Source organism: Oncorhynchus gorbuscha, linkage group LG08 (genome assembly GCF_021184085.1).
Source record: "Oncorhynchus gorbuscha isolate QuinsamMale2020 ecotype Even-year linkage group LG08, OgorEven_v1.0, whole genome shotgun sequence".
Taxonomy (NCBI): Eukaryota; Metazoa; Chordata; class Actinopteri; order Salmoniformes; family Salmonidae; genus Oncorhynchus; species Oncorhynchus gorbuscha.
The window spans coordinates 38,934,011-39,055,906 of NC_060180.1; the positions used below are offsets into that span (position 1 = coordinate 38,934,011).

The following is a 121,896-nucleotide window of genomic DNA, read 5'->3' on the forward strand; positions in this document are numbered from 1 at the left end:
TTGTTCTGATTATGAGGGGGTCCCGGATGAATTTGTTATTCCAAATGGGTTCCCCGGACCCAAAGAGTTTGAGAAGCCCTCCCCTGAATGTATTCAGTCCACCTCTAAATGTAAAGGTGCAGTGCCAATTATAAGCAATTTTTTTTCTGAAGTCAGTCGGTGTCTCAACTTACTGTTAGTTAGGATAGTAAAAGCACACAAACTGCAATTTCTCAAATTGGTTGTGCATCAGCAGTTGTTCTCTTGTTGTGTCAGTCACTGACAGTCACTCAATTAGCCCATGTCAGCTAACATTTTATAGATTTCTAGGTACGTATCATGGCTGAATTACTGACCGGGCACATGAGGAACATGCCCAGGGTCCCCAACCTCCAGGGGGCCCTCATTGATTTTGTTAGTCACTCTCACTCAGATATCATATGAACATGGCATTAGTCGTGACAAAATGTGTAACATTGGGATAATTTTGCTTTAAAACGGCTATTTCTTCTCTCAATCCCATGGCAAAATGTGTAGAATTGCAGGAAATTAGCTTTACAACAAATCTTGATATGGTCCTGAGAATGCTACAAGCTGCCATGTATAGGTGGGATGTTTTCTGGGACCAAAACAACTCCTGTTAACTACAAATAACACAAATCAAATCCCCCTATTGGCCAAGCAAAACGCAGGAGTGAACAAACAGCAAGATGCTTGCACCGGTCGCCCGTTGAGAATTCCCTCTCTGTGCTTCACATGACACAGATGTAACGCACATTGTGTCACTATAATACATACCCTCGGGCTCTCACAAGCACATAGCTTTACATGGAAGCCGAGGCAAAGGCTAGGATCTACCCTCGAAATGCTCCTTCATTGTCACCGTTCGGTTCAACGGCAGCGCGAGCCATGGCGAGAGAGAGGTTGCCTGCGGGACGGGCGGGCGAATATAGGGCGGGGATAGGATAGGGCAGGGGGGTGTTTATTCTTGTTGGAACCATTCGAGGAGTGTGTCAAGAAAAACACAGAACTGATTGGTAGGCTATAATAACATTATTGCGGATCACCACTAATAATAGCCCCTCTACAAAGGATTGGATAAGTCCAACCTAAAGATAGGTATAGCCTACAAGGCACCTGCAATGCTGCTGGATGCGGCGTAGAATCTAGAATGGAGCCCCGGTAGGAACCACCTTTCATACACCTTTCTCCCAATAAACGAAATTAGCCTACGTGTGGAGGAAATCGGAGACACCTAGTAGCCTATAAACGTGGAAATAACAGTGCAAACGGCGCGCTGTTGCAGCCACACGACCAGTGTTAAAAGCCGTGAGGGAAGAGGCGGCGGGGCATAACGTAGCTACAGTCCAACAACAAAAAGCATATTCGCACTAAATTATACAACGCGTTTAGCGTTTTATTCCCGGGTCAATATAACGGTTTACCTCCACCACCTGCCAGTAACCTAGGCTACTGAGCGAGGCGCACGCAGAAACATTCCAGGACAAGAACGCATCGTATTTACAACAGTGACAGGTGTCTCACGTTCGCTTACAGCCCGGACACAGCCAACAACAATAATATTCCTAAGGACAGACATAGCAGCATACACACCGATATACGCCTCTGGAGTCCGGGTCCTGCACTATTTGTCGCCGTTGGTTCTGGTCTGGAAGTGGTCCTTGTGATGCAGGATAGCTGGCGCTGGATCTGAGGTCTCTCTGGATATGTCTATATTGACTTTTTTTATCTTCCTTCTTCGGCTTCTTGTTTTTCTTGCGTTTTCCCTCTCTCCACGGCTACCGTTCAATGCAGCAAAAACAGTCTGTCTGAAAGACAGGAGGGAGGAGGGGTGGCGTGTGGGGCGGAGGAGTGAGGGAGGGGGAGGGGATTTTAATACGATTTGGCCCGTACCATTCGGATAACAGAGCCAGCGCATACTGCCTAGAAGAGGGAGAGACACGCACGCAGAAAGAGAGAGAGAGAGAGAGAGAGAGAGAGCTAAGAGACAGATTGAGATATATTTGGAAAGAAAGAGAGAAACTGAGATTTCATGGGCTATTCATATAGATTGTATGCCCAGTCATCTCATAGTATTGTTCTTAGCCTCTTATAGACAAATTAGAATAGTTCTTTCTGAATTGATTTTGTATTATTATATATTTAGTCGTAATAGTCTATAGGTAGAAGTGGTAGTAGGCATAGTCCCCATAGATAACTGATGTAGGCCTAGACCTGACATGTTTTGCTCTGCTTTCTGAACTGTAGTTGGGGCCTTTTTGGCTGTCAGCGCGAGGCGTGGTCTGTCTGAGTGGAATCAACACGCGCCAGGCCCGCCAGGTGGGTGTTCAGTGGAGGGGGGAGGTTCAACTCGCGAGGGGATTAAGGATTAGTTTTGCACGCGGATTAGTTCGTGTGTGTGGGGAGGCATGGGGTTAAAACATGGCACGAAAAGCCCAATCACTACCATAGGCAACAAACAGGAGGCAGGAGGAAATCAATGTCAAACTGGGGGATAGACAAGCGATCACCAAACTGACAGCTGTAGTAGCAGCAGGATTGTTTTTACAAATATAATGTCTCTTAAAATTCAACACATAGAGGCACATATGCCTACTCGTTGCAGCATTTAATGCATCCGTTTAATTCAAACGCGGTGTTTTAATTAGTTGTTGGAGAGGACTGAAATTATAGTGTCTTTAAAAAAGTCCCTGACAGGGCATGTGAGTGCAGGACAGCTCCAGGTGCTGAAAACAGAAGCACGAGGCAAAGAGTTGTCATTGCGCGCATTCCTATACGAGCGGCAGTTGCATAATCAACATACAATATCAACATGTAATTTGATCTATTTGTAATGATGGTGAATACCTAGAATACTTAATTTGTGTAATTGAAACAAATGTGCACACATGCACGAGCAATGAGTTTTTTTATATGGTTTAGGCCTAATATATAATTAAAAGTAGTTACATAATGTGACACTCATTATTGCCTATAATTACAATTATTATCATCATTTCCCACAAACTGGCAGTCAGGGCGGGTATAGACTATTCTATATTCCTCATGAATGACTTATGGATAGATGAGTGAATGAATTCAGATCACATGAAAGAAAGGATAAGTGTGGGGGGGGAGAAAAAGGCAGATGGGTGTCTGAGTTAAGATGTCAAGCTAGAGCTGTAGTCTTCCAAGGGAAAGTGTCTGACGAGGTAAATCACTCCGTACCAAGCGGCGCATGCACTGCGCACACATTCCCGACTACTGCTAAAGGATATCGCGGTACTGCGATGAGAACTGATAATAAAATGCATGGCTTAGAGAAACCAAAACGCATCTGTTCTGGAAATGGCATACTTCGTTTTATAGAAAAAATATATTATTTTGCCACAGAATCTCCAATAGATTATCTCCACATTGAGAGACAACATACACATTCGTATAGACACAATATTGTAGTGAAATAAAAGGTATGCTTTAGGTACATCTACACATTTGCTTGGTTTATGTTTTCTAAAAAGCCACTTGGCTCCTGATACAACTCATCTCTGCCGGGACTCGAACCCGGAGCCTCTGGATTAGAAGTCCAGCGCGCTATTCCATTGCGCCACAGAGACTGAGTCTCACCAAATGATGATAAGAGAGTTTATATTTCCCCCTACCGTATACAGCATCCTCATCACGCAGCATCAGGACCACTTGGCTGCTGTTCACCGACAGACCGGTAGAGGTCGCACTAACAGCATCACTATGCAGCGCCAAGATGGCGATATCAGTTTCTTTGCGTTTCATCTGAGGGATAGGCAAACATCTTTGATTTCATGCATAATTACGCTGAGTAATTATTTGAAAAAATACAATATTAAGTGCATTTGTAACAACTCAAGTAACTTGTAAATATCAGATACAAGCATCCGATAAAATGATGCTCTCATCATGGACATGTCCCCCCTTCTCTCTTGGTGAATAGAATCTATTACTCCTTCCTTATGTCACCACTTTTTCTTTAGACCATGCGCTCTCTGAGATCTAAAGGGCAGTAAGGTAGCTTAAATGCTGACCAAACCGTGCGCCAGCACGTGCAAGTTGATTTTGTCAAACACCACCAGAAGCGGTTAGGACATGCAGGTTGAAATATCAAAACAAACTCTGAACCAATTATATTAATTTGGGACAGGTCAAAAAGCATTAAACATTTATGGCAATTTATCTAGCTAGCTTGCTGTTGCTAGCTAATTTGTCAATGAATAAACATTGGGTTGCTACTCGTCATCTCCTCCTTCCTTCTTTTTCTTCTTTGGACTATATATGGCAGTTGTCAAACAACTTTACAACTGACAGGAGTGTGGACCTCATCAATGAGGAGATGGCACGTGGGTATATGCTCCTAGAAACAGGAGGCGGCAGGTATCCTAGTGGTTAGAGCGTTGGGCCAGTAACTAAAAGGTTGCTAGATTGAATCCCTGAGCTGACAAGGTACAAATCTGTTGTTCTGCCTTCATTGTGAATAAGAATTTGTCCTTAACTGACTTGTCTAGTTAAATAATACAATGATGGGAGAGGCAACATGTTGAGCATCACATATAGAACCAATTTGTATTTTAGAGCCCGGCCGTGCATCATTCTTAATTGGAATCAGGTTGGAACCACCAAGACTCTTCCCAGAGCTGTCCACCCGGCCAAACTGAGCAACCGAGGGAGAAGAACCTTGATCAGGGAGGTGACCAAGAACCCAATGGTCACTCTGACAGAGTTCCTCTGTGGAGATGGGAGGACCATCCAGAAGGGCAACCATCTCTGCAGCACTCCACCAATTAGGCCTTTATAGTAGAGTGGCCAGACGGAAGCCATACCCCCCTTTAGGCTGTCTCGTCGTTGACGGTAATCAAGCCTAATACGGTTGTGTCATCTACAAACTTGATGATTGAGTTGGAAGCATGCGTGGCCATGCATTCATGGGTAAATAGGGAGTAAATGAGGGGCCTGAGCACGCACACTTTGTGAGGCCCCTGAGTTGAGGATCAGCGTAGTGGTGTTGTTTCCTACCTTCACCACCTGCGGGCAGCCTGTCAGGATGACCAGGACCCAGCTGCACAGGGCAGAGTTAAAGCCCAGGGCCCAGGGCTTAATGATGAGCTTGGAGGGTACTATGGTGTTGAAGGCTGAGTGGTAGTCAATGAACAGCATTCTTACAAAGGTATTCCTCTTGTCCAGATGGGATAGGGCAGTGTGCAGTGCGATGGCGATAGCATCGTTTGTGGATCTATTGGGTCGGTATGCAAACTGAAGTGGGTCTAGGGTGTCAGGTAAGGTGGAGGTAATATGATGCTACATACGTCTCGTGCCTGAGCTGGTGAATTGCGACTCCACTTTGTCTCTGTACTGACGTTTAGCCTGTTTGATTGCCTTACGCCGGGAATAACTGCACTCTTTGTATTCAATCATATTCCCAGTCACCATCAAAAATGCAGGTGTTTCAGCTTAGCTCAGTGCCTTATGTGGTGGCGGGGCAGGCAAGCAGAAAATAGGAGCATTGCACCGTGATTGGCTCAGTGTTCTGTCACTCATGGGGACACTACGTCATCAAGTTTAAGTCCTTAGTAAGGGTAGACATCCAAAATTTCAGCCCTTTGGGTCCTGCCAGAGTTATATTACAAGTTCCCTTCCAAGAAGGCTCAAGGTCATTGGCCGCAGATAAAATTACTTCAAACCACGTTATATGTACAGTAGCTTTGAGTGGACTGATCATGTCAACATCTTACTACATAATTCTAAGCTAGCAATCATCATCATGAATCAAGTCGACAAATCTACTGGCAAATCATTTTTAATCCCTGTCATATGAAGATGAATAATTTAGAGAAACTATAGATAAAACGTATCGGTGCTCATCGGACATTGGACATAAAGATTACACAACAAGTTGGAAATCACAAATTCAACAATGAGTGGTTTATAAGGAATTGGCTACCTGCAAGCATTGCAAAGCAATCACTAACATTAGCCTGCTATTCAATGGAGTGGCTGTGTTTGTTTTTTTGTTGAGTTCCCACCATAAATCCAGAGAATGATGACAGAGTATGATGACAGAGAATGATGACAGAGTATGATGACAGAGAATGATGACAGAGAATGATGAGAGTATGATGACAAAATCTGCCCCCAAAGGACCATCGCTCCACCTTCACAAGGTGAGTCCAAAAATGTATTGTATGCTGCTGCATAAATTATATAATATGAAAAGGAGATATACTGTAGCTATATACTGTATACTGTAGCTAAGAAAGTAATACTAAGTGTATGTTGTGTAGTAAGGTATTAGTAGCCAATGTGACTCACCGTAATAATGTGGTCTATTTTCACCAATGCAAATTCAGCACAAACAACATTCTATAATAGAATTGTGTTATTTGACGTGTCAAGTTAAAAGCTTATTTAACACGTCAAATAGTGTTATATGACGGATGTTTTTTGACATGCAAAACCCCAAACGGTGTTCAATGTGCCTCAATGTCTATTTTCACCTCTTAATTTCACCTACTGTTCTAACTTGGTAGCGCACATGTAGCCTATAACCTGTTTTAGAGAAATGTTATTGAATATTGTAAGCGTTCATTGTTTATATGCCCCCTCTATTTATCCTACGATTCTGACTTGTACAGGAAGTACACTGTAATAACTGCCCATGTTCTGAATTCTGTCAATGTACATCTCAAAAGTGATGAACAAATAGTTATGACTACGTCCGTCGTTGCTCGCTAATTAATTACAGATGGCCTCTTATCCACTCATCATCCCCTTATGCCATAGTTTGTACATCTCAATTGTCAGTAGAAAACACATTTGTTTAAGCAAGTGAGCCATATCAGCCATGTTTTTTTAAAGGCAGTAAATGAGGCTGAATGAACTGTTTCGCTGTCAGACAAGGCTCTGCTGAAAGCCAGCTGTTGGGAGTGCTGTTAGGTTAACAGTTTGCAGGCACTGTTTGCCACCGTTCTAGAACAATTAATGTATTGTTTAGTGTTGTGTAGTGGCTTTGCTGGCATACATCCCACATTTTTGTTTGCCCCACCAAGATTTACATGCTGAAATCGCCATGGATCCATATATATATATATATACACGTTTCAGAAAACGATAACTCAGTCAGCTTTCATATCAACCTTCTGCCCTGGCTACAAAATGCTATTAATGGTGAGGTGGGATGTGGACACATAAAACAAAGTAATGGGACTCTCTTTCACTAGGCTGAGGATGATCCACACGCTCCACTCCCGCTGTGGCGGAGATACAGATATGGACTCAGATCGAGACTTAGAGATTCGAGTTGAAACACCACAAGCTTAAGCTCTGACTTGAAAGTGGCATTAATGCTGATTTGAATCTCTGAGTGATGTAAATGTGGATCTATTGCAGATAAATGGAAGATGCCAATGGAGACAAATGTAGGACATTACCATGTGAAGAGGCAACCTGTTATATATATATCACTATTTTTGACCAGAGCCATATGGGGCCTTTTCAAAAGTAATGGACTTCATAGGGAGACATTTGAGAAGGTGACATTAGTGTTCAGTTAGATAACAAACAGGGTGATATTAATGGTCCCATTTCCATTATTTCAGTTTAATTTCCCCCATCACACAACAGTATCCTTTTCTAGCCTTGTGAAACCGGACTGAACTCGCCATAGGTAAGTAAAACAGAATGTGAGCTAAGTGAAACAAAACATTAGTCTGAGACCAGGCTATGCCTTTCCATGATAGAAACAGAAACAAAAGGGAAAGAAAAATAGGTTAGACATTTATTTATTCATTCAATTACTGTGTTGGGGACAAAGACAAGAACATTTTTTTTAAAAGCATCCCTCGTGTCCCTTCTCTCGCTCCCTCTTCCTGCACTCCTTTTCTCTGCTCTCGTCATGCTGCTCACATGTATGCAATGGCAGCAATGGAGGTCAGTATTGACAGCACAATGACCACGTAGCCCGAGCGATACACCTCAGGAATCTTAAATCCCTTACCGCTATCCCAGAACTAACAAAGAGAGAGAGGGAGAGAGAAAGAAAAGGAGAATATATTAAGGAAAAACAAGGACCGGCAGACAGTGTTGACTTGTGTTGTTGTGCGCTGTGGACACAGTACTTACCAGATGGCGGATTCCGTTCAAGGTGTGGTAGGACACAGGAAAGGCAATGCCAAACTTGGCAAGGCTGAGCAGAGCAGGACCAACGGACAGGGAGTGGATCAGGTCAAGGTAGTATGGATAGTTACCTGGCAAAACCAGTGCTAATAGAGCAAATGCTGAGATACCTGAGAGAGAGAGAAAATAAAATAAATATATGTTGAGGTCTGATCATGTGGGCCTTTCCACATACTGTACAGGGTTGTTACATTACCTCCACTGAGTCCCACTCCTGTGCCTCTGTGTGTGATGGACATCATCATAGGCATTGACCACCTGCAATACACAGGGTACCATGGCCATCACACATACAGTATATAAAACACAGCATTTGTAGTTCACACTGGATATAAACCCTATCAAGTTCAAGTTGGGGGCCTGAGTTATTCCCGGCCATGTCATCTGACGTTTAGTCTAATACACTGTGGCCTAGCTGGTCCAGCAAAAGTGATAAAGGATCATTACATACATAGAGTGAAATATCTTGTGAGGAATGGTTGTTTTGTGCTTTAAAAAAGGTACTTGTGCTCCCCTGATCCATAAACCATGTCACAATACACTGAATCAAAGCTGTGCCTATAGTCTTCCCATGAAATGAATCGCTGATGGCCTGGAGACTCAATGGACTGTACAAACAGAATCAAGCAACGCAGCACCAAATTCAACAAGGACAGCTATTACTGAGGTGCAGTGTGAGCTTCTTTATTATCACACATGTAGTTAACTTACTTATAGATGGTCAGATGTGGCGACATTGGTCGGTTCAATTTGTTGTTTTTGGCCCAAAACGTGTTCATTTCCTCATTTGCTGTGGTTCCCATTGGAACAGCACTTAGAGGCAGAGAGAAAAAAATAATTTAGAACACAAGGCTATAGGACACTTTTATCTACATAGAAAAATAACAGAGACAAGTGTACACAGACACACAATTGACACATCTACTCACTGTCTGCATAGAATGCCAAACTGAGGGCGGAACAAGCAAGTGCCCTGTCGGGTAAAGGTCCTGAGAGAGATGAAGCAAACCACATTTAGTAATGTTAGTAATAACAAGGTTTAAGGACAAGATTCGTGAGCAGCTTCCTTCTTAATTCATTACAGCTTGTTTGATATTGGTGAAAAGGTTGCGCAATGGCTCAATTAATAACGCACAAGCAATCATAAACTGTGTGGTCAAAGTTCAACATTTCGAGGGTGTTAATGTTCAAATATCCTAGATGAGCGGAGGTTACTGGGCCGTTCTGTATGAGGAAGAAATACTAGTACGCTAGCTAGCAAAGTAGCTAGTAGTAAAAGGGTTCAACTTCTATTTGGGTCACACGTGATGAGAGGAGTCCCAAGCTAACCTCACATCCAAGGTTGGGACAAGCTAGTTAGTTACGATTCTTCACAAGCAGGCTAAAGTTAGTTATCTAGATTGGCCGTCACGTCCATGGAATTTGGACGGATGGCTTCCATACGAATGTAGAGCTCATTGTAGCGTTTATAAGCTATCAAAATAACATGTACATCTCAAACCTGTCGTCACAGTAGGAGTTAACTATTTAACTTGTATGCAACAAGCAACGGGGTTACGCAAGCTTTCTAGGTAAGTTAAACAATCTACTTGAACATCAAATTATTCTTAATGAGTAGTACACGTCTAACCCCCCCCAAATAAAATGTATCAAAGTTAGGTACGGTACAGTTAGCTAACTACTGACCTTAGAAGCAACGCCATTTTTTATTTGACAGCTGGAACAGGATATGGCGTATCTAGATGTTATGCCGCGTTCGTAACAACTAGGAACTCGGGAAATCTCTAACTGACAACTCGGGAGGAAGAACGTTTTTAACAATCATGCAATTCGGAACTACTATTCGGGAATTCGGGCCTCTATCTGGATCTACAACTTTCCTACCTGAAGTTCACTGACGTCATGATTTGACCTTGTATTTTCCGCGTTACCAGTTGTTTTGAACGAGGCACCAGTTCCGAGTTCCCAGGGGTTTTAAACGCAGCATTATTATATTTTTCCTGACACGACGGTCAGCCACAACGTCATAATCCCCGCCTATTTCTACAATGTATCTTCTTAAAATGTGATTTGAAACCTAAACCTAACCTTAACTACACTGCTAACCTTATGCCTAACCCTAAATCTTAAATTAAGACCAAAAGCATCACAAAAAAATGAATCCGTTTTTACAATATAGGCAATTTTGACTTTGGTAACTAGTGGAAACCCATGCACTATTTTCACTCCACTTGGATACTTTTTATTTATCCCTTATTTTACCAGGTAAAATGACTGAGAACACGTTCTCATTTACATCAATGACCTGGGGAATAGTTACAGCGGAGAGGTTGGGATGAATGAGACAATTGGAAGTTGGGTATGATTAGGTGGCCATAATGGTATGAGAGCCAGATTGGGAATTTAGCTGGGATTAACATTAGTGACCACAGAGAGCCAGGATACCCATTTTAACATCCCATCCAAAAGACAGCACTTTACACAAGGAAATGTCCCCAATCACTGCCCTGGGGCATTGATTTATTTCTTTTAACCAGAGGAAATAGTGCCTCCTATTGGCCTCCCACCACAACTTCCTGCAGCATCTGGTCTCCCATCCAGGACCAACCCTGCTTAGCTTCAGTGGCAAATCAACAGTGGAATGCAGGGTGGTATGCTATGTCTGGAAGTTACTTTTTCGTAGCAGGTTAGGTGAATTTTACGCAGTGATTAGGAGAGTTCATGTAGCAGGTTAGGAGAGTTCATGTAGCAGGTTAGTAGACTGAAGTTAAGGTTTGGAAAATGGTTAGTGTTAGGGAAAATGCTCTCATAACCTGCTACGAAAATTACTTCAAGTCGTAGATGTATCGAAGTAGCTGAAAAGTGTGTCCCCTGGGCGGGTCTGTACTGCCATTTTGAGAAGGTCATTTTGAAGGGTAGGCCTAATGTAACAACTATTTACAGTAAATCTGTTTAAAAGCTAGAATCTATCATTTACACAATAACAAAGCTGTCAGCCCACCTGAGTTTTGGAGAAAAAAAGCTGAGGAATGTGCGTGTTGAAATGTAACCACTCTCATAGACCGCTGCAAGGACTGACCATCCATGATATCAAAATGATCGTTTTAACCATGTTTTGAGGCTATACAGTGTGTTTACATTGACATTGTGCACAACCATTGGAGTGAAACAATCTTATATTTTGGGTTCTGATGGGGTACGACAGTTGAATTGAGCTCATGTGGAATTTCTAAGTTATATACTTCAAGAATCAACGGCTATAAATTGAAAGGAAGAGGCTACGAATACGGAGTTCTCGCCCCCACCCCTCCTCGCTGGACACATATTTCTCCAATCAGATCCGAATCCCTTCTGCACATACATGTAGGCCTACGTTTATCTCGCCCCCACCCCTCCTCGCTGGACACATATTTCTCCAATCAGATCCGAATCCCTTCTGCACATACATGTAGGCCTACGTTTATCTCGCCCCCACCCCTCCTCGCTGGACACATATTTCTCCAATCAGATCCGAATCCCTTCTGCACATACATGTAGGCCTACGTTTATCTCGTCACTCACCCTCTTCCGAACCCTCAACCAATCTTATCGATATGATGATTTAGAGCTCTCGGTCTCGTATTTCTGAACATCTGCGATTTGAACAAACGTTCCAAAAAATACATTTGAATGCTACAACCTTTTCTATCTGTTGTAACAGATATTGCCGTAGCACAAGCATTGCATTGGGGCAAAAACAGTTAGCGTTTTGTGTGATGATGTAATCATTATAGTTATGTAGCCATTTAGCCAGCAGTCGTCGCTCCCGTTTATCCAGTGTTTGCAATGATGATAAAAAAATAACATTAACTCGCTATTGACCTGTCTGCCAGACCTGTCTGCCCTTGACCAGCACAAAAACATCCTGTGGCATTCTGCATTATTATCGAATAGCCCCCGTGATATGCAACTTTTCAGGGAAGTTAGGAACAAATATACACAGGCAGTTAGAAAAGCCAAGGCAAGCTTTTTCAAACAGAAATTTGCATCCTGTAGTACTAACTAAAAAAAGTTATGGGACACTGTAAAGTCCATGGAGAATAAGAGCACCTCCTCCCAGCTGCCCACTGCTCTGAGGCTAGGAAACATTGTCAACACCGATAAATCCACTATAATTGAGAATTTCAAAAACCATTTCTCTACGGCTGGCCTTGCTTTCCACATGGCTACCCCTACCCCGGTCAACTGCCCGGCACCCTCCACAGCAACCTGCCAAAGCCCCCACCATTTCTCCTTTACCCAAATCCAGATAGCCGATGTTCTGAAAGAGCTGCAAAATCTGGACCCCTACAAATCAGCCGGGCTAGACAATCTGGACCCTCTCTTTCTAAAATTATCTGCCGAAATTGTTGCAACCCCTATTACTAGCCTGTTAAACCTCTCTTTCATATCGTCTGAGATTCCCAAAGATTGGAAAGCTGCCGCGGTCATCCCCCTCTTCAACGGGGTGACACTCTAGGCCCAAACTGCTACACACCTATATCTATCCTACCCTGTCTTTCTAAGGTCTTCGAAAGCCAAGTTAACAAACAGATTACGGACCATTTCGAATCCCACCAAACCTTCTCCGCTATGCAATCTGGTTTCAGAGCTGGTCATGGGTGCACCTCAGCCACGCTCAAGGTTCTAAACGACATCATAACCGCCATCGATAAGAGACATTACTGTGCAGCCGTATTTGTCGACCTGGCCAAGGCTTTCGACTCTGTCAAAACAACATTCTTGTTGGCAGACTCGACAGCCTTGGTTTCTCAAATGATTGCCTCGCCTGGTTTACCAACTACTTCTCTGATTGAGTTCAGTGTGTCAAATCGGAGGGCCTGTTGTCTGGACCTCTGACAGTCTCTATGGGTGTGCCACAGGGTTCAATTCTCGGGCTGACTCTCTTTTCTGTATACATCAATGATGTCGCTCTTGCTGCTGGTGATTCTCAGATCCACCTCTACGCAGACGACACCATTCTGTATACTTCTGGCCCCTCCTTGGACACTGTGTTAACTAACCTCCAGACGAGCTTCAATGCGATACAACTCTCCTTCCGTGGCCTCCAACTGCTCTTAAATGCAAGTAAAACTAAATGCATGATTTTTAATCGATCGCTGCCCGCACCTGCTCGCCCGTCCAGCATCACTACTCTGGACGGCTCTGACTTAGAATACGTGGACAACTACAAATACCTGGGTGTCTGGTTAGACTGTAAACTCTCCTTCCAGACTCACATTAAGCATTTCCAATCCAAAGTTAAATCTAGAATCGGCTTCCTCTATCTCAACAAAGCATCCTTCACTCATGCTGCCAAACATACCCTCGTAAAACTGACCATCCTATCGATCCTCGACTTCGGTGATGTCATCTATAAAATAGCCTCCAACACTCTACTCAACAAACTGGATGCAGTCTATCACAGTGCCATCCGTTTCGTCACCAAAGCCCCATACACTACCCACCATTGCGACCTGTATGCTCTCATTGGTTGGCCCTCGCTTCATACTCGTCGCCAAACCCACTGGCTACAGGTTATCTACAAGTCTCTGCTAGGTAAAGCCCCACCTCATCTCAGCTCACTGGCCACCATAGCAGCACCCACTCGTAGCACGTGCTCCAGCAGGTATATCTCACTGGTCACCCCCAAAGCCAATTCCTCCTTTGGTCGTATTTCCTTCCAGTTCTCTGCTGCGCATGACTGGAACGAATTGCAAAAATCTCTGAAGCTGGAGACTCACATCTCCCTCACTAGCTTTAAGCACCAGCTGTCAGAGCAGTTTACAGATCACTGCACCTGTACTTAGCCTATCTGTAAACAGCCCATCTACCTACCTCATCCCCATACTGGTATTTATTTATTTTGCTCCTTTGCACCCCAGTATCTCTACCTGCACATTCATCTTCTGCCGATCTACCATTCCAGTGTTTAATAGCTATATTGTAATTACTTCGCCACCATGGCCTATTTATTTCCTTATTAACTTACCTCATTTGCACTCACTGTATATAGACTTTTTGTTTTCTTTTGTTCTACTGTATTATTGACTGTATGTTTTGTTTATTCCATGTGTAACTCTGTGTTGTTGTATGTGTCGAATTGCTACGCTTTATCTTGGCCAGGTTGCAGTTGTAAATGAGAACTTGTTCTCAACTAGCCTACCTGGTTAAATAAAGGTGAAATAAAATAAATAAAATTAAAATAAATTGACTGCCTGTTTGTGTCGTGCTTGTTTGATATGCGATGTGGGCTCAGTGGCGACCCATCAATCATGGCAGGTGTTCTGAGCCCCACCTGTTCAGCAAAGAAAATACAAAAATTCAAGCCCCTTGGGTGCTGCCAACATCACATTAGAAGTGCATGCGTGATGGGGTAATACCAGAGCAAACAACAACTGCTTTGTGCAGATTCACTTTATTTCATATCGAGATTTTCAGAGCATTTTTTTTACACAACCAGACTATGATAACCCAAATGGCGCCCTATTCCATACTGCACTACTTTTGACCAGGGCCCATATGGCTCTGGTCACATGAACTGTACTATGTAGAGAATAGGGTCCCATTAGGGATGAATAGCCTTCAGCACTGATTTTTGTATTTAATCGGTGTAGGAAAAGATATTCAGGGTGCATTGGTATGGTACAGGCATGTTGCAACATCTTGTTAGGTTGACATTTGGGTTTGGAAAATCCTTCTAGTACAATAATTGTCATCTGGAAAACTCAGAAATGTCAAATCACAATTACAAGTTTATTTGCAGCAGAATTCTCTATGAGAACCAGCATTGTGTACTGATAAACTGATCCATGCAATAATACGCCAATTGCCGGGTAGACAAACAAACACACACTAACCGTGGTGATTTAGGCTTATTTTAAAAATGGCAGATGACCACCCATTGTTAATCACTTTCAAAGACAAAATTCAATTTGTACGGTATTTTTGTTGTGCACACAAAAGCTATGTTCTTTGCTAAGCTAGACCTCGCATACACAAATATACTCACTCATTCAGAGGGGTTGGGTTAAATGCAGAAGACACATTTCAGTTGAATGCATTCAGTTGCACAACTGATTAGATATCTCCCCTTTCCCCTTTCATTAACACAGACGGACAAAAATTCAAACTCACAATAATAATTTTCTGAATGTTAATAATAAGTCTCCTGTTCCACCCAACCTATAAAACAGAAAGAAAGAGAACAGTCAGACACGATTATGACTATATTAGACAACGTCATTATGTCCCATTATCTCTTCATCTGTGATTCAATATGAAAAGGCCCTTTTAACTCAGTTACTCGCTGATCCCCAGCACATCAATCTGATTATTAACATGACTAATTAACATGAGCGATTAACTGTCACGATAAATTCACTTTTTTGAATATTTTTGTCTCAGTGACAGACAACCAGCATCTTCTGTGTCACATACAGTGGGGCAAAAAAGTATTTAGTTAATCACCAATTGTGCAAGTTCTCCCACTTAAAAAGACGAGAGAGGCCTGTAATTTTCATCATAGGTACACTTCAACTATGACAGACAAAATGAGAAAAAAATCCAGAAAATCACATTGTAGGATTTTTAATGAATTGATTTGCAACATATGGTGGAAAATAAGTCTGGAAAATTTTGTCTGTCATAGTTGAAGTGTACCTATGATGAAAATTACAGACCTCTCTCTTCTTTTTAAGTGGAAGAACTTGCACAATTGGTGACTGACTAAACACTTTTTTGCCCCACTGTACTCTATGTCACCCTAAGTCTTTTTTTATCTGTGGTGGAAAAAGTACCCAATTGTCATACTTGAGTAAAAGATACCTTGATAAAAAATGATTCAAGCAAAAGTGAAAATCAACCAGTAAAATACAACTTGAGTAAGAGTCTCAAGGTATTTGGTTTTAAGTATACTGAAGTATAAAAAGAAAAAGCAATTGGTAAAATGTACTTAAATATCAAAAGATAAAGGATAAATAATTTCAAATTCCTTATATTAAGCAAACCAGACGGCACCATTTTCTTTTTTTATGTATTTACGGAGAGCCAAAGGCACACTCAGACCTCATTTACAAAGTCTGCCAGATCAGTGGCAGTAGGGATGACCAGGGAGGTTCTCTTGATAAGTGCATGAATTGGACCATTTTCCTGTCCTGCTAAGCATTCAAAATGTAACGAGTACTTTAGGTGCCAGGGAAATGTAGTAAAGAAAAGTACAGATACCACCCCCCAAAATGTAGTACTTTATAGTATTTTTACTTAAATACTTTACACCACTGCTTTTGTATCACCTATGTGTCACTCTGTTACTCTATGTCACCCACCTCCAGGACACCTCCTGATGATGAGCTTGCGGATCTCATCATAGATGAAGATGAGCACACTGTATGGGAGGGCACAGAACCACCAGGAGACCCTGAAGGAGAGAAAGAAGAGAGAGAGAGAGAGAGAGAGAGAGAGAGAGAGAGAGAGAGAGAGAGAGAGAGAGAGAGAGAGAGAGAGAGAGAGAGAGAGTAAGCGAAACAAGGGAAGGGTAGTTGGTGTAGCTCATTTAAAAATCCAGCCCGGCCTCATAGACTAGACGTAACATAGTGAACGCAAATCCAGGACAACATTAGCATTTTAGAAAGTTTGCAACTACTTACTACTTTTTAGATACTTTGCAATTACTTAGCATGTTAGCTAACCCTTCCCATAACCCTAACCTTAACCCTTTAACCTATCTCCTAACCTTAAAACTAACCTTAACCACTTACCATAATTCCTAGCTAACGTTAGCCACCTAGTTAACATTAGCCACAAGAAATTGGTAACATATTGTACAAATTGCAATTCATAACATATTGTAAGAAGTCCAGGTTGAAAATCCATGCAGATGCACCCTCCGAATCATTGGGGTGATACGAGGATGTGATAAGGGTGTGACTAGAACATTTGAGGGACATGTTTTGGAGGTGTTGAGGCTGGGGATTATAGAGTGGAGACGTGTGTGGTACATTGTAAAATCCATGTCTGTGAGAAAGTGTGATATGAGAAAGGCACATGAGGGACTTAGTAGTTTTGGGGTAGAATGAAAACGGGGGTGTTGGGGATATGATGTCATTGTTTTTAGGGTAGGTTGGAGAATATGTTGTCTAGTACTGACTTCAAGGGGTACATGCGGAGGGCGATGTCCATTCCTGGGCAGTAGGACAGGAAGGCAGCCAGAGCAGTCTCAGCAAACAGGCCAAAGATCAGGATACGATTCCTGTTAAGGGAATGGGGATGGCACATGTGAATACAGGAAAGAGTACGACAAGAAAAGGGGACCACTTTAAAAAAAAGACCATATACATAGGCCTTCTACTTATACAAAGTAAAACATCCTCTTCTTTCATTGGGTGTCTCCCAAATGGCACCCTATTCCCTATATAGTGCACTACTTTTGACCAGAGTCATATGGGCCCTGGTCAAGAGTAGTGCATTATATGGGGGATTAGGGTGTCATTTGAGACGCATCCTTTTCCACTTACTTCATGCCCTGTTGGAAGACAGAGTTCCTCCTGGTCTTGCAGATAACCAGATCAGCCCATTGCACCACCACGATGCTCGCAAAGAACGAGGTATGACAGGTGAACTCAATTACCTTTCGCTGCTCATAGGTCTGCAGAAGGAAACACGTCTTACACGTCTTAAACCTGCCGTAGTCAAGAAAAGGAAAAACTCCAGCACACAGGTCATTTGGATGCTTCCAACAATTTAGATCCTTTCAATTGTTGGTAGCATCCAAATGACTGGTGTGCTGGAATTTTTCTTTTTCCACCATCACCACAAATTTTCTCCATGCACCTGGTAGTACAACAAGGTGTGCAAGTTTACTTAAAAAATAAACTGTTGTAGTAACTTGTGGTGGCTCTGCTTAAAATATAGCTACTGACTGCATGGACCTTTTACCATTTGCTCCAATCTGTATGTGTTATGTGTGTTAAAACCTCTCATTCTCACCCACTGCTGTCCATAGCTGTCTTCCACCTCGTTGTTAGCACGGTCATCCCAGTTCAGACGGATGCCAAGGAGGGTCGCTGGCCAGAAACCATTCTCAGCCAGGATCACAAAGTAGGTGAAGAAACCTGCTATGGCCTGGATCATACCTGGAGAGAGACAGACAAGTGCATCAGCACAATATACACTGAGTGTACAAAACATGACATAGACTGACCAGGTGAATCAAGTGAAAGCTATGATCCTTTATTGATGTCGCTTGTTAAATCCACCTCAATCAGCGTAGATGAAGGAGAGGAGACAGGTTAAAACTATTTTGGGATAGGGGGCAGCATTTTCACTTTTGGATGAATAGCGTGCCCAGAGTGAACTGCCTCCTACTCTGTCCCAGATGCTAATATATGCATATTATTAGTAGTATTGGATAGAAAACACTCAGAAGTTTCTAAATCTGTTTCAATGATGTCTGTGAGTATAACAGAACTCATATGGCAGGCAGAAACCTGAGAAAAATCCAACCAGGAAGTGAACATCTGAGATTTATAGTTTTTCAAAGCTTGGCCTACCAAATACACATTGAGATATGGATAAAGTTGCACTTCCTACGGCTTCCACTAGATGTCAACTGTCTTTAGAAACTTGAATGAGGATTCTACTATAAAAGAGGGGCTCATGAGACCTCTTTGAGTCAGTGGTCTGGCAGAGTGTATTGGTCTCATGATGCACGCTCCCGACAGACAAAGGAATTCTCCGGTTGGAATATTATTGATGTTTTATGTTAACAAAACACCCTAAAGATTGATTCATGTTTCTAAAGGACTGTAATGGAACTTTTATAGTTTTTGTTTGGATGAAGTGCCTGCGCCTCATGAAGATGGATTACTGGGCTGAACACGCTAACAACAAGTGGCTATTTGGACATAAATGATGGACTTTATGAAACTTTATGGAACAAATTAGTAATTTATTGTCGAACTGGGATTCCTGGGAGTGCCTTCAGATGAAGATCATCAAAGGTAAGTTCATATTTATGGTGTTGTTTCTAACTTCTGTTGACTCCAAAACGGCACATATTCCTCTGGCTGTTTTGGGTTCTGAGCGCCGTTCTCAGATTATGCTTTTTCCGTAAAGTTTTTTAAAAATCTGACACAGCGGTTGCATTAAGGAGAAGTCTATGTTTAATTCTGTGAACAACTGAGTCTGTTTAAACTGAGATTTTTTGGATATAAATATACACATTATCGAACAAAACATAAATGTATTGTGTAACATGATGTCCTATGAGTGTTATCTGATGAAAATCAACAACGGTTAGTGATTCATTTTATCTATATTTCTGCTTTTTGTGACTCCTCTTTGGCTGGAAAAATGGCTGTGTTTTTTTGACTTGGCCATGACCTAACATAATCATATGTTGTGCTTTCGCTGTAAAGCATTTTTTAAATCGGACACGATGGGTAGATTAACAAGATGTTTATCTTTCATTTGCTGTATTGGACTTGTTAATGTGTGAAAGTTACATATTTCTAAAAAATATTTTTGAATTTCGCGCGCTGCCTTTTCAGCGGAATGTTGTGCAGGGGTTCCACTAGTGGAACGCCTGCCCTAGAAATGTTAAAGAAGGATTTTTAAGCCTTGTGAATGGGTAAGACAAAAGGTTTAAGTGCCTTTGAACAGGGTATGGTAGTATGTGCCAGGCGCACCGGTTTGAGTGTATCAATAACTGCAACGCTGCTGGGATTTTCACACTCAACAGTTTCCTGTGTGTATCAAGAATGGTGCACCACCCAAAGGACATCCAGTCAACTTGACACAACTGTGGGAAGCATTGGAGTCAACAAGGGTCAGCATTCCTGTGTATCGCTTTCGACATCTTGTAGAGTCCATGTCCTGACGAATTGAGGCTGTTCTCAGGGCAAAAAAGGGGAGCAACTCGATATTAGGAAGGTGTTCCTAATGTTTTGTACACCCAGTGTAACTTTCAATAACTGCAATGAATAACAGAGGTTAAAAAGGCAATCTGCACGTCTCAAATGGCACCCTATTCACTATCTAGTGCATTATTTTCGACCAGGTCCCATATAGGGAATATGCAGACGACACACAATTAATCTTCTCCTTTCCCCCTTCTGACCAGGTGGCCGCATCTCTGCTCTGGCAGACATATCTGACGGATCACCACCTCAAGGGTGCCATTTGGGACAAATGCAAAATCCTTTGTTACACTACACCAAGTCACTTGGCTCTGTCATAACCTCACATGGTCTCTCCTATCATTGCTATGCGACACACAATTAATCTTCTCCTTTCCCCCTTCTTCCTGGAGATCTACTGTCCTGTAGCTGCTCTTCCTCCCGGGAAGGACTGCCCGTTCCAACCCTAATTTAACGTATCTGATCCTACTGTCGCTAGTTAAGGTCTTGTTGAGAAGCTAATAAGTAGAATCAGGTGTGTTAAATTAGGGTTAGACTGAACACCCACAGGAAGGTAGATCTCCAGGACGAGGGTTGGGCAGCCCTGGTCTACATCATAGTATTTGTGTAGATTTGAGTACCACCATTGATGTGTGTGTTTTATGTCATTTTATCATATTGTGGACAGACACAATTCCCTATATAGTGCACTACTTTTGACCAGGACCTGTGATAGGGTGCCATTTGGGACACAGACCCATGGATGAGCTTGCAAGTAGAGGAGGTATTCTGACCTATCTGTCCGTAGGCCATGCTGATCAGTCTGTCGTTCACCAGCTTGTCTGTCTTTGGGCACCGGGGCTGACGCTTCATGATGTCACTCTCAGCCGTCTCGTAGGCCAATGAGATCGCAGGAACCTGGACGCAGACGGGAGAGGAGAGAAGGAGAGAGGGAGAGAAAGAGACAGAGAGGAGTGTGAGAGAGTGCATGACAGACAGAACAATGTGATAAAGCTATACCCAGTAAACAAGCCCACATTTACACGATTTTAGCCCAATGCGGGCTAAAATATTGGCCCTGTGTAGGCTGCCCATAATGGGTCGATGCACATTTTATTTATTTATTATTTATTTGTGACACTTTCAATTCAATGCATGAAGTGCATAATTTACAAGCCTTACAGGTATTTAAGAAATGTGATACATTGCATCAGAAAGACAAGTTTCTCATATATCACATATTTAAGTATTTTTACAGATGTCATCATTGGCATTGTACAAGATCACCAATATTTGGGCATCACACAACAGAACCCTTAAACTGTAGTGACACTCAGTAACGGTTGCACCAAAATAACTATGTGCAAACCACACCCCCAAATATTTGAATGAGCGCCGCCTCTAGCTGGAGTGTGGGCTATCCTGTGCTGGACTTGGTGTGGGCTAGCCTGTGCTGGACTTGGTGTGGGCTAGCCCGTGCTGCACTTGGTGTGGGCTAGCCCGTGCTGGACTTCGTGTGGGCTAGCCTGTGCTGTACTTGGCGGGGGCTAGCCCGTGCTGGACTTCGTGTGGGCTAGCCTGTGCTGTACTTGGTGTGGGCTAGCCCGTGCTGGACTTTGTGTGGGCTAGCCCGTGCTGGACTTGGTGTGGGCTAGCTGCTGTTGGACTTGGTATGGGCTAGCCCGTGCTGGACTTGGTGTGGGATAGCCAGTGTTGGGCTGGTGTGGGCTTGGTGTAGGCTAGCCCGTGTTGGGCTGGTGTGGGCTTGGTGTGGGCTAGCTGCTGTTGGACTTGGTATGGGCTAGCCCATGTTGGGCTGGTGTGGGCTTGGTGTGGGCTAGCCCATGTTGGGCTGGTGTGGGCTTGGTGTAGGCTAGCCCGTGTTGGGCTGGTGTGGGCTTGGTGTGGGCTAGCCCGTGTTGGGCTGGTGTGGGCTTGGTGTGGGCTAGCCTGTGTTGGGCTGGTGTGGGCTAGCCCATGTTGGGCTGGTGTGGGCTAGCCCGTGTTGGGCTGGTTTGGGCTAGCCTGTGTTGGGCTGGTGTGGGCTTGGTGTGGGCTAGCCCATGTTGGGCTGGTGTGGGCTTGGTGTGGGCTAGCCCGTGTTGGGCTGGTGTGGGCTTGGTGTAGGCTAGCCCGTGTTGGGCTGGTGTGGGCTAGCCCGTGTTGGGCTGGTGTGGGCTTGGTGTAGGCTAGCCCGTGTTGGGCTAGTGTGGGCTTGGTGTAGGCTAGCCCGTGTTGGGCTGGTGTGGGCTTGGTGTAGGCTAGCCCGTGTTGGGCTGGTGTGGGCTTGGTATGGGCTAGCCCGTGTTGGACTTGGTATGGGCTAGCCCGTGTTGGGCTGGTGTGGGCTTGGTGTGGGCTAGCCCGTGTTGGACTTGGTATGGGCTAGCCCGTGTTGGGCTGGTGTGGGCTTGGTGTGGGCTAGCCTGTGTTGGACTTGGTATGGGCTAGCCCGTGTTGGGCTGGTGTGGGCTTGGTGTGGGCTAGCCCGTGTTGGACTTGGTATGGGCTAGCCCGTGTTGGGCTGGTGTGGGCTTGGTGTAGGCTAGCCCATGTTGGGCTTGGTGTGGGCTTGGTGTGGGCTAGCCCGTGTTGGGCTGGTGTGGGCTTGGTGTAGGCTAGCCTGTGTTGGGCTGGTGTGGGCTTGGTGTAGGCTAGCCCGTGTTGGGCTGGTGTGGGCTTGGTGTAGGCTAGCCCGTGTTGGGCTGGTGTGGGCTTGGTGTAGGCTAGCCCGTGCCCACCTTGCCCACTGAATATTCACATGAGTCCAATGGGGTCATGTTTGCTGGGTAGGTTCCATAATAAAAAAGCCCTGACTATTGGTTGAAGGTTTTACCAGTAAACAGGGTTGTGGAGTAATGGATTACATGTAAGAGTTACCAGCATAAATATCGTAATCAGATTACAGCTACTTTTGAAGAACTAGATGATTACTTCAAAGATTACTTTTAAATTGAGAAAGGATGTTTGTGAGAAAAATAAATATTGACACTTCTCTGTTTTCTCAGTGACATTCAAATCAGCATTGAAAAAAAGGCACAAATTTAAATTTGTTCCACCTGAGTGAGTCTGACCACAAGTCAGAGACCATTATGATGACACACCAAATGTGTTTGATGGATCGCAGGAATAGGCTTTTGTAAACTATAGTCCAAGCTATGTCTTCCAATGGTGAATGAACGCTTGGAGGTAAGGATGACAGCAGTGGTTGTAGTCTACGGCAATACGGATTTCACTTATTATTAATATCTACATAGCGCATTGATGTGAATCACACTGCTGCTCTCTCATTTCACTATTTGCACCTTACAGATCGTGGTTGTTGTGGATGGCTGTTCACAAATCTAAATGTGTATTTGAACCCAATAATGGTTGAATTCAAGAATTTTAAGCTGCCTATCAATCAATCTATCAATCATTGTTTTTGAAACCAGTGGACAGCCAGTGAAAAATGTGCTCTTGCAACAGCTGCATAGTGCGGATCCCAGCCTATGGAGTAAAGGTGGGGCTTTTATTGCTCAATATAATAATAATCCATGGGCCTAATGGAAGCATGCTCAAACTCACACACTTTTAGGGGTAAAGGGTCAATCTGTAGTTAATACATCCATTTTTGGACTTATATATATATATATCTCCATTGATTCTTGAAGAATATAACTTATAAATGCCTCATGAGCTTAGTTCAACTGTCACACTCCATGAGAACCCAAAATATAAGCTTGTTTTACTCCGAGGTTTGTGAACAATTGAAATGTAAACAAACACTGTATAGACTCATAACATGGTTAAAACTCTGTCTATTAATCTAAGAGTGGTTACATTTCTCCAGGCCCATCACACGCAGCCTTTTACCAAAACAGAGCCGGGGTGTCCGTTTTGTTTTTGTTTCATCTGTGGATTTGCCCTTTAAACAGCTGCGTAACTTATTAGCCAGCCCTACTCTGTTGTTTAGGATTTTTCTGTCATGGAGGACTGATTGGACCCATTGATTCGAGTTGAAAAATTGGATTACCCACACTCACTAACGTAACCAAGAAGTCAAAGTGTCACCAACTAAAAGGTCAACAATAGGCCTATAGCAAATGCAGCATATGGCATTCATTTTTTCACATGTAAATAGCACTTTCAGTAGTGCTCAAAGCATGCCATTCCATGAGCACAGCATTTATTTTTCAACTCGAATCAATGAGTCCAATCAGTCCTCCATGACAGAAAAATCCTAAACAACAGAGTAGGGCTGGCTAATAAGTCCTTAATTTTGGGGTCACGCTCAGGTGAAACAATATGGCTAATCTATACTTCCATATTTCCAAGTCCTATTCTTGAAGATCAAGGGCTATAACATTTATTGGAATGACTGGAATTCTGATAGACTCTGGTTTTTAATGTAAAGAGAAAATGTAATTGTAAGCTACTACTCTATATGTAGTAGAGCGCGATGGGTTAGAAGAAGCCTACATAATCAACCCATAAAGTAATGGCCAGCTATGTAAACTTTAACATTGATTCATCCTGCAATAGATGTCGTTCAATTGGTAACATACATTTTTGTCATTTTCTGATGTCTCTTATGGAGAAAGTAATCTAAAAGTAACTGAATGTAATCAGATTCCGTTACTGAGTTTGGGTAATCCAAAAGTTACATTGCCGATTACAATTTTGGACATGTAACTAGTAACTGTAATGGATTACATTTAGAAAGTAACCTACCCAATCCTGCCAGCAAGGCAACAACAGGGCAATGTGAGTGAGTTAAGGTGGGAAATGGACTATTGTGAGACCAGAATCCACACAGCAGAGTGGATACAAATCCAGTTTGGTTTGGTGGATTTAGTAGCTTTCATCCTGACCCAGGGCAGGGCAGTGATGAGTAATAGATTGTAAGGTAGTGTATGATCAAGCTAAGAGCTGGTTGTGACTGTCAAGGAGTAGAGATATGATGAGTCAACATGGCCAGTCATAGAACAGAGAATTTGCTGAAATAGTTGTAATGTTCTTCAGCAGTCAGTTTGTTTGATCTCTTCTGCTGCTGTGAAATAACACTACAACTACTTCAGTGAGTGTGGGTTTTACTTTCACAGTTTCGATGCCTTTTAAACCCTGCACACAAAGACTTTTGATGATGAACTATTGAGTCCAGCATGTCAATTCTTAATTCTATGACTGGCCATGTTGACTCATCATGTCTATCCTCCTTGACACTCACAGTCACAACCAGCAGTAAAACTGATCCTGGACTAAAAAAGCACTTTCAATTGAGATTCTACATTGCTTTTTAGTCCAGGACTAAGGATTCATCTGTGTCCGGGCAACCACCCCTAAGGCTGTTTCAGTGCGGGTTTTCCTTTTCCAGTCAGCATGGTAGGTCCTCACCATGTCAGTTCCCAGGTCGATACAGAGGATGGTGACAGTGCCCAGGGGCAGGGGAATACTGGCAATGATGAAGAGGAGGAAGGGGCTGATCTCTGGAATGTTACTGGTCAGAGTGTAGGCAATGGACTTTTTCAAATTATCAAAGATCAGACGGCCTGTTTGGGATTGAAGAAGAACAGATAAATTGATTGACTCACAGTATTTCAATTTTTTCCACTTTTTTTTCTCTCTTCCTCTTTCTTCCTTCCTTCCTTCCTTCCTTACCTTCCTCCACTCCTGTGACGATAGAGGCGAAGTTGTCGTCCAGGAGGATCATGTCAGCAGCCTGCTTGGAGACGTCAGACCCAGCGATCCCCATGGCAACCCCGATATCAGCCTTCTTCAGGGCAGGTGAGTCGTTCACTCCGTCCCCAGTAACCGCAACAATTGCCCCCTAGAACAAGAGAACAAAGGATCATGAAATAAGAAACATTTTAGTTGAATAACAGCTGTGAATTGGAGATAAATGCAGCGTTTCCATGTTTTTTGCCTCTGTCAATTTTGGAGCCATTTTCCCATCAAAAACTTTTCTATAGAATAATAGCCCCCCAATATCAAACTCTGAACAAAATAATAGATTCAGTATTTCTAACTCCAAACCATGCTTTAATTATAGAGTGACTCAAACACACACACACATGCACACACACAAATACACACGCTCGCATTCACGCATTCAAACACATGCACACACGCACACAGGCGTCCTTTCACCGTTCTCTGGCAGCCCTCTACGATGATGAGTTTCTGCTGAGGTGAGGTGCGGGCGAACACTATCTCAGTGTGGTTCCTGAGCAGGTCATCCAAGTATTCTGCGCTCATGTCCTTCAGGTCCCCCCCGTGCACCACACAGGCCTTGGCATCCCTGGGAGCGAGACACAGGTACAAGCCGACAAAGTCACACGTGAGCGTTCACACACAGATGCACACACACAGGCACGCAGACGCATGCGCACACACACACACACCTGGGGTTGACTTGGCTCAGTGGAATATTCAGCCTTTCAGCGATGTCCTCCACAGTCTCGTTGCCCTCGGAGATGATGCCCACACCTTTAGCGATGGCTTTAGCAGTGATTGGATGGTCGCCTGTCACCATGATAACCTAATAGCACATCATCACAACTATAAGCACACCATATGTCATCGTTACCTGTCACCACATACAACAACCTGTTGTTGTTTTTTGCTCTGTTTTCCTCATTTATGACATTCGTACCTGTACAATTTGCCATCTTTTTTTCTTTCTGTTTTTCTCATTTATCATGTCCATGTATGTGTCAACCTATCATTCTGATTGGGCCCAATGAGATAAGTTTGGATGTGTTGGCTGATTGGTTAATTGGTTGTAGGGTTGCAAAATTCCAGTAACTTCCCCAAAATTCCCAGGTTTTCCAGAAATCACGGTAAAAAGATTCCCAGATTTCCTGATTATTCCGGGAATGTACCGGGATTTATGGAAAACCTGGGAATTTGGGGAAAGTTACTGGAATTTTGCGACGTTTCTTGGTTGATGATGCCACTCACCTTAATCCCAGCAGAGCGGCACTTCCCCACAGCGTCGGGCACGGCAGCGCGGGGAGGGTCAATCATGGACATGAGGCCCACGAAACACAGTCCTTCTGTAGGGAAGTTGACATCTTCACAGTCGAAGGTGAACCCCCGAGGGAACTGGGCCGGAGACAGTGGCAAGTGACAGAACCCTGAGGGGGAGAGAGACAACAGACAGAGACTTTCTTTTAGATATCAATGTTCAAATATCGGATTGTCTCTCTACAACAATTTCCCGGATTCCTGCCGTAATCCCTGGACCACTACTTCTGATCTTCACAGATAGCTTGCAGCAAGCTAGCTAGCTCACAGCCTGCAGCTATCTAGCTCACAGCCTGCAGCTATCTAGCTCACAGTTAGCTTGCACTCACCGTGGCACCCAGTACCGAAGCTATCCCTGAGGCCGACCTCCCGGCCTACTCAGCTGTTCACCCGAACCCCACTCATACACGGCTAGAGCCCAATACTCCACCGGATCCTTGCTGTAAACTCTGGACCTTGGCACCGGTTCACCGCTGCTACCGATTGGCTATAGTGGCTAACGCCACTGCCACGAAGCTAGCACCAGTTAGCCGTGAGCCAGGCGCATCTCCCGGCTAGCAAACTAAATTCTACAATACCTCTTTCGCCATCTGGCTTGGATTCTCTGTCGACACGGTGCCCCGCCGCAGCACCACGACTGGTCTGCCGACGAATACTCCCTCCTCTGTGCCTTCAACTGGACTCCGTCGGAGCAGACGCTCCTACTAGCCCCTTGCTACTAACTTTAAAAGCCGTGTCGCTAGCGTAGTGGTGGCTTCCCTGTTCCATCTACTGCTGCCCCTGGACACTATGATCATTTGGCTACATAGCTGATGCCTGCTGGACTGTCCATTAATCATGGACAGTCCAGCATCTGTCGGCCCCAGCCGCGAACTCAGGCTCTGTGTGTAGTTAATCTGACCCTCTCTGCCCAGTCATCGCCATTTTACCTGCTGTTGTTGTGTTAGCTGATTAGCTGTTGTTGTCTCACCTGTTGTTTTAGCTATCTCTCCCAATCAACACCTGCGATTACTTTATGCCTTGCTGTATGATTCTCTCAAATGTCAATATGCCTTGTATACTGTTGTTCAGGTTAGTTATCATTGTTTTAGTTTACAATGGAGCCCCTAGTTCCACTCTTCATACCTCTGATACCTCCTTTGTCCCACCTTCCACACATGTGGTGATCTCACACATTACAACCAGCATGTCCAGAGATACAACCTCTCTTATCATCACCCATTACCTGGGCTTACCTCCGCTGTACCCGCACCCCACCATACCCCTGTCCGCGCATTATGCCCTGACTATATTCTACCACGCCCAGAAATCTGCTCATTTTATTCTTTGTCCCCATCGCTCTAGGCGACCATTTTTGATAGCCTTTAGCCGCACCCTCATTCTACTCCTCCTCTGTTCCGCGGGTGATGTGGAGGTAAACCCAGGCCCTGTATGTCCCCAGGCACCCTAATTCGTTGACTTCTGTGATCAAAAAAGCCTTGGTTTCATGCATGTCAACATCAGAAGCCTCCTCCCTAAGTTTGTTTTACTCACTGCTTTAGCACACTCTACCAACCCTGATGTCCTTGTCGTGTCTGAATCCTGGCTTAGGAAGGCCACCAAAAATTCTGAGATTTCCATACCCAACTATAACATTTTCTGTCAATATAGAACTGCCAAAGGGGGAGGAGTTGCAGTCTACTGCAGAGATAGCCTGCAAAGTAATGTCATACTTTCCAGGTCCATACCCAAACAGTTCGAACTTATAATTTAAAAAATTAATCTCTCCAGAAATAAGTCTCTCGCTGTTGCTGCCTGCTTACCGACCCCCCTCAGCTCACAGCTGTGCCCTGGACACCATTTGTGAATTGATCACCCCCCATCTAGCTTCAGAGTTTGTTCTGTTAGGTGACCTAAACTGGGATATGCTTAACACCCTGGCAGTCCTACAATCTCAACCTCAATCTCACACAAATCATCAAGGAACCCACCAGGTACAACCCTAAATCTGTATACAAGGGCACCCTCACAGATGTTATCCTGACCAACTGGCCCTCCAAATACTCCTCCGCTGTCTTAAATCAGGATCTCAGTGATCACTGCCTCATTGCCTGTCTCCACTACGGGTCCGCAGTCAAACGACCACCCCTAATCACTGTCAAATGCTCCCTAAAACACTTCTGCGAGCAGGCCTTTCTAATCGACCTGGCCCGGGTATCCTGGAAGGATATTTACCTCATCCCGTCAGTTGAGGATGCATGGTCACTTCCTCACCATCTTAGATAAGCATGTTCCTTTCAAAAAATGTAGAACTAAGAACAGATATAGCCCTTGGTTTACTCCAGACCTGACTGCCCTCGACCAGCAATAGCATCGAATAGTCCCCGCGATATGCAACTGTTCAGGGAAGTCAGGAACCAATACACGCAGTGAGTCAGGAAAGCAAAGGCCAGCTTTTTCAAGCAGAAATTTGCATCCTGTAGCACTAACTCCAAAAAGTTCTGGGACACTGTAAAGTCCATGGAGAACAAGAGCACCTCCTCCCAGCTGCCCACTGCATTGAGGCTAGGTAACACGGTCACCTCCGATAAATCCATGATAATCGAAAACTTCAACAAGCATTTCTCAACGGCTGGCCATGCCTACCTCCTGGCTACTCCAACCTCGGCCACCGTACCTTCTCCGCTGTGCAATCTGGTTTCCGAGCCGGTCACGGGTGCACCTCAGCCACGTTCAAGGTACTAAACGATATCATAACCACCATCTATAAAAGAAAGTACTGTGCAGCCATCTTCATCGACCTGGCCAAGGCTTTCGACTCTGTCAATCACCATATTCTTATCGGCAGACTCAGTAGCCTCGGTTTTTCTAATGACTGCCTTTCCTGGTTCATCAACTACTTTCCAGACAGAGTTCAGTGTGTCAAATCGAAGGGCATGTTGTCCGGTCCTCTGGCAGTCTCTATGGGGGTGCCACATAGTTCAATTCTCGGGCAGACTCTTTTCTCTGTATATATCAATGATGTTGCTCTTGCTGCGGGCGATTCCCTGATCCACCTCTACGCAGAAGACACCATTCTGTATACTTCTGGCCCTTCCTTGGAAACTGTGCTATCTAACCTCCAAACAAGCTTCAATGCCATACAACACTCCTTCCGTGGCCTCCAACTGCTCTTAAACGCTAGTAAAAACAAATGCAGTTTATCACAGTGCCATCCGTTTTGTTACTAAAGCCCCTTATACCCCCCACTACTGCGACCTGTATGCTGTAGTCGGCTAGCCCTCGCTACATATTCGTCTCAAGACCCACTGGTTCCAGGTCATCTACAAGTCCATGCTAGGTAAAGCTCCGCCTTATCTCAGTTCACTGGTCACGATGGCAACACCCACCCGTAGCACGCGCTCCAGCAGGTGTATCTCACTGATCATCCCTAAAGCCAACACCTCATTTGGCCGCCTTTCCATCCAGTTCTCTGCTGCCTGTGACTGGAACGAATTGCAAAAATCGTTGAAGTTGGAAACTTTTATCTCCCTCACCAACTTTAAACATCTGCTATCTGAGCAGCTAACCGATCGCTGCAGCTGTACATAGTCCACCCATGGCCATCTGATCTTTTATCACTCCAGTGTTAATCTGCTAAATTGTAATTATTCGCCTACCTCCTCATGCCTCCTTATGCCTCATAGACTCTTTTTTTCCTATTTTTTTTCTTCTGTGCTATTGACTTGTTTATTGTTTACTCCATGTCTAACTCTGTGTTGTTGTCTGTTCACACTGCTATGCTTTATCTTGGCCAGGTCGCAGTTGTAAATGAGAACTTGTTCTCAACTAGCCTACCTGGTTAAATAAAGGTGAAATTTTAAAATTTGTAAAAAAAGAAATCTGCTTTTGTACTGTATTTTTTGGGGTGTCTATGACAGGAAAGATGTAGGGAACAGATAGGGAGATGCAGATTGAGAGGGGACACATCAAGGAAGGGCACAGACAACGGCCAGTGTGGTCTGGAGATAGTTCAGTCTCAGATGGCACTCTTTATACGGTACTGTACGTACCTAGAACTCTCTCTCCCAGCCCTCCCAGCTCCATGTAGGCACTCTGGAAAGCTTCGTTCCAGTTGGCATCCATCGGAACCTCCTGACCGTGGATCATGATGGTGCTGCACCTAAGAGATGCACAAACACGTAGGATTTATTCACCTTTCGCGGTCAATCAGTGAGAGATGTATTTAGAGGGCACGTCTATGTATCTTTTTACATAATGGCTTATGTGACTCCATCGTATTTACCTGTTGAGGGAGACACCGTTTTGATGTAAATAAATACCTGTCCAGTATTCTCTCAGGTGCTCCCTTCATAACGAGTAGGTGGCCATTTTCATTGTCTTCATGTTCATGAATGGAAAGCTTTCAGAAGGTGGGTAGAAGACAAAAAGTATATACATGTTTTACTCTTGTGTCAGTGGCGTTCTTAGTGGTTCTGGTGGTTCAAAATAATTATGGATTGGGATGTTTTTTTGGTTTATGCAGTTGGGTCTATGCTGTATGTTTTGTGTTGTGAATGTCCACGTTGAAGGGGTAATTGTATACCTGGTACTTGTTGGTTGAGTTGAAGGGAATCTCTCCCACCTTGGGGTATCTGTTTCTCATAGAGCGAACACACCCACAGGAGAGCTCGATACATTTCAACAGCGCAGACTCTGACGCGTCGCCAGCAGTGTCCCTCTACGAAACAACACAACATCAAGCAGTCAGCAGGAGACGGTCTATTCACATTGTCAGAATGGGTTTCTGACTGAAAATTGGTTTAGGATGTGACTACCCACATGAAAAAATACTATAGCATACAATGGTATAAATAATATACTGTTCCCTGTAGTGTTTTTGCGGACTTTAATGCAGTATTTACTGTAGTATACTGTAGTATTTACTGTTAACTATAGTATAAATACTGTAGTAACTGAAAACTGTAGCATATCCTATAGTAATTAAAGTAGTGTTTTTGCAGATTGTAGTATATTGTATTATTTACTGTAGTGTTCTTTGACATAGAAGTTGCGTCTTCTCCTTCAGAACACCTACTGTAGAAATACTAAAAGGGCACATTTTCCATAGCCTGTAAGTAGGTCGGGCTGGGCTAACATGTAGGGAGCACAATATATGGTTATATTTGGCATGTAGATTTCTCACTTATGGGTGGCACAAATTGTGATATGGGGGAGGGCAATGGACATGGTTTATGCAAATTAAATACTGTAGTATTTACTATAGTTTAAAAAGTGTAGTGTTTTTACAGACTGAAGTGTTTTTGTGGACATTACTTTAATATTTACTATTGTATTCTACAGTATACTACAACATTCTATATTTACATTTACATTTAAGTCATTTAGCAGACGCTCTTATCCAGAGCGACTTACAAATTGGTGCATTCACCTTATATGAAGTACTACACATAATCGAGGGATACTACAGTATGTAGTATACTATTCTGCAGTATACTATAGAACTATATAGTAAGTACTGTAGTATTAGATAGTAAACTGTAGTATTGCTACTGTAATAGTTTGGAGGAAAGGGTTTTGTGTTGTTAGATTCAACGTGGCCAGGTGTGTGGACATTAGCCGCATTGGTGTGGGTCATTGGGGCACTTTAAATCGGACAAAGGACTGTTTCAACCATTCCATTCCAGTCATTACTAGAAGCCCTCCTCCCCTCATCAGCCCCCACCGGTGTGGGTGTATAGTGGCCATCCCCTACCTTGAGGATGGGGAAGTTATCCTGCCCAGCTTTGAACTCAGCGCGGTTGCAGAGTCCAGCCACGTGAGACAGAGAGTGCCATGTAGCTGAGCTCTTGTCAAAGGTGGCACCTGAAGGAACACAGGAGATGCTTCAGACTTGCAGAGGGATGATACATTTTTTTCCAGAATTCACAGATTTTCCAGAAATTCCAGTTGGAAGATTCCCAGATTTCCTGTATATTCCATCCTGATTCCGGGAATATTCCAACCGCGATTTCTGGAAAACCTGTGATTTCTGGAAAACCTGGGAATATTGGGAAAATACCAGAATTATGTAACCATAGACAATGTGACTGAGCTGAATTTGTATCTTTTTGAAGTATATTGTATAGCACACAGTATAGTATCTCTGTTCTAAATTCTTACATCAAAGCTCATTTAACACAGCAGAGAAGCAAACTAATTCAAGGGGTCTGGTTGAATGTAGAAGGGACAGACGATGTCTGTGGGTGGTCTCACCAGACTGGTCCTCCGTAGTGTCGGCCTCATGGATCATGTTGTCAAACCACATGTGGGCCACGGTCATGCGGTTCTGGGTCAGGGTCCCTGTCTTGTCGGAACAGATGGTGGAGGTGGAACCCAGGGTCTCCACAGCTTCCAGATTCTTGACCAGGCAGTTCTTCTTGGCCATGCGCTTGGCAGTGAGGGTGAGACAAACCTGAGAGACAGAGGGAGGGAGTGTGGGGGTAGAGGAGAGGAAATGGACATTACCCCTATACATATCTACCCCTACCACTCCAGTATCCCTGCGTATTGACCCTGGAACTGTCCCTGTATAAAGCTCAATTACTTTCTCATGTTCTTATTATTTCTATTTCTCGTTCATTCTTGTTCTACTTGACCTTATTTTATAGTACTACCGGCATTGATTATTGCATTGTTGGGAAAGAGTTTTTAAGAAAGGCATTTCAGTGTAATTGCACACGTGACAATAAAACCTGAAACTTGAGTAACGACAGAGTAATGGTCAAAGATGAATAGATGGATGGGAAATCCTACTACAGAGCACACTCTCATAGACTTTGGTTTAAATCATGAGATTTAGCAAGAGATTTGCATGGAGACTTAGAATTATAATTTGGCCCATATACACAATACCAGTCCGTGGCCTTGGGGTGCCTAGCGGTCTAAGCCGCTGCCTCTAGCACACATAAATGTACCACTGCCAGTACGGGATTGAATCTGGCCCACTGATATTTCACTCACCAACTACAATAGTAGTCGGACTCACAGTGATGGTCCCTGCGACAGACTAGCGTCTTGTCCAGGGGGTGTACTTCAACATCAAGCACATCAACCTGCCTCACGCAAGATAGGCTATTGCCCCTAGGCTATGGGCCAAACTGACTGGGACATTCAAGGCATACTCACAGTGACGGTGGCCAGCAGACCCTCTGGTACATTGGCCACGATGATGCCGATGAGGAAGATGACAGCCTCCAGCCAGGTGTACCCCAGGATGATGGCTAGGATGAAGAAGGACACCCCCAGGAACACAGCCACGCCTGTGATCAGGTGGATGAAGTGCTCAATCTCCATGTTGATGGGAGTCTGGCCTGTCTCCAGCCCCGAGGCCAGGGTGGCAATACGGCCCATCACTGTATGGTCACCGGTACCTACTACTACACCATGGGCTGTGCCTGAGGGAGGGAGGGAGGGAGGGAGGGAGGAGGGAGGGAGGGAGGGGGAGGGAGGGAGGGAGGGAGGGAGGGAGGGAGGGAGGGAGGGAGGGAGGGAGGGAGGGAGGGAGGGGGAGGGAGGGAGGGAGGGAGGGAGGGAGGAAGGAAGGAAGGAAGGAAGGACAAGCAATTAATTCATTGAAGATGGATGAGTGGATGGAATGGGGTAGATAGAGGGAGGAGAAATAGGTCAGGTCTCCCTTGTAAAATCAAAATAAATGAATAAAAAGATAGGAAAGGATTTGTCCTACTCACCCTCCACACAGTTGGTGGAGAAGAAGGCGATGTTTCGAGTCTCCAGGGGGTTTTCATGGGTGAACTCTGTTGTGCGTGTCTGAGGCTCTGACTCCCCAGTCAGAGAAGAGTTATCCACCTTCACACACAGACAGAGGAAAGTTATTCAGTTGGACAGAAATAAATACAGACAGACAGACATAGACAGACAGAGAGAGAGAGAGATAAAGAGAGAGACAGCAACTAAGTAATCCACCTGGACAGATAGTAAGAAAGTGACCCTTGAACTCCCTGACCTCTCCTCACCTTGCAGCCAGCAGCGGAGACAACTCGGAGGTCGGCAGGGATCCGGTCGCCTCCTTTGATCTCCACCAGGTCTCCCCTCACCAATAGCTCTGCATTGATTGTCATTTTCTCTCCCTCCCTGATCACCAGGGCTTGCTGCCAGGGATGGATAGGAGAGATGAAAGAGAGAGACAAAGGGGAGAATGAAACGTTTTTAGATAAACGTTCATTGGCAAATCCAAAGTTGGCTCAAATTATTAGTTGTGTTATGTTGGATAAGCTTATTATGCTTCTCAAGTCAGTGTAAGCCCACTCGAGGCACTCAAAGGAAATTAAATTACTTGAATTGGAAGAATTTCCAAGGGGATTTAAGCCTATTATAGCCTTCACACACTGTTAAGATGACCAAATGGCACCCTATTCCCTATACAGTGCATTACTTTTACCAGGGCCCTGGGCTTGGTCAAAGGTAGTGCAGTTTCCTTTCGAGTGGCGCAGTGGTCTAAGGGACTGCATCGCAGTGCTAGAGACGTTACTACAGATCTGGGTTCGATCCTGGGCTGTGTTGCAGACCCATGAGGCGGCGCACAATTGGCCCAGCATCATCCGGGTTAGGGGAGGGTTTGGCCGGCTGGGATGACCTTGTCCCATTGCGCTCTAGTGACTCCTTGTGGAGGTCTGGCACATGCACACTGACTTCGGTCGCCAGCTGTACAGTGTTTCCTCCAATACATTGGTGCGTCTGGCTTCCAGGCTAAGCGGGCAGCGTGTCAAGAAGCAGTGGGGCTTGGCGGGGTCGTGTTTTGGAGGACGCATGGCTCTCGACCTTCGCCTCTCCCAAGTCCGTACGAGAGTTGCAGCGATGCGATAAGACTGTAACTACCAATTGGATATCATGAAATTAGAGAGAAAAAGGGGTAAAAAGTACAATACAAAATACAAACTAAATAAGTAGTGCACTTTAAAGGGAACAGGACCCTGGTCAACTGTGTACTATAAAGGGAATAGGGCCATCTCATAGGGTGCCATTTGGGACGCCGACAAAGCAATATACTGTGCTGTCTCAGCTCAGCTCACCTGAGGAACCATGTTCTTGAATGAGTCCATAATGCGGGAGCTCTTGGCCTCTTGGTAGTAAGAGAAACAGCCAGTGATGATGACCACAGCTGACAGAACCACTCCCAGGTACAACTGTTATGGGAGAGGGAGGGAGGAGAGAGGGAGTGAGATAGAGAGAGGGAGGTAGAGAGAGAGGGGGGAGGGAGGTAGAGAAATAGAGAGAGAGAGAGTGATGGGGTAGAGAAAGAGAGAGGAAGAGGGCTGTACAGAGAGAGAGAGAGAGAGAGAGAGAGAGAGAGAGAGAGAGAGAGAGAGAGAGAGAGAGAGAGAGAGAGAGAGAGAGAGAGAGAGAGAGAGAGAGAGAGAGAGATAACAAGATGACCAGATGAAGGTTATTGGTGTTGCACTCCAAAATTGTGAGTGAAAGTGATGTTGATGATGATGATGATGGTTGTTTTATTTGTGTACTGTATTTACTGTATGTAGCGTGTTTGCAACCAGGTTGGCAACGATGATAATGATAGACAGCGTTAGCTAAGAACTGGGCAACTCTATGCAACCATGTTTGCTGAAGACACAACTGTGTTTGGATCAGGCAATTCTTGAAGGGCAGCTTAAAGAGGCTCTTAAAAGCTGACATGACCAAAACGTCAAATGGGATAACCCACCATAAAAGAAGTGCTGAAAACAAAGAAACCAAGGCGATGCTAAGATGTACGAAGGAGAGAAGTAACATACGACCCTCCTCACAGCTGAGGAGGGACGACCATCGAAGAGGTTTCAGAGACTAGGCTGTTAGGTGTACCGCTAGACAGTCTCTCTTGGTCATCACCTCTGCAACAAAATCATTGGCACCTCCTGTATGCTCAGAAGGATTGCGAAATATATGCCAGAGCAAATTCTAAAATAACTCTCACAAGCTCTCATCCATAGTCAAATGAACTACTGCTCTGTCGTCCGGGGTAATTGCAAGTGTCGGTGACCTAAAGAGCCTGCAAGTAGTGCAAAATAAGACAACCAGAATGGTTCTGCGATATGGTTAGGAGAAGCCCTCCGTAGAATTGCATACTGCACTCGAATGGCTGACTGTCAAGGAAATGATAGAAAATAATATACTAACTAACCCTTTTTCATAAAATTCACCACTCTGAAAGACCAACCACTATATATGATAAACTGGATATACTCATAGACAAACACTCTCGTAACACACGAAGCAGAACCAAGGCCATGTATAGACCACCAAAACCCAATTTAGAGCTAGTTAAAATAGCTTTTAGTTTCAGGGCAGTGAAATTCTGGAACTCTTTGCCAGAAAGTTCGAAAATCTTGTCAAATCGTTTTTTTAGAAGAATAATTCACTGAGCACATTAATCAACAACTAGAATGGGTCTAAGAGGTTATTATAACATGTGATCTTGTATTTAAATTCAAATGAATATGTGCACATGAGGTATGTGGGTGGGTGAGGGTTGGGGGCTTGGCAGGTGTAACTCGTAATATGCAAAGGTATGTATCCGTGTTTGTGTTTTTACTTTGTTTTTGTTATTTTTCTACCTTTCTTTATGTTTTTTTTTTTTTAAACATTTCCTAAAGACTCTTGGAAGACGAGCCCTTGGTGGGCTAAACGAGATCCCGATCAAAGAAAAAGAAATCAGCACAAACAGATCTGGGACCAGGTTGGTTAATGTGTAGTGAACATGACAGACGTTATACAGGCCAGCCTTGCGGCGGTTCTCACGTTGTCATTGGCTGGCTCGTCTTCAGTGGCCACTTGGATACTGTAGGCCAGGAAGCAGAGGATGGCACCGATCCAGAGGAGCAAGGAGAAGCCCCCGAACAGCTGACGGCAGAACTTCACCCACTCTGGCGTGGTGGGAGGGGGGGTAAGCACGTTGGGCCCATCCCTGGCCAGCACCTCCAGAGCCTTGGCATTGGTCAAACCCTGGAAGACAATGAATGAATCATTTAATGTCCCATAGGGAAATTTGCTTGGCAATATTACAGGCATTCCTGGCATACAAATATTACATTGCAAGACATACAACACTTTACACAACATGTACCACAGTCAATCACTGTCCGTGTACCACAGTCAATGTATCACTGTCCATGTACCACAGTCAATAGACAATCACTGTCCGTCAGCAAACAGACCCTAACTACGGGGACTCTGTTTATTAGTTATTTATAACTAGGCAAATCAGACAGTCACACTCACAACAACAAAATCATGTTTTCCATTTCTACGGCCCTTTTGGTTGTTGTGCTACAGCTAAAGCTAAAGGGATTCTGCCTTTTGTGATAGAGGCACCACATTTCACACACATCTAGGGCCTGTCTGAAGAAGGGTGGCAGATAGCCTAGCGGTTAAGAGCGAATCCCCGAGCCGACTAGGTGAGAAATGTGTCAATGTGCCCTTGAGCAAGCACTTAACCCTAATTGCTCCTGTAAGAGTGTCTGCTAAATGACTAAAATGTCAAATGTAAGAGAAGTATTATAGTGCCAGTATAGTACCATTGCAGATTTTGTCCATCACCCCCTGGTGGCCATTTGTAATATGGCAACTATACAACGTTTTAGTTCTGTGTGAGATAAAGTCAGTAGGATTAAAGATGAGACAGATAGACATCGCTCCATATGGGACCTATATTACTTCACTGATATTCACTGTAATACCACTGAACACCAGTAATGGAGATACCATGTAGGGTTCCCATGTGGGACAGGGATGAGAACCCTGTGGACTCAACTTGGACCACATGGACAAACATGGACCAAAGTAACAGTTGGGGGGTTTGTGTGTGTGTAGCACTGACAAGAAGCAGTAGTTTTGTAGAGATTAGATCAGGGCTAGGAGATTAAAATGACTCGGCAGAGCAGAAGGGAGGGCAGCTGTGTGTGTGTGTGTGTGTGTGTGTGTGTGTGTGTGTGTGTGTGTGTGTGTGTGTGTGTGTGTGTGTGTGTGTGTGTGTGTGTGTGTGTGTGTGTGTGTGTGTGTGTGTGTGTGTGTGTGTGTGTGTGTGTGTGTGTGTGTGTGTGTGTTACCCGAGCCAAGTCGACTGTGTAGCGCCTTTCCAGATCGTCTAATGATATCTTGTGATCATCCTGTGAAAGAACAGAATAATCTGATTTACTCAAATAAACCACAGCCAGAAGGTCATTATTCAATATGAAACGCACTGCGCTGAGTTCTTTACACGTGACAGCCTGTCTGCGTCCCAAATGGCACTCTTGGTACCCAGGCTAATTTGGTGCACTATTATTGACCAGAGCCCTGTGGGACGTGGTCAAAAGTTGTACACTACATAGATAATAGGGTGTCATTTGGGACATAACCCCAGACAGCCAGTTGCTCTTACCATGGACACCTCCTTCTTGAGCTCATCCAAGTCCCTCTCCTTCTTCTTCTTCTTTCCTCCTCCATTTTCGGCACCACTCTGAGGAATGAGGAGATTATCACATCAAACATAGGCCCTTAACTCAAACCTCCCAAACACAGAGGGAGAAGTATACATAGGCATTGCATATGGCATGCTGTAGAAATCATATATATATAATGAGTTATAGGATCCCTATGGAAGTATATCCATGTTTATATTATATATTCGTGTTCATAAATATATTTTTTAAACATTTCACTACTGTATAGTAGGATATCGTTGCTTTGCTTGTTGGTTAATTTGTGTGTTGGTTACTTTGTGAAAGTGTGGCGATGGAAAGTCTGAGTTGACATTAGTGAGTGTGTTGTTCAGATCGGAACAGTCGCTGATGAAGAATGCAGCTTCATGGAAATCATCTGCTGCTGTCACTCTTTCTTTCCCAGCAGAACGTGTGGACGAGTGAAAGCGACAGCGAGAGAGCAAAAGAGTGTGTGAGAGAGCGACACATTGAAAAAGCAATCAAAAAGAGTTTGAGAGTAGAGTGTTGGTGGAGTGCAGGAAATGTGCCTGATTTAGCAATTTCCCCGGTTTCCTCTACTGTATGTTATAACAGATCATCTCCTACACCTGCTAGAAAACAAAGTCAGCTGGAATTGAAACAGGTTATACAACTGAAATTCTGTAATATGTGTGAATAGAGATCTTGATAATATATTGATGGTATTAGTTATCTAGGCCCTAATCCTACAATCCAATGTGGTCACAAAATGCCTCAACACCACGGCATATAGAGCCGGCGCCCGGCGTCACTGCAGACACGATTAGAAAACCAGCTCAGATTTTCCATGATGTCTGTGGCTGTATGTGACATGTCTAGGGTTGTAAAATTCTGTTAACTTTCCCAAAATGCCCAGGTTTTCTAGATTTCCTGGATGAAAGATTCCTGTAATCATACAAGAATAAGCAGGAAATCCAGAATCCTCCAACCAGAATTTTTTGGAAAGTTACAGGCATTTTACAACACCAGACAAGAGTGTTGGTGTTAGACAATAAATTGACCCCAACTCAACCATACATACATTCATATGACGGACTGTGTATGTGTGTAAAAAGAGTTGGGGTCAATTACATTTCAATTCAGTCAATTCAGGAAGTGAACTGAAACTCCAATTTTCCTCAATGCTTCTGTGTGTGAGATTTTTGTCAATTTCAGTTTACTCTCTGAATTGAAATGTTATTGACCCCGACCCTGGTATAAAGGACAGGAAAATACCCTTCTATATGCATGAATAAATAAGTGAAGAGGACTTACCCCTTTCCCCATGCTTGCTGTGTTCCAACTGTAAGTTGAAATGTGAAGGGCAGACCTTTCGTCCTGACAGGCACTGATCTCGAACACGTGGAAAAGAAGCGGATGACTTTTTGGGTGGCTGGGACTGACACCCACTCTCCCCTCTCCTTCACCTCCCCTCTTGTCTCCTGTAAGGGTAACCTGAACCTCCCCAGCACTAGCACCCCCACCCCGGCCCCCTGGGTACACAGAGGGGGCTCTGTGGTGTTACCTGCACCTGCTGTCCCCTCTGTCAGGCACAACCCAGAGGAGCGCTGTCATAGGCTAGCCCCTCTATTGCCACTGAAAACAATAAGAAACAGTGACAACAAACAAACAAACAAACGACAATATTAACCTCACGTGTTTCGTGAAGAACCCTATCAATAAGTAGATAATCCAACTCATTTTTCAAAATAAATTGGAATGGAACAGACATGGAGAACACTGGTCATTTTCATTTGGGTTTATTTTATTCTCCTTTTACAACCGAGATGTGTTTGAGGCTTTTCATTTTTATTTACCTTATTTACCTTTATTTACCCTTTACAACACGTTTTAAATAACAATCCAGTGTATATGATTAGTGCACTTGAATTATAAGCATTAAAATAAACGTAAAAATGTAAGAAGCTTGAGATTTCTAAGAAAGGAATGTTATCTAACAACCAAAATAATACGTACGGTACACAATCCAGACTACAAAACATTGTGAAGACATTTTAAAGCAGTTTGTGTTATGTCAGGAGTCCGTGTGGCTGTACTGAAAAAGAAACGAAAGAAACATTCAAACGGATCACATCTGATGATGGACAGTTGGTTAAACAGCGAAGGGGTGAACAGAACTATGCATTTTCTATTGGCTTAATGAACCATGGTGTGGTTTCAACACACTCCCTATGACCACAGTTCAACACATTCAACACTAAACCCTACGCTAACCACCTCGCATAGCCTATCAAGCGTTCAGACCCGAAGCTCAGGGTAAGGACCTTGAAAGAGAGAGCTTTAGGGAGAGATGAACCATATCTTCAGCGATACATATGGGCTTTGGCTTGGCTTAACACACAAGATAAGTCTCGCTCTCTCTCTCTCCAAAGTATCTTCATCCCAGCAACAACCTGTTCTTTTTTTCCCCAATCACATGACCACCAGCAACATCTGAAGTTAACCTCCTTGATCCTCCTCCTCCTCCTCCTCATCATCACCTCCCTCACCTTGCGAGTGCCTCCTGTAGCCCCATGCAGCTTCACCTTAAAATAACCAATATTGATTTTCCGCTCCTGGAAAATATGCACCAAAATAAAAACAGCCACACAGATCCCCCTCCACGAACAAGGGCATCAATGTGATAAAATGTCATAAGAAGAAACTATCACACATCCGCCTCCCTCAAACAAAACAAGCCTTTTTGTGCACTTGTTCAGTAAAATGTTTCATGATTTGCTTTACTTTAGAATGACATGCATGTACAGTGTTTTTATCATCTTTTGTTTGACATGACAGTCTGACTAGACACACAGACACACATAAAACACGCACCTTTTTGCGACCGGCAGAGAGCTATAGCTAGATTAAAGTCTTCAATGAGAACTAATAACATGGATGATTCTGCCCAGTTTCCATCCCTGGCCAATAGGGGGCAGAAGAGAGCGACGTGGCATTCCAACCAGCAGAAAAGGTCGGTGAACGAACGTGCAGGGGTGTGGTGGCATTGGTGGGTGAGTGAGAGGGACGTTGGTGATCAGGGGGGTGGAGGAGAGAGGTGTCCATCACTGAGTTTGAAAAAGAGGGAGGAGGAGGAGGAGGAGGAGGAAAGGAAAGAAAAAAAGAATTGCTGAGTTTCTTTGAGATGGGGGCTGGCTTTGTCTGATAAAGTTAGATAGAAGAGGCTTAAGTATAGAGTGGATTGGGTAGTCTATGAGGGAACATAGCTTAGCGTCACTAAAGGGCACAGAGAGAGAGAGAGAGAGAGGAGAGAGAGAGAGAGAGAGAGAGAGAGAGAGAGAGAGAGAGAGAGAGAGAGAGAGAGAGAGAGAGAGAGAGAGAGAGAGAGAGAGAAAATTAGAGAAAGACAGTATGTGTGTGTGTGTGTGTGTGTGTGTGTGTGTGTGTGTGTGTGTGTGTGTGTGTGTGTGTGTGTGTGTGTGTGTGTGTGTGTGTGTGTGTGTGTGTGTGTGTGTGTGTGTGTGTGTGTGTGTGTGTGTGTGTGTGTGTGTGTGTGTGTGTGTGTGTGTGTGTGTGTGTGTGTGTGTGTGTGTAAGAGAGAGAGAGAGATAGAGAGATCCAGTTACCAGCAAGTGCTAAAATAGGGGGGAGAAATGTGCAGAAGGGATTAACGGGACCAGAATAACACGGAGGAGTAGAAAGGAGGAGTATCCCTTTGTTGTCAGGGCCTGAGAATGTCCACTGGCTGTCAACGTGACGTCATTTCAAGGACTCAGTCACAGAATTCAAAGCAGGCTGCGTCCAAAATGGCACCCTATACAATATATAGTGCACTATGTTTAACCAGAGCCCTATGGGCCCTGGTCAAATGTAGTGCAATATATAGGAAATAGCTGGCCATTTGGGATGTACTCTCAGACACAAACAAACAGGGCTTTTTCTACTCTGCTTTAAATTGCAGCTGTTACAGTAAGCCGGTATCTACTACACCCTTATAGACAGGAATAACCTCCAGCTTGCAGTGACAGAAAGACAGCACAGCACTACGGCCTCCATTAGCTCAAATGTGAAGGGAGTGAATCACCCGGCGATATGAACTTCAGTTTGAACCCATCTACACAAGGTAAGAGCTAGGAATCATATTTCTCTCCCTCACTCTGACTCGTCCAGCACAGGGTGCATTCAAACTCTTCACACCGCTCACACCTGATCTGATTGAGCACTGAGCAGCAGGAAGCATTAACAGAAGTTTCAGGAACTATTTGACCTCTCCCTGTTGGTATTTGTATCTCTATTCAATAGCCTGCTGGGTCCATTTGTTACACTGCATGTCTATACCGGGTCTGCTCTGCCTTGATGCTAGCTAAATGGGTTATGAGTTGTATGTTCTGCCTCATCATACAAATGCTGAACTCGGTAGGACTACTCTTGCTTAACTTAGTAGGACTGCTCTTTTATAGGCAGGACTTAATGAGTTAATGAGATAGGACAAGTGCATCAAAAGGTGGGGCAGGAGGAAAGGGGTGTGGTCTAAAAGGGTGTGGCGTATGGAAGCTGAAGCAGTCAAGTGGGAGGAAGTCGAGTCTTTGAGAAATAAGATTCAGAAAATCTATGAGAGAAAGAGAGATAGAAAAGATAGGATGAGAAAGAGTAAGCATTCAACGTTTTTTTGAAACTTCTACAGTTTTAACGAAGAGGAGTCAGAATAAAAGTGCTCCCAGTGAAAGACGAGAGGAGAAAGAAGAGAGAACATCAGTCAGTGTGAGGGCAAGTCAAACTTTGACAGATCCTCTCCCCAAGGCCCATAGGGCTCAGGTCAAAGTAGTGCACTGAGTGGAGAATAGGGTGCCATTTGGGACACAGACACAAAAGAACAAATCGGGTGGTCCCTGTAGCCAGGACTCTCTGATGTGTGTCGGACAGGCGTAGTTGAGGAATACTGCCTTGCATCACATCTAAAATGTCAGAATGAAAGGCAAACTTGGGAATAGCTTTTAAGATTTTGTCATCAAACTAGCAGTCAGATGGCATTTGATTTGGTTCAAATGGTATGTTTCATGACCTGACAGTAGTAGTTGGAGTGTTTCACTTCCATTGATTGAGCTATCATATTTTTTGTATCACTATTGTGTCTATGTTCACCCCAGTGTGGCATTGAGATCATGATGAATCTACTTTGAGTTGTAAAGGATTAGATCTTGTGGGAAAGAATATACCGTTGAAGACAGACTTAGGCTGCCTCCGAAATAGCACCCTATTCCCTATTTAGTGCACTGCACTACTTTTGACCAGGGCCCATAGGGCTCTGGTCAGAAGTAGTGCACTATGTAGGGAATATGGAGCCATTTGGGACACAGCCTTACAGTTGTTTAAGACTGCCCCCTTAATTACGGTTCTCCGCTGCCTCCCTCTCCAGTATGATTCTCATTCACTTATTTACGGGTCAGTTTTTTGGAGAGCTTGGACAGGGACAGGAAACTGGATGATTTGGCCGAGGCGGACTCACCCCCCTTCCCCTCCCCCTCTTTTTCCCACTTGGAGAGCTCCAGCTCGATGGTCATCAGCACCCTACCAGGCCCTGCCCCCTTGGGTGAGTCCCCTCCCCCTGTTCCTGCTCTCTCTGCCTGTCTCATTGCTTTGGGCTGGGCTGTGTGTTGGGGCTCTAGCTCTCTGCTCCCCGTATCCTATTTCTTATCCTTGCGCGACTCCTGCTTCTTCTTTTCTGAGGCGGCGGCCTTCAGCTTGGACGGGTCTCCGATGGAGAGAGTTGGGCCCTGTGGAGAGGAGGAGGGAACAGGGGAGGAGAGGAGTCACTTCAGGAGGAAAGGAGGAGTGTGAGAAAGGAGAGAGGGGAAGAGGGAGGGGGAGAGAAGTTGTGTTAGCACGGGGGAGATGGGTGAGATCGATGGGCATGTTAAAAATGAGGAAACAGATGGATTAGGATTGAAGTAGAGAGGGAGGTATTTACATTAGAGCAGAGAGAGAGGTACATTTAGGAGAAAAAGAGAAAGAGAGTCATATTTAGGAGGTAAGGGGGAGGCAAGTGACGGGGGGCGGTCTCCAGGGCTGCAAGGGGTGACAAAACAGGCATCGATGAGTTAGGGACAGAGTGACAGGACTGCTACAGTCAGATCTAACGTCTGACACAGGTTCTGCTACACATCTATTTCCAACATAGCAGGTGTCTTAAAATGCAGCTTTGAGTCAACTTTAACCAATCAACACATGCATTGCCATCAGTTCACTCAAACACATCGATCTACCAAATGGATCAGGACAATGACAACAAATAACGTATTTCCGCAAAAGCTCATCTTACTGGAGCTAAGGACATGGGAGTAGACTGGGAAGGTAAGGGCTCGGTACAGAGGCCACCTGCAAGAGGAAAGTCGCCTCTGAGTTAGTGAAAAGGAAAGGTCAGAGCAATCTAATGTAATTACCTTACTGAAAAGCAATCGCTAACATAAAGAGACACTGGGCTGCTATGGAAAGGGTAAAAGGTCAAGTGCATGGGTATCGCTACAGTGCCTATAGACAGATACTACGTCCAAAATGGCACCCTATTCCCTATATAGTGCACTACTTAGTCAAAAGTAGTGCACTTCATAGCGAATAAGGTGCCATTTGGGACGCAGGCAGAGAAGGGGGTTAGGAGCTAAAGCTAAGTCCCTTACTAAATAGAGATATAGACAGGCAGAGGTAGAGTTTGATCAGAGGATGGATCAGTTAAGCAGAATACGGATCCAAAAACGCACTGGCTGTTCACCTGTGGAGAGAGAGACAGAACAAGAAGACACAGAAAGAAAGAAAGAAAGAAAGAAAGAAAGAAAGAAAGAAAGAAAGAAAGAAAGAAAGAAAGAAAGAAAGAAAGAAAGAAAGACAGGGGCTTCTCACGGCCATACGGAGGGAGTAGAGGAAGGATAGACAGACAGGAGAAGGAGGGAGGACAAGAAAGAGGATGAGACGGAAAAGAAAAGGGGAGAGAGGGAATGTGAATGAGCTAGTGAGTGAGTGAGAGGGAGGAATGGAGAGAATGGGTGGGGACGGTGTGTTTGCTGGGATCAATATTGAGTGCACTGTATTATCATTGCAGTACAGCCTGTAGTGTGCTGCTTCAGGCTCCAGGGTAGTCAGCTACTAATACTCTCTCTCCCATTCTGCCTCCCTCCCCTAATGGAGTAATGGTGGACGAAGATGCCACATGATGGTGGTCTCGTTCTAAATGGCACCCTATTCTCTATATAGTTCACTACTTTTGACAAGAGCCTTATGGGCCATGGTCAAACGTAGTGCACCATATAGGGAATAGGGTGCCATTTGGGAAATAAACAGGGTGTTCATCTATAGGGTTTACTTGTAAAACATGCCATTTGATTGAACAGGCCTTATTTAGCGCCATACTGACTCCACACAATCTGTATCAGCCACTGTATCTGGGCTATTTCTATTTGCTGGGCTTGCACAACAAAGCTGCGAAAATGCCATTGGATGCATCCCAAGTGGCACCCTATTCCCCATAAGGCTCTGGTCATAAGTAGTGCACTATGTCGGGAATAGGGTGCAATTTGGGAAGTAGATAAGGCCTGTTTGATTAAACAGCACATTTGACAAATATATGAAAACCCCGTAAACGTGTTTACATACATAGTTTAAAAGAGAGGAGCCAGAGTGAGGAGAAGACTGTTTTGCACATTTTATTTTTCTCCAAAGGTTGTTTTTGTCCCCGCACCATGAAATTAATTGCTCATGGTGAAACTGTGTATGTAACAATACTGTCAGAATTTCAGCAAGTGTCCTTTTGACTGTGAGATATATTATTAATTTATGCACCCAACCTCCAGGCATTTTGTGCAACTGACTGCAACTCAAGTGCAACCTGACAATCCGTCATGTGACAGTGCCTGCATCCCAAATAGCACCCTATATAGTGCACTACTTTTGACCAGGACCCTTGCCATTTGGGACGCAACCATTTCAGTTCTTTTGACCAGGAGCCATAGGGCTCTGGTAAAAAAAAGTAGTAGAGCACTATATAGGGAATAGGATTCCATTTTGGACACAGTCAGCGAGAGCTGTGGGGAGATGAGAATGACAGTGCACTCTAATGCTGAGGTAGACAGAAGTAAACCCTGAATCCAACCCCTGACCTCTGATACTGTAAAGACCCCAGCCAGCTGCATACCTGATTGATTCCTAAAACAATACTGTGAGGAAACTAACTACACGCCAAACTGTCCCTTGTAGTGTTGAAAAATTGCCTAAACTTTCCCAAAATGTTCAGGTTTCCCAGAAATCCTGGTTCTGGAAAACCTGGGAAAGTTACCAGGATTTAGCAACCCTAGACCCTTGACTACTTCCATTAAGACATCTTAGTGAATTGATCAATACCCTCGGATGTCATTTACCAGCATACATCATCATTCTATTTGACATGGAATATCTCTCTCACAATATAGAAAATCATTTGATTTCATTCGACCTGGGAGGAACCAGCGGTAATACCAAAAGCTTACAAGAAAAAAAGAGTGTTATATTGATGAAATACTAAGGCCGCATCCCAAGTGCAACCCTATTCCATATAGTGCACTACTCTGGTCAAAAGTAATGCACTATATGCACTGCTACCTGGGGCGGCAGGTAGCCTAGTGGTTAGAGCGTTGGACTAGTAACCGAAAGGTTGCAAAATCCCCGAGCTGACAAGGTAAAAATCTGTTGTTCTGTCCCTGAACAAGGCAGTTAACCATCATTGAAAATAAGAATTTGTTCTCAACTGACTTGCCTAGTTAAATAAAGGTAAATAAATAAAAAATATATATATTTTTATATATATATAGGGAGCCATTTGGGAGGACTTGCCTAGTTAAATAAAGGTTAAAAAAATATAGATATATATATAAATATAGATATATAGGGAATAGGGTGCCATTTGGGAGGCACATTAGATCTATCCACCCCCTAGCCTTGCACTTATACCCCAGTGTGACTGTGTGACTCAATGTAATTTGAGATAACTGTGAGCCGATAATAGGGCCAGTGATTTTCATTTGACTCAGAATCAGTAGGTCTCCCTCTTTCTCTACTTTCTCTCCCACTGAGAGCAACTCAGTTCCATTCACAGGGAATCAAATGACTGTACTACACAAACTTGCCTCAGCCATTTCACAATGGTGTTATGGGAAGTTCACCCATTTTTACATGTGGCCTTTTCACTGTCTTGTAGTTGATTACCTAAACTGTTTCATATTTTGTTTTGTTACAGAGAAAATTAGTAGACACATTTTGCTGAGATCATGTGCTATTGACTACAATGCATTGTGAAAATGTGTCCAAAGCATGTTGCATCAGAATCCATTCTGAATGACCCCCTCAAGAAAAAAAAATGAAAATTCTCCCATAAATCCATATTTGCATATTCCGTTGTTGTAAACAGCCTCATTAAAACATGGATTTATGGCAAATAGATTTTTTTTTTTTCAAAAAAATTGTGCAGAGACATTATTCAGAATGGGATTCTGATGTAATACGAGTTGGTGCTTTAGAATGTTTTATTATATGCTTTAGACATATTTTCATATTGCATTATAAGTCAATATAGCAAGTGGTGACAGCTAAAATGTGGGGGAGGGATCAACTACAACCACAGAAAGAGTGAAAAGAAGGCCACGTAAAAATGGGTGAACTTCCCCCGACTAATTACCCATTGTACTGTGTTCGTTGGCCCTTGAGGAGGTGGTCAAACGGACGGAGGAAGGATATACGCGTGGGGGAGGGGCGGTCATTTAGCTCTTAAGCTTTTGGGCGACTGACTGGATTTAAAGCGCTCCAACACTCGATGACTGTTTCGTTTAATAGCAGGAGAGGATTATTACACGCGGTTGCTTTGGTGGTGCCATAATGCCTGCTCTGTGGGGCTCTTACTAACAATACCGTGCTGAAAGTGTGGTTCTGTGGCTGTGTGAAAACCAAGTTGTTATGGTACGCGCTGTCATATAGGTGTTGTACGGTACTTGTGTGCTGTAGTTGTGAGCTGCTGTTGTTGTCGTTGTGTGGTTGTGAGTGAGCCGACGACGAGAGGACTTGCCTGTCTCTGCTGTGATCCCTCTTTACCCTTCCCTTTCTTTCCATGTTTGCTGGAGGAAACAAAAGAGAACAACGTCAGGTGGATGCCACACCTCTCCCTCCAGTGGTCAAAGACATACACTGTTGCTGTTACAGTATAGTCCTGCTTTGTAGCTATCACAAAGAACAGAACAGCACTGACTCTCCGGGTAGGTTAGGAGACAAGAACATATATACAGAACTGGAATGGAACTACATTACCATGGAAATCATGCATTGCAGTACCAGGTTAGCCGTAGTGAGTACCAGTCAAATTGCCATGGTCAGAGGTTCCAAGTCTGTTCGATTCGTCATATTTATATGATCATAGACTGACTGTATTGCCATAGCCTCTGCAACATTTTTGACAAAACTTTCCCCCACTCTCATCCTCTCTCTCTCTATCTGTTCAATCAAATTTGAAAAAGACCTTTACGAACAAAAGAACTGAGTGCCACCTAGTGCCAGCTAAACCATACAGGTGTCCAGGCCGGGGATGGGCTCTGGCCTTGGCCCTAGACCGAGGCACAGGGGCACTGACCTGACACTGAGGTTGAAGACTCTGCGGGCCACCAGGAACCTCATGAGATAGTAGATGACAACGATCAGCAACAACAGACCCAGCACTACACCGATGATGGACCCTGTGATCACTCCGGCCTGGATGGGAACTGAGAGATAAAAGAGAAGGCAAGACAAGGACTGTCTACTTGCCATTCTAGGGATTCTCCATGTAATTATATAGCCTGGTCCCTGATCAGTTTGTACATTCATGCCACTCCTTGTCATGGCAAACATGCAAGGAGTACAGGCATGACAACGAGTGGCAAGATCGAAACCCAGGCTAGTAATTCTATGCTCTCACCCTTCTCAAAGACCAGCAGTCTGACACTGGAGGCGCGTCCCACTATGTCAGGTGGATTCTTGGCATCGCAGGTGAAGGTGCCGTTGTCTCCGTAGTCTAGGTTTTTGAGCAGGATGGATCCGTCCCGGCGACCAGGGTTCCCCACAAACTCCAGCCTGTCTCTGAAGGGTCCCTTGTTGTCTACGTAGGGAGCTCCACCGGTGTAGTGGAAGACCTGGAGTCCGGAAGACCGTAAAAGGGATTCAGTGTCTTGTCTGCTTTTACATCTAGGCTAGCCTGGAGGCCAGTCTGTTTCTGCTCTCTTACCAACTCCTTATCGAACTGTCATGGCAACATTTTTGTTGGCAAGAGAGCAGAAACAGATCTGAGTCCAGACTACATCTTGGCTGAAGATGACATGAATTGTTAGATACGGTACAGATGAAATGTGCTAAAAGGAGAAGCTTGTAAATCAAGTCCATTATTTGGATCTAAACAACTGTGCTAGAGAGAGAGGGACAGGAAGGAGTAGGAAGGGGGTGATATTGTTTCAGAGGGAGAGAGGCAAGAGGTGGGTGAAAGCAGAGGAGAGAAGAAGAGTGAGATAATGAAAGTAGGAGAGGGGGACAAGGGGGATATGGGGGGGTGAGATTGGGGGCCAAGGAGGGCAAGGCACAGCGAGAAGAGAGAGCTAATAAGATGGAGATAAGGTGCGAGGGACTGAAATTAAAGAGCTGGCACCAGGTGAGATGACGGGAATGAGAAGGGGATGGGAAAGAAGTGATAGGTCAGTGTCCCAAATGGCACCCTATTCCCTATGTAGTGCATTACTTTTGACCAGGACCCAAAGGGTGCATTATATTTAAGGAATAGGCTCATAGGGCTCTGGTTAAAAGCAATGCACTATCGAAGGAATAGGGTGCAATTAGGGACGCATCCATAGAGGAGGCTAGAGGAGGATAATGATAGAGGAGAGTATATATGTACAGAGATGGCGTCCCTGGCACCGTCGGGCCGGTAGCTCCAGGAGAAGGTGACATCATCAGAGGTCCAGCGCCAGGAGAAGAAGGAGCAGGAAAGACGGATGTCGGAGCCCACCAGGGCGTGACGCTCCCAGCCCGTGTAGATGACGATGGCCTCAGACTGCTGGGGCACTGCAGGGGTTAAGACACAGGGTTAAATAGGAAAGATCAGCACCCATGCGGTCCATAATGACCTTTTTCACACTTCCTGGTTTGAACCATGACCATTTGTTACCTCCAAGATACCCTTGTACCATTGTAAATGTTTATGGTGGTCTCAATATAAATAGACAAACGCGAAAGATCATCACTGCATTCTTCAAAACTATTCCGGGGATATAAAGGATATACATACTATGAAAACAGACAATAGGATAGAGTGGACTGGAGCAGACATGGTTCAATAAGAAGAATACGCAATACACACTTACAAAATGTGTTTTGGGATGTATGGCAGAGAAAGGTTTTTTAAATGTTTAGTTGCAAGGGTTTGTTCCAGACTATGGTTCCAGTAGACTATTGGTGGAGTATTAAACAAACACAACCCTCAAAACTATTCCCCTGTCGATGTTACCATTTCGTATTCTAGGAAAAGACCGTCAAGAGGATAACAAGTTCATTTCAATGTCTTTCAGTTGCAAAGCCTTTTTTCAGTCTTTCATTCAATCCCTTTTACATACACACACAACCACTATTTATGCAAGGCTCAATGAGGTAGGAACATGTGCAATGATAGCATGCGGCAAGGATTGGCGTTGACATAAACTAAACAGTACAACGTCGCCACCCACAGATCATAAACAGCTTATCTATGTTGTTGTCCTTGACAAATGCATGTCAATTCTATATTTGCCATAAAATCAATATATCACTTCCATTGTGAATGCAATTAGTACCCGCAGTACAACAACCACCACCAATTATGTAATGGCATCTACAAAACATTGCTATCATCAACTACTTTCACTGGTATTTTGGGGTATTTGGAATTCCGTTTGATTCAAGATTTGGACCCAAGATACTGACTCACACACAAATCACATTCAGAACTCTAAAGATGCACATTTCATACTTTCACGTGCAGCTCGGAACTCCAGCGTCCTTCAACGATGTCAGCCAGCACAGAAGTTGTCAATCGAGTGAGACTTGGCGTTTTTAATTGCATTTTGACAAAGCTGCAAAGAAGGTACTCTACTCAAGTGTAGAAATGCTGTCAATAAACAGTCTCAGAGTGAGTCCCAAAATGTATGCCCTCATCTTAACTTTGTGAGCCTTACGGAATGAACTCTGTATGAGAGAAACACGGATGAAGAACAAAATGCTGCTGTAGTTATGACAATAATAGTCACAACAATATAACATCTGTATAACAACGTATTACAAGAAAAAGCATCTGCTCAGGTTTTCCTTGACTTCCTTTCCCTTTAATTCGTTCATTTAGAAAGGCACCAATAACGCAGAACCCAGAGTCAACCAGATTCAGTGACCCCCGGGATTAGTTTAATGTACAGCTGAGAATGAAATACCAAGCATGGATAAAGGGCTTTTGATAATCAAATGAAAAGAAAGCACACGAGATCATTCATCATAAATGTTATTCATTAAAATTGTGTCACCGATACTATGTGAACTTTAACCTTCAACTCAAGATGATGATCAATTTTAGACAACACTTTTCACGTGCAACTTTAAAGCAGACCAGAAGGATTAAACATTGAATTACCATATTAGAACCATAAATCCCCCCAAAATATTTGCGATAGCAAATTACATTACAGTGGACTTATACTGTGTAGTTATTCCTATAGTTACAGTGTAGCAACTATTGTAATGAACCATTGTACTTAGGGTTAGGACTAAGGTCAGGGATATATTAGGAAAAATGAAATATACTTTTTACCTATTCCCAGGAGTATGACCGACGCTAGCGCCAAAATGGTCAGCATGTTTCCTGACTCTTTGGGTTCTTCAAGTGATGTTGCAGACCTCACTGGATGCTGCAGAAGAGTCCCACTATGAAGTGATGGAGAGATAGGACCGAGGGGTGCAGGGTTCCAGGACAGAGGGCTTCACAACAGGACAACAGTGTCCCAGGTTTTATAACCAACCACACCCCTCGCTCTCCACTGCTCGGCCCCATTCCTCCCTCTCTCCACCTCTTTCTCTCCAATCTCATTGAAACAAATCAAACAATCAACCCCATTGAAGACCAAAATAAAACCCTTTTTTACATTCAAGAGTGATATTAAGATGCAGTGAAAAACAACGTACTGTAGAAAGATACTGATCAAATGAAGTCTGAAGTAGCAGTCAAAGCTCGAGTCAAATGTACACAAATCTGCACGACTATATGACAGCATCATGTACATTCCTGAGTGTCATTACTTTATTGTCTTACTGGCACTGCTTTTGCGGATAGCTGCATAATTGTGGAACGTGTTTTCCTTGCAATGACTGATATGTGGTTGTCTTACCTACCTTAGTTGAATGCATGGACTGTAAGTCGCTCTGGACAACAGCGTTTGCTGAATGACCAAAATGTAAATGACTTGTATGATAGCATAGGATGTATGCACATTATACAGACTGTATTTCTAAGGGCTGGTGGTGATGTGTAAGATGTGATGTGTGAATACATACAGTGTGTGTAAATATGACATCGATGGAAAAATGTGTGTGTGTGGGGTCCTGTCTTGTCCACTCCTCCCGCCATCCCCGTTTCTCCTTTCCCTGCACTTTCCCCGGGATGGAGAGAGGGATGGAGAGAGGGATGGAGAGAGAAAGGGAGAGAGAAAGGGAGAGAGGGATGGAGAACAAAGCCCCAAGTCTTCCCTCCCTCTACGGATTCCTGCCTGTTTGCTGACGTCTAGCAGTCAAACAATGGAGGGCGAGAGGGAGAGGGGCACAGGGGGTGACTGGCGTGTCTCTGTCTGTCAATGGCGCTTTCTTCCTCTTCAACCTCCTCCCTCTCTCTCTCTCTCTCTCTTCATCCAGACAAAGCTCTGTATTCTCCTCCCGCCTCCCTCTGCCGAGCGCCTACTCCACTTAATCCTGTAAAACTGACAGAGAGAGAGAGAGAGTAGGGAGAGACCAGCTATATATACAGTATATATACACTACCGTTAAAAAAGAAAAGCACATTTTTTGTCCATTAAAGTCACATAAAATTAATCAGAAATACAGTGTAGACATTGTTAATGGTGTAAATGACTATTGTAGCCGGAAACAGCTGATTTTTTATGGAATATCTACATAGGTGTACAGAGGCCCATTACAGAGGCCCATTATCAGCAACCATCACTCCTGTGTTCCAATGGCACGTTGTGTTAACTAATCCAAGTTGAACCCTTTAGCAATTATGTTAGCACAGCTGAAAACTGTTGTTCTGATTAAAGAAGCAATGAAATAGCATTTGTGGGTTCAATTTACAGGCTCAAAATGGCCAGAAACAAAGAACTTTCTTCTGAAACTCTTCAGTCTGGTCTTGTTCTGAGAAATGAAGGATATTCCATGCGAGACATTGCTAAGAAACTGAAGATCTTGTACAACACTGTGTACTACTCCCTTCACAGAACAGTGCATACTGGCCCTAACCAGAATGGAAAGAGGAGTGGGAGGACCCGGTGCACAACTGAGCAAGAGGACAAGTACATTAGAGTGTCCAGTTTGAGAAACAACCTTTTAAAATTATAAACTTGGATTAGCTAACACAACATGCCATTGGAACACAGGAGTGATGGTTGCTGATAATGGGCCTCTGTACGGCCTATGTAGATATTCCATTAAAAAAATCAGACGTTTCCAGCTACAGTAGTCATTTACAACATTAACAATGTCTACATTGTATTTCTGATCATTTTATGTTATTTGAATGGACAAAAAAATGTGCTTTTCTTTCAAAAACAAGGACATTTCTAAGTGACCCCAAACTTTAGAACGGTAGTGTAAACACATACATACAGATTGATTGATATGAGGACACTAAGACACAGACACGAGCGCAAATGGCAATACAGGGAGCGGGAGAGACAGAGAAAGAGGGTGAGACAGAACACCAGAGAAGTGGCTTCTACGTACGAGACCAGGCATTCCACTCCAGCAGGACCCACAATCCATCAACCTGTCATATGATATAAATATGCATTTGTTTATCTATGGTGGGTCGATTGAATCTACGCTGAAATGATTGCTTAATGTTACATTGCTTTTATCCGCTGGGCCTCTAGCTCTCCTCTCCACATCAGAACATTTGGTCTTCCCATCAGACCAGGGTGGCGTCTCAAATGGAGCGCTATTCCCTATCTAGTGCTCAACTTTTGACCAGGGCCCATAGGGAGAGGAGCGTGACCTAGTCGGCGGGCAGATAGAGGGCTCTGGTCAAAAGGGTTCCATTGGGGATGCAGACTCTGTATAAGATTGGCAGCATGCAGACTAAACTCAGTTACATATTACAAGGCTACTCATTGTAGGCTAAGCTTAAAAACCCGAACACCATACTGACGGATCAATTAACTACAACAGACCATCTGCCAACCTGCAGTGGCAGACACTATCTCTGTGTATCTCCTAAATGATTAAGGCTGCCACAAGGCAAAGGAAACAGGATATATTTTATAAACCTGGCAGGCAGGTGGACGGAGATTGCCTTGGCACACAACTGCTGTATTAAGAGAGAAAGAGAGAGAGAAGAAAGAGAAGCAGTTATGAAACCACCTGCAGTAAGGAGAGAGAGACCATCAACCTCTAAATAACACAAGGGAGAGAAGAGGTAGTGCTAACTCTTATCCTGCATCCCAAATGGCACCCTATTGTTTATTTGACCAGGGCCCTAGTTTGCCATTTGGGACGCATATTTAGGCCTTAGCCCAGATGGAAGAGAAGAGTGGATTACAGGAGCAGCACCCTCCTGGGTTCTACTGCCGTGTGAATAAAATCAGCTCCATAGGCTCGCCATCTACAGTGTCTGTGTGTAACAGAAGGTTAATAACCAGGCATGTTGGCAAATGAGCACCAGTGGAATGTCTTGGACTGGCCGGGTTGGAGTGATCTGGGGAGCGTCTTGAGGGGGCTGGTGGGTGGCGGTGGGCGGGAGGCCGAGGCTGAATCCCAAATGGCATCCTATTACCAGGGCCCTGGTCAAAAGTAGTGCACTAGATAGGGAATAGGGTTCCACTTGGTCTGTAGACGACATTCTCTGGCCATGAGGACAGAGGGGGAAAACAGAGGCCAGAGGACACAGTACTCATCAGGTCATGAAGCTAATGGCCAGGGAAGTGATCCAATGGAGCACAGCAGAGCAGACAATCCCTTAGGGAGAGGAGAGGAGCAGCAGTGTGGGCCTAAGCCAACCAGCATTTGGGAAAACGACCACCGATGTGGACCAATCACAACACAAGAGCCATAAACACCCTGGGCCCATATTAACAAAACTTCTCAGAGTAGGAGTGCTGATCTAGGATCAGTTTAGCCATTTAGATCATAATGACTAAGATTAAATGGACAGAGGGGACCTGCTAGTAGATCCTTTCTCCTACTGATACGCTTTATGAAGAGGCCCAGATTCTGCTCCCAAGCCGCAGCTAAAGGGTGAGGGTAACCAGCCAAACCTGCCATGACGAACAAACAGCAGGCAATTCCAGAATGTTCTCCAGACAAGAGACTGCAAGTCTCCCAATTATTTGAATAGGTGTAGAATATGAATAGAAATAGGATGTGGCTTAATAGGGTCTCGGTATAATTACAGAAAAAGTGCCAGTGAAGACTGTGTAAAAAACATGTCAGGTGCTGAGTGCATCCCAAATGGCACTCTATTTGCTATATAGTGCACTTGCCGGGTTGGAGGGATCTGGCGAGTGTTTTGAGAGCCGTAGGGCTCTGGTCAAAAGTAGTGAACTATGTAGGGAATAGGGTGCCATTTGCTACTCAACCAGGGTGATAAAGCTAGCATGACATCATCAAAACTATTATCCAAAGGTTACTGGCCAACGCTCGGTGGTCCTGTGGCTCAAGAAAAACACCATTGATATTCCGTGGGTTCAGCTGGAGACAATGGACGGTCCTGTCCCTCCCTCTCTCCCTCGTGTCCTTGCATTGGGCCGAGATGTCACAGAGAGCACCAAACAAGGAATGGAGGGGCAGACAGGGATGAAAAGAGAAGGCGCGATGGAGGAGAACAAACACATTATTCACGGTTGAGAAAGGGTGTATTGTGTGCAAGACAGATAGCTGGGTGGGAGAAAGGGGAGAGGAGACAAAAGGACAGAGAGAGGTGAAAAACGTTATTTGTCAAGCACCAAACAAAATCGAAACAGTTTGGGGCAATCCATAACAGTGTTCGGGAGGTTCTGCATTTCAGCCAATATCTCAGCATTGCTACCCGGCCTTACCTCTATTTCTTTCTCTCAACCACGGGGAACACAAGCTCCGGAAACAACATTTCCATTTAATTTGATGCCTGTGAGCAGAACTGAGCAGTGATGCGATTTGATGTGTCAGTTGCTGTTCCTTTACGTCAGGGACGTAGGCATGTAGCTACTCCATCATGTGTATCAACAGACCATAATAAACAGCGGTGAGAGGCAGGGTGATTCCCAAATGGCACCATACAGCGCATTACTTTTGAGCTTTGTTGGTCATAAGTCGAGCACTATAACGAGAATAGGATGTCATTCGGGACACAACCTGAGTTTGATTCAGCAGCTCCCAGGTGTGGGGACTCAGTGGAGCAGGTTAGTTAATCTGAACCAACATCAGGCAGATGCTATAAGTGGAAACCAGGGCTGCGTTCCAAATGGCAACCTTTTCCCTACATAGTGGAAGGTTTCTGACCAGGGCTCTGGTCATTGTAAAAGGGAACAGGGTACCATTTGAGACTCAGGCCTCTGTAGAGATTGAGGCCACAGAACCACAGCAGAGCGGTACTCTGCCCTGCAGGCACATGATCTGAGCCAGCTGCCCCTCCGTAAACACTAAACACCAGCTCCCACACCTCCCCTCGGTCTGCAACACCACAACACACAACACAACACACTGCTGCTGAACTGAAACAACACAGGAGCAGAGGAGTCTTCAGCTCATATTCTATTGTGCAAACATTCAGCTACTTCCTAGTTTCAGGTATTATTCTTAATTATCAGAAGCAACACCAACAGGGGCAGAGACTAATATTATAATATAATATAAATAGCTAATATTCCACCATGCAAACATTAACTGCTTCTTCCTTGCTTCAGGTATGAATTAAATATGAAAAATAATAAGCATAAAATCTAAATTTGCCATTTATTCGTGATAGAGCTAGCTAGGAAAGGAAGCCACATGTTGAGACATGCAGAGAAAGAGAAGGAGAGGGGGAGAGAAAGAAAGAGAAAGATAGAAAAAGGGAAAGTTGTGGAGATGAGTAGAGGCAGAGAGAGAAAACACAGTGACATAAACAGATGGGAAAGGGCAAGAAAATCTACATTTCCATGCCCAGGCTGGCACAATGCAGCCCTTCTCCTCCCCCTCCTCCCTTGCAGAAGCAGACACTGAAGCTCAAGCACAGGTCACATCACAGCCCACTCACTTCCACAACATTCATTCTGGGAGTGTGGCCCAAATGGCACCCTATTCCCTGCATAGTGCACTACTTAAGACCAGATGTGCTCTGGACAAAAGTAGTGCACTATATAGGGAATTGGGTGGCATTTCAGACACATACAAACACCATGTATGGCATCTCACTAGCTTCCCAGAACGCTACAATCCTCTTTACTTCCTATAATGACCATGTGTCCTTGACTCTCTTCTCTGGCCTGAGTCTTCTTGTAGTGGATTGATTCTTGATTCCGTCTACTGACTTGTGGAGTTTCATCATCTAATGATGGCTGGGAAATGCATCTGTTTTGTACTGCTCCTTGAGCTGTCAACCCGTTTGCATTTTATAATGCGCCAGACGCTCTCCTTGCTTCGTCCTTGTTCTTCTGCACATACACCGTACATTTAGAAATGTTACACTGATATTCTGCATAATAACATGTCTTAAAGAAATCGCATGTCTCGTTGCAGTGTTTTGCAATGTTTCTGCAGGGAATCTTGTTTTATGTGGGAGTGTTAATTTGACTCTGGTGAACTGTTGAGATGTCACAGTGTACTGTTACACACTGTAGTGTACTGTAATATTTGTAAGAGAGGAATTGTCAATATTTGTAACCTAGAGTCGGGATAATTTTGTAAGGCCTATTGGGTAGACTAGAATTAACCTCTTCAGTTCCAAGGACACAATCAATGCGAGCAGCTGTTGTGAAAAGTACCCACTTGTCATACTTGAGTAAAAGTAAAGATACCTTAATAGAAAATGACTCAAGTAAAAGTGAGTTACCCAGTGAATTACTACTTGAGTAAGTCTAAAAGGATTTGGTTTTAAATATACTTAAGTATGAAAAGTAAATGTAATTGGCAAAATATACTTAAGTATTGAAAGTAAAAATATTTCAAATGACTTATGTTAAGCATAACCAGAAGGCACCATTTTCTTGTTATTTACAGATAGCCATGGGGCACACTCCCAACATGTGTTTAGTGAGTCCGCCAGATGAGGCAATAGGGATGACCAGGGATGTTCTCTTGATACAGTAAGTGCATGAATTTTGCAGTTTTCCTGTCCTGCGACCCATTCAAAATGTAAATGAGTACTTTTGGTTGTCAGGGAAACTGTATGGAGTAAAAAGTACATTATTTTCTTGAGGAATGGAGTGAAGTAAAAAGTAGTCAAAAACATTAATAGTAAAGTAAAGATCCCCCAAAAAATGTAAGTTTTATCACGGAGGCGCTCCGCACCGCTAAAGCTAACTCTCTCTCCTCTGCTCTCATCCTTCTAGACCTATCGGCTGCCTTCGATACTGTGAACCATCAGATCCTCCTCTCCACCCTCTCCGAGTTGGGCATCTCCGGCGCGGCCCACGCTTGGATTGCGTCCTACCTGACAGGTCGCTCCTACCAGGTGGCGTGGCGAGAATCTGTCTCCTTACCACGCGCTCTCACCACTGGTGTCCCCCAGGGCTCTGTTCTAGGCCCTCTCCTATTCTCGCTATACACCAAGTCACTTGGCTCTGTCATAACCTCACATGGTCTCTCCTATCATTGCTATGCAGACGACACACAATTAATCTTCTCCTTTCCCCCTTCTGATGACCAGGTGGCGAATCGCATCTCTGCATGTCTGGCAGACATATCAGTGTGGATGACGGATCACCACCTCAAGCTGAACTTCGGCAAGACGGAGCTGCTCTTCCTCCCGGGAAGGACTGCCCGTTCCATGATCTCGCCATCACGGTTGACAACTCCATTGTGTCCTCCTCCCAGAGCGCTAAGAACCTTGGCGTGATCCTGGACAACACCCTGTCGTTCTCAACTAACATCAAGGCGGTGGCCCGTTCCTGTAGGTTCATGCTCTACAACATCCGCAGAGTACGACCCTGCCTCACACAGGAAGCGGCGCAGGTCCTAATCCAGGCACTTGTCATCTCCCGTCTGGATTACTGCAACTCGCTGTTGGCTGGGCTCCCTGCCTGTGCCATTAAACCCCTACAACTCATCCAGAACGCCGCAGCCCGTCTAGTGTTCAACCTTCCCAAGTTCTCTCACGTCACCCCGCTCCTCCGCTCTCTCCACTGGCTTCCAGTTGAAGCTCGCATCCGCTACAAGACCATGGTGCTTGCCTACGGAGCGTGAGGGGAACGGCACCTCAGTACCTCCAGGCTCTGATCAGGCCCTACACCCAAATAAGGGCACTGCGTTCATCCACCTCTGGCCTGCTCGCTTCCCTACCACTGAGGAAGTACAGTTCCCGCTCAGCCCAGTCAAAACTGTTCGCTGCTCTGGCTCCCCAATGGTGGAACAAACTCCCTCACGACGCCAGGACAGCGGAGTCAATCACCACCTTCCGGAGACACCTGAAACCCCACCTCTTTAAGGAATACCTGGGATAGGATAAAGTAATCCTTCTCACCCCCCTTAAAATATTTAGATGCACTATTGTAAAGTGGCTGTTCCACTGGATGTCATAAGGTGAATGCACCAATTTGTAAGTCACTCTGGATAAGAGCGTCTGCTAAATGACTTAAATGTAAATGTAATAGTGTAATGGGGAAAAACTGAAGGGCATTTATCCTTACATTCTGACTTTGGTAGGGGGCATCCTAAATGCCCCCCTATTCACTATATTAGTGCACTACCTTTGACCAGAGCCATATGGGCCCTGGTCAAAAGTAGTGCACTATGACACAATTAGGCAGCCATTTGGGATGCCCACTATACTGGACTGAAGCTGTAAGAATGAGAGGAACTTAGGGGGAAGTTAGAGCTTTGTTGACTTCGACAGTATTCAAGTCTCTGCGTACTGCTAGGATTATGCAAGTGTTATCCAATTCCTCATCCTTCTTGCACCAGGTGGCTCATAGGACACCATAAAGGGATCTCCATTTCACTCACTGCATGAATGATAAACCTTAAGAGAAAGGATTTTTGTCAGTTAGGAACAAATTCTTATTTTCAATGACGGCCTAGGAACAGTGGGTTAACTGCCTGTTTAGGGGGCAGAACGAAAGATTTTGTACCTTGTCAGCTCGGGGATTTGAACTTGCAACCTTTCGGATACTAGTCCAATGCTCTAACCACTAGGCTACCCTGGCTCATACATGCTTAGAACACGTTTTAAAGCATACCTGCATGTTTCAGGTAGTGTTACTGAGATATGCATTACAAGTGAATATTGAAGATGAGTCTTCAATGTCTTGGTGTTCTCTATACTGTATCGGACGGTTTCCTGAACACAGATGAAAGTCTTCAATGTCTTGGTGTTCTCTATACGGTATCGGACAGTTTCCTGAACACAGATGAAATTTAGAACGGGATTAAAAAGCATCAGTGTTTTATAGTCCAGGACTAGGCTTAAACTGTGTCCGGGAAACCAACACTATCAATCGGTAAAATGAAGCTTAGGACAGGATAAAATCAACACCCAATATGTTTGATATTATAAAATTAGCAAAGCCTTTATTCACATTGTCATTACTGTGATTTATTTGTGTCATGGAAAACTGGGGAACACATCCTTTATTTATACGTTTACAAAATGTTGATTAAAATGACATTGGCAGAGCCTAAACCAGCACCTGGATATAGACACTGCTGTGCAGAGTTTAATTTTTTTTTAATTGCACCGACAGAGCCTTGTTCAAGTTTACCATAACATTTATTTTATACATGTACACATTGAGATTTCACCCGAGTCATTGGCGACTGGCCGGTCCGTTGATGAGGTCAGTAGTAGTCCTCAAGGTCAGCTTTGTCTCCCTGATTCTGAACAACCTGCTGCTCCCTGTACAAATCAGCAATCTGAAATGGGACAGAACAAAGAAATCAGTGAGGGGGAGAGGGGATGAATGAGCCAATAGGAAGCTGAGGATAAGGTGGCCATGATGGTACGAGGGCCAATTTATATCAACTTACAGAGGGATAAACACTGAATACCAACATTGGTGGAATAAAATGTACTGTGTGTATATATGTGGGAGAAGCTGAAACACAGAGGGGGGGGAAGCATAGATCTAGAATGAAAGAAAACTGGCACCCTATTCCCTATTTAATGCACTACTTTTGCCTGGGAATAGGGTGCAATATGGATGCTGTCTCTGAAGGTAGGTTTCTTCTATAGAATAGGGTGTCTACCAACCCTGCCCAGAGTGGGTGAAAAAGCGCTTTGGTGATGAGATTTCACTTCCTTGTGTTATAAAATACATTTTACCAAGAAAAATATGATTATAAATGTTCTGAATCATTAGTGGGGTCTTTCTCTAACATTTCATTAACAGTATATCCAAAAGGGCAGAATGTGTAACCTCTGATGACAATAATAATAATCATCATCACAAAGCTCTGTTGAAAGAGCATGCAGCAACTTGAGGATTTTACATTTTGTGGTTCTCGTCTTCAAAGTTGTTTCCGCGGGTCGCAAAAAGCAAAATTAGCACGGCACGAGCTGAATTTAAATGTAAAAGGCTTTGAAAAGAAGCTTGCGGTATTCTCAATGCTCTGTTGACATTTCACAGATGTGGGATATCCTTAAAAGAAAAAAAAACTGGAATTTCCCATTAATGTGAAAAGGGTATACCAAAATATGAAAGTACTACATGTCATGTCTCAAAATCGATATACATCTTACCTCTACATTGTTTTGAGTCCTGTGGATTCGAGAAGATGGCGAGTTCAACGGGAAAATTAGCCTGTCAAGTAGCCTTTATTCCCACACAGCATCCAGCCGAGCTGACGCGATGCTGTGCAATTATTTTGATTTTACTCACCCTAATTTTGGCCATTCTACAAGGGTAAAAACTCGAAAGAAAAGCTAGGAATCATCTTTTCAACTAAACTTGTCTGACTTTTGCTGCCACTAAAGACATTAAAACGGAAGACTAATTGTGGGTTTTCCTTTCACAGTTAATATGCCTTTTAAACCCTGCACCAAAAGACTGGAGGTTGAAGAACTATTGATTCAAAGATGGCATCTCTTTATTTAATCTAACATAGTACCATGATATCACAGCTTTGTTGAGTACTAATGCAAAGCACAGATTAGGATCCATATCCACAAAGAGCTTTGGAGTAGAAGGGGTGAATAAGATTGTTGGACAGCACTGCTACTCAGACTGAATACGGTCCTGAGATTTTGCCTAAATATTTGCCTTAGGACTATACGAGTGTGTTTGTAAGCTATGGTTAAACATGGTCGCTTCATGGTAGGTCTCATAAATAATATAGTTTTTAGGGGGAATAAAAAAATCGTCATGATCATCATGAGAAGTTTGAGACATAAAAAAAGTGAAAATGTACCGGAGAAATTTCGCAACATCCTGAGACCTTAACATTTTAGATTTGCAGAGGGGATTATTGAGTTAAAGATTCTGTTGTGGTTGCTTTACTGGCTGGCCCTCAAAGATGAAGTTGCATTGAATCAAATGATTAACTTCCAAATGACTAAACTGGCTTGAAATCCAAATATTATTAGTACTGATGAGCCAGTGTACAAGGACTAGTTCTACTAACCAATCGCATGCCAGCCTTGTAGATTGGCGACAGCGATAGGTCTGCACACTTCACTTCCCATACTTGCACGGCATCAAGCCACACATCAGGCTCTGTTGATAGGTCCACACGATGATAGGGTGGGGCTTGGGCAAAATGTGCTCCTGGAAAAGACAATGCCTTCATAGTTAATTGGGTCTAAAGACTTTTGGCAGATTCGCTTCAAGAAACTCAAACGAGCATAGAACACAAACATCTCTGTACTGTACCTTGAAGAATTTGTACTGTTGCTCCAAATCTTCATCCTTGAAACCTGTCCCAATCTGCAAAGACAAAATAACCTGAAAAATATATCCCCCTGTTGTAAACCAGATGAGCCATTTAGCAGAGCAGAATAACAAAGAATTGTGAAAGAATTCCCTGTGCAAAATACCTTTATCCTATTTGGACTGAGGCACTGTGTCACCTTTCAGAGAGACAAACCAACCGAGACAGAGAAAGACAAAAAGTCACCTCCTAGGCAAGGAGGTAGACACACAGACATTAGCAGACACACGCAGACATACAAAGACACCCCTGACACACACACAGACAGACCTTGCAGACTGAGTGGAACTATTCATTGTCCTCATCGTAGCGGGCGAGCAGGAATCCTTCGTAGGTCCCTGTTCTCTTGCCCTTCCCCAGATACACTCCAATCACACACAGATCCACTGTCCCCCATCCAGATTGTCCTTCTTCAGCTAGACAGAGAGACAGGGATGAATGGTAGGTTTTCATGCAAGTAGATATGATAGAGAGTAAGTGTGTGTGTGTGTCTGTGTGTACCAGTGGTTCCCAACTCCATGTGGGGTAACCTGATATGAAAATGGGGTCGCGGGAGAATTTCCAAACCCTAAACCCCAAAAAATACATCATCTTTGTATCTCAAAGTCATTGTAATGTGGTTCATCTTAAAAATCTAAATGAAAATGATTTAAATCAAATTCAACCAGAGTGCCCTTGATCCTGGGAAAAGGCCACACTTGACCGTTGCACTTGAATCATTCCCACAATGAATGAATGACCCGATACGCCATGAAACCACACACTATTGCAGAGACTTCAAATTTACCGGCCGAAATAGATACGGTGTGAACAATGTGTGGGGAGGCAGAGTCACAGAAACTCACATCAATACCTTTGCCAGACAACACTGTTAAACAAATCATTCATGCTATTGCTAGCAATGAAGAAGAAACTGACTGAATGACCCAAACTCCAAACGGACGTTAGTTGTGAGAGCTGAGACGTCCATGAATTGCCTTGTTTTCTATAGATGTCGGGGGATGCTATTCACGAGGACACAATGTTCTGTCTCACCATTACCGAGCATGAAAACGGCACAGGGGATGTTCAGTGTGCTGCGTGGCTAACAGAATCCATATGGGATCAAATGGCTGGCTTTTGCACAGATGTGGCTCCAACGATCACAGGACGGAGGTCAGGTCTCTGCTCTCTGGTTATGAATGTGTCTGCCTCTGCCATATGAACGCGCTGTATGAGAACCAGAGAGCAGCTGGCGGCAAAAGAGCTGAGCACAGAACTCGGAGATACACTGTAGCAAGTAACTTCGATTGTAAACTACATCAAACCACACGCTGGTTCGCATTAAAACCAGAGATGAGGTGCGCACTGTAGTCCACGCCCGCTGACTTTGAGAAGTGCTAACGCGACATGCATCAAGGACACCCATCAAGAACACCCATCTCATTAGTTGTGGTGAGATAAGACACATTTTTTCAGACTCATATCAGAAGTATGTTATGGGGAGTTGAGAAGACAAATAAAAAAAATACTGTTAGAATGTTTTCCGATTGACTGCCATAACCCCAAATAAAAGTTAACTTTGGCTGTTAATCACATACACTTATTTTCCCACATGGTTGGGATCTGAGAATTTTCACATATAAAAATGGGGTCGTGGGTCAAAAAGGTTTAGGAACCCCTGGTGCATACGTGTGCGTGCACGTGTGGTTTGTGTACGTGTGCGCGCATGTGTGTACCTTGAGTCAGATGTGAGAGCGCTTGGCAATTTCATAAGTGGCATCTTTCTCCAGAGTCTTCACCATTAATTAGTCCCTCACAGGAGTCTGAGGATTCAACCAAAAATCACACCACAGGAGGACGTACAATTAAGAATACATCCCAAATGGCACCCCGTTCCCTATATAGCGCAAATACTTATGACCAGGGCCCATAGGGAATAGGGTGTCATTTGGGACACAACCTAAGACATTCATTAATAAACAACTTCAGGAGAGAAGAAGATCACAGAAGACAGGATTGACCTCCCAAAAACACATGGTTGGCTCCCGTCTCTCTCCCTGCCTCCCACACACAGACAGTCTCTCTCACACACAGCAAATAGACCGATCCCACACTGACACACACACCTCGAACAGACTACTCCATCAACTCAGCGATGGTGTCTGTGTTGTATGAGTCAATAGCGCGGGCGAACACAAACTCTCCCTCCTTCTCCTCGAAGCTCTCCTTCAGTAGGACCCTGTGATGAGACAGGGGCCGCTTTACCAGAGACTGAGACACACACACATCACTGAAATTGCAAACATTAGAATCAATGTCTAATGATTCAATGTCTAATATATTACACTAGCATCCTGTCCAGGGGGTGTACCTCAGTGTTAATTTTGTCAACGAAAAGTGGCGAAAATATTAGTCTCACACCTATGTGTTTATTGTAACAGCCGTGTATATTCCCCCTCAAGCCGATACCACGACGGCCATCATGGAACTTCACTGCAAAGTGGAAACCACATATCCTGAGGCTGCATTTATTATACCTGGGGATTTTAACAAAGCAAAGTTGAAAACAAGGCTACCTAAATTCTATCAGCATATTGACTGTAGCACCTGCCCTGGAAAACACTGGATATCACTGCTATTCTAATTTAGGTGATGCATACAAGGCCCTCCCCCACTCTCCTTTTGACAAATCTGATCAACGTTGGTCTGACCAATCGGAATCCATGCTTCAAGATTGCATGATCACGCAGACTGGGATATGTTCCAGGTAGCCTCAGAGAATAATATCAACATATACGCCGAGTGAGTTTATAAGGAAGTGTAAAAGAGATCTTGTACTCACTGTGACGATGAAAACCTACCCTAACCAGAAACCATAGATGGATGGCAGCATTCGCACAAATCTGAACGCGAGAACCACCACATTTACAACGCGACTCAGACCAGAACATACCGGACCTATTTTTCTCTCCATACCCCCAGATTTCAACCGAAAGCTCTGGACATTTACACCTGGATCACGCAGCTAGCTAGCTGCTATCCGTGTGACTATTGGCTTACGTCGATCCCGGAGCAAACATCAATTATTCCAGAGCTAGCCAGCTGAAGAGTTCCATCAGCCACTCCTGGGCTACAATCACCTATCCGGACCCGTTTTACTGCCGATGCGGAGCCCCACCGGGGCTTCACGACTGGACTACCGGCGTTATCTGCCCTAAGGGAGTTATCCTACTGGGCCCTCCGTCGCAACGTTACCTGAATGCCCATCTGCGGCCCGCTAATCATTAGCCGTCTTATCGGCTGCTATCTGAATAGATTTGTCGGACAATTTTTCCTGGGTCACTATAAATATATCTATTTTGCTAATTGGATTGATCCCCTCTACCACACAGAACCCCACTAATCTACCGACAGAAACGCACGAGGTGGCTAAAAACAGACCTCCATCCTATGCTAGCTTGCAACCGATGGCCCGGTGAGCTGTCAATCACCGTTACCCCAACCAACCTCACTACTCACTGGACACTTATGATCACTCGACTAAGCATGCCTCTCCTTACTGTCAATATGGCTTGTTCATTGCTGTTCTGGTTAGTGTTTATTGGCTTATTTCACTGTAGAGCCTCTAGCCCTGCTCATTATACCTTATCCAACCTTTCAGTTCCACCACCCACACAAGCGATGACATCACCTGGTTTCAATGATGTTTCTAGAGACAATATCTCTCTCTTCATCACTCAATACCTAGGTTTACCTTCACTGCATTCACATCCTACCATACCTTTGTCTGTACATTATACCGTGAAGCTATTTTATCGCCCGCAGAAGCCTCCTTTTACTCTCTGCTCCGGACGTTCTAGACGACCAATTCTCATAGTTTTTAGCCGCACCCTTATCCTACTCCTCCTCTGTTCCTCTGGCGATGTAGAGGTGAGTCCAGGCCATGCAGTAAAGGTGAAATAAAAACAAAATGTAACCATGAAAAGGTGACTGGAATGGCTGAATACAAAAGTGTAGTTATTCCATAGGGAAGGAAATCAAACAAGCAAAATGTCAGTGTAGAGACAAAGTGGGGTCACAATTAATTCAATGGCTCAGACATGAGACGTATGTGACAGGGCCTACAGAAAAATCACAGAATACAAAAATATACAAAAAACAGCCACGTCACCAACGTCTTGCTTCCAGACAAACTAAACACCTTCTTTGCCCACTTTGAGGATAATACAGTGCCACCAAAGAAGCTCACTACCAGGGACTGTGAGCTCTCCTCCGTAGCCGACGTGAGTAAGACATTTAAACGTGTTAACCCTCGTGAGGCTGCCGGCCCAAACAGCATCCCTAGCTGCGTCCTCAGAGCATGCTCAGACCAGCTGGCTGGTGTGTTTACAGAAATATTAAATCTCTCCCTAGCCCAGTCTGCTGTCCCCACATGCTTCAAGATATCCACCATTGTTCCTGTACCCAAGAACGCAAAAGTAACTGAACTAAATGACTATCGCCCCGTAGAACTCACTTCCGTCATCATGAAGTGCTTTGAGAGACTAAAAGACCCACTTCAATTTGCTTACCGCCCCAATATGTCCACAGACAATGCAATCACCATCACACTGCCCTAACCCATCTTGAAAACAGGAATACCTATGTAAGAATGCTGTTCATTGACCATAGCTCAGCATTCAACACCAAAGTACCCTCCAAGCTCATCATTAAGCTTGAGGCCCTGGGTCTCAACCCCGCCCTGTGGAATTGGGTCCCTGACTTCCTGATGGGCCGCCACCAGGTGGTGAAGGCAGGAAACAACATATCCATCCCGCTGATCCGCAACACTGGGCATAACAAGGGTGCGTTCTGAGCCCTCTCCTGTACTCCCTGTTCACCCACGACTGCGTGGCCATGCATGCCTCCAACTCAATCATCAAGTTTGCAGGCAAAAGTGGTAGGCCTGATTACCAAAAACGACGAGACAGCCTACAGGGAGGAGGTGAGGGCACTCAGAGTTTGGTGTCAGGAAAACATTCTCTCACTCAATGTCAACAAAAGGAGATGATCGTGGACTTCAGTAAACATCAGAGGGAGCACCCCCCTATCCACATCCAAGGGACAGCAGTAGAGAAGGTGGAAAGTTAAGTTCCTCTGTGTACACATCATGGACAATCTGAAATGGTCCACCCACACAGACAGGGTGGTGAAGAAGGCGCAACCGCGCCTTTTCAACCTCAGGAGGCTGAAGAAATTTGGCTTGTCACCTAAAACTTTTACAGGTGCACAATTGGGAGCATCCTGTTGGGCTGTATCACCGCCTGGTACGACAACTGCACCGCCCACAATCGCAAGGCTCTCCAGAGGGTGGTGCAGTCTGCACAATGCATCACTGGGGGAAAACTACCTGCACTCCAGGACACCTTCAGCACCCGATGTCACAAGAATGCCAAAAAGAGTATCAAGGGCAACAACCACCCGAGCCACTGCCTGTTCACTCCGCCACCATCCAGAAGGCGAGGTGAGAGTACAGGTGCATCAAAGCTGGGACCGAGAGACTGAAAAACAGCTTGTATCTCAAGATACATCACTAACTCAGAGGCTGCTGCCTATGTACAGACTTGAAATCATTGGACACTTCAATAAATTGATCACTAGTCACTTTAATAATGTTGAAATATCTTGCATTACTCATCTCATATCTTCAAACTGTATTTTATACCATCTATTGCATCTTGCCTATGCCGCTGTCATTGCTCATGAATATATTTATATATTCTTATTCCTTTACTTAGATTTGTGTGTATTAGGTAGTTGTGGAATTGTTAGATTACTTGTTAGATATTGCTGCACTGTCTGAACTAGAAGCACAAGCATTTCGCTACACTCGCAATAACATCTGCTAAGCATGTGTATGTAAACACCACAACATGATTTGAGTCAGTGGCAATTGACAAGATGACTAAATAAAACCAGGAGGAAAAAAAATAACAAAATGAAAAGAATCTCTCATTTCAGTTCACAAAAACAAGACTAGATTAAATTATCTGTGTGACTAAAATCTGACTAGTAAATGGACTGGACAAGAGTTGAGAGATTGAGAGCTTTTTTGTGTCATTTGTTTGGTCCAATCAAAAGCATGCATGACATTAGTAGAATTGTAAGGCTTAACTTCGATTACAATACATCTACAATATGTCAAGAGGCAGGGCTCGAGACGGCAGCCAATTAGTCACATTTTGCGACCCTTTAACTTGACTGTGTGAGTTACATTTTTTATTGGTTGCATCAGTGGAAGCTGAAAATTCATTACATGGTCACCCCACTTGAAAGTTTAAAAATGTCCTATTTTTTTGGCTGCTAAAACCATGATTTGGTCAAACAGTAAAGTGCATTATCCTCATGGTTCCAGTAATGAAATTGTATTCCCAGCCCCTGGGCATGTTTCCATGGGGCCTGCTGCTGTGATGAGCGAGCCACTTGATGTGCGCTACGGGAGAGAGAAAAAAAGCTTCTGATTGTACATTTAAAAATCCAATTTGGGAAATTCATATCTTTGGAAGCAACTACTGTTCTCAGCTTTCTGTGGATATAATTTATATTTGTCATCTCTTAATATTGAGCTCAAAAGCAACTATTTTACAAACAATACATTTGATTATTCTTTAAGATGCGAAGCATGCAATTCCGAGTGCATAGGGTCGCAAGCTACAACGTTTAGGACATTACATTTACTGTGTAGAGCGACTTACATTGAGTGAGTGCATACATTTTCATACTGGTCCCCCGTGGGAATCGAACCCACAACCCTGGTGTTGCAAGTGCCATGCTCTACCAAGTGAGCCACAAGGGACACTAGCAGTGGGTATTATATTTAGGGTTAGCAATCTAGCAATCTATGTAGTTGAATCTACATAAAGTTGTTCATACAAGAGTAGTCATGCAGTCATGCAAGTAAATTAGAGTTTACTTCCTGTGGTGAATTAACCCCAAAATAAATTAGCCTATGATATTAGTGCACATAACGATTAAGGGAAATTACTCTCTATTGAACAACAAAAGTCAGAAAATTCTGGAGCCCTATTTTAATAGAAAAATAAAAATAATACTCTATTGTCAACCCACAATTAATGACAGACACTGGATTAGGTAGCACATCAACATATGTTGAATCGTGCATTCCTGCTTGGACATGTCAGATGAAACAACTTATTTCTCAAAAAGCCGACCATCTCAGTAGTCTATTACAGTCTAAAGCACTGTGAATGACTTCAATTCCACGTGTTTCTATTGCGTGCCGCTGGTGCGAATCGTGGGCTAGTGCAACCAACTGAAAAAGTTCTGGGAAATGTTAGTCCGAAGCCCTGACAAGGGGTGTGATTTTATCATCTGCTGCAGATAAATGCATTCTTCTGGCAATTTGGCTGAGAAGAGAATCATGCGATAGGATGTTATGCAGAAAGATGTAGGACAAGACCATGCATGCTTGTGCACATGGAAGTCAGTGATGTGTTTACTAAAGGTTAAAAAAAATTGTCATTTAATGTGCTCGACTAAGACTTAATGACATTTCAGTCAAAATGAATAAGACTAGACTAAAACTTGAACAATAAGCCGCCTCATGCTACAGAAAAAGGAGAGGCTATTCTGACTGGAACAAGGTTTACTTAATACATGACTCCATAACTCCCATCAAATCAACATGCCGAATACAACAGGTGTGTAGACCTTACAGTGACATGCTTATTGAATCATCATCCCAAATCACCTCTCCGTTGAGATACAGCAGGTCAACAGCAACCTAACTAAACATGACCATACACACCAAAAAGAACATTCAAAACCTAGATCTTTTGGCCCCTTCACTCAGTATATTTTTGCAGTCAGGGGGCTTGTGTACCCCAATGGCCACCTCAGAGGTCACTCCCGGCAGGTCTAATTATTATTATTATTTTTTTAAATTTTACCCCCTTTTTCTCCCCAATTTCGTGGTATCTTGTCTCATCGCTACAACTCCCTTACGGGCTCGGGAGAGACGAAGGTTGAAAGTCATGCGTTGACCTCCGATACACAACCCAACCAGCCGTACTACTTCTTAACACAGCGCGCATCCAACCCGGAAGCCAGCCGCACCAATGTGTCGGAGGGTACACCGTGCACCTGGCAACCTTGCCGCCACAGGAGTCGCTGGTGCGCGATGAGACAAGGACATCCCTACCGACCAAGCCCTCCCTAACCCGCACGACGCTAGGCCAATTGTGCGTCGCCCCACGGACCTCCCGGTCGCGACAGAGCCTGGGCGCGAACCCAGGGACTCTGATGGCACAGCTGGCACTGCAGTACAGCACCCTTAACCACTGCGCCACCCGGGAGACCCTCGGCAGGTCTTGATGAACATAGAGAGCATGGTAGGAAAATGATCCACCACCACTGCAGACAACTTGTGAACACAGCTGCCTGGGCTAATCACCCATCCAGCTGTTATGAAAATAATTACAGAAACCAAAACCATGGATACCGAGTATTGTCCCCCCCTTATTTCTCTTTCCGCTCACCTTTCTCTTCCGTGTGGTGAGCACCTGGAAAGGCTGGATCTGTTTATTTTCTCTGTCCCAAGACACAGCATCAGAGTCATGCACACAGGACACCATACTCCTCCTTTACCTGAGGGAGGGAGGGAGGGGTGTGATAGAAATGGGGGAGGGGAAGGCAGAGAGGGAGGGAGAGAGAAATATGGAGCGGGAGAGAGAAAGAGGGGAGCGAAATAGAGGAGAGAAAGAGAGGTATTATTCATGAAGTGAGCTTACGACCATGAAGGGGCTAAGATGCTGGCTGAGTGTGTATCCCAAAATGCATCCTATTCCCTATATAGTGCACTACTTTTGACCAGAGCCTTATATAGGGAATAGGGTGCCATTTGGGATGCATACAGAGTGTGCTAGTGTTGAGAGGGTTACTATTACCGTAGGAATAAGAGAGATGATATCGGGATATTTGGTCGTATTGTCTTCCTGGTTGCGACTGAAAATACACACTTCCCCATTCTCCAGAATATGGATCTGCACAAATACAATAGTTATCATTCAACTAATAACAGTGAGTGAGTGAGTTTCCTATCGTATCTGGAGAGTAGAGAGACAGGCCGTGTCCAAGGATTTTTCTCAATCGATTATTCCTCGCATCCTCTCTCCTCACCCCCTTCTCAAAACCCACTGGAGAAGGGCCTTAGCTCTTCTACTCCAAAATGGTTGAGAAGAATTTGAGGAGATAGAATGCTAGGAATCACAGAAAGACAAATTGACAGAGCCCAACTGTATGACAGAAGCTCCAGATGCCAGCATCTTAGGGTTCCATCTGCTGGCCATTTCAGGAGTCACACTGCAGTTTAAAGGCACAAAGAATAGGTGTCACACTGCTCTCTGGGTGAATCTCAAGTGAATTTCCATTGTATTTTTCTGGCTCCTGGCCTCAATCTTCTCGACCTCCTTCTCAAAACGAATTGAACAAGGTTCTAGCGGAGGAAGACAGATCTTCTGCTCCAATGTGCTTCGAGAATGTGAGGAGAGAGGTTAGGAGAAATTGAGGAAGGATACATAGGGAATGAGAAGTTACATTGCTCTCTCCAATGCCTCCACTGGGAGGGGCTAACACAGCCCAATAGCATCATGTTTGTTTTCTATCTAGGGCACACAGTTGACACACACACAGTAAGTGGGCATGTGAGAAAACAGACACCTGTGCTCTTTCTCCGTCATACTTGTACTCGCAGGTGAAGGCGGCTTCGTCGAACCTCTTCATCCCCTCTCCTACACCTTTGTGGGGGTGAGCGAGCATGGGCCTCAATGGCACACCTGAGGTGGGGGAGAGGAGGGTGTCATAAATCAGCACACACACACACACACACAAAGTACTGTACCTGGGGTGAGTTGGCAGTGGTTGGGCAGTTCATATATGCCCTCCATCAGTACTGGGATGATGACATCATAGTTGGGCATCACACTGGAGTGGACAAACACGAAAACATCATCAGTAAGAGTCAGTCAATAGAGTGAATCAGTGTGTCCCAAAATGGTAAACATGCTCCACTCTAAATCCTCATCTAAACCAATACAAATAAATAAATACATGTAAAAGGTGCTTGGAACCAAAAATGCATGACATGAACATTTTAACAGAAGGCCAGTAATGAGTGCAGACCGCCAGGAGATTCAGAGGGAGCGTGGGAAAGGAGAGGATACGAAAGCAAAGAGGATACAGAGAAAAGGAGCAAAGAACTACCACAGGACTGGGGTTTATGTCCCAAACGTCACCCACCTTCAGAAAGTATTCAGAGCTCTTGATTTATTCCATATTTTGTTGTGTTACAGCCTAAATTCAAAATAGATTAAATATTTATTTTTTTTGCTTACCCAGCTACACACAATGTGAAAAATTGGAAACAAGTTTTTTGAAATTTTGCACATGTATTGAAAATTAAATACAGACATCTCTCATTTACATAAGTCTTCACACCGGAGTCAATTACTTTGCAAAATCACCTTTTGCGGCGACTACAGCTTTTGTATGCCTAGATCAGTTTTGTACATCTAGATCTGGGGATTTTCTCCCATTCTTACTTCGAGCGCATGTCCATGACTTATATACAATGAAACTAATTGGTAAGAGAAGGGCTATTGTATCTCTTCAAGGTATAACCAAGAAACCTGAAAACAAGAGTTGGTTAGAGTTGCGCATTCCGTTTGCCAACAATACTTTGACATAAAGTGTCAAAACCAAGTGTTAGTTGCGCACCGCAGTTACTAAAACAATGTAACTGGTTACCAATGTTCTACCGTGTTAAAGCTGCCCATTTAAAACGTACATGCTCTAGCAAAGTTAAACATATTACTCGAATAACGATATGTGTTGGTAGAGAATAATCCTAAAATATAACCTACCTGATGTGTTTGTTTGAAGCTCTGTACCGATGTGCATTGCGCATGACACAAATTATTCTGCGTCTTCGAAGAACATTTCATTGGTTGATGGGATTAACCAAAGTGATGAATTATCCCGATGGTGAGTTACGTCATGAATGTGGATTGTGTGACTTAAAGAAGACGTTATGGCACAAGTTATTGAAGTGTGTGTTTATGTAAAATTGTTGTTTATGATGTTATATGTCCATGGCAAATTACTGTGTGCATCTATGGTAAAAGTGCGTTTTGGGCATATCATGATGGAACATTCCTAGCGGAAGGGAGTTATTGGAAAGAGTACTTAGGCGCTCAGAGCCATACCTTAAATGTGTTATAGGCATGGAGTTGTTGCTGGAAATGGTTTATACCTTGAATATCTTTGATTTATTAACGTCTTTGTCAATGTCCTCTTTATTATTTTCTGCACAAAGTGTATTAGCCTATTCGTCCTGCACCTCTTAATTTTGTAAATAAAAGCCTCTAAGAGAGGTGAGCACCAGAACATCCTGTCTGTCTCACTGTTCGATCTGCCGCTACGGCTTCTTCACACTCTTAAATTCGATGGGGAGCGGTTTACAGCAATCTTCGAGTCTTTCCACAGATTTTTAAAATGGGATTTAAGTCTCGCTTTGGCTGGGCCACCCGAAGTCTTTCACATTCTTGTTCTGAAGCCATTCTAGCATTGCTTTGGCTGTATTTTTTGTAGTCATTGTCCTGTTGGAACAATAAATCGTTACCCCAGTCTAAGGTCGTTTGCACTCTGACGCAGGTTCTCATCAAGGATTTGCCTGTATTTGGCTCCATTCATTTTCCCCCTCCAGCCTTACCATTCTCCCAGTCCCTGCTGGTGAAAAGCATCCCCATAGCATGACGCTGCCACCACCATGCTTCACAGTAAGGATGTGCTGTGCCTGGTTCTCCAGACAGAGCTTTGCTCTCAGGCAAAATGGTTCAAATAGTCCATGCCTTTTTACAAACTCTGGATGTGCCAGCATGTGCCTGTTTCTCAAGTGGCTTCCATCTGGCAGGTTCTCCCATCACAGCCAAAGGAACTCCGTAGTTCTGTCAGAGTGGTCATTGGGTCCTTGGTCATCTCCCTGACCAAGGTCCTACTTGCCCGGTTGCTTAGTTTGATCGGACGGCCAGCTTTAGGCAGAGTCTGGGTAGTCCCAATGATGGAGACCACTGTACTCTTGTTAACTTTCAACACTATAATAAATTGCGTTATACCCTTCCCCAGATATATGCCTCATCACAGTACTCTCTCCGAGATCTACGGACAGTTTCTTGGACCGCATGGTATAGTTTCTGCTCTGACATACACGGTCAACTGTGGGACCGTATATAGACAGGTGTTTGTCTTTCAAATTCATGTCCAAACGGCTGAATTGGACACAGGATGACTCCAATCAAGTTGTAGTGACATCAAGGATGATCAAAGGAAATTGGATGCACCTGAGCTCAATTGGGAGTGCCATAGCAAAGGGGTGTGAATAACTATGTAAATTATATATCTATATTTAATTTTCAATACAGTTGCAAACATTTATAAAAACATTTTCACTTTGTCATTATGGGGTATTCTGTGTTGACGGGTGAGCAAAAAATATGAATCAATTTAGAATTCAGGCTGTAACAACATTTGGAATAAGGGGTATGAATACTTTGTATATAGTGCACTACTTTTGACCAGGGCCCAAGTCAAAATTAGTGCACTATATAGGGATGCCATTTGAGATGCACACTAGATATTAGTATCTAACTGACAAAAAGTGTAAAGGAATCCATGCCTTTTCATCAAATTCTAGACTGATTCCAAATCAACTCATCATTCAATTTCCTGGACAGCAGAAGACTGGTTTTTAATGAGTAAATGTATCAAAAACATTGAGGATGTTCATGTAAACATAGACAGACAAAGACAGACAACTCAGAGTTCCCACTCATGTTCCTGATGTCTTTCAGTTTGTTGAACACGCCCCCTGCCGTCAGATTGGCTGGCTGGAACATTCTCTGGTTGCTACGGGAACTCTCCGCCACCAAACCGGAGTCGCCCTTCTCTGCAGCCTCCACCTTGATTTTGTCCAACTGTCACCCTGGCAACAAGAATAATAAAAACAGTAAGATGTGATAGAATTCTAAGCCCGAAAGCAAAGTAAGAGAATTAATAACAAAGATGTGTTTGAGTACATGTGTCATACCAGTTACTTGGGCAACAGTTTATGTGTGTGCAAGCACACAAGTGTATGTCCTTTACCAATTGCTTGGGCAACAGCTTTCATCAGTACAGTTTCTCCCACTCCCAGCTCCAGTCCCAGGTAAGCAGGACCCAACTGATTGAGACACAGGTAAACACAGCTCAGCAGGTCCTCTGAGGAAGAAGAGAAAGAGAGAACTCAACTCAGCACACACACATTGGACTCATCTACACTCTGATTGCGTCCCAAATCACTCCCTATAGGGCACTACTTTTGACCAGAGCTTATAAGCACCCTCTTCCGTATATAATGCACTACTTTTGACCATGGTTCTGGTCAAAAGAACTGCACTATGTAGGGAATAGGATGCCATTTGGGACACAGACCATCTGACTCATCTCAATAAGTTAGGTTGCATCCTGCAACTGGGCCAATAGCTCATGTAGTTGCTGCCAGCTCCACATGCACAAACATTAGGGAAAAAGCTGAGAAAACTATTTCATCTGGAGAGAGGATTATCAGAGCGTAGAAGATTTGATAATGTTTCAATGCTCCTCAATCTGGCAAAAAAAGGAATGCAATTAGTATGTAAGACAAAGTATAAGGAAAAATTACACAAGAACAAACAGTCACAACTTCGGAGGTATATTAAATTCCCCTTATCTGCCAGTCTTCCTCAATCTTCTCAAAGGTACGTGCAGTGCAACAGCTGAATAAGGGACCCTGTGAAAGAGAAAATGAGTCAAAACACCTCCATTGAGAGACATTATGTAAATCAAAGTATTGTGCAGGTTGTTCAATATTTAGTATTCATAAATGCACGCTGTAACAAAACAGTTTGGACTGAAAATTAAAACAAGCATTTGTTGGACAAGTTCAGGTAGTCCCTCTCCGATTCGTCCCCTTTGCTTTAGTACCTAGTGAACACGACCCAGGTTGAGGTATATAACAGAGGGGTGTGGAATTGTGACAAGGGGGTTGAACGTACCTCTGTCCCCACCCCCAGCAGGCATGGTCCACCGGGTGGTAGTTGGGTCTGGACGGGTCGTACTGGGCCTGGTCTGTCTTGTCTCTGGTGGGAGAAATCACTGACATTAATACAGTATACAGTGCAGTATTCAACTCAATGAAGAAAACATTCAGGTAAAAAGTAGTGCACTTTATAGGGAATAGGTTGCCATTAGGGAAGCAACCTGAGAAATGAACATGCATATAGGGCTGGGCGATATGGCCAAAATATCATATCACGGTATTTGAAAAACAATTGCCGGTATTCTACATTTGCTTCATGAGTAGTGTGTGTCCCTTGGGTGACAACACATACAAGTGATTTCAAATAAGTATTTCTCCTTTCTTACTCTTTTATACTGTTCAATTCAACCAAAAATACATTTGATCAATTTCTGCATTTCTTGTACTCATTTGAGTTAATTTCCACACTCACGTAGGCTGGACGATACGGACAAACAATCTAGGCCATAGGGCCTCCTGAGTGGCACAGTGGTCTAAGGCATTGCGTCGCAGTGTTAGCTGTGCCACTAGAGATACCGGGTTAGGGGAGGGTTTGGCCGGCAGGGATGTCCTTGTCCCATTGCGCATTAGCAACTCCTGTGGCAGGCCGGGCGCAGTCCACGCTGACACGGTCGCCAGGTGAACGTTGTTTCCTCCAACACATTGGTGCGGCTGGCTTCCGGGTTAAGGCCTAGTGTCAAGAAGCAGTGCGGCTTGGGTTGTTCCGGAGAATGCACAGCTCTCGACCTTCGCCTCTCCCGAGTCCGTAAGGGAGTTGCAGTGATGAGACAAGACTAACTACCAATTGGATACCACGAAATTGGGGGAACAATCTAGGCCTTATTTTTAACCAAATGTTGCGATTTGACTTGCAATTTAGAGCAAAACATTTGGGTGAACAGTTGGAATCATGGAAATATAATTAGCATAATATATTCTATAGTTAGAATATAATAGTGGGCAATTTGAAGTGTTTGACGTGACAATTAATTAAAATGCCAGGGAAGCGTTATTGTGACAGGGTAGGAACCAAATAAATCTAATTAGCATAATATTACAAAATCCCCTTCAAAATGTGTCTGTTTAATCTAGAAATATCTGGTATTTTGCATGGGATGCATCTCAATCCACCACATCCGCCAATAGTGGTCTTCCACATCTGTGGTGGAAGTTGGCCGAGCTACAGCAGTGTTTGTCATGAGACAACCCAATATTCAGTCTTCTCGCGAAAACGCCTGTACGGTTTGGCCTACACACTAATATGACCCATTAATGTTATGGTGTTTTGCTCTAGGACAAGCCTCACAGGACTTGTCTGAAGGTAGCCCAGTACCATTTAAAATAAATAAAAATTAAGTATACAGAGTGTACAAAACATTAGGAACACCTGCTCTTTCCATGACAGACTGACACGGTGAATCCAGCTGAAAGCTATGATCCCTTACTGACGTCACCTGTTAAATCATCCACTTCAAATCAGTATAGATGAAGGGGATGAGACAGTTCAAATTATTTTTAAGCCTTGAGACATTGATTGTGTGCCATTCGGTGGGTGAATGGGCAAGACAATATTTAAGTGCCTTTGAACGGGGTATGCTAGTAGCTGCCAGGAGCACCGGTTTGAGTGTCAAAAACGGCAACGCTGCTGGGATTGTCTGATTTCTGATTGCCTTTACGCACCACCACTAATGAGCTGAGCTTCTCAGTATTTTTTTTCTTCACCTCGACAGTAAGTCAACAAAGTCTTATTTTTTCATCCATTGTGAATGCCAGTAATAGTTCCTCGCAGTATTTGAAAAAATCTTTCCAACACTCTTTCTGGCCTCGACAATCACCAAGACTCTGTGTGAAAGAGCAAAATATTACGATCTAATTATACTATATATCCAGTGGAAACATAAAATACCTGAACACTTTTCCCTTGCGCAAAAACAGCTGTCGTGCAGGAAACTGCTGGCCCGGAATAGGCTAGTTGATAAAATGTCACAGCTTTGGGTGGGGACCCAGTTGATTGATTTGACACAATGTTGCACTTCACTAGCTCAAGTCAAGACCGATAGAAAGGGAGGCAGACGGGCGGAGTAGAGATGAACGCGATTGAAAGAACCTGCATTGTCAAGACATTTTCTACCATTTTTATTTGTCGACTTTAGGCTCATGTATTTTACTTAGCTGACGATGGAAGTTATAGGCATGGACGGTAAACACCGTATATCCGGGTATTTGTGAAAAGCCACGGGATGATTTGTCAATACCGTTAACCATTTCTTTCAAGTTAATACATTTTAATATTTGTAGCTACTTTAAGTCAATACCCGCAGTCACTTGTGCAATACTTTAGGAGAAAAAAAGCAGATTGAGTTCATTTCACCTGTCACATTCTGAAGCTTACTGTAGTTCACCAGAACAGTTGAGCCAGCCATGTGTTTGGCACACCGGGAGAAAGCGGGAGCAGGTGAGTGCAGCTGTGTATTGACAGGGGTCGCGTTTTATCCGAGACAGAAAATACATTTGTGCAACATTTTCATCCGATGGCAAAATAAGTGCATTGCTAACGTTATTTGGCTGGCAGCCACAAAAGTAAACGAGTTTACAATATAAAATGTTTTTTTTTTTTACAAAAACAATTAATGGACATCATCATATATATATATATATATATATATATATATGGTTAATGTTTATCATAGAAAGAATGTAGCCAGCTCATTTTCCTAATGTTTTGCTTTAAGTTACACGTGCGTTTTACAAGCTTAAAGTAGCTACACATCAGTTCGAGCGCTGATTGAATGCTTTGTTAGCGAATTCTCATTTGAGTGGAGAAGTGCAACTGATGCACGAAATTAGACTGATGCCAAGCAAAAATTACAATAAGAAGCATTTTTACATTTTGTTTTTACAAAAATAAATGTTATGCGTTATTCTTCTCCTGTGTTAACGCTAAATTCCGCTTTAATGTGACCCCTAAATTTAACTTGCTAGTTAATCAAATTAAGCGACTGAATTAATAAGGTGACAGCGCATCATATTGTGTTTTTTTAGCGTTCGTAAGTTGTTTTGTACATATTGTTGCTGCTACCTTCTCTTATGACCACAGGAGCTTCTGGACATTGGAACTGGATTGCTCACCTCAAACTGTACAAAGAGTTCTTCTTCAATGAGTCAGACGGGAGGGATATAGACACTAGACCAGGCCCAGGTCCCTGTGATTCACTGGAAAAGGAAACTGATTTTGCGGAAAGAGATCAAGATCCCTTGTGAGGATCAGGCGACGAGTGGCTAATCTGCCTTTGCGTTCAATCACTGGAAAATAAAAAGGGATGAACTGAAAGCACGTTTATCCTACATTTAACATTTACATTACATTTACATTACATTTAAGTCATTTAGCAGACGATCTTATCCAGAGCGACTTACAAATTGGTGCATTCACCTTATGACATCCAGTGGAACAGTCACTTTACAATAGTGCATCTAAATCTTAAAGGGGGGTGAGAGGGATTACTTATCCTATCCTAGGTATTCCTTAAAGAGGTGGGGTTTCAGGTGTCTCCGGAAGGTGGTGATTGACTCCGCTGTCCTGGCGTCGTGAGGGAGTTTGTTCCACCATTGGGGGCCAGAGCAGCGAACAGTTTTGACTGGGCTGAGCGGGAGCTGTACTTCCTCAGTGGTAGGGAGGCGAGCAGGCCAGAGGTGGATGAACGCAGTGCCCTTGTTTGGGTGTAGGGCCTGATCAGAGCCTGGAGGTACTGAGGTGCCGTTCCCCTCACAGCTCCGTAGGCAAGCACCATGGTCTTGTAGCGGATGCGAGCTTCAACTGGAAGCCAGTGGAGAGAACGGAGGAGCGGGGTGACGTGAGAGAACTTGGGAAGGTTGAACACCAGACGGGCTGCGGCGTTCTGGATGAGTTGAAGGGGTTTAATGGCACAGGCAGGGAGCCCAGCCAACAGCGAGTTGCAGTAATCCAGACGGGAGATGACAAGTGCCTGGATTAGGACCTGCGCCGCTTCCTGTGTGAGGCAGGGTCGTACTCTGCGGATGTTGTAGAGCATGAACCTACAGGAACGGGCCACCGCCTTGATGTTGGTTGAGAACGACAGGGTGTTGTCCAGGATCACGCCAAGGTTCTTAGCGCTCTGGGAGGAGGACACAATGGAGTTGTCAACCGTGATGGCGAGATCATGGAACGGGCAGTCCTTCCCGGGAGGAAGAGCAGCTCCGTCTTGCCGAGGTTCAGCTTGAGGTGGTGATCCGTCATCCACACTGATATGTCTGCCAGACATGCAGAGATGCGATTCGCCACCTGGTCATCAGAAGGGGGAAAGGAGAAGATTAGTTGTGTGTCGTCTGCATAGCAATGATAGGAGAGACCATGTGAGGTTATGACAGAGCCAAGTGACTTGGTGTATAGCGAGAATAGGAGAGGGCCTAGAACAGAGCCCTGGGGGACACCAGTGGTGAGAGCACGTGGTGAGGAGACAGATTCGCCATGCCACCTGGTAGGAGCGACCTGTCAGGTAGGACGCAATCCAAGCGTGGGCCGCGCCGGAGATGCCCAAATCGGAGAGGGTGGAGAGGAGGATCTGATGGTTCACAGTATCGAAGGCAGCCGATAGATCTAGAAGGATGAGAGCAGAGGAGAGAGAGTTAGCTTTAGCAGTGCGGAGCGCCTCCGTGATACAGAGGAGAGCAGTCTCAGTTGAATGACTAGTCTTGAAACCTGACTGATTTGGATCAAGAAGGTCATTCAGAGAGAGATAGCGGGAGAGCTGGCCAAGGACGGCACGTTCAAGAGTTTTGGAGAGAAAAGAAAGAAGGGATACTGGTCTGTAATTGTTGACATCGGAGGGATCGAGTGTAGGTTTTTTCAGAAGGGGTGCAACTCTCGCTCTCTTGAAGACGGAAGGGACGTAGCCAGCGGTCAGGGATGAGTTGATGAGCGAGGTGAGGTAAGGGAGAAGGTCTCCGGAAATGGTCTGGAGAAAAGAGGAGGGGATAGGGTCAAGCGGGCAGGTTGTTGGGCGGCCGGCCGTCACAAGACGCGAGATTTCATCTGGAGAGAGGGGAGAAAGAGGTCAGAGTACAGGGTAGGGCAGTGTGAGCAGAACCAGCGGTGTCGTTTGACTTAGCAAACGAGGATCGGATGTCGTCAACCTTCTTTTCAAAATGGTTGACGAAGTCATCTGCAGAGAGGGAGGAGGGGGGGGGGATTCAGGAGGGAGGAGAAGGTGGCAAAGAGCTTCCTAGGGTTAGAGGCAGATGCTTGGAATTTAGCGTGGTAGAAAGTGGCTTTAGCAGCAGAGACAGAGGAGGAAAATGAGGAGGGGAGTTGCAATGAGGTTAGTGGAAGAACAGCATCTAGTAAAGATGAGGTCGAGCGTATTGCCTGCCTTGTGAGTAGGGGGGGAAGGTGAGAGGGTGAGGTCAAAAGAGGAGAGGAGTGGAAAGAAGGAGGCAGAGAGGAAAGAGTCAAAGGTAGACGTGGGGAGGTTAAAGTCGCCCAGAACTGTGAGAGGTGAGCCGTCCTCAGGAAAGGAGCTTATCAAGGCATCAAGCTCATTGATGAACTCTCCGAGGGAACCTGGAGGGCGATAAATGATAAGGATGTTAAGCTTGAAAGGGCGGGTAACTGTGACAGCATGGAATTCAAAGGAGGCGATAGACAGATGGGTAAGGGGAGAAAGAGAGAATGACCACTTGGGAGAGATGAGGATCCCGGTGCCACCACCCCGCTGACCAGAAGCTCTCGGGGTGTGCGAGAACACGTGGGCGGACGAAGAGAGAGCAGTAGGAGTAGCAGTGTTGTCTGTGGTGATCCATGTTTCCGTCAGTGCCAAGAAGTCGAGGGACTGGAGGGAGGCATAGGCTGAGATGAACTCTGCCTACGGGACATTAGTAACTGTAATATCTTATGTTTCACCGAGTCGTGTCTAAACGACAACATTAAGAACATACAGCTGGCGGGTTATACCCTCTATCGGCAGAATAGAACAGCAGCCTCTGCTAAGACACGGGGCGGGGGCCTATGCATTTATGTAAACAACAGCTGGTGCATGATATCTAAGGAAGTCAAGGTTTTGCTCGCCTGAGGTAGATTATCTCATGATAAACTGTAGACCACACTATCTACCTAGAGAGTTTCTATATTTTTCGTAGCATACCACCACTAAAACCGCACTCAATGAAACGCATACCGTCATAAGCAAACAGGATAACGCTCATCCAGAGGCAGCGCTCCTAGTGGCTGGGGACTTTAATGCAGGGAAACGTTTACATCAGTTTTACCTCATTTCTATCAGCATGTTAAATGTGCTACCAGATGGAGAAAATTATAGTACACCTTTACTCCACACAGAGACACGTACAAAGCTCTCCATTTGGCAAATCTGACCATAATTCTATCCTCTTGATTCCTGCTTACAAGCAAAAATTAAAAGCAGGAAGCGCCAGATACTCGGTCTATAAAAGTGGTCAGATGAAGCAGATGCTAAACTACAAGACTGTTTTGCTAGCACAGACTGGAATATGTTCAGGGATTCTTCAGATGGCATTGAAGGAGTACACCATATCAGTCACTGGCTTTATCAATAAGTGCATTGAGGATGTCGTCCAGAAGCCATGGATTACAGGAAACATTCACACTGAGCTAAAGGATAGAGCTACGCTTTCAAGGAGCGGGAATCTAACCCGGAAGCTTATAAGAAATGCTGCTATGCCCTCCGACGAACCATCAAATAGGCAAAGTGTCAATACAGGACTAAGATCGAATCGTACTACACCAGCTCCGACGCTTGTCGGATGTGGCAGGGCTTGCAAACCATTACGGACTACAAAGGGAAGCACAGCCGAGAGCTGCCCAGTGACACGAGCCTACCAGACAAGCTAAATAACTACTATGCTCTCTTCAAGGAAAGTAACACTGAAACATGCATGAGAGCATCAGCTGTTCAGGACAACTGTGTGATCCCGCTCTCCTTGGCCGATGTGAGTAAGACCTTTAAACAGGTCAACATTCACAAGGCCGCAGGGCCAGACGGATTACCAGGACGTGCACACTGAGCATGCGCTGACCAACTGGCAACTGGCAAGTCTGTTATACCAACATTTTTCAAAGAGACCACCGTAGTCCCTGTGCCCATGAACACCAAGGTAACCTGCCTAAATGACTACCGACCCGTAGCACTCACTTCTGTAGCCATGCAATGCTTTGAAAGGCTGGTCATGGCTTACGTCAACTCTATTTTCCCAGAAATCCGAGACCCACTCCAATTTGCATACCGCACCAACAGATCCACAGATGACGCGATCTCTATTGCACTCCACACTGCCCTTTCACACCTGGACAAAAGGAACACCTATGTGACAATGCTATTCATTGACTACAGCTCAGCGTTCAACACCATAGTGCCCTAAAAGCTTGTCACTAAGTTAAGGACCCTGGGACTAAACACCTCCCTCTGCAACTGGGTAGGTAACAACACAACTGCCACGCTGATCCTCAACACTGGGGCCCCCCTCTGGTGTGTGCTTAGTCCCCTCCTGTATTCCCTGTTCACTCATGACTGCACAACTCTTACACCATCTTTAAGTTAGCTGATGACAAGAGTGGTAGGCCTCATCACCGACAATGATGAGACAGCTTATAAGGGAGGTGGTCAGAGATTTGACCATGTGGTGCAAGGACAACAACCTCTCCCTCAACGTGATCAAGACAAAGGAGATGATTGTGGACTACAAGAAAAGGAGGACCGAGCACGCCCCCCATTCTCATCGACAGGGCTGTAGTGGAGCATGTTGAGAGCTTCAAGTTCCTTGGCGTCTACATCACCAACAAACTAACATGGTCCAAGCACACCAAGACAGTCGTGAAGAGGGCACAACAAAACCTATTTCCCCCCCCCCCAGGAGACTGAAAATATTTGGCATGGGTCCTCAGATCCTCAAAAGGTTTTTACAGCTGCACCATCGAGAGCATCCTGATGGGTTGCATCACTGCCTAATATGGCAACTTCTCGGTCTCCGACCGCAAGTAACTACAGAGGGTAGTGCGTACGGCCCAGTACATCACTGGGGCCAAGCTTTCTGCCATCCGGGACCTCTATACCAGTCAGTGTCAGAATAATGGTCAAAGACTCCAGCCACCCTAGTCATAGACTGTTCTCTCTCGCTCGGCAAGCGGTACCAGAGTGCCAAGTCTAGGTCCCAGAGCCTCCTAAATAGCTTCTACCCTCAAGCCATAAGACTCCTGAACAGCTAATGAAATGGCTATTTTCATTGCCCCCCCACCCCATCTGGAACGCTGCTGCTACTCTTATCTATGCATAGTCACTTTAACTCTCCCTACATGTACATATTACCTCGATACCGGTGCCCCCGCACATTGACTCTGTACCGGTACCCCCTGTATATAGCCCCGCTATTGTTATTTACTGCTGCTCTTTAATGATTTGTTATTCTTATTTTGGGGGGAGATATCTTCTCAAAACTGCATGTTTTTGTATTCGGCGCATGTGACAAATAAAATTAGATTTGTTTGAAAAGTCAAAGTCCTTTGGATTAGTTATTTGTACAGCTGCCACTAACTTATAATAATAACTTGATTTCCTCTGGATTTTTCTCCTCTGTACTACCACTTAACTGTATTACCACCACAACGGTAGTCAGGAGTCACATGACCGCAGTGAAATTCCACATGACCATTTTGAGTCACGGTATCTAGGCTTCTCCATAACTGTGCTCTGATGTCTCTGATGGTCGTTAGTAGCCTACCAAACTTGCTAACAGCCAGTCGCCAATGGCCGGTACTCAGCACTCTATTGTCCTTCTAAATCCCTCCGACATTAATACAAATGAAATGACACTTTATGAGTGCCCTGGTATTCTGAGTTTGAGTAGAATAGGATCACCTTTTTGGCAGCGAGAGCCAGCTCCTCATAACTGGTTGATGCATGGAATAAAGTGTTTGTTGCACAACATTTCCATAGGCAAGGCAATTGCATGAGAACACAGAGTTGATGGCCTCTTTTTTTTTTAATAGAGGACCCATTAGCTTTCTATAGGCTAGGACTATTATATTTATTTTTCAACTTTCCATAGATTAAGCATTTTTTAAAATCTTTACAACTAGAGTAGCCTGCCTGGCTGGCATGAAAATGAACAGTGGGGAAAGCGTCCTTTACTAATAATAATATAATAATAATAATAATATAATATAATAATAATAATATATGCCATTTAGCAGACGCTTTTATCCAAAGCGACTTACAGTCATGTGTGCATACATTCTACGTATGGGTGGTCCCGGGAATCGAACCCACTACCCTGGCGTTACAAGCGCCATGCTCTACCAACTGAGCTACAGAAGGACCACACTATTCAAGTGCATACTGATGGCGTCTTTCGTTTTTACACTGCCCCTGCTCTGACAGGTGCATGATAAATGTCCCATTTGAAATCGAAACAAATTTCACACACATTTAAAGACAAGATTAAATTGAGAATAGTCTGAATGGTGAGAGTATTATCACTTGTGAATGATGCACAGCAAATGCCTTCTTCTGTGTGCAACTTTTTCAAATCAGTCGCATGCATCATGCCCAGCCCATGTTTTGCATCACAAAATGGTGTAAGCCCAGCTGAACGGTGTTTCCTCAGACACAGTGGTGCAGCTGGTTTCCGGGTTAAGGGAGCAGTGTGTCAAGAAGCAATGCGGCTTGGCAGGGTGGTTTTTCGGAGGACGCATGGCTCTCGACTGTCGCAGCGATGGGACAAGACTAACTACCACTTGGATATCACAAAATTGGGGAGGAAAAATGGGTAAAAAGTACAAAACGATAATAAAAAAAGGAATGGCTTGGAGATCAGTTGGTGACCACTGGTGTAAAGTAAATATATGCATTATTGGCAGTTGTCTCCCTCTTACCCTTTCTTGTCTTTAATGTCCTCAGTGACACTACCTTTTCCCCTTCTCTGTGCTCAGCTTTCCTTCTCCCTCACTCTTCTCCTTTTTGTATCCCTCACTACTCTCTTTTTTGTATCCCTCACTATTCTCCTTTTTGTATCCCTCACTCTTCTCCTTTTTTCTTCCACACTTTTTTATTGTCTTCCACGCTTTTACTCCTATTAGTCTTCCACTCTTTTCTCCTCTGGTTTCTCCATCTTCACAGCTGCTTTCCTGGGAGCCAGATAACAGAGAAGTACAAAGCATGTTCCATTTACTTGTTCCACTGCCATCTCTGCAGCTTATAAGCCTCTTACACCACTACAGATTTCTTCTAAACTTCCCATAGCAAAGTTAGGTTAAGGCCCAAATGGCACCCTATATAATGCACTAAAATTGTTTAGGGCCTATACGGCTCTGGTCAAAAGTAGTGCACTATATAGGGAATAGGATGCCATTTGACACATTTGTTTCTTCTAAACAAACTGCAGAGAGCAAACTCATTCATATAGGATGTTTCAGTGCTAGGGAGGAAGTAAGTGTGTGGGGAAAAATCTCAAAGAAATTGCTGATAGGGGCTTTCTTGGCTTGGGGGCTTTGACACTTTGTCCTCAGTTTCTTTCGGCTCCTTTACTGCCTTTTCATTCTTAGGACTTTTCTGCTTGTCTTTGTCATCCTTTACTGCCATCTTGAGTTTTACGGCTTTTTCCTTTTTCCCTCCAACTTCTTTCCATCATCCTCCCCCTTCTCGGTCATGGTCTCTTTCACATCTATTTCTTTCTCCTTCTCTTCGTCTTTAGTCTTCTCTTCACCTGTCTCTTTCTGCTCTTTTTTTTCCCGGCTCTACCTCAAGGCGTACCCACACTTTTTCCCCTCTCCTCCCACCTCCATCGCTTCCTCTTCATTCTCGACAGAGAGAGAGTGATGCAATACAAGGGGTAGGAAGCAACACACCTGTAATGGAGGAAAATAAACCTTACCTGTGCTGTCCTGTGTTTTGTCAACCCGTGCTCTTTTTTTTTCCTGAGGTCCTTGTTCCTTCACCTTCCTTCACCTCCTCCTCACTGCCACTCCTGCTGTCCAGCTCCCTCTTTGGGAACGGCTTCCTTGCTACAGAGATGACACAGAAAAATAGAGATACATTACTACTGAGCACGTGTGCAATTATACAGCCTAATTCCCTTTTCAAACAACTTGTGTGGAAGCTTCTCTTTACTTTTAGTAATAATTCCCACGCACTTGCAACGAGTGAAACCAGATGTGAGTTCATTTTTTTCATTTTTCAAACACCTTTGAAAATGCATTTTTTTAATTTTTTTATTTATTTTACCTTTATTTAACCAGGCAAGTCAGTTAAGAACATATTCTTATTTTCAATGACGGCCTGGGAACAGTGGATTAACTGCCTGTTCAGGGGCAGAACGACAGATTTGTACCTTGTCAGCTCGGGGGTTTGAACTCGCAACCTTCCGGTTACTAGTCCAACGCTCTAACCACTAGGCTAAGCTGCACTAGATAACATGGACAGTTAACAGCGTGTTATTAGAGGCTGATGGACTTGTTTAGAGACTGACCGGTCCGGCGCTTGAGTATTACTGAAGGTGAGGTGGACATGGCAGTTTCAGGGGTGGCAGCTGGGGTCACCGGTGTAGCAGGAGTGACTGGGGCAGCAGCAGGGTACAAGGGGATGGGGAGTGCCTTGAATACTTCATCCTGTGGGGGGAAAGAAAAAAGTTCTTACTCCAGATCTACACACACACGTGCGTGCACACACACTTTGCCTCGTCTTTAATTGCATAGACCAGGGGTTTAAAGTAGGAGTGCTGATCTAGAACCCGTTTTGCCTTTTAGATTCTAATGAATAAGATTACATGGTCAGGGGGGACCTGATCCTACTATGAGGCGCTTTGTAAATACAGGCCCAGTGCAGGGTGTGCAAATAATCTCCTTATTAGAGAGGGTTTACATAGAGAAGGAAATGTGGTGGGAAATGTAGTAGCTACCTTTTCCTTCCTGGGTAGGACAGCCCTGTCCTCTTGTTCCTGTTTGACTGCCTGTTCTTTCCCGACTGGAGCCTCATCACTGTCCAGGATCTGACGACTGTGTTTACTGAACTTATTTTTACTTTCAAATCAAGCTGGTTGTGGACTCCATTCTGCACTTTGAGAGAACTTTTGACAGGTCTAGCAAGTGTCGTGTCTTTGGCATCATTAAAAGTGAAGACTTGTTTATCAAATCACTTCTCTGTAATTATTATTACGCGATTAAACTAATCACCAAGGGGCACCAAGGAAATCTTATGATTAAAGTTATAATTTTCCTAATATAACTCAACTTAATATCTGATCCATTAGTCTAATTAATGAATGATTCTTTACCTCATGTTAGTCTCATTCCAAATGTTGGAAATTGTAGGTTATATGCACGAACCCAGCCTTTACTATGAATCATCCATACACCAATTATCTTAATAGTTTATTTGCTAACTAAATAATCACAGAAATGCATAAACAAACAGATATGGTTACAAGGAAATGATTGGGGAGGTTCCTTAGTGGGCTAAGCCATTCTGACTGCTTGGTGGACAACGGGAAGAGGAAGTGGACTGAACAGTGGGAAAGACCAACAAAAGGAATCACTACAGTTGATAATTATATTAATTGAAATGCTAATCCTTTGCACATGACTGATCACTCATTCGGGAATAACTGCAATCAATATACATTTACGCTCAGTGTGTCGTTGTGGAATCGTCCGTCTGAGTTCTTACGAGTCTCTCTCGCTCTCTGCCTCCCTGAAGATCAAGTCTTTCGTGGTTAAAATGAATACTTCAGAGTAGCATTCCGAAATCTTCTCATAGATGTTTCGGCGGTTGTCGGTAGAGGTCGACCGATTTTATGATTTTTCAATGCCTATACCGATTCTTGGAGGACCAAAAAAAAGCAGATGCCGATTTTTACTTTTTACTTAAAAATATATATTTGTATTAATGACTATTACAACAATACTGAATGAACACTTCTTTTAACACACAAATAAAATTAATTTAGTCTCAAATAAATAATGAAACATGCTCAATTTGGTTTAAATAATGCACAAACAAAGTGTTGGAGAAGTAAAAGTGAAATATGTGCCATGTAAAAAAGCTAATGTTTAAGTTCCTTGCTCAGAACATGAGAACATATGAAAGCTGGTGGTTCCTTTTAACATGAGTCTTCAACATTCCCAGGTAAGAAGTTTTAGGTTGTAGTTATTATAGGACTATTTCTCTCTATACCATGTGTATTTCATATACCTTTGACTATTGGATGTTCTTAAAGGCACTATAGTATTGCCAGCCTAATCTCGGGAGTTGATAGGCTTGAAGTCATAAACATTGCAATGCTTGAAGCACAGCGAAGAGCTGCTGACAAATGCAGGAAAGTGCTGTTTGAATGAATGCTTACGAGCCTGCTGCTGCCTACCATCGCTCAGTCAGACTGCTCTATCAAATCAGACTTAATTATAATAACACGCAAATATGAGCCTTAGGTCATTAATAATATCCGGAAACTATAATTTAAAAAACAAAAACATTCATTCTTTCAGTGAAATACGGAACCGTTCCGTATTTTATCCAACGGGTGGCATCCATAAGTCTATATATTGCTGTTACATTGCATAACCTTCAATGTTATGTCATAATTATGTAAAATTCTGCAACAAGCCAGTCGGCCCAAACTGTTGCATATACCCTGACTCTGAGCGCAATGAACGCAAGAGAAGTGACAATTTAATATTTCCTGCTAACATGAATTTCTATTAACTAAATATGCAGGTTTAAAAATATATACTTCTGTGTATTGATTTGAAGAAAGGCATTGATGTTTATGGTTAGGTACATTCGTGCAACGATTGTGCTTTTTTTCGCAAATGCGCTTCTGTTAAATCATCCCCCGTTTGGCGAAGTTTTCTGTCTTTGTTAGGAAGAAATGGTCTTCACACAGTTTGAAACAAGCCAGATGGCCCAAACTGCTGCATATACACTGACTGTTGCACAGAACGCAAGAGAAGTGACACAATTTCCCCAGTTAAAAGAAATTCATGTTAGCGGGCAATAAACTAAATATGCAGATTTAAAAATATATACTTGTGTATTGATTTTAAGAAAGACATTGATGTTTATAGTTAGGTACACATTGGCGAAGTAGGCTGTGATTCAATGATAAATTAATTGATTGATTATATGCAACCCAGGAGAAGCTAGATAAACTAGTAATATCATTAATGATTGTTTTTTATAAGATACGTTTAATGCTAGCTAGCACCTTGGTTCCTTGCTGCACTCACATAACAGGTAGTCAGCCTGCCACGCAGTCTCCTGTGGAGTGCAATGTAATCGGCCATAATCTGTGTCCAAAAATGCAGATTACCGATTGTTATGAAAACTTGACATCGTCCCTAATTAATCAACCATTCTGATTAAATCGGCCGACCTCTAGTTGTCGGTCTTCCCATCCCAGGTTGACAATTTCTAGCTGCAGACTAGTAATTAGTATCTAAGATTTGCTCTTATTCTGACAGGATTGATAGTCTCAGAGGTTAACCATTTCCACCCGTGTAGCCAATGCTCCACGTGGTATGGTTAGGAATTCAACAACCATTGCAACCTTCGGACTCTGAGGCTTTTGTGGTTTGAAGAGGATTTCCTCTGGAGGGTTTTTTATTCGTAACAGTAGAAAAGGGCTGTTCCATTACGACAGATCATGTCTCGAGCCAATTACTTGGTTAAACTTTAAAGGAATACAATTCTCCTTCATTAAAAGGTTTATCACCTTACATTTCACAAATAGTTTTATCTTTACTCATTAATTTTATACAATAATTGGATGCAAACACCATAATTGAGAAATGTACATATTCAGAGATCTAGTTGTGTGTTTCCTGTCCTCTCGGAGGTCCCCAAATGAAACATTTACATTTAAGTCATTTAGCAGACGCTCTTATCCAGAGCGACTTACAAATTGGTGCATTCACCTTATGACAACACACTCGTCATACCCGTCCCTTAAGTGTCCACGGATTATTCCCACCTCACAAGTGGACCTTTTGTATCAAATCCCCATTTTGTGCATTTAGGAGTTAGCCATGTGAAATCCTTTGTTCTCTCTGTGTGTCTCTTTCTGTAGACCTACACTGCAACAAATTATCATATCACCCTAGACCAGTCTGTTTGCTTTCGGCACAGCTAATTGCTTTGTCATCCAAGCAACGGCTAGGCCCCAAGTTGCTAGGTCCCAATTCCTTTTTGTAGTGCACTGCTTTTGACCAGGACGCATAGAAGTCTGGTCAAAAGTACTGCAATATGTGCCATTTGAGACGCAGATGGGGTACAGTTTAAGCTTGAGGCATTTCCAAGTTATATTCTTAAAGAAATCAACAGTATCAGTCAAAAGTTGACACACCTAATTCCAGGGTTTTTCCCTTTTCCTTTATTATTTTCTAAGTTGTAGAATAGCGAAGACAAACTATGAAAACACAAAGAATCATGTAGTTTAAAAAATAAAAAGCGTTAAACAAATCAAAATATATTTGAGAAAGATTGCCTTGACAGCATTGCACACTCTTGCCATTCTCTCAACCAGCTTCATGATGTAGTCATCTGGAATGCATTTAAATTAACAGTTGTGCCTTGTTAAAAGTTCATTTGTGGAAATACCATTCCAAGATGGCGTAGCAGTCAGAAGTCTTTGTCTTGTCTCGTCCCATGTGAATATATTTTTATATATTTTTCTTCGCATTCTTTTTCATATTTTTCCTAAACCTCAACTTCAAAATACTCTCCTGCAACCCGCCTCACCCAATGTGGCGTGGATCTGTTTTTTTTTCTAAAGTATTTCTATTTACCTCTGAACTGGAATACCTCAACTGAAGCTAGCTAGCTAACAGCTATCAGTCATCAGCTAACCACTGCTAGAGGTCATCAGCTAACCACTGCTAGAGGTCATCAGCTAACCACTGCTAGAGGTCATCAGCTAACCACTGCTAGCGGTCATCAGCTAACCACTGCTAGCGGTCATCAGCTAACCACTGCTAGCGGTCATCAGCTAACCACTGCTAGCGGTCATCAGCTAACCACTGCTAGCGGTCATCAGCTAACCACTGCTAGCGGTCATCAGCTAACCACTGCTAGCGGTCATCAGCTAACCTTTAGCTCGGAAAGCTCTCGCCAGTTCGTACAACACGTTTCAAACCAGAGCATACCGGACCTATTTTTCTCTCTATATCCCAGGGATTCCTACCGCAAACTCTGAACCTTTTCATCTGGATCGTGGCAGCTAGCTAACCGCAACCCGGGTTGACTACTCCTAGCTAACGATTCCGTCCCGGAACAAGCACCAGCTAGCCCATGCTAGACCCATCTCCCGGCTAGGGCTCCTGGGCTACTCCAGAAGCCCACTCCTCGGCTACAATATCCGGACCCCTTCTACTGCCAGTACGGGGCATGGAACCCCGCCGATCCTTCACGACTGGAATACTGACGTAATCTGCCCGAGGAGCCCAACAGGCCCCTCAGGCGCGACATCCCCCGAAGGCCCATTCTGCTAACGGCGGCCTGCTAGCTATCTATAGCATATTGGACTGTTAGCTGATCCATGGGCCAGTTTCTTGGACCACTATACCCATTTTGCAAATTGGACTTGAAACCCTCTGCTACTTGGAACCCTACTAATTCCACCGACTGGTCTATCGACATCACTGCACAAAGAGGCAAAAACAGACTTCCTCCATCGCGATGTCCCTCTAAGGCCCTTCTGCTAGCTTGCTAGCCCCGGCCTGCTAACTGTCTGAATCGCAGTGTCTCCAGCCAGCCCAACCACTCACTGGACCCATATGTTCACTTGGCTACACATGCCTCTCTCTAATATCAATATGCCTTGTCCATTTCTGTCCTGGTTAGTGACTACTGTTTTATTTCACTGTAGAGCCTCTAGTCCTGCTGAATATGCCTTAACCAACCATGTTGTTCCACCTCCCACATATGCGATGACATCACCTGGTTTAAAACGTCTCTATAGACTGTATCTCTCATCATTACTCAATGATCAGGTTTACATCCAATGTACTCTCTTCCTACCATACCTTTGTCTGTACATTATGCCTTGAATCTATGCTATCATGCCCAGAAACCTGCTCCCTTACTCTCTGTTTCGAACAAACCAGTTCTTATAGCCTTTAGTCGTACCCTTATCCTACTTCACCTCTGGTGATGTAGAGGTGAATCCAAGACCTGCAGTGCCTAGCTCCACTCCTACTCCCCAGGTGCTCTCATTTGTTGACTTTGTGACCGTAAAAGCCTTGGTTTCATGCACGTTAACAATAGAAGCCTACTCCCTAAGTTAACTTTATTCACTGCTTTAGCACATTCTGCCAACCCGGATGTCTTAGCAGTGGCTGAATCCTGGCTTCGGAAAACCACCAAAAACCCTGAAATTTCCATCCCTAACTATAACATTTTCCACAAAGATGGAACTGCCAAAGGGGGCGGTGTTGCAATCTACTGCAGAGAAAGCCTGCAGAGTTCTGTCTTACTATCCAGGTCTGTACCAAACAATTCGAGCTTCTACTTCTAAAAATTCACCTTTACAGAAACAAGTCTCTCACCATTGTCGCTTGCTATAGACCACCCTCTGCCCCCAGCTGTGCCCTGGACACCATATGTGAATTGATTGCCCCCCATCAATCTTCTGAGCTCGTGCTGCTAGGTGTCCTAAACTGGGACATGCTTAACACCCCGGCCATCCTACAATCTAAGCTTGATGCCCTCAATCTCACACAAATTATCAATGAACCTACCAGGTACAACCCCAAATCCGTAAACACGGGCACCCTCATAGATATCATCCTAACTAACTCGCCCTCCAAATACACCTCTGCTGTTTTCAACCAAGATCTCAGCGATCACTGCCTCATTGCCTGCATCCGTAATGGGTCTGCGGTCAAACGACCACCCCTCATTACTGTCAAACGCTCCCTAAAACACTTTAGCGAGCAGGCCTTTCTAAACGACCTGGCCAGGGTATCCTGGAATGACATTGACCTCATTCCGTCAGTAGAGGATGCCTGGTTATTCTTTAAAAGTGCCTTCCTCACCATCTTAAATAAGCATGCTCCATTCAAAAAATGTATAACTAGGAATAGATATAGCCCTTGGTTCACTCCAGACTTGTCTGCCCTTGACCATCACGTCATTACCATTGAATAGCCCCAGTGATATGCAACTTTTCAGGGAAGTTAGGTACCAATATACACAGGCAGTTAGGAAAGCTAAGGCTAGCGTTTTCAAGCAGATATTTGCATCCTGTGGTACAAACTCAAATGTTCTGGGACACTGTAAAGTCCATAGAGAATAAGAGCACCTCCCAACTGCCCGCTGCACTAAGGCTAGGAAACAATGTCACCAGCAATAAATCAACAATAATTGAGAATTTCAATAAGCATTTTTCTACGGCTGGCCATGCTTTCCACCTGGCTACCCCTACCCCGGTCAACAATCCTGCGCTCCCCACAGCAACTCGCCCAAGCCTCCCCACTTCTCCTTCACCCAAATCCAGAAACTGATATTCTGAAAGAGCTGCAAAATCTGGACCCCTAAAAATCAGCCGGGCTAGACAATCTGGATGCTCTTTCTGAAATTATCTGCCGAAATTGCAACCCCTATTACTAGCCTGTTTAACCTCTCTTTCATACCGTCTGAGATTCCCATAGATTGGAAATATGCCGCAGTCATCCACCTCTTCAAAGGGGGGGGACACTCTTTACCCAAACTGCTACAGACTTATATCTATTCTACCCTGCCTTTCTAAGATCTTTGAAAGCCAAGTTAACAAACAGATTACCGACCATTTTGAATCTCACCATACCTTCTCCGCTATGCAATGTGGTTTCAGAGCTGGTCATGGGTGCACCTCAGCCACGTTTAAGGTCCTAAACGATATCATAACCGCCATCGATAAAAGACATTACTGTGCAGCCGTATTCTTCGACCTGGCTAAGGATTTCGACTCTGCCAATCGCAACATTCTTATTGGCAGACTCAACAGCCTTGGTTTCTCAAATGATCGCTTGGTTCACCAATTACTTCTCCGATAGAGTTTAGTATGTCAAATCGGAGGGCCTGTTGTCCGGACCTCTGGCAGTCTCTATGGGGGTGCCACAGGGTTCAATTCTCAGGCCGACTCTTCTCTGTATATATCAATGTCGCTCTCGCTGCTGGTGAGTCTCTGAGCCACCTCTACGCAGACGACACCATTCTGTATACCTCTGGCCTTTGTTGGACACTGTGTCAACTAACCTCCAGATGAGCTTCAATGCCATGCAACTCTCCTTCCGTGGCCTCCAACTGCTCTTAAATGCAAGTAAAACTGAATGCATGCTCTTCAACCGATCGCTGCCCACCCACCCATCCAGCATCACTACTCTGGATGGTTCTGACTTAGAATATGTGGACAACTACAAATACCTAGGTGTCTAAACATCTCCAATACAAAATTAAATCTAGAATTGGCTTCCTATTTCGCAACAAAGCATCCTTCACTCATGCTGCCAAACATCATAAAACTGACCATCCTACCGATCCTAGACTTCTGCGATGTCATTTATAAAATAGCTTCCAATACTCTTCTTAGCAAACTGGATGCAGTCTATCACAGTGCCATCCGTTTTGTCACCAAAGCCCCATATACTACCCACCACTGCGACCTGTATTCTCTCGTTGGCTGGCCCTCGCTTCATACTCATTGCCAAACCCACTGGCTCCAGGTCATCTACAAGTCTCTAAAAGGTAAAGCCCTGCCTTATCTCAGCTCACTGGTCACCATAGTAGCACCCACCCATCGCACGAGCTTCAGCAGGTATATCTCACTGGTCGCCCCCAAAGCCAATTCTTCCTTTGGCCGCCTCTACTTCCAGTTCTCTGCTGCCAATGACTGGAACGAACTGCAAAAATCTCTGAAACTGGAGACTCCCTCTCTAGCTTTAAGCACCAGCTGTCATAGCAGCTCACAGATCTCTGTAAATAGCTCATCCAATCTACCTCATCCACATACTGTATTTATTTATCTTGCTCCTTTACACCCCAGTATCTCAACTTGCAAATTCATCTTCTGCACATCCTACCATTCCAGTGTTTAATTGCTATATTGTAATTACTTTGCCACTATGGCCTATTTTTTGCCTTACCTCTCTTATCCTACCTCATTTGCACATGCTGTATATAGATTTTTCTACTGTATTATTGATTGTATGTTTCTTCAATTAAGTAACTGTTGTTGTATGTGTCTCACTGCTTTGCTTTATCTTGGCCAGGTTGCAAATGAGAACTTGTTCTCAACTAGCCTACCTGGTTAAATAAAGGTGAAATATATATTTTTAAATTAAATTTTAAAAATGCTTTCCTTAATGCGTTTGAGCCAATCAGTTGTGACAAGGTAGGGATGGTATAAGATAACCCTATTTGGTAAAAGACCAAGTCCATATTATGGCAAGAACAGCTCAAATAAGCAAAGAGAAACAACAGTCCATCATTACCTTAAGACATGAAGGTCAGTCAATGTGGAAAATGTCAACAACCTTTAAGTTTCTTGAGTTGCAAAAAACATCCAGGTCTATGATTTAAACTGGCTCTCATGAGGACTGCTACAGGAAAGGAAGACCCAGAGTTACCTCTACTGCAGAGGATAAAAATTGAAATTGCAGCCCAAACAAATGCTTCAGAGTTCAACAGACACATCTCAACATCAATTGTTCAAAGGAGTCTGTGTGAATCAGGCCTTCGTGGTTGAATTGCTGCCCAGCAAATGTGGGAACTCCTTCAAGACTTTTGGAAACACATTCCTTATGAAGCTTGTTGAGAGAATGCAAAGAGTTTGCAAAGCTGTCATCAAGGCAAACGGTAGCTACTTTGAAGAATCTCATGTGTACTGGTTCTGTACATCATTACATGTATAAGTCCAAAAATGTATGTAGAAACTAAGGATTCTAGCTTTAAAACACTCTAGTTTCTCCTTCACTGGTCCATCAAACTTTGCTTTCCTTTGCCAGTTTGGGACTGGAAGAAAGAGCTAGAGAAAATGGAAGAGAAGTCAGAACCATAAATCTGGACTGTCAACAAGGCAAAGGTATACAGAGTCATAGCTAGATTTCTATTAAGGTAGGTGTCAACTTGAATTTTGAGTCAGTATTAGGGTGTTAGGTCTAGTGACAACCTGGACGCTGTGCGAGAATACTACTGTTTTTGATAATGGTGCTCACTTTATGAATCATGCTATTTTGATCAACTGAATTGAAATATGTGCATAAATATCTTCCATAATAGGTTGTGAATAAGGTATGTTTAATGTCTGACAAATCGTTTGTGATCATTTTTCTATCGGGGAGCTCCCACAAATCAGTGGGACCAGAACGGTTTGACGCTTCATCCATTTCAGGTGGCGTTATCTTGTCCAATCATATACAATTAGGGTATCACCCATCAAGTTCACTGACATCTGGAATGAGTTTTGTGGAGGAGCAAGTTAAAATAAAAATAAAATGCCTAAGTGATAAGGTAAGCAAGGTTCCATCTACATGACTCAAACGCATATCACTAGGTAGCTAACGCGTTAAACAGCTCAGATTCTTTGGAACAGTTTGCATGCGGAATTGTTGAAGCGATCATATTTACTAGGAGTAGGTCGATATCGTTTATTGTATAAGCTCTGAAAAGGTCTTGTTGATTGGTCGTTCCTCCTTGAGATATGAGTTGTTTGTTAACCTGAGTTCACCTGTGTTGTTGGTCCCATTTTTGTAAAAGGCTTCGTCACATTGACCTGTGCATTAATTAGCACAACATTCAAGTGCGCTTGAAGTAACTTGGATAATGTCGAAGATACTTGCTGTACTAAAACGTGAAAGTTACTTATGCTTCGCTGCATGTTATTTCAGTTGTCCGTTGTGGTCAATTGTATTTAAATGCAAATTCCTTGCTTAACACTGAAATTAAACCAACACCACACGGACATTACCTGTGCAGACTTCAGACGATTCTCCCGGGGAAATGTTTTTTAAGCCATTAGCAGCTGTGATACTGTCTCTAGCTGGAGTGGAGTCGTGTAGCTACAGCACGATACTGGTGATTTATGGGGATGCTTTATTAGTCTTTAGGTAGCCCAAATATTTTTATATTTTTATATTCATAAAGCACAGGACAACAATTTGACAAGTGAAATATTTGATAATACATAAACTACATCTCTGTTGAAGATTGTAGAAAGTTCACTGTTCATACAATTCATCATACATATCATACAGTTGCAATTTATCTGCTCTATACATGAAGTGCTTTGTTACACAAACTATATTATAAAACGACCTCAATAGGAACAATACTATTATAAAATTGTAACTTCAACAGCCTTTTCAGCAAAAAACTACAGACAAAAGTCCTATTATAATGTCAAAAGAGGAAATTCTCTCCTGCATTTCTCCTCCTCTGACTCTACTCTCCATCAACATTTCCCACATTTCTCTCTCCTGTTTTGATCCCACTCTCTTTCGCTCCCAGTCCCACACGAAGGGTGGTGGTTCTGTTCACATTGTTCAAACCCCACTCTGAGCCAACCTTGGTTGGCCAGCCGTTGGGCTGGAGGTGTAAAGCAGCAGAGGTGGGAGGTGGAAGGACTGCTGAGAGTTCACTCGGGTTAGAGCTCCCAGGAGGAGGGGGCACAGAGAGGAAAGGTAAGTGTCCCTGAAGATGGTGGGACTGAGGGAACGGGATGGGCTTCTGGAGGCAGTACGGAAGCAGGAGCGGGTGTGTGACACACTGGAGGGCTGTCAATCAAAAGAAACACAGACAGACAGACACCACACACAGTCAGTCAGCCACATACACATTGATTTACATCAAAAGATGGCACAAATATCTTGAGGACAAGGGGCTATATGTATTAAGCATCTCGGAGTAGTAGTGCTGATCTAGGATCAGTTCCCTCTTGTCCATATAATCTTATTCATTGTAATCTGAAAGGCAAAACAGCACTCCTAATCTGAGAAGGTTGATACATACAGCCCCTGAAATCCTGGAGCCCAAAATGAGCACTGAGTAACGTCAAATCAATTGAAGCGGAATGATATGATCAATCATCAATATGGTGGAGTGTGTTATCATGAGGTTTTATGGGAGGGAGGGTTGGGTTCTTACCTCTGTCCATCATGGCCCCTCTCCCTCCTCCACACAGTGGGGCCCCAGTCACCCCACCCTCAGGGAGGGGGAACGGAAGAGGGGCACTCTGTACCAGCTGGGAGGGACAGGGATGGTATGGAGATGGTCAAAAAGAGAAGGTGTGTTCATAACATTACATCCTTATAGGCAGTGAGGTTGGTATGGTTGTGAGATGGTAGGATATGTGTAATTATCTGTGTCCCAAATGGAACCCTATTCCCTGTATGGTGCACTACTTTAGACCATAGCTCTTTATAGGGAACCGGGTGCCTTTTGGGACGCACACCTTGAGATAAACGGGGGATATAATGACCTGGTGGCAAGGTGGGTACCCTGGGTAGTTAACCAGGATCAGTTTACTGAAGTTAAACTTGTAGGTGAATCTCTTCCCTTTGGTCTTATGAAGAATCCTCTTATTGTAGTAGTACCTGTTGGTAACAAAGAAGGAGCAACTGTAGTATTGACATTGTATGTGTAGCAGTGGAGGCTGCTGAAGGAGGACGGCTCATAATGATGTCTGGAATGGAGCCAATGGAACGGCATCAAACCATGTGTTTGTGTTTGATACCATTCCACTGATGCCGCTCCAGCCATTACCACGAGCCCTTTCTCCCCAATTAAGGTGCCACCAACCTCCTGTGATATGTAGCCTGATCCACCATCCTGACTTCACTAAGGTCACGAGATCAGGATGGTTGAACGAGGCTACTGTATGTGAGCTTAGCGTAAGAGTCTGTGTGTGTGCGTGCGTGCGTGCGTGCGTGCATGACTTGTGTGTTTGTGGAATTACAGTTACATCTGTAAAACATCATCACCATTTGAGTGTGTTATGTCACCTCACCTCAGTGCTCTGCTCAGCTTGTCATAGTTCATGTGGGGTTTGCCTTTCCTTTCTCCCCACAGCCTCGCCAGCCTCTCAGGGTCTCTGATGACAAACTCCCCCCACTCTCCCCCCCATCCGATCGCCCCGCCCTCACCTCGCCCAAGGAGTTCCAACAGGAAGTGCCACAGCTGCACCTGTCTGGAGCCAGGTGACCATGCAGGCTTGTATGCCCAATCAGGGAATAACACTGCTAACCGGAAGTGACAGGAGGAATCGTTAGATTAAACACACATGCTCTTTATCAGTTTGGTTTTCTTCCATTCCTTGCATCCTCTCTCCTCACCTACTTCTCAACCGTATTGTAGTAAAAGGTCAGAGGTCCTTTCCTTCGGACCTTCGTCTCCAATTAGTTTTGAGAAGGACGAGAGGAGAGAGGATGCGAGCAAATCAAGGAAATACAATTGAGATTTGCTTGCAGAGAGAAATGCATAGACACAGACACCCTACGTAGACCACGCAAACCTCAATTTGCAATGATAATAAATGCATTGTAAAATGTGCGCACACACTGTACCTGCCCAGTGCCTAAATTATGTAATTACTTACTCATGTTTTAGGGACACAATATAAAGTGGGACCCTTACTTCTGCTCCAATATGGTGAGGGAAGGGATCCTATAGAGGCGTGACAGTTACACTGCATCTGTAAAATATCATCATCGTCATCTTTATCTTCGTCGCCATAATCATCATTATCATCATCACTACCACAATGAAGTCATATTTTCAAGAACATCTGTAAAGTTGTTTAATTATCTTCATTACCACAGTAAGGTATTGAAATAAGGTATATAAATCACTTTCTTTCATCTTTCTTTATGAAGTGGATGACAAATGACAGTAACAGTCACAGCAGAAATGCAGTCAATAATAATATTAGAAAACTTCAAATGTGTAAAGATTTTTTTTCTATAAATGTCAAATATTTATGTTAAGATGTTACAATAGAAATCCAATGTCATCCTAAGCAGCTGATTCCTCTTCACACTGAAGTAATATGATTGCATCATCATTGTTGATGGCCTCCAAAAATACCATTCCACCAACCTAGACTGAAACGTGCATTTAATCATGGGACAAATAAAACATACCGTCTCTTAAAATGTAATTCGTTTGTTTGTAAAATGCTCACATTTAGAAAGGAAAGCAGACAATTTCATGTAATTTGTAGTTTCGTTACAACTTCTTAGCAAATAGATATACAGTACAGTTATAAGAACCAACAAATAAATTGCAGCATGAAAGCAGAATCGCCCATCACAGCACACAGCTGAACTGAGGATGTTTTTACTAAACAACCTATACGATTCCTCCAATTTCAGGAACAGAATAGAATCGAATAACTTTATTTTTCCCTTGAGTGAACTTCTTATTTTTTGGAGTGGTTAATAAACAATAAACAAACACAAGCAGAGGAGGAAATGTGATATAAGAGTGGTGCTATAGTTACCTCTGTGGCCAGTGTTGCAGAAATGTAGGCTGATGCTTCTCCAGATGAGCAGAGAAGAGCAGTTTGTCTGTTAGTCCCCTTGACGAAGTCTGGACAGATTGAGGGACAGCAGTCTTGTCAGAATCGAGCTTATACCCCCATCCCATCTACCTTTCTCTCCTACCCTCCTCCTTCCTCGCTCTCCACGCCTTCCACTGTTCTTCTTTCCTACCGTCCCATGATCGAGAGTTAAACTAAAGAGATCGCTATGATTGCCAGTGTGGTGACATTCAAAATGATGTCAAAATGTACATATTTATTTATTTGTTTGTCAGGGACCATGTACAGCATGCCATTTGCACCAGATTTAGCTAGATCGCTCATTTTCATCTGTTGTCCCTGGGCAGAAAACAATCATCAATACATCATTACAATGCTACGATATAACACACTATTAATATATATATAATATAACAAATCATAATATACAACAATAGACAATATAATGATAATATTACATCAGAGTTTAAATGTCCCGTCCAAGCAATCCATATGGGTTCTGGTCAAAAGTAGTACACTGTATAGGGAATAGGGTTCCTTTTAGGACGCAGTCTGTTTTCACCTATGAATAGTGTCTTTGATCAAGGAACAGCAAGGCAGACAGTATAAGCAGAGTTAGCCAGTATCATCAGAGCCCATCTCCCCCTATCTCAATCGCAGTATACATGAGTGTTTCATTGAAACTTCGTCAAAGTTGATTAGGCGCATACTGTGTCCGGGCCTCTGCCCTTTTCAAGTGTTAAAAATAAGATTTACAATAACACTTCTAATGCAGCAATGGTTGCTGAAGAGCACTTTATTCTCGATATAGCAATGGTTTGATAAAGGTGTGGAATCAGTGCACCCTTCCCGCCCGCTGTCCCCTCAGATACGATAGCTGACACCGGAGGCTTTTAATTCCAGTGTAAATACAAATACTCTTCCAGACAGACATCAATTATGCATGCTGCTAATTGAGTTGAATGTTGTGCTTTGAGCAGTCTTGGGACTCCGGGTCACATGCGGGTGGATCGCCTGAAACCAGACACACATGCATGCACCCCACACACACATACAGAGCCCTTGGCAGCCCAAAAGGGATACACTGGTGACACAGCCTACGGTGGACATAGATCACACACAGAGTTACAGATACAAGAGGCATTGAAGTCATCATTGGGGGTGTCAAAAATATGTTTCAGTTTGGCGTAAAATTCCTTGTTTTTTTCCCCCCTCTGATTCCGCATGCTATTGGACCAGTCAGTCGTCAACATTGCAATGCTCAATAGAAAACCCAACTTGCACACAGGAATTTGGTTTTACAACAACTTGCTCTGAGATTCTTCTCCTCTTTCAATAGTATGTACTGGATGCATTCCAAATGGCCCCCTATTCCCTACATAGTGCACTTTTTTTTGACCAGATCCTTGTGGGCCCTGGTCAAAAGTAGTGCACTATAAAGGAATAGGGGGCCAGTTCAGACGCTGAATATGTCCACTGTGACTAAACTTATCATAGTGTTTTGTATGTATGTGCATGAATGGGATGGGGGGGGGGCTAAATAAGGATTACCTTCTTCTAAAAGGACTACTGTTTGTTTTACAGCTGACGACCCAGAAGCTTAATCTGCTACTTAGCTTAGCCTCTGTTCAATCTCTTTCCGCGACTTTTCATGCCTCCGTCCTCTCCTCCTCTCTCTCCCTTCAAACCGTCCATTTCAATCCTTTCCTCACCCAATTTCTCTTCCTTTTTTCCCACTCTCCTCTTCTTTTCCTTTCACTGAGTGAAGGGATATGGTGAGAGAACTGTTTATGATACAGGTTGATGATTACATAGTATGTATGAGAGGGGAAAATGTGGTCGCGTTCCAAATGGCTACCTATTTTCTATGGGCCCTGGGAAAAAGTGGCCCACTACAAAGGGTATAGGATGCCGTTTGGGATGCTGAAGCCTGTATGGGAGACAGGATGATGGTATTGTGTGGGATGAGGGTCATGCTGCAGGTCTTAGGGTCAAATCCTGTTAGGAGTAAGAGGGATGAAGGTTTTAGTGTTTTTTCAGGGCCTAGTATTCAGTCATGGCAATGAGTTTAGTGGGAACATCAGTTCTCATCATGTGTGTATGTGAGAATGGAAAGTGTACGTTTGTGGCTTTATCCCAAATGGTACACTGTTCCCTATGCAGTACACTACTTTTGACCAGAGCCCTGGTTAAAAGTAGTGCACTATATAGGGAATGGGTTGCTATTTGTGACAAACACGTGTGTGTGTGTGTGTGTGTGTGTGTGTGTGTGTGTGTGTGTGTGTGTGTGTGTGTGTGTGTGTGTGTGTGTGTGTGTGTGTGTGTGTGTGTGTGTGTGTGTGTGTGTGTGTGTGTTGAACAGGACCCAGATTACCGCCCCACTCTTTTTTTGCTAATGCCCTCTGAGCTAAAGCCACTTAAACCCAGAAGGTTACAGGACCAATAGTCTTTTCCTCCCTCTTTCCTTGAATGTGTCCCAAATGGCACCTTATTCCATGCATAGTGCAGGCCCGGTCAAAAGTAGTGCACTACATAGGGCATAGGTTGCCATTTGGGATGTACTCCTTTTCTCCCCAAAAAACACTTGTCTGTCTTTTTTCCTGCTGACTCTTCTCTCACCCTCCCTCTCCCACTCTCTCTCCAGGGAGCTTGTGGGTTTTGAAAGGTTTCTCAATGTTCCTAATCCTTCCATCTCTTTGTCGGGGAAAAATATATCCGCATGAAACTCAAGAAGAGCCCAAAAGGAGCTAGGTTAGGTGTGTGACTGTGTGTGTGTGAGGTCATAAAAAATGTGTGCACCTTTGGTTCACTGGTGTACATCACAAGGCATAGAACTGGCATAGAACTGCTCTAAACGTTTAATTTGGATAGAATGTAACTAGATCGTTCCTCCAATTTAGTGCCGTTTGAGAAGTGTAACTGTTAAAAAAAAATGAATATCACCTAATTTTAACATTGTCATAAAACTCATATGTTTTTATTATTATTTAACCAGGCAAGTCAGTTAAAAACAAATTCTTATTTACAATGACAGCCTACCCCAGCCAAACCGAGATGAAGCTGGGCCAATTGTGCATCGCCCTATGGGACTCCCAATCACGGCCAGTTGTGATACAGCCTGGAATCAAACCAGGGTCTGTAGTGTACTGAAATGCAGTGCCTTAGACCGCTGTGCCACTCGGGAGCTCATGTTCATAAACAACATTTTCCCCATCTCAAGAGGTTGAATAAAAAATAACTATAGTAAGTGCCAAATAAAGTAGCAGGGTTAGCTGACAGGGTTGACAACTTCTTCTTAAATCAGCCATACATCCCCTTGTCACCGCGTGATTGGAACCAAGGTTGTGTGCAACAGAGTGGAAATGTAATGCAAGCTTCACAAAACATTTTAATTGAACATTTCTAGCCTATCTATGGGTAACAGGGTTGACGACAGTGGAGGCTGCTGAAGGGACAACAGCTTATAATAATGGTCGGAACGGAGCAAATGGAACGGAATGAAACTCCTGGAAACCATGTGTTTGATACCATTCCACTGATTCCACTCCAGTCATTACCACAAGCCCGTTCTCCCCAATTTAAGGTGCCACCAACCTCCTGTGGTTGATTTTATGCTCAGCTCAGTTTTCCACCACAAAATGCCCAAAAAGAGTAGAACCAGCTCACCTGATTTTACTATTAGATTTTCAATGTTTATTTGAAGATAATATTTAAAAAGGATATATTTGTATATAAAAAATAGTTCAGTTCATGTAACAGGGTTGACGTTAAAATGAGGTACAGACATAAATTAATCACTAATCGCATGAAATAAATCAATCTTCAGAAATTACTTTGTCATAGCAACAAAATAACCAGGACTTTACAATGATGGTGAAACTTGGATACATTTTGGGATTCAGTGGGTTCAAATCTCCTAGAAGTGACACAGGGGAGGGACATGTCAAAATGCAGAATTTTTGCACTTTAACCAGCAAGCCTTTTCATGTAAAACAAAATCTGATTTATTGAATTCTCAATAGTGTCTATTGTAAAGGGCACTTAATTTTAAAGGGATTCTCTGGTACTTGTTTATACTTTTTAGCCAGTAGTTCTGAAAGTAGCACTCACGAGCCAAAAGTGGTCCCTGAAAATGGTGTACTATGTCACATGTGCACCCCGTCATTGCTCTCTTTCGCACTCTGCTGTGTGTGCATCATGCTAGCTGTCATTCATATGGCGAGGGACTGAAGCCTATTGGTTGAACTCTAATTGCTTTGGGGCTGGCCCACATGGGGAAAATGTAGGGGAATTGGTGCAGCACAGCTTCCAGAAAAAAAAGTTGCTTTCAAGCTAAGGATTTTGTGGCTAATTGAGGTAAAGCAATAATTCTGCTCATAGATTTAGCATATTTATAACTGGGTGGTTCAAGCCCTAAATTCTGATTGGCTGACGGCCATGGTATATCAGAACATTTATTTTTTTACTCAAATTACGTTGGTAACCATTTTGTAATCGCGTTGTCGTGCCTAAGAACAGCCCTTAGCTGTGGTATGTTCGCCATATACCACACCCCCAAGGCCCTATTGCTTAAATGAACAACTGATACATCCAGCCCAAAGCTGGAAGTTAAACAAAATACTAAGATGCCAAAGTTTGAGCATGTCTAAAATAAGTATTTTAAAAATAAATATTGGTGCAAAATGTCTATTCAAAATATCAACGGGTCTCAAAAGGCACTCATTTTGTGAAATGACACTAACTACACTACTCAAAAAAATAAAGGGAACACTTAAACAACACAATGTAACTCCAAGTCAATCACACTTCTGTGAAATCAAACTGTCTACTTAGGAAGCAACACTGACAATAAATGTCACATGCTGTTGTGCAAATGGAATAGACAGGTGGAAATTATAGGCAATTAGCAAGACACCCCCAATAAAGGAGTGGTTCTGCAGGTGGTGACCACAGACCACTTCTCAGTTCCTATGCTTCCAGGCTGATGTTTTGGTCACTTTTTTGAATGCTGGCGGTGCTTTCACTCTAGTGGTAGCATGCGACAGAGTCTACAACCCACACAAGTGGCTCAGGTAGTGCAGCTCATCCAGGATGGGACATCAATGCGAGCTGTGGCAAGAAGGTTTGCTGTGTCTGTCAGCGTAGTGTCTAGAGAATGGAGGCGCTACCAGGAGACAGGCCAGTACATCAGGAGACGTGGAGGAGGCCATAGGAGGGAAACAACCCAGCAGCAGGACCGCTACCTCCGCCTTTGTGCAAGGCACTGCCAGAGCCCTGCAAAATGACCTCCAAATGGGCATGTCTGCTCAAACGGTCAGAAACAGACTCCATGAGGGTGGTATGAGGGCCCGACGTCCACAGGTGGGGGTTGTGCTTACAGCCCAACACCGTGCAGGACGTTTGGCATTTGCCAGAGAACACCAAGATTGGCAAATTCGCCACTGGTGCCCTGTGCTCTTCACAGATGAAAGCAGGTTCACACTAAGCACGTGACAGAGTCTGGAGACGCCGTGGAGAACCTTCTGCTGCCTGCAACATCCTCCAGCATGACCGGTTTGGCGGTGGGTCAGTCATGGTGTGGGATGGCATTTCTTTGGGGGGCCGCACAGCCCTCCATGTGCTCGCCAGAGGTAGCCTGACTGCCATTAGTTACCGAGATGAGATCCTCAGACCCCTTGTGAGACCATATGCTGGTGCGGTTGGCCCTGGGTTCCTCCTAATGCAAGACAATGCTAGACCTCATGTGGCTGGAGTGTGTCAGCAGTTCCTGCAAGAGGAAGGCATTGATGCTATGGACTGGCCCGCCCGTTCCCCAGACCTGAATCCAATTGAGCACATCTGGGACATCATGTCTCGCTCCATCCACCAATGCCACGTTGCACCACAGACTGTCCAGGAGTTGGCAGATGCTTTAGTCCAGGTCTGGGAGGAGATCCCTCAGGAGACCATCCGCCACCTCATCAGGAGCATGCCCAGGCGTTGTAGGGAGATCATACAGGCACATGGAGGCCACACACACTACTGAGCCACATTTTGACTTGTTTCAAGGACATTACATCAAAGTTGGATCAGCCTGTAGTGTGGTTTTCCACTTTAATTGTGAGTGTGACTCCAAATCCAGACCTCCATGGGTTGATACATTTGATTTCCATTGATAATTTGTGTGATTCTGTTGTCAGCACATTCAACAAAGTAAAAAAAAAAATGTAATAATAATTTAATTCATTCAGATCTACGATGTGTTATGTTCCCTTTTCATTTGTTTGAGCAGTGTATAACAACCTGTGAAAGTGTCCGAGTATCTGGACTACTCACCACTAAGTAGTTGTTTTGTCTTATGTTTGGATTTGATTATTGTATTGTCTGTTATTGAGATGTTGTAAACTGTCTTAAAAGCAATTACAAAACAGCCTAAAAAGCATTCAGATATTTTCATACGTCTTTATTGTGTGTAAACAAACTGAAGAGCGCATCAGCCAGGTTCTTGATCATTGGTATCATTAACATGATCAATATTGTACATAAATATCATGAATAAAACAATCATAATAAATAACATTTTAAAATAACTCACTGCGACTAACAGTTCTGTCAAGCAGGGTAACCATCTAAGAGCTGCTACTGTAACAGTTCTGTCAAGCAGGGTAACCATCTAAGAGCTGCTACTGTAACAGTTCTGTCAAGCAGGGTAACCATCTAAGAGCTGCTACTGTAACAGTTCTGTCAAGCAGGGTAACCATCAGGGTAAAGTTCTGTCCATCTCCAAGAGCTGCTACTGTAACAAGAGTTCTGCTACTGTAACAGTTCTGTCAAGCAGGGTAACCATCTAAGAGCTGCTAGTTCTGTAACAGTTCTGTCACAGTTCTGCAGGGTAACCATCTAAGAGCTGCTGTAACAGTTCTGTCAAGCAGGGTAACCATCTAAGAGTTCTGTCAAGCAGGGTAACCATCTAAGAGCTGGTAACCATAACCATCTAAGAGCTGCTACTGTAACAGTTCTGTCAAGCAGGGTAACCATCTAAGAGCTGCGTGTGTAAAACTACGCAATTAATGTGGACATTTTGTGGTTAACTATTTGTGTGTGCGATTTAAGATTGACACATTGTCCAGAGGTTTAATGGGTTAGTAGGTCATCAAATCAGTAACAACTTTCCAGATTCCATTAAAAAGGGTTGCAAAAATAACCCTATTAAATCAACAAAACAGTTCTCCAAGAATCAGTCATGTAGTGTTATGCACGAGTTCAACAGAATATCTGCTTAGTAATAATTACTCACATGAACAACATATGTACAATTAATTAAAACAAACTAACATATCTGTAATAAAAAATATATATAAACTACCATAATCAGAACCACAGACAAGTTAGTGTTATAGGGTTAGTTTGACTGTGAATTTGCAGGTAGTGTATTCTCTTCACTGACTGTTTCCTCACCCTGACAGCATCCCAAATGGTACCCTACTCCCCATTTAGTGCACTACTTTTGCCCAGAGCAATATGGGCTCTGGACAAAAGGAGTGCTCTATATAGGGAATAGGGTGCCATTTGGGACGTAATCCCAACCTGAAGGACAGCCTCGCCGAGGCACAGGGTCTACAACAACCACAGCCTGCTTCAGTCATCAAGGACTCATTTTGATCATGGAGGGTAGATTTTGCCTGACGACTCAAACCCAATTTAATTCCACTGCTCTATGGATCGCTCCACATGTCAGCCTGAACCTGCCATCCTAGTCATTTGTGCCGATGTCAATATGACGTGATTCATATCAGGCCCAACTCATCGGTTTCTGGGACCAATCAGAACAGTCAAAATGTTGACACATTTTCAAAGGGTCAGGGAGGAAAGCAAATCCCGACTCATTGTGGAGAAGAAACGTTAGATGGGTAGCCAGGCAAAGATGTACTGTAGTTTGACCATAGCTGGGAAGTGGGCACACCTGACCCAAAGCCTGTTTAACATGGGCAGCACCACTGAGGGCTTTCATCATTTTGATGCTCTATAGTACAGTGTACATCTATGGGTTACACTGACAGCTAACATCTAAGCTATTAGCTCTGTGTGTGTGTGTGTGTGTGTGTGTGTGTGTGTGTGTGTAAGAGAGAGAAGGGCTGTGTGTGTCTAGTAAGATTGAACAGCCTCATCTCAAGCTCTCTCTCGAACTTGGCTCCCAAGTGGCGCAGCGTCTAAGGCACTGCATCTCAGTGCAAGAGGCGCCACTACAGTCCTTGGTTCGAATCCAGGCTGTATCACATCCGGCCACGATTGGTGGTCCCATAGGGCGGCGCACAATTGGCACAGCGTCAGAGTTTGGCCGGGGTAGGCCGTCATTTGTAAATAATAATTTGTTCTTAACCGACTTGCCTAGTTAAATTAAATGAAAGGTTAAATAAAAACTAAACTGCTTTTAAGGCTTTCCAAGCTACTTTGGATCAAAGACTGCCAGTCCCACAGATTATGCACCATGACAGACAAGGGAGGGTAACATGGGTGGCATTTACTTTGCACTGGCCTCATTTTAGCTTAATTTGCCTTTCTAAAATGCTTCAAGGGTTTACCAAAACAAATCCATCATGTAAAATGCCCAAAAACAGAACATGAGATCAGTGTTGCGAAGTAGCAGTCTTTTCCGAGGGTCATGTCATAATTGAAGACTTTCTTCCACTGAGCCATGGCAGGGCCTGAGTGATTAAAAACAGGGAAGGGACAGTAGTTGAACATGTTAAAACTAATTGAACTAGTAATGCAGCAGTCACACTACTGCTCCTTCGGGAGTAAGTAAATGTTCATCATCCAGTTTGGAAACACATTGAACAGACTAAAGGGAAGGAGGAGGAAAACTTTGTTTTTTAATTTCCAGTTTAAATAAATATTATTTTAAAAGCTCCCCCCCTTGCTCCTGCGGGTCTCCTCTCCCCTGTTTGTGTGGCTTTGGGGTGAAGTTTCCCCTAGGTACACATCTAGGAGATCAGCTTCTCATCCCACAATCTTAACGATAGCCATTTAAAGGGGGAAATGCGAAACTGACCCAAGATCAGCATCTAGGGGCAACTTCAACCTACACGTGTGTGTCTATGTGAAGTTCTGTAGGGGCTCACTAACACGCATGCAGGCCCAGTACAGAGCCCTGCCCAGGGTAAGGAGTACCAACAGGATCAGCACGGCCCAGGAGGCATAGATACCCCCATAGTCCTGGGCCTTCACCCACGTACCAGCCTACAGAGAGAGAGAGAAGAGCATGTAACATTTTTATTTTTTGCAATGTGTTTAGTGGTGAGATGGGTCCTACAGACACAGAACAGGGTTTTTCCTGCCTCATGAAGGGGCTTAGGCGGTGGACATGGCAATGTTTGATACATCTATGATATGGGTTTGTCAAGTAATGTAGAGTGGACAGTATCGAGGGTGTACTCACCACCAGCCCAGCAGTGGAGATGCTGAAAAGCAAGCATAGTAGAAAACACCACAAGCTCCGCCTTCGAGGGTACCTCTGACCAATAGAGGAGCTGCACGTCGAAGGGTGTGGCAAAAGAGAGGGAAAAATGGACTGTAAACATTAAATAGAAAGGGTAATTTTCCTGGAGAAAAATTGTCCCACTTGCTTCGGCTGTCCAAAAGAACTTCATAGGTTTAAATTGTTAGTTGCTGAAGCAAGTCCTACTAATAAAAGGTTGTGTAAGAGTAACAGCTCAGACTTGAGAGGTTGCACACAAGTTAGTAAGGAGCTTATCCTGATGCCTAATGCTACAGGCTAATGGTACAGTCATCCAGCCACAACTATGAGCATGTCCTCCGATAGAACGTTGCCACCAGCCACCACTGGAGAACATTATTTTGAGCATATTGTATAATCCCTTTTAAATGGACTCCTCTATTGACTGGGTACTGTGTGGACAGATAGAAACTCACACTTTCTTGCAGTGTGGGCACCTGGCGAGTGTCTTGTCAGTAAACTCTGTCCACTGAAACACATTACAAGACACTTATGTCAATATGATAGAGTATACATCCCAAACGGCACCTTATTGCCTAAATAGCGCACTACTTTTGACCAGAGCCATATGGGTTCTACTCAAAAGTAGTGCACTAAATAAGGAGTAGGGTACCATTTTGGATGCTGTCAGGGTGAGAGGAAACAGTCAGTGAAGAGAATACATACATACTACCTGCATATTCAAAGACACAATCTAACCATGTAACATTGACTTGTCTGTGGTTTTAAATGTGGTAATAGTTTGTTTTAATTAATTGTACAGACACACTGGCCAGTTTTAGGTACACCACCCCATTCACGAAAATGGATCGCTCCCAGACAGTGAGTCACATGGCTGTGGCTTGCCATATAAAGCAGACAGACATTCAATTGAATGTTGGAATGGGTAAAACTTTGAGCGTGATGCCAGGCACGCCGAATCGGTCGGTGCCAGGCACGCCGAATCCAGTATCTCAGAAACTGCCGCCCTCCTGGGCTTTTCACTCACAACAGTGTCTATGGGTTCCCGAGAATGGTGCGACAAACAAACATCCAGTCAGCGGCAGTCCTGTGGTCGAAAGCAGCTCGTTGATGAGGTCAAAGGAGAACGGCAAGAATGGCGTAAGCCAACAGGCGGGCCATAAACAGACATAACGATGCAGTACAACACTGGTGTGCAGAACGGCATCGTGGAACGCACAACTCGTTGATCCTTGTCACGGATGGGCTACTGCAGCAGACAACCACACCGGGTTCCACTCCTATCAGCTAAAAACAACAAGTGGCTCCAGTGGGCACACATTCACCAACACTGGACAATTGAGGAGTGGAAAAACATTGAATGGTCCAGCAAATCCCGGTTCCTGTTGCGTCATGCTGATGGTAGAGTCAGGATTTGGTGTAAGCAGCAGTCCATGGCCCCATCCTGCCTGGTGTCAAAGGTACAGGCTGGTGGCGGTGGTGTACCGCTGTCCAATCTGCAGCAACTGCGCGATGCCATCGCGGCAGCTTCGACCAACATCCCTGTGGAATGTTTCCGACTTGTAGAATCCATGCCCGAAGAATTCAGGCTGTCATGGAGGCAAATAAACTGGCCGGTGTATTTGTTGTTCATGTAAGAGTAAATAATACTAATCAGATTATGTTGCACTCGTGTGCATAGCACTAAATGATTGATTCTTGGAGAACTTGTATTTTTGTTTTAATAGGGTTATATTTGCAACCCATATTCTAACTGGAATCTGGAAAGAATTTACACTTATTTGATTACCTAATCACCCAATAAGCCTTAACTTTGACAATATTTCCAAATCTTAACCACACACACCTCATTTACCTATAAACACAATCAAACATTTGGGCCCTGGTGCCCTTTTGGTGGGAATACGGTGATATTTGGGATGCAGCCTACTGTATATGATGGCTGTGAGAGGTGAGGGAAGGGTCGTACCAAGAAAGTATTGCTGCAGTGTCCACAGGAGACCCGAGCTCCGGCCGGCTGGGGGTCAGGGCTGGCTGGACCAGGGTGGACCGGACCCAGGTTTATTATCCTCTTACTGGGGGAAGACGACCACATAGCTCACTGATCAGTCTACAAGCCAGTATTCCTAGATTTAAATGCAACAGAGCGTAACCATACCTGTCAACGACAAGTTTACATTTAAGTCATTTTAGCAGACGCTCTTTTCCAGAGTCACAGTTAGTGCATTCATGTTTAGAAGGGAAAACAACCTCACAGCACAAGTAGACCCTTATTCGAAATAGCTGCTATCAGCAGAATCAGTGCCAGGATGGCAAAACAGCAACCACATAACTCACTGTTCAGTTTACAAGTCAGTATTCTTAGCTAGGTTTAAATGCTACCGAGCGCAAGTTCCATACAAGTCACCTAACTTATCTGCATTAGGCTATCTGGGTTAGCCTAATGCAGCCCTTAAAGGAAAACTCCACCCAGAAACTATCTTTTGGTATTTGTTTCATAAAAGTCCATTATTGACCCAAAATGTTTTGCATGTCAACAATCCAGTTTACAAGATATATAACTTTCAAAATAGAGAAAGACAGCCGGTACGAGCCTCATATGATGCAAATCGCAGCATTAAAAAAAATGCATCATACAGGCATTATTTCTGTAGTTTGAAAGTTATATATCTTGACAACTTAGTTACACAGGAATACACATTGGGGGACCTGTTGTAATTCATGTCCTACATAGTCCTAGTTCACAGTAATCATTACTTGTACAGTTGAAGTCGAAGTTTACATGCACTTAGGTTGGAGTCATTTAAACTCGTTTTTCAACAACTCCACAAATTTCATGTTAAACTATTGTTTTGGCAAGTCAATTAGGACATCTACTTTGTGCATGACAAGTAATTCTTCCAACAATTGTTTACAGACAGATTTCACTATATCACAATGGGTCAGAAGCTTACACACTAAGTTGACTGTGCCTTTAAACAGCTGGGAAAATTCCAGAAAATTATGTCATGGCTTTAGAAGCTTCTGATTGACTCAAATGATGTCAATTAGGCCTACCTTCAAACTCAGTGCTTTGCTTGACATCATGGGAAAACCTAAAGAAATCAGCCAAGGTCTCAGAGAAAAATTAAAATAAATTGTAGACCTCCACAAGTCTAGTTCATCCGTGAGAGCAATTTCAAAATGCTTGAAGGTACCACGTTCATCTGTACAAACAATCGTACGCAAGTATAAACACCATGGGACCATGCAGCCGTCATACCGCTCAGGAAGGAGAGGCGTTCTGTCTCCTAGAGATGAACGTACTTTGGTGTTAAAAGTGCAAATCAGTCCCAGAACAACAGCAAAGGACCTTGTGAAGATGCTGGGGGAAACAGGTACTAAAGTATCTATATCCACAGTAAAACAAGTCCTATATTGACATAACCTGAAAGACTGCTCAGGAAGGAAGAAGCCACTGCTCCAAAACTGCCATAAAAAAGACAGACGATGGTTTTGCACATGGGGACAAAGATTGTACTTCTTGGAGAAATATCCTCTGGTCTGATGAAGCAAATAGAACTGTTTGGCCATAATTATCATCATTATGTTTGGAGGAAAAGGGGGAGGCTTGCAAGCCGAAGAACACAATCCCAACCGTGAAGCACAGGGGTGGCAGCATCATGTTGTGGGGTTGCTTTGCTGCAGGAGGGACTGGTGCACTTCACAAAATAGATGGCATCATAAGGACGGAAAATTATGTGGATATATTGAAGCAACATCTCAAGACATCAGTCAGGAAGCTAAAGCTTGGTCGCAAATGGGTCTTCCAAATGGACAATGACCCCAAGCATACTTCCAAAGTTGTGGCAAAATGGCTTAAGGACAACAAAGTCAAGGTATTGGAGTGGCCATCACAAAGCCCTGACCTCAATCCCATAGAAAATTTGTGGGCATAAGTGAAAAAGCATGTGTGAGCAAGGAGGCCTACAAACCTGACTCAGTTACACCAGCTCTGTCAGAAGGAATGGGCCAAAATTCACCCAACTTATTGTGGGACACTTGTGGAAGGCTAACCTAAACATTTGACCCAAGTTAAACCATTTAAAAGGAAATACTACCAAATACTAATTCAGTGTATGTAAACTTCTGACCCACTGGGAATGTGATGAAAGAAATAAAAGCTGAAATAAATCCCCTCTTATTCTGAAATTTCACATTTTTAAAATAAAGTGGTGATCCTAACTGACCTAAAACAGGGAATTTTTACCTGGATTAAATGTCAGGAATGATATATTTTTATATATGCCCTGAGACACTGTTGCCTTGACTGAAGTTGCATCTGCTGCTGCCAGGTAATGTTGTTTTTTGAAGGGAAGGAATCATTTCTCATAACCGTTGTTGTCTGTCTTCCTCCCTCTTTGATTATGTGGCTACATCCCAAATGACAGCCTATTTCCCTATAGTGTATTACTTAATTCCCTATAGTCCACTATAACCAGGGCCCATCTAGCCAAAAGTAGTGCACTAAATAGTAAATATGGTGCCAATTGGGATGCATCCAGTCTCTCTTTCACACACTCCTTCTCACTCAACCCTCTGCCCTCCCTCTTACCAGTAGGGCCGGGGACAGGCGATCCTCTGGGAGGTGACTTTGCAGATGAGCAGACAGTTACAGGGGCAGCGGACATACTTCTTCCCTGCAGGCGCATTCTTGATGGGCTACAGAGGGAGACAGAGACAAAAGGAGAGGGACACAGAATGGTTAACAAGTTCAATTCCATTTCAAATAAATCCATTGGCAACGGCGCTGGTCCCATGAATCTGTGTATTTTCAAAACTTCCACATGGAATTATAACTTCTCCTAACCTTTTATCTTAAACCTAGAGTCAATTCAGGAAGTAAACTTAAATTCCACATTCAAGTTCAGAGAAGCAATGAGGGAAATTCCAATGTCGGATTACTTCCTGAATTGAAATGGAATGAACCCTGACATGCAGGTTTATGTGGTAGGTCACCCACCCAGCCTGCCCACTGTATACAACTTGTATGGCTATGTCTATAGATGTGATGACACTACAGATAGATGTGTCACCCACCGTAGCCTCGTTGCAGACCCCACACTTGACCACATGCTGGTGGATCTTCCCCTCCACGCTGATGAGGCTCTGACACACTCTACAGCTGATGCCTGGCACACTGCCACTCTCTGGGGAGGTGAGAGGGGAGTACGGAGGAGGGTCCTCCCCCATAAGCACTGAGGGCTGGGTGGGGCTGGGGAAGGGAGGAAAGCCTGGGGGGGGGGGGGGGGGGGTGAACATGAACGTTTTGGTCAATTAGCAGACACTCTTATTCAGAGTGATTTACAATCAGTGCATGCAACTAAGGTAGGAAAGACAACCACATATTAGTCATCGCAAGTAAAACATTCTTCAATAAAACCCTGATTTCGCTGTTAGTTGCCATGGCACCCTAAGCACAGAGCTCCTATACATTTGTACATAGTTATTTTTAAATGCTTTTTTTTATCAGCCCTTTTGTTTTTGATAACATTGTGTTTTTATTGCATATCTGTTTTAGCACCACGTATTTGCAGATTGACTGACAGAATACATATAGTGTAAGTAGTGCACTGAACCATGAAAGGGTTACACAGAAAGTACTATTCCGTGTTTTACCTTTTAAATGAGGATTAACAAGATTGAGATTTGAGTCTTGAGTTCCAACAAAAAAGGAGCTTTATAGGACTGCAGGGGCTTATCTCTGTGTGTGTAGTACTATTATCGCGGAAATATGCAATTACCATTGTAATATTTAAAAACCAAAGAATTTAAGGTATAATGATGTGAACAAACACCTGTGTTACTGCAACTCGTGCCACTGTTCTGATATTTCCATAGATACAGTCGCCCCTCCTCAGACAACAGTAATTGGTCAACGTCTTATCTTGCAGTAATTATAAGCTTATTGAATGGCCCAAAGCGGTGCCAATCAAATCAGGTGCTTCGGTACACGCCTCAAACGAGATTAGCACACTAGCTTGTTAGCGTGAACATACTGGCGGTATATCTTCAAATGGTGATACAAATATTACTGACATGTTTTATTTCTGCAGGCCACTATAACATAACACGTGGATCATCAGGATATGGTAACTTGCATATTCTGTATTGAGAAATGGATTATAGCGAGGCTAGCTAGTTAAGACATCTTGCAGCAGACAACTAGCTAACTAGCTCCATGCACAAACCTCAACATAGTGTTTTGTTAGTGACATCCGTTTAACTATGATGCCTAAACGATAAATGCATCATAACATGCTTTAAGGTTATAGAGAAATATTGCCAGCCAACTAAGTTAACTAACCGGCATGCTTGCGTCAACCGCTAGCTGGCTAGCAACCACAATATATTCCCCAGATAAATCAGTGCAGACAACATCGTCGTTACTATGTTTTACCAAATACGTGCTGTTCGTGTTCCTAGCTAGACAGCAACTTGAGCTCTGGCTATCTGGAAATCATAGGAACCGATGAGTTGTCAGCTAGCTAACCAGTCGACTGCCTTGGCTAGGTTGGAGAACATCCATGGCATGTATACTCACTTTGTGGCTTATTTGGTAAACCATAAGGAGCCGAGCCAGGTGATACTCCGCCGTTACCACCCCCAAGACCACCATCTCCGAGATCTGCCAGTAACGGGGACCTCTCTCCGTCCGCCATACCGAAAGCAAGGCGTGGGGGTAGTAGGACTGTGTAAAGCGATGATATGGAGCCGTTGCGTCTGGGATTGTGCCGGGAAAGTAACGTAGCGTCACATGATCACGAGTTCGCTACTGCGACTCTGTCGGACCATGTACTTCCCTCATAATAATTGATCAACACAGCCCACGGTCACAACTACCTTATAATAAAACAATATTGAATAATAACAAACAATAATGGTAAGCTATAGCAAATAGGGTGTTGGTAAATGTAGCACAATGAGAACAAACCACAAATACACGAGTGTAACACAGGTTGAATAATTGTATTTCTTGAAATGCAAACAATATTCCATGTAACAGAACAAATATATTCCATGAACAGAGACAAGACTATAATGAAAACCATGGAAATCTAATCCATAGTGGTAGTAATGACATTACCCATCTTTTCTGCTTCATAACAGAAGATGGAAGCTCTGCACTCACCTGTTCACATTCCTACCTACTCCTTTCAACTCAAGCCTGTTACATGCATTGGTAACAAAAGCCTGCATATTTAGGCCAAGCACAGGCGCAAAGTCCTTTGTTGGAAATGCAGAAAAAAATGTGGTAGTGCAGTTTGTATAATATTGGGTATTCCACCCTAACTTGCTATGTCATTCATTGCAGGTTGCTTTGATCCATGAAGCGGTTCATGGGTAGAGTGACTTCCAGCCCCTGTCACTGTAGAACTGGGCTTTTCCCGCCTGACTGTGTACTGGGTGCGGAAGTTGCAGGCCCAGTTTACTGTTGAGAGAGAAGTAAGGATTTAATGAGTTGGGAGGGGAAAAGAGTGAGACAGAGAAATTGTGTGTTTGTGTCAAACAGACAGTCAGACAGAAGATTTTGTATTTTTATTGAACCAGGCAAGTCGGTAAAGAACAAATTGTTATTTACAATGACGACTAATCCCGCCAAACCCTAACAACGCTGGGCCAATTGTGCGCTGCCCAATGGGACTCCCAATAACGGCCAGTTGTGATACAGCCTGAAATCGAACCAGGGTCTGTAGTGATACCTCTAGCACTGAGATACAGTGCCTTAGACCGCTGCGCCACTCGGGAGCCCAAAACTTTCAAACGAAACAACAAGAGCCGATGTGTAGTTTCAACAAGAGTAGCTGTTTATTTCCATGAGCACTATTACAAATGATTTTATTGTTT

At 43.9% G+C, this 121,896-nt stretch overlaps 6 protein-coding genes, 1 non-coding gene and 1 pseudogene across 17 annotated transcripts in view; all 8 read right to left on the bottom strand.

The window, feature by feature from the left end:
* Window positions 1–1,834, bottom strand: part of LOC124041632 (cell adhesion molecule 3-like) — an 88,134-nt gene extending 86,300 nt beyond the window's left edge. For 2 of the 4 annotated variants that reach the window (XM_046359433.1, XM_046359432.1), the window contains exon 1: window positions 1,594–1,834. The gene's annotated coding sequence lies outside the window, so the exon portion shown is untranslated. The remainder of the gene's footprint in view (window positions 1–1,593) is intronic. The other 2 variants (XM_046359434.1, XM_046359435.1) reach the window with 2 other exon arrangements.
* Window positions 1,835–3,522: 1,688 nt separating this feature from the next.
* On the bottom strand, window positions 3,523–3,596 carry trnar-ucu. Its single transcript has one exon. It is a non-coding gene; the product is annotated as a tRNA-Arg (tRNA).
* Window positions 3,597–7,771: 4,175 nt separating this feature from the next.
* On the bottom strand, window positions 7,772–10,080 carry LOC124041633 (succinate dehydrogenase cytochrome b560 subunit, mitochondrial-like). Of its 3 annotated transcripts, none has more exons than XM_046359437.1 (6): window positions 9,868–10,080; window positions 9,111–9,170; window positions 8,893–8,994; window positions 8,378–8,439; window positions 8,128–8,291; window positions 7,772–8,015 (listed from the first exon to the last, which is right to left on the bottom strand). In XM_046359437.1, the coding sequence occupies exons 1-6, from the start codon at window positions 9,882–9,884 to the stop codon at window positions 7,908–7,910; spliced, it is 513 nt and encodes a 170-aa protein (XP_046215393.1). In that variant the 5' UTR covers window positions 9,885–10,080; the 3' UTR covers window positions 7,772–7,907. The 3 variants fall into 3 exon arrangements, with proteins under 3 accessions (XP_046215393.1, XP_046215394.1, XP_046215392.1); XM_046359438.1 differs by lacking the exon at window positions 9,868–10,080 and adding an exon at window positions 9,511–9,607; XM_046359436.1 differs by lacking the exon at window positions 9,868–10,080 and adding an exon at window positions 9,317–9,366.
* Window positions 10,081–14,598: 4,518 nt separating this feature from the next.
* Window positions 14,599–40,960, bottom strand: LOC124041634 (sodium/potassium-transporting ATPase subunit alpha-2-like). The gene is made up of 24 exons (XM_046359439.1): window positions 40,832–40,960; window positions 39,499–39,576; window positions 39,185–39,244; window positions 37,878–38,081; window positions 36,155–36,268; window positions 35,099–35,233; window positions 34,814–34,931; window positions 34,251–34,519; window positions 33,339–33,537; window positions 32,839–32,948; window positions 31,669–31,803; window positions 31,406–31,485; window positions 31,136–31,245; window positions 27,039–27,214; window positions 26,480–26,616; window positions 26,226–26,376; window positions 25,737–25,905; window positions 25,473–25,627; window positions 20,891–21,014; window positions 18,187–18,332; window positions 17,715–17,845; window positions 17,348–17,449; window positions 16,527–16,618; window positions 14,599–15,384 (listed from the first exon to the last, which is right to left on the bottom strand). The coding sequence occupies exons 1-24, from the start codon at window positions 40,841–40,843 to the stop codon at window positions 15,356–15,358; spliced, it is 3,036 nt and encodes a 1,011-aa protein (XP_046215395.1). The 5' UTR covers window positions 40,844–40,960; the 3' UTR covers window positions 14,599–15,355.
* A 340-nt stretch (window positions 40,961–41,300) lies between these two features.
* Window positions 41,301–53,566, bottom strand: LOC124041635 (myelin protein P0-like). 4 transcript variants are annotated; one of them, XM_046359444.1, is made up of 6 exons: window positions 53,382–53,566; window positions 51,447–51,613; window positions 50,481–50,694; window positions 50,157–50,286; window positions 49,599–49,647; window positions 41,301–42,624 (listed from the first exon to the last, which is right to left on the bottom strand). In XM_046359444.1, the coding sequence occupies exons 1-6, from the start codon at window positions 53,425–53,427 to the stop codon at window positions 42,622–42,624; spliced, it is 609 nt and encodes a 202-aa protein (XP_046215400.1). In that variant the 5' UTR covers window positions 53,428–53,566; the 3' UTR covers window positions 41,301–42,621. The 4 variants fall into 4 exon arrangements, with proteins under 4 accessions (XP_046215400.1, XP_046215399.1, XP_046215397.1 ...); XM_046359443.1 differs by lacking the exon at window positions 41,301–42,624 and adding an exon at window positions 43,009–44,126; XM_046359441.1 differs by lacking the exon at window positions 41,301–42,624 and adding an exon at window positions 43,009–45,291.
* A 9,113-nt stretch (window positions 53,567–62,679) lies between these two features.
* Window positions 62,680–95,506, bottom strand: LOC124040647 (annotated as a pseudogene).
* A 5,603-nt stretch (window positions 95,507–101,109) lies between these two features.
* Window positions 101,110–104,648, bottom strand: LOC124040860 (ETS domain-containing transcription factor ERF-like). 2 transcript variants are annotated; one of them, XM_046357964.1, is made up of 6 exons: window positions 104,514–104,648; window positions 103,649–103,706; window positions 103,023–103,251; window positions 102,495–102,609; window positions 102,161–102,257; window positions 101,110–101,790 (listed from the first exon to the last, which is right to left on the bottom strand). In XM_046357964.1, exons 2-6 carry the CDS (start codon window positions 103,704–103,706, stop codon window positions 101,459–101,461), a joined length of 831 nt encoding a protein of 276 aa, XP_046213920.1. In that variant the 5' UTR covers window positions 104,514–104,648; the 3' UTR covers window positions 101,110–101,458. The 2 variants fall into 2 exon arrangements, with proteins under 2 accessions (XP_046213920.1, XP_046213919.1); XM_046357963.1 differs by having other exon boundaries at window positions 103,023–103,254.
* Window positions 104,649–111,524: 6,876 nt separating this feature from the next.
* Window positions 111,525–120,872, bottom strand: pip4p1a (phosphatidylinositol-4,5-bisphosphate 4-phosphatase 1a). Of its 2 annotated transcripts, XM_046359445.1 has the most exons (8): window positions 120,593–120,872; window positions 119,089–119,282; window positions 118,604–118,710; window positions 115,979–116,084; window positions 114,465–114,517; window positions 113,971–114,061; window positions 113,658–113,771; window positions 111,525–113,236 (listed from the first exon to the last, which is right to left on the bottom strand). In XM_046359445.1, the coding sequence occupies exons 1-8, from the start codon at window positions 120,708–120,710 to the stop codon at window positions 113,192–113,194; spliced, it is 828 nt and encodes a 275-aa protein (XP_046215401.1). In that variant the 5' UTR covers window positions 120,711–120,872; the 3' UTR covers window positions 111,525–113,191. The 2 variants fall into 2 exon arrangements, with proteins under 2 accessions (XP_046215401.1, XP_046215402.1); XM_046359446.1 differs by having other exon boundaries at window positions 111,525–113,771; window positions 120,593–120,864.
* Between the last annotated feature and the right edge of the window lie 1,024 nt (window positions 120,873–121,896).

What these genes read in the sequence shown, in the direction of transcription:
- LOC124041633 (XM_046359436.1), bottom strand. Translation starts at nt 9,351, where the DNA reads ATGTTGAACTTTGACCACACAGTTTATGATTGCTT. An exon ending in AGGAGTGGGACTCAGTGGAG is followed by an intron (nt 8,292 to 8,377) that starts GTAATGTAACAA and finishes TCTCTCTCTCAG; the next exon opens with GTATCTCAGCATTTGCTCTA. An exon ending in TGAACGGAATCCGCCATCTG is followed by an intron (nt 8,016 to 8,127) that starts GTAAGTACTGTG and finishes TCTCTTTGTTAG; the next exon opens with TTCTGGGATAGCGGTAAGGG.
- LOC124041634 (XM_046359439.1), bottom strand. An exon ending in TCAAGAACATGGTTCCTCAG is followed by an intron (nt 35,234 to 36,154) that starts GTGAGCTGAGCT and finishes CATCCCTGGCAG; the next exon opens with CAAGCCCTGGTGATCAGGGA. An exon ending in CATGGCCTACGGACAGATAG is followed by an intron (nt 18,333 to 20,890) that starts GTCAGAATACCT and finishes GTCTCTCTCCAG; the next exon opens with GTATGATCCAGGCCATAGCA.
- LOC124041635 (XM_046359441.1), bottom strand. Translation starts at nt 53,427, where the DNA reads ATGCTGACCATTTTGGCGCTAGCGTCGGTCATACTCCTGGGAATAG. An exon ending in GGTCATACTCCTGGGAATAG is followed by an intron (nt 51,614 to 53,381) that starts GTAAAAAGTATA and finishes TAACCCCTGCAG; the next exon opens with TGCCCCAGCAGTCTGAGGCC. An exon ending in GTCTTCAACCTCAGTGTCAG is followed by an intron (nt 49,648 to 50,156) that starts GTCAGTGCCCCT and finishes TGTTTCCTCCAG; the next exon opens with CAAACATGGAAAGAAAGGGA.
- LOC124040860 (XM_046357963.1), bottom strand. Translation starts at nt 103,706, where the DNA reads ATGCAGTGTAACTGTCACGCCTCTATAGGATCCCTTCCCTCACCATAT. An exon ending in CTCACCATATTGGAGCAGAA is followed by an intron (nt 103,255 to 103,648) that starts GTAAGGGTCCCA and finishes ACTTCCGGTTAG; the next exon opens with CAGTGTTATTCCCTGATTGG. An exon ending in GGTACCCACCTTGCCACCAG is followed by an intron (nt 102,258 to 102,494) that starts GTCATTATATCC and finishes TGTCCCTCCCAG; the next exon opens with CTGGTACAGAGTGCCCCTCT.
- pip4p1a (XM_046359445.1), bottom strand. Translation starts at nt 120,710, where the DNA reads ATGGCGGACGGAGAGAGGTCCCCGTTACTGGCAGATCTCGGAGATGGT. An exon ending in TTTACCAAATAAGCCACAAA is followed by an intron (nt 119,283 to 120,592) that starts GTGAGTATACAT and finishes CCCCCCCCCCAG; the next exon opens with GCTTTCCTCCCTTCCCCAGC. An exon ending in TGTACTGGGCCTGCATGCGT is followed by an intron (nt 113,237 to 113,657) that starts GTTAGTGAGCCC and finishes TTAATCACTCAG; the next exon opens with GCCCTGCCATGGCTCAGTGG.